At 38.8% G+C, this 144,179-nt stretch overlaps 1 protein-coding gene across 1 annotated transcript; it reads left to right on the top strand.

Moving 5' to 3' along the window:
* The first annotated feature begins 28,124 nt into the window (after positions 1-28,124).
* On the top strand, positions 28,125-123,826 carry Arp5 (Actin-related protein 5). Its single transcript, XM_067138608.2, has 11 exons — positions 28,125-28,343; positions 28,488-28,612; positions 28,710-28,807; positions 28,897-29,113; positions 45,455-45,738; positions 54,403-54,621; positions 57,298-57,378; positions 58,838-58,969; positions 65,995-66,083; positions 91,792-91,972; positions 121,625-123,826. Exons 2-11 carry the CDS (start codon positions 28,510-28,512, stop codon positions 122,231-122,233), a joined length of 2,013 nt encoding a protein of 670 aa, XP_066994709.2. The 5' UTR covers positions 28,125-28,343; positions 28,488-28,509; the 3' UTR covers positions 122,234-123,826.
* The last annotated feature ends 20,353 nt before the right edge of the window (positions 123,827-144,179 follow it).

The raw sequence follows: 144,179 nt of genomic DNA, 5'->3' as shown, positions 1-144,179 counted from the left end.
ACCTTACTACTTCCTCGCAATAACGCGTGCGCCGTGTATAGCGAAAGGTTCATTTCACACTTCAGTTCAGATCGCTCGCTATACGAATTCCCGTACGCTAATGATAAACTTTAAAGCATGCTAATCACAGTTTGAAATAAAACGATAAATCTCTCCTGCACTGAAATAATAATAATAATAATAATAATAATAATAATAATAATAATAATAGAATACAAACAGGAACTTCATTAAAAACTCTAATATTCGTTTGCAATTGGTATCAAGTTAACTGAAAATGAATCTAATAACACGAAGCATATTGAAGGTGGTAGTGATTATTGTTTTAAGAGGAGGTACAACTGGGAAACCATCCTCTATTAACACTAATCAGAGAGAAAAGATGAAAGTGATCGAAATATCCGACTCGTTCTGGCCTTCGGTTCAGAGGGTCACGGGTACGATTCCCGGCCGGGTCGGGGATTATAATCTTCATTAGTTAATTCCAGTTTCCCAGGGGCTGGGTGTTCGTGCTGTTCCTAACATCTCTGCAACTCACACACCACACTTATCACTATCCTCCACCACAATAACATGCAGTTTCCGAGCTTCTGTCTTACGAGGGCTGCACCCGGCTATAAATAGCCACACGAAATTTTAAAAAAAACTTAAAGAAATGAAGATATCGGCCAACGAAAGGCAAGCGCCACGAAGGGCATGAAAATGAAAGACTCCCTAGGCATCCGATGCCTTAATGCTGTTGGGTTCGGAAAAGCACAAGAGTTGACCAACGGAGGTCGGATAGGATAGGCGAAAGTGAGGTGCCTGACACAAGTAAGTGGAAGCAATGCAAAGACAGAGCTACGGGCCTTATGGTCGCCAATTCACACTTCCAAGTTTGAGTCACTGAGGCCCTTTTCAGTCGCCTCTTACGACAGGTAGCGGATGCCATGGGTGTTATTCTAATACCGCCACCAACAGGGGGTGAATATAGATTGGGCAGTCGCGTTTAACTTAAAATGAACTAAAAATACAAACTAAAACGACATGAAAAAATCCTGAATTCGGCTTTTACTTAGTTGATGTGCGTAGTTTATTGGTCATTGATTAATGGTGGTGGAATTACAGTGAATAAATAGATGAGCTTACATAGTATATTCTTGACGATCTGGTGAAGTTTTGGATCGTTTTGTGCATTTGTCCTCCAATAGGATCCTATCTTCCATTGCACAATTTTGGTTTAAATATCTTTCCAGCGCATATGTTCTAATAGGACCATCCTCAACGTCAGCTCACGAAGGAAACATCGTTCATTACCTTGGTAGATTATGGCATATTCGTGAGGTTTAATGACCCCGGAAGGTTGGAATGTTCGTCATTCTTACACGCCTTGTTCAGATCGTTCAGTGCACGCAATGAACGCCTTTTCTATCACTATCAACGACAGACTTGAATACCGACCAAGTACGACTTTTGATGATCGGATTCGGTTCAGAAGTCTTGTATTGCCCGGTTTTGTCAGAAGTTTTTTGAAGCCAGAGTCCGCATTCATTTCCGGAAACAGGATAGACGGGGAAGTCAAATAGAAAACCACAGCAAACGTGGTTGTCTCCACTCGACCGTAATGCAACGCACTCCGCTGATATGGAAACATGAAACAGATAATAGAACGCTACAGTACGTATGTGCCAGACTGTGAACAAATGTTTTTCTTCGTAATGGAATTCCGAGTAACGGCGTAGTTACCTACCTGTGCAGTACCTCGAATACGGTATTGTTCAGTAATATTATGTGGGATATTGTTGTTTTAAGAGGTAAACCAGCGACATTTAACACCCCACCGTGTGTATCGTGGACCGTATCTTGCATAGGAACAGACTCGAACCAACATGCACTCAGTTACTTAGCTAGCAGGCAAGTACGACATTTAGTGTACTTGGAAATTGATTGTCGTCCGTCGGAGCGCCTAGCACGAGCAGAAAAAGCTACCCAATGCCCAGCGCTGCCGCCAGCCTGCCGAAGTGAAGAAATGGTAGGCCTTATCTCGAGAAACGGAGAGACAGTTAAACCTTATCATTTTTTGTAACTCCTCCCCCCCAGTTGAGAAGTGTGAAAGTTATACTGTCATGTGACCATTAACCATTAACACGACATTGGCCATTCGCGTGCGACTTTATCCTGTCGTTCAGTGCTATTTTCAAGCCTTCAAGGAAACAGCTTTTGCGGCACTTCGTTCGATGAACGAAGTCGTTCTAAACAAAGAATGAAAGAGGTAGGAGGTAGTTCATTGTGAGCTATCTTGACAGCACTAGCGGCGCAACGAGAGCTAGTTTTCCGTGCCGCGCGTGAGCAGCAGCAGCAGCAGCAGCTCCGATGAGCCCAAGCCGCACTCTGGGCGAAACACTGGTAATTTTTTGACGATTGAGTTTCCTGAATTTTAATCAAAGAAAAAGAGATCAATCAATCTGCTGCTGTAGGGTAATTACGTTTTAACTTCACTTTATTATCACTTCTTATAATGTTAAGCTAGTAGTAATTCTTGTAATATTTTCTTCCTATGGATTTTCATGTTGTAATCTTCTTGTTTGTTTGTTTGTTTGTTTGTTTGTTTGTTTGTTTGTTTGTTTGTTTGTTTGTTTGTAATTGTTGCAGCAGCAGCAGCAGCAAGAAATACTACTAGTTTAACTTTCTGAATCCAGCGTAATAATTATATACAAATTCGCACACAACTTAAGGAGGAATGTTGAGGAATGTGAAAATAGTTTTGTACATTTAAAGGTAGTAAGGAATGGTAAAGATCCACTATATCATAATAGAGAAGTAAAGAGACTAAGAAGGAGGTGCAGTTAGAACGAAATAGAGTTAGAAATGGTTATGGAATTAAGGAGAAATTGAAGGAACGTACCAGGAAATTGAATCTAGCAAAGAAGTCGGTAAGGATAACATGATGGCAAGCATAATTGGTGGTCATACAAATTTTAGTGAAAAATGGAAGTGTAAGTACAGGTGCTTTAAAGGCAGAAACAGATTCAAAGAAGGACATTCCAGGAATCATTAATGAACGAGGGGAGTGTGTATGCGAGGATCTTCAAAAGGCAGAAGTATTCAGTCAGCAGTATGTAAAGATTGTTGGTTACAAGGATAATGTCCAGATAGGGGATGTGAGTAATACTAAAGAAATATTAAAATTTACCTATGATAACAATGACATTTACAGTAAGATACAAAATTTGAAAACTAGAAAAGCACATGGAATTGATAAGATTTCTGGGAATATACTAAAGGTAAAGGGTTGGGATATAGTACCATATCTGAAATACTTATTTGATTATTGTTTGGTTGAAGGAGCTATACCAAATGAATGGAGAGTTGTTATAGTAGCCCCTGTGTATAAACGAAATGGTGATAGACATAAAGCTGAAAATTACAGGCTAGTCAGTTTGACATGTATTGCATTTAAGCTTTGGGAAAGCATTATTTCTGATTATATTAGACATGTTTGCGAAATTAATAACTGGTTTGACAGACGGCAGTTTGGGTTTAGGAAATATTATTCCACTGAAGCCCAACTTGTAGGATTTCAGCAAGATATAGCAGATAACCTGGATTCAGGGGCCAAATGGACTGTATTGCGATTGACCTATCTAAGGCATTTGATAGAGTTAATCATGGAAGACTACTGGCAAAAATGAGTGCTATGGACTAGAAAAAAGAGTAACTGAATGGGTGGCTATATTTCTAGAAAATAGAACTCAGATAATTAGAGTAGGCAAAGCTTTATCTGACCCTGTAATAATTAAGAGGGGGAATTCCTCAAGGCAGTATTATTGGACCTCTATGTTTTCTTATATATATATCAATGATATGTGTAAAGAAGTGGAATCAGAGATAAGGCTGTTTGCAGATGATGTTATTTTGTACAGAGTAATAAATAAGTTACAAGATTGTGAGCGGCTGCAGGGTGAATTCGATAGTGTTGTGAGATGGACGGTGGGCAATGGTATGATGATAAACGTGGTTAAAAGTCAGGTTGTGAGTTTCACAAATAGGAGAAGTCCTCCCAATTTTAATTACTGTGTTGATGGGGTGAAAGTTCCTCTTGTGGATCATTGTAAGTACCTAGGTGTTAATATAAGAAAAGACCTTCATTGGGGTAATCACATAAATATGATTCTTAATAAAGGGTACAGATCTCTGCATATGGTTATTAGGGTATTTAGGGGTTGTAGTAAGGATGTCAGAAAATCCTTTGCAAAATCATATGTATGGAGTACAATTCAGTATGGACGTGAGAGTTGGACTCTGGGTAAATTAGAAAGGAATCGACTTGAAGCTGCTGAAATGTGGATATGGCGGAGAATGACCAGAACGAGCTGGACGGAAAGAAAAACCAACCTCGAAATCTTAAGGGAAGTTAAAGAAGAGAGAAGATTCTTAAAGGAAATGGAAAACAGGAAAATAAAATTTATTGGACATGTCATCAGACACAATAGTTTCATTACAATCATACTTGAAGGGAAAGTGCTGGGAAGGAAAGGGAGAGGAAGACCTAGGATGAAGTATTTGGACGACATCAAGAAGACAATTACATGGAACTGAAACGAACAGCCAATGGAAGAAAAGTGGGGTTGCATCGACAAGGCATTCGCCTTTAAAATATTGATTATATTGATTGAGTAAGGATGTAAAGGAAAGGTAATATAAGTCTCTAGGAAGACCCCAACTAGAGTATGGTTGCAGTGTATGGGACCCTCACCAGGATTACTTGATTCAAGAACTGGAAAAATCCAAAGAAAAGCAGCTCGATTTGTTCTGGGTGATTTCCGACAAAAGAGTAACATTATAAAAATGTTGCAAAGTTTGGGCTGGGAAGACTTGAGAGAAAGGCGACGAGCTGCTCGATTAAGTGGTATGTTCCGAACTGTCAGTGGAGAGACATCGGTAGACGAATTAAGTTTGAGTGGTGTCTTTAAAAGTAGGCAAGATCACAATATTGCACCCATTATTGCCTAGCTAATCCCATCCAGTGAGCGAGAGATCCCGAGGTGGACCGTTCGTTCATGGCTATCGTTTTCTAGAGGCATTTAAGGGAAAAAGGGGTTGATGACCAGGCAAAGATAATAAATTTTAAAACAACACTCTGACATTTATTGACATAAGCATATCACAAAAAATACCCTTGATGTTTTTTGTTGTACAATGAACTTTCATAATATTTATTCTTCCGCAGTATTTGAGAATTACACGTATCTCTCGACCTCCAGCCTTATTGTTCTGGAATGAAAATCAAAGAAAAATTAGGCCTCTGCCGTCTTTTAAAATTAAAATATTTGGCTGAAAGAATTCAAATACTTTAACAAAGGGTTTTACAAAATAAGTAGACAGCTGACTCGCTGATGTTTCTACAATAAAGATAGTTAAAGATTTCATGAATCAACAGTAGTCTCAACACGTGGTTTAAGCTTAATTCTAATAAATTTTAACATTTAAAGTATATAACATTTGTCAATTACACCAATATCAGCTTTAATATAAATCAAAATTAATTTCAAAATCTCATAATTAACTAATTGTTATAATTATTATTAGTATTAATCTCTATCCTTATTTGAGTAATATGTTCTTTACCAACACACGATCGTGTTTCTAATTAATGTATATCACTGCATTATCCACATGGCAATTATCATTTACATTTTAAATAATTATTCTTCAATTAATCACTGTGACTCATTATCACTAGAATTTAAGATAATTATGCCGTTTGTGAACATTTAATTCTGACATTTGCATGGCATTCACATTTCAAATTAATTTAAAATGTCTCGAAATTTAAACATATATGTGTTGGAAATTTTTGTTATCCACGCGTGAGCTAATTAAATAATAATTTACTTCACAAATCGTTTGCCTTTTCGAAAATAACGAGATGATCTTTCCTTTTAAATCACACTAATCAACAAAATAAAATCCTTTTCTAGTCTTCCTCGACTTTTTTTAAATTTTCCCTTAAGAGCGCAAAATAACTTCTTAAGGTGGCACACAACGATGAACGTAATCTGCGTCGCCACAAGTACACGACCAGATAAAATCAAATGGAACAATCAAGATACATGGAAAATACTCATATTTACACTCACACACACATCACATTCATACTGGGAAACACGTATTTTTATATACATTATTTACATCGAATCCCGTCCGTGTAACTTTATTCTTTAAATTTAAACATGGTCACGCCAATATTCAGTAGAAGATAAATTCGTGTACGGAAATTACTCTTTCATCAATAGTGACTAGTGATCGAAATTAGAGATATCACTTGGGTTGAAATATTCTTCTCACAATGATGGAGATTCATCTAAATTTTGGAAATATAATCGAAGATTCCAATAAAACCCATAATCACTACCATCACGTGGGTTACAAGGTGCAACTATCGCGTCCGTGAGCCTCAATCATATTATTATTATTCCCTATCTGTGAAATACACACGCAACACGTGCTCCACTTACAATAAGTTCCCTTGCGCTCCCAATGACACAAGAACAAGTTAATCATCATAAAGAAATTATCCAATTACTCAAATACGTAATTAACATCCCGCAGGATTTGCCATATTCCAGACACTTAATGAACAGAGCACCTTAAATCACACATATAAGGAATCTTAAGATAAGTTATAGCTCACGAGCGTTTAATTCTGCTTTTTACCCGATCTTTAGTTAATTTTATACCGGGCGAGTTGGCCGTGCGCGTAGAGGCGCGCGGCTGTGAGCTTGCATCCGGGAGATAGTAGGTTCGAATCCCACTATCGGCAGCCCTGAAGATGGTTTTCCGTGGTTTCCCATTTTCACACCAGGCAAATGCTGGGGCTGTACCTTAATTAAGGCCACGGCCGCTTCCTTACAACTCCTAGGCCTTTCCCATCCCATCGTCGCCATAAGACCTATCTGTGTCGGTGCGACGTAAAGCCCCTAGCAAAAAAAAAAAAGAAGTTAATTTTATTATTACTCAAGTGATTATTACATCTGTCAATCCTCCTGAAATATCGTAAAATTAGATGACTCGATCCTAAGGAATACAAGTGATCTTAAAAAGACACTAGGCTCGACCCTATCTCACAAGATGTACACGTAAATTCAAGTCCGATTAATTTCAATATTATAGGCAAAGAAAGAAGGTTTATCGCGTGGTCAGTGATTTTTAGATACCTAACTCATATGCATGGGAAGTCATTCAAAGACAGACTACACATCTAATCTAATAGGTTCCAAATTTCAGTCACACACATGAAACTCGACTACCATGACACCTCAAGAAATAGAAAAATGAAACGTTTCTAACTACAACAAAACTAATAGATCTACTATTTAAGGAAGAAAGACCTCTAGTTTTACAAAAGATGGAAAGAAATAAAAAATTTAAATGGTACTCAAGTTTTAGATGAGGTTCGATCCCAGGCTGTAGTCAATCATTCCAGCATTTCCCCGGTCAGTCACCTTCCCCTGACCAGATACGCCTCACATTCACATTTTAGAAATCCATGGAGACACGGCAGTAGACGTCCCACGATGAAGTTGAGGTGTAGATTATTGAAGAATTATCCATCTTGATGCACTGCGATCTTCGGGAAACTTCTGTTGCGTTCCAGACGTGTAAGCTGTAACTGAGACGGCAAATGTTAAGATAGGCACAAACACACGCAGAATTACTGAATATTCTCCTGGATAGTCACACCTAACTTGGTTTTAAGTTGAATTTTACTCCATAAGAGTTTGTTAGCAGTTTCCACAAAATTTGGCAGAACGGACGTCTGCTCAGACTGCAAGGTTCCTTTCCACGTGGTCACGCAGATCAGCGTCGAGTAACGTCGGAGAGAAGCATAGAGTCGAACAGCACAAAGTAGAACAGCATAGCATAGAGAGAGTGATTTACTCGGAACATGGCTTTTTATATCCTTGGCTTGGGAAGCGTGTACTATACGAAGACGATAATTGGCTATTGGGTCTCTTGTAATTGGCTCTGACTGTTCGAGAAGCTGGCTGTCAGTCGTTCGCGCGTGGCAGGACAGCACATGGGCTCGTCACGTGATTTGCCTTGCCCTTGTCGAAGCTGGATCAATACATCGCCCCTCTGAATGAAGAGGAGCTCACTGCCTACTTCCCAAATGACAAATTACAGCTCCCGGCAGACAATAAAACTTTTATTACTAACTTGTTGGAAATATTCTCAAGATCGCCAAATTTAAAGGGGACAATATGAACATAAAGTTGGAATTCAAGAGGACAAATTGGGGCAAATATTCGTTTATAGGAAGGGGAGTTAGGGATAGGAATAACTTACCAAGAAAAATGTTCAATAATTTTCCAATTTCTTTGCGATCATTTAAGAAAAGGCTAGGAAAACAACAGATAGGGAACCTGCCACCTGGGCGACTGCCCTAAATGCAGATCAGCAGTGTTTGATTGACCTTTTTCCAGTACTTAACACCACGAATTTCAATACTATAGGTTGAACTTACTACTAGCTTAACGAACGAACTCGTACTAGTTCAAATAAACGAGTCGTTGAAGTGAACTAGTTCATTAAAGACCCAACTCTAAATCGAAGCAGTCAGCCCATACAAGACTGACTCCAAACTTGGCCCACAAGTACTACACCAGCGCTATCCTTGGCCTGCCTTGGCCCACCGCGTACGAACGACATAGCGCTGTCCAAATGCCCAGCCGTGACCACCGACGACCCAGCCCGACCCGTGCGATGACGTCACGGGCTTCTTATGTTCGAGCCTTCTAAAGCCCATTGCCGTCTATTACCGAAGCAGCTCATAGGCTGGGCTACTGCGCAGGAAATAGCATTTATAGCATTGCTTTATTCAGTAAAACAAGTGCTGAAGAAGGACAATTGGACAGAAGTTTGGCCACATTTGCATGTAGATATACGTAATTCTTTTGCCATTCCGCACATGAAAGTTTTTCCACGTTTTTTATTACTTTCTATAAAATATCAGATTCTTTGTATTTAATTTTCTCATTAACGATATAATGAATAGTGCAAATTGAATCAGCTGTACGTCTTAGTAAACGTGGTCCGCAAGCGAGCCTTTTGCGAGGTAACGGTAGTTTAGAATTTATTGTCACCAGCCACCACTAACTTGATTGTGTGTAAACGTAATCCTAGTTAGGAAAAGTTATCAGATACATTGGTGGAAGTGCGGTTGTTCTTAATGAACAACAAAACAGTCTTACTTTTCTGGCAGTACCGGGAATCGAACCCGTGCCCCGTGGGCGGCATCTAATAACACTAATTACGCAAATGTATCACCGTTTTCAAATATTTGTAGTGTGCCTGTTACAGGAAATGCTGCCTTAATTGCTGGCTGTAATATTTATTGTAATAATCGGTTTTTAGGTCACCAAACGGGCTATCACCTGTGATAATTTATTTATCAGCGGTTTACGGCCAGATTCCATAACCTTTTATTTCAGTTCCTCCCGCAAACCGATATGTTACTTCTAATTTTGACCATCCATACTACTTTGTTCGTACTCAAGTAGCCTAAATTAGGCCTGCTAGCTCAAAAATGATTATGATAATTTTTTCATATTGTCTGGTTTTAATTCCATTAAAAATGTTCACAATTTTGAAACCCGAGTTCTTATAGATAGCAAAATTACCGGTATATCAAATTCACAGGTTATAGGAAAGCTATTAATTACTTGTAGTGAGAGACAAATCAAACTAATTTTAACAGCTCTTGTGTTCTTAAATATTTCTTTTAAAATCCGAAACTCGTCTATATGCAACATGGAAATGCTGTAGGAATCGTCCACATTGAGTCTCAAAATGGCGGCTTCGTAAGTAACATTAATACTAATGTTATTTGCTTTACGTCCTACTAACTACATTTTTACGGGTTTCGGAGACGCCGAAAGCCGAAATTTAGTTTCGCAGGTTACGTGCCAGTAAATGTACAGACACGAGGATGACGTATGTGAACACCTTCAAAAAAACCACTGGACTGAGCCACTCAGTCCGGCAAGTAACATTCGTGTTTTGGCCTGTGTATATAGACCTTGTTATAGTGCACTGATCGGGAGCCTTATTAGCCGCTTTAAGTCGGTGCCTCCTAGACCTTGTTATAGTGCACTGATCGGGAGCCTTATTAGCCGCTTTAAGTCGGTGCCTCCTAGTCTTGTCGATAATATTTCTCCGGCTATGGTATATCTTTGTTTTTAAAAATTAGTATTACTACCGCATGCTGAAGTGTTATTTACTTTAGTGGGCGTAGTAAAGATACCGGCGTGAAAGAATAGTTTCGCCAATTGAAGGAGCAATGAAATCGACATGGCTGTGAAACTCAATCATCAATCTTTGTACGTAAGGTGACCGTGGAGATCTAATTGTTTTAATCAATGAAAGCTTTCCGGAAAAATAAAAATAAATGTGAATACAGTGAGGCTACACTAAAATTGTGTGTTTTGCTGTCTCCATCCAGTTACAGGCAACTGAGGGGCATGAACATTTGACATTTGCCTAAAAACCTATATTTGGTACTCAGAAGGAGAAACAGAGGTCACTTCACTAATAAAAACTAGACTGATTGAGGAAGAGAAGTCACTGATTCATGTAAATGAAGATGTCGGTCCATTCATTATTGATGAATGGGCGACTAAAGTGACTTAGCAATACGATAGAATCTTAGGACTCGTTTCTCGACACGAACGATGTCCTCAGAGATGCACTAGGCATTGAAGTCAAGCTGGCTAACAAACTACTGTGTATTATATTCAAGGGCTTGCCTACATTTTATAGATTAGTCTACCGGTTTCATTACCAATCAATCAATCAATCAATACTGATTTGCATTTAGGACAGTCGCCCAGGTGGCAGATTCCGTATCTGTTGTTTTTCTAGACTTTTCTTAAATGATTTCAAAGAAATTGGAAATTTTTAAACATCTCCCTCGGTAAGTTATTCCAATCCCTAACTCCCCTTCCTATAAAAGAATATTTGCCCCAATTTGTCCTCTTGAATTCCAACTTTATCTTCATATTGTGATCTTTCCTACACTTAAAGACGCCAGTCAAAGTTATTCGTCTACTAATGTTATTCCACGTCATCTTTCCGTTGACAGCTCTGACCATACCACTAATCATAATCTATGATCTTCATACCCGCATTGACAAACTACACAATTATAAATAGGAAAGGACTTCCACCTATCAATACTTATTCATTGTAATTATTTACTACAGTACCGGTTTCTACCTCCTATTTCGGTCATCTTCAGTTGAACAATGCATTCACTTAGACTATAGATCATGAAGCAATGATTGAAATTACTTTGTCTGAGAATGCCATATGATAACAAATGTTTTGGTTACGTCATAATGGGGCATGTCAAAACGAGAACTGGCATGTATGTCACTATGTGTGACAATGCTTTAAATCTTAAAATTAGTTTATAAAACACTATGGCCTGGTTTCATCAACAACTGTTAACGTTAACATATGTTAAACTGCGTATTAAAGTAAAAATCAGTCATATTAAATTAGACATGTTTGTAAAATTAATAACTGGTTCGATAGAAGGCAATTCGGTTTTAGGAAAGATTATTCGACTGAAGCTCAACTTGTAGGATTCCAGCAAGATATGTCAGATATCTTGGATTCTGGAGGTCAAATGGACTGTATCGCAATTGACCTGTCTAAAGCATTTGATAGGGTGGATCATGGGAGACTACTGGCAAAAATGAGTGCAATTGGACTAGACAAAAGAGTGACTGAATGGGTTGCTATATTTCTAGAAAATAGATCTCAGAGAATTAGAGTAGGTGAAGCTTTATCTGACCCTGTAATAATTAAGAGGGGAATTCCTCAAGGCAGTATTATCGGACCTTTATGTTTTCTTATATATATAAATGATATGAGTAAAGGAGTGGAATCGGAGGTAAGGCTTTTTGCGGATGATGTTATTCTCTGTAGAGTGATAAATAAGTTACAAGATTGTGAGCAACTGCAACGTGACCTCGAAAATGTTGTGAGATGGACAGCAGGCAATGGTATGTTGATAAACGGGGTTAAAAGTCAAGTTGTGAGTTTCACAAATAGGAAAAGTCCTCTGAGTTTTAATTACTGCGTTGATGGGGTGAAAGTTCCTTTTGGGGATCATTGTAAGTATCTAGGTGTTAATATAACGAAAGATCTTCATTGGGGTAATCACATAAATGGGATTGTAAATAAAGGGTACAGATCTCTGCACATGGTTATGAGGGTGTTTAGGGGTTGTAGTAAGGATGTAAAGGAGAGGGCATATAAGTCTCTGGTAAGACCCCAACTAGAGTATGGTTCCAGTGTATGGGACCCTCACCAGGATTACCTGATTCAAGAACTGGAAAAAATCCAAAGAAAAGCAGCTCGATTTGTTCTGAGTGATTTCCGACAAAAGAATAGCGTTAAAAAATGTTGCAATGTTTGGGTTGGGAAGAATTGAGAGAAAGAAGAAGAGCTGCTCGACTAAGTGGTATGTTCCGAGCTGTCAGCGGAGAGATGTCGTGGAATGACATTAGTAGACGAATAAGTTTGAATGGCGTTTATAAAAGTAGGAGAGATCACAATATGAAGATAAAGTTGGAATTCAAGAGGACACACTGCGGCAAATATTCGTTTATAGGAAGGGGAGTTAGGGATTGGTATAACTTACCAAGGGAGATGTTCAATAAATTTCCAATTTCTTTGAAATCATTTCGGAAAAGGCTAGGAAAGCAACAGATAGGGAATCTGCCACCTGGGCGACTGCCCTAAATGCAGATCAGTATTGATTGATTGATTTCCCATGTTAAATGGCTAACATTAGCATTTAGCAACCTGTTCCAAAATGGCTGCTGTGAATCTCCCTTTATATGCGGAATTGCTCTATTTGGATCTTTTAAACAATAATCCTGATCGAAGAAGAGTTCAGCGACGTAATGACTTTGAAAATTTGACGAATGCAGAATTTCTTCATAGATCGTACAGGTTTTCGAAAATAGTCGTTGCTAAGGTTGTTGACGAAATTCGAGTGCGGTTGGAATATCCTAAGAAGAGAAACTTACATATTTCTCCAATGTTGCAGGTACTAATAATATTAAGATTTTTGCTAGTGGTTCTTTTCGCATAATGGTCGGAGAAAATACTAGAATTTCTAAAGCCACTGTTAGTAGAGTTGTTTGTCGAGTGTCTGCAGCAGTAGCATCCATGAGAAGCAGGTATATAACATTCCCTTCAGTAGAAGAGCGTCAGCAAAATATCCGCGACTTCTATGAAATAAGCCGTTTTGCCGGTGTTTGTTCTAGGTGGAATAGATTGCACACATGTAAGAATCCAATCACCTAGAGGCAATTGGGACGAAATATGTCGTAATCGGAAGGGAAATTTCTCTGTTAATGTTAATGTTCAAGTGATTAGTGAGCCCAACCTCCAAATCAGGGACATACTTGCTAGGCGGTCTGGTTCTGCACACGACAATATAATATTTAATAACTTCCATATCGGAGCACAGTTTGAAGTGGGGACATTTAACGAAGTGATTTTGTTAGGAGACAGTGGATACCCGCTAAGAAAGTATCAGTTAAACCCATTGAAACCCTCGCGGACTTTTTCTCACGCCTCGTCCTTTTCTTTTATCATCAAGCCATCTGTGCGCTTGCACTCTACAACATATATATTTACTAACTAATTAGAACTACACGCGCCATATTTTACAGCGGTATTCGAACAAAAGCGCATCGGATCGCGTTGTAAAACAGCATGTTCATACCACTGCCTCCTTGATACGTACCAGTTCGCAATATTAGGAGAGTTAACAGTCGATTAGTTAACATTTCAAAAGAAAAGTTTGATGAAACGCAAGAAACCTACCAAGGTGTTAAATTTTTATCTCCGTATTAACTAACTACTTGTTAGTATATATTTAACATGTGTTGATGAAACCGGGCCAATGTCCACTTAAAACTAACGTATAAGTATATGTAATAAAAACAATATAGCCTATGTAGGAGCACTTCATGCACATGGACGTTCGTGTCTTGCGTATTATTCAGTTCATCTGTTGACTTCCATGTACAAGTTCTTTTTCATAGTTGTACACTTGGTTGATGCTTTAGAGTTTGAATAGTATGATTTGCTTGTAAAATTATCTTATTATTTGTATAAACGCTTTTGTCTTCCTATATGTACATAGAATAAAACATTTTCCAAATTTAAAAGGAGTACCAGGCGTATAGATACAATTAGGATAAAATGTATGTATTCAGGTCTGCTGTATGTTGAATCTTGTTGTTTTATGTTAAAATTGAATTATGTTGTCCTGTGACATTTGTAAAATTTGAGTGGCATTGGACTCAAAGTGGTGGCTCCTTTCCCATCTATAGCTGTGCAGTGATGTTATAATTATCTGCGGAAGATAAGATTGAGCTGTGAGTGATATTTTATGTTGGAGGAATGTCTAAGGAATGTGTGTGTTAATTTGAATATGTACTTACTGTTATTGGTGTGGATGAGTTGCGTTCGATATGTGAGCTCGCTGTGTACTGCTTCGTGTTCGCCTTGGGCTCATACCAGCTGCTGTGAGGGGAAGGGAAAGAGGCGTAGGGAGAGTTGCTGTTGTGGGGGTTGTTGTTTGATGGTTCTCTGTCGCGTTACATGTTTTTTATTGATTGTCTTAAAATAACTGTTTTAGGGCGGGGATGACTGTATTGAAGATGGTGATAGTTTTTTCTGTAATTTCATATATGTTGAAATTTGGATTGGTATACTGATATAAAGAAATGTAAAATTCTTCTGTTACGTTGAGCAGGGGGCCTTGCGGTTCATGTTCAGAATTTGCATACCGTTCTCGATGTTCATGAAACTGTGTTTATAGTCTTCGATATGCTGGCCTATTGAGGAAAAATGATTGTGTTTTATAGCGGTTATGTGTTCATTATAGCGGGTTAGAAAATTCCTACCGGTGCGTCCGACGTAACTTGCCTCACAGTTATTGCATTTAATACCTTATACTCCTGAGTGGTAGTATATATTATTACTATTGATTGTTCTGATGTTGTGTATGCTATTGGTACTGATGTGTGTAGTTTTAAATGCTATTCTTAAGTTATTCTTTTAAAAACATTACTTATGGGGTATATGTGTACACTATTGAAAGTAAATAGTGCTTAATCTTTCATCGGTTTGTCCAATTTTGTTAATTTGGTTTTAGGTTGGGATTTTATTTTGTGAATAATTTTGTTAACCATTTCTTTCTTGTATCCATTGTTTTAGCTATGTCATAAATTAGTTGTAATTCTTTGTTTAAATCTTCTTCTGTTACAGGTATATTAAATGCTCTGTATCATGCTGTAGTATGCTGCTCCTTTGTGTGTGTTGGGGTGAACGGAGCCCATTTTAATTGTGTTTGAGGTGTGCGTGGGTTTTCTAATTATTTTGTAAGTTAGGTGGTCTTCATGTCTAGTTATCGTTATGTCCAAATAGTTCAGGGTTCGATTGTTTTCGGTTTCTGTGGTAAATTTTATGTGGGGGTATATTATGTTGAGTTTGTCTAGTATAATGGCTTCATTTGTGACCCTGTTATCGATGATGAAGAAAATGTCATCGACAAATCTTCACCAAAAATATATTGTCTATTTTACTAATTGATGTGTGCTCTAAATGGTCTATGTAATTTCGGAGGGTATACCAGAGTCGGGAGATCCCATCGGTAGGGCTTATTGCTGATAAACAGTGTAATGGAATTTAAAGTAATTGTTACGAATGGCAAAATCAAGTAATTTTATGAATTCTTCTACTTCTAAAGTGCTCAGAATTCTGTGTCTCTTTAGGTTGGATTCAATAATTACTATTGTTTGTAACAATATAATACACAACGTCAGGTCAATAATAATAATAATAATAATAATAATAATAATAATAATAAATATTACCACTCAGGGGTATACCGTATTAAATGCATTAACTGTGAGACAAGCTACGTCGGACGCACCGGTAGGAACTTTCTAACCCGCTATAATGAACACATAAACGCTATAAAACACAATCATTTTTCCTCAATAGGCCAACATATCGAAGACTCAATCTTATCTTCCACAGATAATTATAACATCACTGCACAGCTATAGATGGGAAAGGATCCACCACTTTGAGTCCAATGCCACTCAAAGTTTACAAATGTCACAGGATAACATAATTCAATTTTAACATAAAACAACAAGATTCAACATACAGCAGAATTAAATACATACATTTTATCCTAATTGTATCTATACGCCTGGTACTTTGTTAAAAATTTGGAAAATGTAATATTCTATGTGCATATAGGAAGACAAAAGCGTTTATACAAATAATAATTTTACAAGCAAATCATACTATTCAAACTCTAAAGTATCAACCAAGTTTACAACTATGAAAAAGGACTTGAACACAGAAGTCAACTTATGAACTGAATAATACGCAAGACACGAACGGCCGGGCTGAGTGGCTCAGACGGTTAAGGCGCTGGCCTTCTAACCCCAACTTGGCAGGTTCGATCCTGGCTCAGTCCGGTGGTATTTGAAGGTGCTCAAATACGACAGCCTCGTGTCGGTAGATTTACTGGCACGTAAAAGAACTCCTGCGGGACTAAATTCCGGCACCTCGGCGTCTCCGAAGACCGAAAAAGTAGTTAGTGGGACGTAAAGCAAATAACATTATTATTAAGACACGAACGTTCATGTGCATGAAGTGTTCCTACATATATTACTTTATTACATATACTTATAAGTTATTCTTGAGAGGAGATTGTGTTTTATAAACTAATTTTAAGATTTAAAGCATATTATTATAGACACGTATTTGCATTGTCACACACAGTGACATACATGCCAGTTCCTGTTTTGACATGCTCCATTTGGACGTAACCAAAACATTTGTTATCATATGGTATTTCCCAGACAAATTAATTTCAAGCATTGTTTCATGATCTATATGTGAATGTATTGTTCAGCTGAAGATGACCCAAATAGGGGGTAGAAACCAGGACTGTAGTAAATAATTACAATAAATAAGTATTGATAGTTGGAAGTCCTTTCCTATTCATAATTACATACCACATAGTCGAGCAGCTGGTCTTCTTTCTTCCAATAGGGATGTATTACGCAAAACTTGTCCGCTAGGCAGCGTAATGGTAATACCCGGTATGCTCTTTCCACTGCTCCATTGTTTTACATGGGACATATATGGAGTATTCGTACATTTGTGATCATTGAAACGCAACTTTAGATGTATGAAAATGGAGTTATCATATTCTGCTAATGTTTTTAACAAGACAGGAAATGGTATAGGTGCAATGACGATTGCAGATTTGGAAGCAGAATTGTAGAAAAGGGGCGGAAAAATGTCCGGATAAAAGCAAGAGTTGATGAAATGGTAAATGCAGCAACTCTTTCTTTTAGCGTTTTTGTTAAGATTGAATTCTTTAAGTACAAATAGCATTTCTTTTCTTTGCAGGTTAGAGGCGTACGACATTGGTGTTGCGCCGTTCCCGCGTCCAGGTCGAGACGCACATGATCCAGGCTAGCTCAATTATGATCACATTTGTCGCTGTTCACAATTTAAGGGCTATGGGTTCCGCATTAAATAAAAGTTCACCGATTTATGCTAGTAGAAATACCTAACTTACGCAGAGGACGTCTCCTACTCGCATTCCTAGTTAGTTTCCACCTGCGGCTTACGAAATTTCCAAGATGTTAGTACTTACATCTAAGCAACTATTCTAAAAGTCATTAAAATAATGGTTAACTTTTACTATGCGGCATTTATTATCAATCAAGGAAGGTTAGACGCAAAAGGTTATCAAGATTTCCTCTCTGAAATGGTAAGTAATGAGTATTGATATATGTCTCAAAATCCATCTAAAAATATTAAGTTAGAGACATTGAATCGAAATAAAATATCATATTAGGATAATTAAAAATGAAAAACATTACGATAAAATATATTAATTGAAAAATACTAGATTGAAAATATCTCATTGAAAAGAAAATAATTTGAGTTAGACAAAGATATTAGATGCATCTAATTAAATGAATGAAAATTACATTGAAACACACTATATACTCTGTCCTAGATTGAGAGTCTTTAAATGTTGGACGCAGTTTCCATACTTGGTAATGAATAAATAAAAAATTGAAATCACATCTTTCATCATGTAAATTCTTGAAAAATTATTCTGAAAATTCTACTTGCTTTCATCTCATTTTCGTTAATTCATTGCAATAAGTTAACTTTGTTTGACTGAAATTATTTGTGTCCAAATACACAACCAGATTGACATGGGAAAATATCTTCGGAAATATTTAAAATAGTTCGTATGAATCACGTCTTTCAAACAGGTTCTCATATTTCTTGGCATTTCTTCTTACATAGATAAAGACAACTCCTTTAAGTCAATATATTCCTTAAAATATTATGAATAAACATCATATCTAGAAATTATGCAAGTCGTTCTCTTATTTGAGATCATTAATTCATTCAAGTGCACATCTATGCCATAACATTGTGTTACCAAGTGTATCTGACCATCACTCCCTCAAAACATACAGTAATCAGGTGGTCTACCTTGTGGGAAGACTTCACTTACTACCAACAACTCTTATTTCTGAAGCTAAGTCACCAGTGATATCGGGTAATGCATTGGAATAAACTTAAAAGCTTCCCTAATCTGTAAGAAAATTATTAGGAGTAATACATGGATGTAGGCTAATTTAATATCATTTTCGTCTTCAAGAAACATTTGGTGATCTATAATAAAAATATCATCATACGGACATCATTGAGATCGTATCCTACTTTACTTATGGCTTATTCAAGGATAAACGGTCGACTGAAGACAAATTATATTCATTAACTACCTTAAAAATACGTAACTTGGAATACTATCTTCCTTAAAACAAACTATGACGATACTCACGAAGAACAATAATCATCACCAACATTAATCATCTTGACCTCATATCATTATTCACACTTAAAACCATCACTTCACATTTCATATCAATATAGCATTTCACTTCACCGTAACATCATTAACCCATTCCAACTCGACGTATTTCTAACTGTCATCATGGACCGTGTTCCTAACTACTCTGTCATAGTCTCAATCTTTTAATAATTCCGTAAAATATTACCATATCCTTCTATTCCTCCTCTGCGAACCATGTGACCTTGCCGCGGTGGGGAGGCTTGCGTGTCCCAATGATGCAGATAGCCGAGCCGCAGGTGCAACCATATCGGATGGGTATCTGTTGAGAGACCAGACTAACGAATGGTTCATCGAAAGGGGGGTAGCAGCCTTTCGGTAGTTGCAAGGGCGGCAGTCTAGATGATTGACTGATACGGCCTTGTAATAATACTCAACATGGCTTAGCTGTGTTGATACTGCTACACGGCTGAAAGCAACGGGAAACTACAGCCGTAACCACCTCCCGAGGACATGCAGCTCTCTCTGTATGAAAGATGTACTGATGATGGCTTCCTCCCGGGTAAAATATTCCGGAGGTAAACTTGTCCCCCATTCGGATCTCCGGGTGGGGACTACACGAGAGGGGGCGATCATCAGGAAGATGGATACTGACATTCTGCGAGTCGGAGCGTGGAATGTTAGGAGTTTGAATCGTTGTGGTAGGTTGGAGAATCTGAAAAGGGAGATGGATAGGCTAAAGTTAGATGTAGTTGGTATAAGTGAAGTACGTTGGCAGGAAGAACAGGATTTTTGGTCAGGCGACTACCGAATTATCAACACGAAATCAAACAGGGGTAATGCAGGAGTTGGTTTAATAATGAATAAAAAAATAGGGCAGCGGATAAGCTACTACGACCAGCATAGTGAAAGAATTATTGTCGCCAAGATAGACACCAAACCAATGCCCACCACAATAGTGCAGGTCTATATGCCTACTAGTTCAGCGGATGATGCAGAAATTGAAAGAATATATGAGGAGATAGAAGATTTAATACAATATGTCAAAGGTGACGAGAATCTAATTGTGATGGGAGACTGGAACGCAGTGGTAGGCCAAGGAAGAGAAGGTAGCACAGTAGGAGAATTCGGATTGGGACAAAGGAACGAAAGAGGAAGTCGGCTGGTTGAATTCTGCACTGACCATAATTTAGTCCTTGCCAATACTTGGTTCAAACACCACAAACGACGGCTGTATACGTGGACGAGACCTGGAGACACTGGAAGGTATCAAATAGACTTCATTATGATTAGGCAGAGATTCAGAAACCAGGTGTTGGATTGCAAAACTTTCCCAGGAGCAGACGTGGACTCTGACCACAACTTGTTGGTCATGAAATGCCATCTGAAGTTGAAGAAATTGAAGAAAGGAAAGAATGCAAAAAGATGGGATCTAGACAAGTTGAAAGAAAAGAGTGTGATGGATCGTTTCAAGGAACATGTTGCACAAGGACTAAATGAAAAGGCCGAAAGAAACACAGTAGAGGAAGAGTGGAGAGTCATGAAAAATGAAGTCAGTAGGGCTGCTGAAGAAATGTTAGGAAGGAAGAAAAGATCAACTAAGAATCAGTGGATAACTCAGGAGATACTAGACCTGATTGATGAACGACGAAAATACAAGAATGCTAGAAATGAAGAGGGCAGAAAAGAATACAGGCGATTAAAGAATCAAGTGGATAGAAAGTGCAAGGTAGCTAAGGAAGAATGGCTGAAGGAGAAGTGCCAGGATGTCGAAGGCTGTATGGTCCTGGGAAAGGTAGATGCTGCATACAGGAAAATCAAGGAAACCTTTGGAGAAAGGAAATCTAGGTGCATGAATATTAAGAGCTCAGATAGAAAGCCACTTCTAGGGAAAGAAGACAAAGCAGAAAAATGGCAGGAGCATATCCAACAGTTGTATCAAGGTAACGATGTAGATAATTTGGTTCTGGAACATGAAGAGGCTGTTGATGCTGATGAAATGGGAGACCCAATTTTGACGTCAGAGTTTGACAGAGCTGTGAGTGACCTAAATAGGAACAAGGCACATGGAATTGATGATATTCCCTCTGAACTACTGACTGCCTTAGGAGAAACCAGCATGGTAAGGTTATTTCATTTAGTGTGCAGGATGTATGAGACAGGAGAAGTCCCATCCGATTTTCGGCAGAATGTTGTTATACCTATTCCCAAGAAAGCCGGTGCTGACAGGTGTGAAAACTACCGCACCATTAGTTTAGTATCTCATGCCTGCAAAATTTTAACACGTATTATTTACAGAAGAATGGAAAAACAAGTTGAAGCTGAGTTGGGAGGAGATCAATTTGGCTTCAGAAGAAATGTAGGAACACGTGAAGCAATCCTGACTTTACGTCTGATCTTAGAGGATCGAATCAAGAAGGACAAGCCCACGTACATGGCATTCGTAGATCTAGAAAAGGCATTCCATAATGTTGATTGGAACAAGCTATTTATGATTCTGAGGATGATAGGGATCAGATACCGAGAACGAAGAATTATCTACAATCTGTATAAAAATCAGTCTGCAGTGATAAGAATCGAGGGCTTTGAAAAAGAAGCAGCAATCCAGAAAGGAGTGAGGCAAGGCTGCTGTTTGTCCCCTCTCCTTTTCAATGTTTACATAGAACAGGCAGTAAAGGAAATCAAAGAGAAATTTGGAAAGGGAATCACAGTCCAAGGAGAGGAAATCAAAACCTTGAGATTTGCTGATGATATTGTTATTTTATCTGAGACTGCAGAAGATCTCGAGAAGTTGCTGAATGGTATGGATGAAGTCTTGGGTAAGGAGTACAAGATGAAAATAAATAAGTCCAAAACAAAAGTAATGGAGTGCAGTCGAACGAAGGCAGGTGATGTAGGAAATATTAGATTAGGAAACGAAGTCTTAAAGGAAGTAGATGAATATTGTTACTTGGGTAGTAAAGTAACTAACGATGGCAGAAGTAAGGAGGACATAAAATGCAGACTAGCACAAGCAAGGAAGAGCTTTCTTAAGAAAAGAAATTTGCTCACTTCAAACATTGATATCGGAATTAGAAAGATGTTTTTGAAGACTTTTGTGTGGAGCGTGGCATTGTATGGAAGTGAAACATGGACGATAACTAGCTCAGAAAGAAAGAGAATAGAAGCTTTTGAAATGTGGTGTTACAGAAGAATGCTGAAGGTGAGATGGATAGATCGAATCACGAATGAAGAGATACTGAATCGAATTGGTGAGAGGAGATCGATTTGGCTAAATTTGACGAGAAGAAGAGATAGAATGATAGGACACATCTTAAGACACCCAGGACTTGTTCAGTTGGTTTTTGAAGGAAGTGTAGGTGGTAAGAACGGTAGGGGTAGACCAAGGTATGAATATGACAAACAGATTAGAGCAGATGTACGATGCAATAGTTACGTAGAAATGAAAAGGTTAGCACAGGATAGGGTGGCATGGAGAGCTGCATCAAACCAGTCTATGGACTGATGACTCAAACACAACACAAGAAGTTTAAGAATTAAACTTATTGTATATATGGAAATATGAATCTATTTAATGTTTTAATGTATTGTAAACAATTATAAAATACGACTCACTTTCCCCTCGTTGTCTTGATGCTGCCATGGCTTCTCTTATATGATCCTTGGTGGCTTCCTTGTTTATGGATGTGTTCACAAACTATACACTAGAGGGCACCAGTTTCCATATTACCTGAATTCAGAGATACTAAAAGACAGATGGTGCACTCCCTAAATCTGTTTGACTGCACTGTTGAAAAATACAAAAGGTTTAAATCAATGTCCTCATTTGTGGACATGTTGATCGAAAGGGATACAATTCTTTTGCTGTATTTGGTCAAGACCGACTCCAATCCTCAGACCTTAATGCTGCTCTCTATCGTTTGGATATATAGAATCGAGTAGCCGGAATTGTTGGGAATGTGGGTTTGTTTTGGTTTGTTGTTATCGTATGTAGTCGGTGTAATTTTATTAAAGTTGGCCATAAATCTTAGTTTCTTTGTAGAATATAAGTGTGCGAGTGTATTTATATGAGTCAGTGGATACATAGGATCTGTAATTATACGCAGTAATGCGAGAAAATGTGCTTGTTTTGATCGTGTTTTTACCCATTAAAGAACATGGGTATACTATGTGGATCAGGTTTTAATCCGTATTAGGAATGGGCCAGTGTAGTCTACTCCAACGTTCATAAAGGCTCTAGTAGGAGTAACCCTAAATCTTGGGAGGTTTGCCATTTTCTGTTGAGATGCTGATTTTCTCAGTCTGAAGCATGTGGAGCACGAATGAATGCATTTCTTAACGATTTGGCGAATCCTCGGTATCCAATATCTCTGTTGCAGCGATGAAATGAGTAACTGAGGTCCTGCGTGTAGTAATCTTACATGTTCACTCAGGCAGAGAAGTTTGGTGAGGTGATGTTCAGGAGGAAATATAAGTTGATGCTTGTCTTCGTATGGAATTGGTGCGTTTTGTAGTCTTCCTCCGACTCGAAGAAAACCATTTTGGTCCAGAATTGGGCTCAGACTCTTCAGTGTACTATTTGTATCAACAGTTTTACCTTGCTTCAGGCAGAGTATTTCTCTTTGATAAGAGACGGATTGTACGATTTTGATACAGACCCTGAAGGCATTGTTTACCTCTTGTGGTTTCAGTGGTGATGTATCGCGCTCACTGCGAGTTTTCTTGCAATTGGAAGAGAATCTGAGACACTGACCAACTGTTCTGAGTAATCTGTTTAAGGATGAGAATCTATTCAGGAATGTATCATCGTGTTTTATGACAATAAGTGATGTTATAATTCTTTGGTCAGGGATCTTCAATGTGTCGCATCCTGATTGTGCTGGCCATGATGCAGGGTCTAGACGCAGCTAGCCGGGGCCTTCCCACCATAGTGCACTGTCTTGAAGAAGCCGTGGCTGTACTCCTCGTGATGCAAGATCTACAGGATTGTAGAGTGATCCAACATGACGCCAATGGGAGGCTGGTAGTGTCTTGAATTTCTGCCACCCTGTTTGCCACGAATGTTTTCCATTTTGAAGGACATGCGCGTAACCAAGCTAATACGATTGCTGAATCAGTCCAAAGTAGTACACCATCGGGGGTAGTGCGTAGAGTTTCAAGCGTTTTCTTGACTAGACGAGCCAAAATTAAGGCACCACATAATTCGAGACGGGGAATTGAAATCTGTTTTAGAGGTGCAAACCTTGATTTTGCACAAAGAAGTCTCGTGAGAACCTCGGATTTGTGGTTAACAGATCTTATGTACACGGCAGCCCCGTAAGCAGTTTGTGAAGCATCGCAGAGGCCATGTATCTCGATATTCTTCACTACCTCTTCACTGAGGACCAGTCTTGGAATTTTGAAATTATTAAGTAGTGGTATTTGTTGATAAAGGTCAATCCAGGTATCGAGCAAATTCCCGAGCAGTTGATCATCCCATCCTGAACCTTCTTGCCACAGGCATTGCACGAAGACTTTGAAGAGAACAACTACGGGAGTTATCAGCCCTAGTGGGTCGAATATTGATGATAATATAGACAGCACCATACGTTTTGAGCACTTGGATTCCCTTGAGATCGATTGCTGTGGCTTCAGGCAACAGTTGACTTGAAATTGGTCCGTTGAAGGGTGCCAAGTTAAACCTAACGTTTTTACTACGCTGCTCCCACTGTCAGTCAATGAATGTTTATATTCTCGTAAGTTCTCTGGGATTGATTCAAGGAGTTCTGGGCTAATTGTGCACCACTTTCTCAACAGAAATCCTCCAAGCTGAAGAAGGTCTTGAAGTTCGATTCGCAACCTTAGAGCTTCATCCAAAGTATCTATCCCTGAGATGCAATCATCCACATAAAAATCATGGCGAAGAACTGAAGCCGCTCGAGGGAATCTAGTTGCTTCATCCGTAGCCAGCTGTACCAGACATGTAGGACTGGTACCAAAAAGGCTTAATAAGAGGGTCACACAAGACAAGAAATTATACAGAAAAACTAAAGTTGATGAATTTGGGACTTACCTTAAATCACAATTCAGTTGTTGGATAAGTGAAGGGAGTAATGTGGATACACTTTGGGCTAAATTTAAAGGAATCATTTGGGAAGGAGAGAAGAGATTTGCACCTGTTAAGAAGGGTAAAATGACCTCAGACCCTGTTTATTATACAAAGGAAATAAGAAAATTAAAAAGAAAATGTAGAATAGTAAACAGGAAAATCAAAGAGGGTAGGGAGAATAGAGAAACTAGAAAACAGCTAATGGAAACTGAAGGAAGCGGCCGTGGCCTTAAGTTAGGTACCATCCCGGCATTTGTCTGGATGAGAAGTGGGAAACCACGGAAAATCACTTCGAGAATGGCTGAGGTGGGAGTCGAACCCACTTCTACTCAGTTGACCTCCCCAGGCTGATAGAATCCCGTTCCAGCCCTCGTGCCCCTTTTCAAATTTCGTGATGGAGCCGGGAATCGAACCCGGGCTTCCAGGGGTGGCAGCTGCTCATGCTAATCAGTACACCACAGAGGCGGCCCATGAATACTTTACCATAATATTCGTTTAGTGTAATTATTTATTATAATATAGGGGGGGGGTATCATGTTTCTCCCTTTACCATATCATACTGGGATTACTAGCTGAAAGGTAAGCTTGAAAGTTGTCCATTATGAAGTGTGGCATAGTTTTAAAAACCAAGGCAACAGACATCTACAATAAAGGCTATATACATTTCAAAAATAGCAGTATTTACCATACTTAGTGTACGTTTGAACGAAATAAGTGGGTTTTTTGTGGGTACGTTTTCTTGGTTGTGGGCGCTCCATTTCCTTTATTTGTACATGTGAATGAAAATTAAATAGGGCTGGAAATGTACAGAGCATAAGCAACTGAATTGAGTGAGATACCATTTATCTCTTTTCGCCCTCACAACACATTGTTCCGTTAATTCCTTGTTCTTTAAACGAAATCTGAAACAAAATTCGACAAATAATAACCGTGGCTATCCGTACTTTCGCTAAGTAAACAATAAAATGTATTTAATTACAAACAGAAATTACAAAAAGGAATCTCGGCTATAATTCAGTAATACTTACTTAAAGTACGATATATCCTTGGTTTTATTACTCCGATTAGAACAACCATACGCTGAGCTTACGGCTGGCATTCTTGAAAGCGAGAATCTATGTTTTCACTTAAAACTTAGGGAATTAAATTGACATGCACGATCTCCCTGTCACGTCAACATATGCTTTCGCGCCAATTCGCTTTGTTTGACAACCGTTAACATGGCTGCCCCTTACCAACTTGCTTCAAGCAGGGAGCGCTGATGACAGGCTTACAGCCCCTCTATGTTATTCTAGCTCGTTGTAATGTACACATTTTATACCACTGCCAACCTACAAGACAAAGACTACTATAGAGCATAAATTTACCTAACAACTAGGTGGATCAGATTTTAGTCTAACTATGGCAATATCCCTTATACAACTATTCTTAAGTTTCCTACGGAATAGAACATTAGAAGAGAAATCGATTAGGAATATACTTCATGATTATTTTGAAGTCCATGGTAAAACGGTAGCGTGCATACATCATTTTGAGAATAAGTCAGAGGTTAGGGAAACCAGTTCTCTACTTCCAAACTATTCAAGTTAAAAAAATATTAACTTAGATAAAATATAATTGATATTACGTTTTTCCGTCAGTGTCTATGTGCTTCAAAGTGTCTAGTGATTTAGATGAAAGTGTATTTTACAATAATCTGTGATTTGCCTGCGGAAATGATTGGCTGGATCTTGGAGTATAATAAAACTTATAAGTGAGACAGATTGAGCAATCTGTATACTGTTACACAAAAGAAATAGTGATTTAGAGGGATTAGCTTGGTTTGTAATGTAGGGTTTTACACTACCAACACCTTCCTATTTATGCTGTGGCTATCTGTTATCAAGCAGACTGCGCCGAACTGAAGCTCGTTCATGTAGTTAAATATCAATGTTTAGTCAATAGAGTTTTTGCACTCATGTTCTTTAATGGGTAAAAACCTATTCTCTCTTTAGTGTCTGAACGTTTCATTACTAAGGTTACTATAATTATGTGAAGTGCTGTTATGCCATATGTCAACATTATATTAACATTACCAGGGCGGTTCATTGAGTTAACATAATCATTTCGGGTGTATTTGATCTGAGTGACTCAGACGGTTAAGGCGCTGGCCTTCTGATCCCAAGTTGGTAGTTTCGATCCTGGCTCAGTCTGGTGGTATTTGAAAGTGCTCAAATACGTCAGCCTCGTGTTGGTAGTTTTACTGGCACGTAAAGAAACTACTGCAGGACTAAATTTCGGCATTTCGACGTTTCCAAAACCTGTAAAAATGTAGTTAGCGGGACGTAATGCCAATAACATTATTATTTCGGGTGTACTTCCCATTCATTGGGTGGTGAATTTAAGAAATTGTCCACCACTTCAAAACTGAAGCAGCAATTTGTGTTTCACAATTCTCACAGAGCGAATAAACCGAATAATTTTGCACCTTAATTTATTTTGAAACATTCAACATGATGTTAGAAATATCATTTTAACAGTTTTATCATGTTTTTTCATCCATCCAGCGATGTGAAATCTAAGAGCTTGTTGGTTTCTTTTCTAGTAGAATATATGTGATTCTAGTTGATTATATGTGGTGCGTACTCGTTGGCGAAGTGTTTTCATACGTGTAAAAGTGATTTTCCATACGATGTTACATTTATCATATTAAATTACCGCCGTATATATAACATGTAGGTGATTTTTCCTGTTAGCCAATACCAGCAATCCGGCTACTTCGGCTGCCATGCATTTTTTTTTATTTCGGCTTGACGATTGGAGTCGGTTTTGATTTGGATTACGTACGCTTTCGGCAGCTAAAACCTGGCGAAAGCTGATTCCCGATTCCACCACAATTGTCTTTATGTAGATATTAAAATCGCAAATAAAGTCACCCGTCACTATTAAGAGAATTTTGTGGCCAAACTACAACTAAATCCTCCAGATTTAGCTACTGGCACTAGAGTTGGCAAACCTGTTCACAGCTGATCTAACCAGAAAAAAAGAAAAAAAAGAAAAAAACAAACAAACAAACAAACAAACAAACGAGCAAGACCGAGCTTCGACATGTGGTATCTGTGTGTGATTTGTGACTTTTCTCCGACTGTCTTGAATTTGTAACTAATTTGGTGAACAGGGATCACGATTATTCTCTTGGATACCTTGGTTTATAAAATGACTTTTTAAGCTCTCTGTGCGGACAGCTGACGGGTTCTAATTTTCCTAGTGATAATATCGGGACTTTTCTGCAGATTTGTGCGTATTTCTTTGCTAGTAATATAACAAGGAATAGGGATTCTTGTACTTCTACTTAGTCATGGATCTTATTTTTGAGTTGGCTTTTCTGTTCACTGGTTACTTTTATATCTTTGTAGAGCGAATGGTGTGAATTTGTTACAGAGTGCTGTTTCTGGCGCCAGATATGACTGCATTGGAGTTGAAAGATGTGAAGACGACGCCCGATCCCATACACGAATACCCAAAATCAATACAGAATAACTCGATTCCTCTAGTTATTGATAATGGTGAAGGCCGTAAAGGTTTTGTCTTGATATGCCGAGTAACGTAATTATGAAACATTAACATTTCTTTTAATGTACTGCCATTATTTGCTTTGTACAGGTTCTTACCAGTGTAGAGTGGGGTGGGCCACGGAGAAGGAGCCACTTATGGTTTTTAAAAATTTGATTGCTAAGCCAAGGAAGGAGCGTGGAAAGAAGGTGGTATATTTCACAGATTGAAAAAATAAGTCCGAGTAGTCGTTTGGTATTTTATTTGGGTATTATAGTAGCTTTTTTTTTTTTTACAGGATGGTGAGATGCAAGTGGGAAATGATATAACCAGTATTGAAGCAGTCCGCTTTCAGTTGAAGACTCAGTTTGATAGAAATGTCGTCACACATTTTGAAGCTCAGGAGCAAGTTTTTGACTACATGTTTACCCACTTGGGCATTGATACTGAAGGTTCTGTCAACCATCCAATTGTTATGACAGAAGCATTTGTTAACCCGAACTATTCACGTCATTGTAAGTGTTGAGTTATATTAATCGTCACAAAATATCAAAACCATTATATTAAAAGCCTGCTGATGATCGTATTATTATGAAAATTAGACATTTTGCTGATACGACTGCTTATTTTTAATAATAATGATAATAATAATAATTGTAAGTGTTTGTATTGTAATGCAGTAAAAGCTGTCTTTCTTGGAACATGACGGTTCCTTTCAAAATTTTCTGTCTTGACACTCTTCCTTTATACGGAGGGTTGATTACTTTCTCATGTTCCTCTGCCAGTTTAATTTTCTCCTTCAGTGAAGGAAATTGTGCTGAAAGCCTGCAGTCTGATATCTTGGAACTTGAAAATAGGTGCACTGAGTACTTACCTACTTACTTACTTAGTTACATACTCCTCGGCGCCACAGCCCTTGTAGGGCCTTGGCCTCTCTGATGATTGTAGCCCGATCTTCACGATCTTCTGCACGCCTCCTCCATCTTCTTATCCCATCTTTGTTAAATCCTCGTCCACATCATCCAGCCATCTCTTCCGGGTTCTGTCTTTCCATCTTCTACCACCTGGATTTCCCTTATAGATCTTCTTGACAGCCCTATTATCTGGCATTGTCTCCACGTGTCCCAACCACCTTAATCTGTTGCTTTTACCGGGCGAGTTGGCCGTGTGCATAGAGGTGCGCGGCTGTGAGCTTGCATCCGGGAGATAGTAGGGTCGGCAGCCCTGAAAATGGTTTTCCGTGGTTTCCCATTTTCACACCAGGCAAATGCTGGGGCTGTACCTTAATTAAGGCCACGGCCGCTTCCTTCCAACTCCTAGGCCTTTCCTATCCCATCGTCGCCATAAGACCTATCTGTGTCGGTGCAACGTAAAGCCCCTAGCAAAAAAAAAAAAAATCTGTTGCTTTTTATTTCGGTTATGATACTTGGATGTCCATAGAGTTCTTCCTTGTTTTTCCTTATTCTCCACAATTCCCCTTTCTTCACTGGGCCAAAAATCTTTCTCAGTATTTTTCTCTCCCATCTGTTCAACAGTTCTTCATCTACTTTGGTCATTGTCCATGTTTCAGAACCATAAGTTACCACTGGTTGTAATACTGTTCTATAGACTGTCAACTTTAATCTTCTACCAAGGCTGCGTGATCTAAACACTTTCAATAAAGCTAAGTAAGCCCTATTGCCCACAGCAATCCTCGCTTTTATTTCCTCTTTCATGTCATTATCTTTTGTCACCAGCACTCCTAAATACTTAAACTTTTCACATCTCTCGTAGTTAATCCCATTTAATTTTATGCACTTGTCTTCCCTTACTACGATCCTCCTAGATGCAAACAGGTAATGAGTTTTGGCATTATTCACTCTTAGGCCCATTTCACCTCCTTCCTTTTCTAATCTATCCAATCCTTCCTCTAGGTCTTTCAGTCTTCTAGACAGCATATCAACATCATCAGCATAAGCCAGATTCTGTGTTACACGGTTGAACAGCGTACCGCCTGATTACTGACCTCCACCTTTCTCATCACACGCTCCAAAACCACATTGAAGAGCAGGGTAGATACCATATCCCCTTGCCTCAAACCTTGGTTTACTTCAAACTCTTTAGTCAGATTTCCTTCTATTTTAACCATGCATTTATTACCTGTTAGGGTCATTTGTACCAGTCTTATCAATTTAGTTGGGAACTCCATGTCCATCATTGTTTGATACAGTTTCCTTCTCTTCACACTATCATAAGCCTGCTGAAAATCCACAAACAGCTGATGCACATCCACATTATATTCATAGCATTTCTCCATTATTTGCCTGACAGTGAAGATGTGATCTGTTGTTGATCTACCTTGTCGAAAGCCACTTTGGTAGTCTCCTAGTATCTGCTCAACCAGTGGAGTGAGTCTCATAGACAAAACCTTGGCTAAGACCTTATAAACCACACTAAGCAAAGATATACCTCTATAATTTTCACAATTTGCTTTATCTTTCTTCTTATGAATTGGGCAAATAATTGCTAAGCTCCAATGCTCTGGCATTTGTTCTGTTTCCCAAACTTCCACAATTAGTTGGTGAACAAGTTGCGTCAACTGTTCAACCCCCCGTATTTAATCATCTCAGCTGAAATGTTATCACTTCCTGGAGCTTTATTATTCTTCAAGTACTTAATTGCCATCCTCACTTCTTCTATACATGGTACAGGCACTGGTTTTAAATGTAGGCTAGGATCCTGCCAAGGCTGCCCATCCTCTTCTTCCAATCTCACCGTCTCTGCAGCCACATTCAACAGTTCACTAAAGTATTCCGCTCATCGGTCAAGAATCCGGTCTCTTCCCCCAATCATGTTTCCTTCTTTATCTCTACAGAATACAGCATGTGGTTGAAAACCTTTCTGTATGTCCTTTATTTTCCCATAGAACTTCCATACTTCTTGCATATCATATTGTTCCTCCAAATCTGTAATCCATTTCCTCTCTGCCTCTCTCTTCTTCTCCTACAAATTCTGTCTGCCTCTTTCCTCTTCTTCCTAAATTCTTCTACATATGTTCTTGTTTTCCTGCTAAACATTTTCTTCCTTGCTTCATTTCTTTCCTCAACTGCTCTTCTGCAATCATCATCAAACCATCCTTGCCTTTCAGTCTTTACCTCCGCTCCTAGTACTTCATCCGCAGTTTCCTGCAGTGCATCCCTCAATAAAATCCACTTTCCTTCGATGTTTTCCACTGCCCAGCTTTGTTGTTTAGCCTCCAATTTCTTCTCCATCCTGCATTCATATAGTTGTACAGTTTCTTTATCTTTCAATTTTGAGACCATATATCTCCTTGGAGCTTTCCCTTTCTTAGCAGATCTGTAAGTTGCAATACGTTGCCTGTATTTTACCCGTACCAAGTAATGGTCCGAATCACAATCAGCTCCCCTACAACTGTCAACTTGTAGTATGTCAGATGCATGTCTCCTATCGATTACTACATGGTCTATTTGATTAAAGGTGACACCATCTGGTGAACACCAAGTGGCTTTCCGTATATTCTTTCTCTGAAACCATGTACTCATCACCACCATCGAGTTTCCCATGGCAAAATCAATTGGACTCTGTCCATTATCATTTGACTCATCATGCAAACTTTCCTTCCCAACTGTCTCCCTATGGGCTTCTTCTTTACCCACTTTAGCGTTGAAATCTCCAAGTATGATTTTTACATCTTGTCTTGGGATGCATTCTATTTCTTGTTCCAATTGTCCATAGAACATATCTTTCTCTTCATCCTCAGCCTCTTCTGTAGGTGCATACACACACACAAGGGTGATATTGAAAACATGGGCCTTCATCCTTAGAGTGCATATTTTTTCATTTACAGGTTTAAAATTCAAAACTGCTGACTTATATCTGTCATCCACTAGGAAGCCTGTGCCACCTATTGTACCTCTGGCTCCACCACTATGCAGAACTGTATATCTACCACTTCTAAAAACACCATTTCCTTTCCATCCGACTTCCTGAATTACTGCTATTCCAATATTATATTTCTCATTTTCTTGTTTTATATTGTTTAGGGCTCCTGGTTTATTCAGGGTTCGTACATTCCAGGTTGCTACATACATATCATATTTCCGTTTGCATCTTCCATTTCCTCGCGTGGGTCGTTTACCATTATCATCAGTCCGGCTATTCTGTAGGGTTGTTAGCCCCATGATCAACCCCCAATCAGGGTATCCTAGTCTGGCCTATCACCTTTGACCTGTCCGGCTTGGGTGGCCCTACCAGGAGCTTATGCTCCCGCCGGCATAGCTCTCAGGATCACTTAGCCACGCAAGCTCCCACATCGCGACAAGATGAAGATACCAGCGTGGGAGAGGTGCACTGAGTATGGTATGAAAATTAGCCTTTCGAAGACAAAATCGATGTCAGTAGGTAAGAAATCGAAGAGAATTGAATGTCAGATTGGTGATACAAAGCTGGAACAGGTAGATAATTTCAAGTATTTAGGATGTGTGTTCTCCCAGGATGCTAATATAGTAAGTGAGATTGAAACAAGATGCAGTGAGCTCGCAGATGTGATCAACGCTGTTCTGTAAGAAGGAAGTCAGCTCCCGGACGAAACTATCTTTACATCGATCTGTTTTCAGACCAACTTTGCTTTACAGGAATGAAAGCTGGGTGGATTCAAGATGTCTTATTCATAAGTTAGAAGTAACAGACATAAAAATAGCAAAAATGATTGCTGGTACAAACAGGTGGGAACAATGGCAGGAGGGTGGTTTTTTTTTTTTTTTTTTTTTTTTTTTTTTTTTTTTTTTTTTTTTTTTTTTCCACCACCACTCGCACAGCTCTTCGGAAATTGCAAATCTGGTTTTTAAATATTGGTTTAGGCCCTAACAACATATACAAAATTCAGAATGACCCAACCTTTTGTAAGCATGACCCCCTTTTCATGTTTAACTTGACTGGTCTAATTAGCTTTACTACACCTTGAATCAATCTCACTATATTACCATCCTGGGAGAACACACAACCTAAATACTTGAAATTATCGACCTGTTCTAGCTTTGTATCACCAATCTGACATTCAATTCTGTTGAATTTCTTACCTACTGACATCAATTTAGTCTTCGAGAGACTAATTTTCATACCATACTCATTGCAACCTATTTTCAAGTTCCAAGATATTAGACTGCAGGCTTTCGGCACAATCTGCCATTAAGACCAAGTCGTCAGCATAGGCCAGACTGCTTACTACATTTCCACCTAACTGAATCCCTCCCTGCCATTTTATACCTTTCAGCAGATGATCCATGTAAACTACGAACAGCAAAGGTGAAAGATTACAGCCTTGTTTAACCCCTGTAAGTACCCTGAACCAAGAACTCATTCTACCATCAATTCTTACTGAAGCCCAATTGTCAACATAAATTCCATAGTCCCCCAATATAGTGAATATATTTTCCCTCACTACCCTGTCATATACTTTCTCTAGATCTACGAAACATAAACACAACTGCCTATTCATCTCGTAGCATTTCATTTACCTGGCGCATACTGAAAATCTGATCCTGATAGTCTCTCTGTGGTCTGAAACCACACTGGTTTTCATCCAACTTCCTCTCAACGACTGATCGCACCCTCCCTTCCAAGATGCCATTGAATACTTTGCCTGGTATACTAATCAATGAGACACCTCGATAGTTGTTGCAATCCTTCCTGTTCCCTTGCTTATAGATAGGTGCAATTACTGCTTTTGTCCAATCTGAAGGTACCTTACCAACACTCCACGCTAATTTTACTACTCTATGAAGCCATTTCATCCCTTCCTTCCCACTATACTTCACCATTTCAGGTCTAATTTCATCTATTCCTGCTGCCTTATGACAATGGAGTTTATTTACCATCCTTTCCACTTCCTCAAGCATAATTTCACCAACATCATTTTCCTCCTCCCCATGAGCTTGGCTATTTGCAACACCACCAGGATGATTTCCTTTTACATTGAGAAGATGTTCAAAATATTCCCTTCACCTCTCCAGTGATTCCCTGGGATCTATTATAATTTCATCTGAATTACTCAAAACACTGTTCATTTCCTTTTTCCCTCCCTTCCTAAGATTCTTTATTACTGTCCAGAAAGGTTTCCCTGCTGCTTGACCTAGCCTTTCCAGGTTATTACCAAAATCTTCCCATGACTTTGTTTTGGATTAAACAACTATTTGTTTCGCTCTGTTTCTTTCATCTACGCACAAATCCCTGTCTGCCTCAGCCCTTGTTTGGAGCCATTTCTGATAAGCCTTCATTTTACGTTTACAGGCTGCTCTCATTTCATCATTCCCCTAAGATTTTCGCCTTTTCCCATCTTTACACACAGTTGTTCATAGGCATTCCCTTGCTGTTTCTGCTACAGCATCCCTGTATGCCACCCATTCACTTTCTATATCTTGAACCTGCTTACTGTCTACTGTTTGAAACTTCTCACTAATCATATCCATGTACTTCTGTCTAATTTCCTCGTCCTGAAGATTTTCTACCCTTATTCGTTTATAGACAGATTTCACTTTCTCTACCCTAGGCCTAGAGATACTACAGATCAGATAGTGGTCTGTATCATCAAAAAATCCGTGGAAAGCTCGTACATTCCTAACAGATTTCCTGAATTCGAAGTCTGTTAAGATATAGTCTATTGTGGATCTGGTACCCCTAGCCTCCCATGTGTACCGGTGAATAGCCTTATGCTTGAAGAATGTATTCATAACAGCTAAGCCCATACTAGCACAGAAGTCCAGCAAACGCTTCCCATTCCCATTAGCTTCCATATCTTCCCCACATTTACCAATCACCCTTTCGTATCCTTCAGTTGTATTCCCAACTCTCGCATTGAAATCGCCCATTAGCACCATTCTATCCTTGCTTCTGACCCTGACCACGATGTCACTCAATGCTTCATAATACTTGTCAACTTCATCCCCATCTGCACCCTCACATGGTGAATACAAGGACACAATTCTTGTCCAAATTTCCTCCAACTGACAAATCTACCCACATCATTCGCTCATTTACGTGCCTAACAGAAACTATGTTGCGTGCAATGGTATTCCTGATAAAGAGCCCTACCCCAGACTGTGCCCTTCCCTTTCTAACACCCGTCAAGTACACTTTATAATCTCCTATCTCTTCCTCGTTATCTCTCCTTTTCCCGAATATCACTTACTCCTAGCACATCCAGATGCATCCTCTTTGCTGACTCAGCCAGCTCTACCTTCTTTCTTCCATAAGCCCCATTACTATTGATAGCTCCCCGTCGAATTCCATTTCGTTCGCCAAGTTGTTTCCAAGGAGTCCCTCGCCTGTCAAATGGGAGTGTGACTCCATTACTCCCATAGGTCCGAGGCTTGCTTAAAGTGTTAAATACTAAAAGTAGATATTCAAAAAGTACCTAGGCAGCGTATGGATTAATTTCATACCAAGACACGTTATCTGATGTATTTATTAACAAATGCTGGTAATATCTAATGTTAGGCAATGATCTGGGAAACATTTTATGTGTATGTGGGGCTTGCTTTTCTGCACTAAACCTTCCATATTCCTGTTGGATGTAAAGGTTTCAGATGTAACTTTTGCATAATTACTAGACCTCAGATTTTTAGGCGATAAAATAGGTTCTAAAAATATGTTTTAGGCAGCTTCAATTTTATGTATTTTAATAAGCATTTATCAATTAAAATACCATTTTTATTTTTCTAAATTGATAATAACTATAAATGCAAACAAGTAATAAGGCAATAACATGTTAATACAATATTTCACATACACAATGGTTCATGAATTTTTGAGTTTTTATCTCTTAAATAATTAAAACATTGAATTACAAGCACGTTACTGCCCATAAAATCCGACTCGTTGGCTGAAGGGTCAGCGTCCTGGCCTTCAGTTCAGAGAGTCCCGGGTTCGATTCCCGGCCGGGCCGAGGATTTTCACCTTAATTGGTTAATTCTAATGGCTCAGGGACTGGGTGTGTGTGTAGCGTATTCAACGTTAGAAATCATTCTAGGTAGGGCCCTCATCTTCACAGACATGCAGGTCGCCTAATAGGCCGTCTACTAGAAAAAGACCTGCACCATGTCTCTCCAGAAGCCATACGCCATTATTATTATACTGCCCATAATTTGATGCACAGTAAATCACTAGCATTTTTTCTAGATTTTCTGTTGTGAAACTACACTGTTTATCTGACAACACTAGCTTGTAGGCTGAGAAAGTACGCTCAACGTCAACAGAGGTTACAGGGCTGTATTTGAATTTTGGTGCAAGACGTGGGGAGATGTCACATTCAACGTTAGTTTTGCCTATCAAAACATCAGCCACAGCACGAAGTGTTGACAGTCCTGGGTTCTTCTGTAGTACTTTATTAAGTTTGTCCCGAATTCTGTCCCCAGCGGGACCTGGAGCTAAGCTGATTTTACCTTTAACCTCTTCTAACAAATCCAATTTTTCGTAAACAAGTTTCCCGGAAGACTCAAGTGCAGAAATAACAGGGACTAAAAAGTATAATGGGACCTTATGTAGGCAATTTCTTGAGAAATGGTTACATCCTTTAGAACATTTTTGGCCGAAGTGATGCACATGGCATCTTCATTTAGGGCGAGGACAAAACTTCTGATTGCATCAATAGTTTCGCTGTAATACACAATGGCCTGAAGCCAAGTCCCCCAGCACGTAAGGATGGGTTATGGTGGCAGTGGAATATCAGGTAATTCATTGCGGAACAACTGGATACGTGTGGGAGCCTTTACAAAAAATTTCTTAGTGGAGGAGATCATCTTTGTTGACTCGAGGAAATTCGGCACGTATCTGCTCAGCAACGCGATTCATAGCATGAGCAAGACAAGTGACGTGAATCAAAGCAGGGTAAAATACTTTCAGCAACTTAACAGCAGCAATCATGTAGGCAGCTGCATCAGTAAATATAAGAAGCACCTTATTTTCATCCATGTTTTTGGGGAAAAGCACCTTGAGACCTTTGTTTACAAACTGAGCAACTGTCTCCTGATTGGTTTTAGTTAACTGTCTGCTGCAGATCAAATATGGCGAACACGGCATGTCGGGATCTAATTTTCCGACTATTAAGTGTTCAATATAACGACCTAGAGTGTCAGTAGTCTCATCGACAGAGATCCAGTTGTATGAGTCTCCTATATCTTCCCTTATCCACCTGACTGTGTCTTCTTAAGGAGTGTCCAGGTACTTTTTTCTTAAAGTTGATTCGGATGGAATGTTCAGACGACAATATTTTTGTAAAAAACGTTTGAAGGAAGGATTTTCAAGTGAGTTGAAGGGAATATTTGCCGACAAAAGAGCTCTGCATAAGTCCGCATGGAATTCGTCTTTGCTTCCCTTAAGTAACGAATCCGATGTTAATAATCTTTATTTAAGATGATTTGATTTTCTTTGCAGATTTTCCTGATGTTAAACCCATGGACAGTCTCCGAAAACTGTAAAAGAGTAGTTAGTGGGACGTAAAACAAATAATATTATTATTATTATTATAAACCCATGGACATGCTGACTAAGATGCGATTGCATTTCACTGTACACCTAGAAACAATGACAACTATAAATAGTCGCAAATATTGTGTAAACCGTGCAAGTATATAGGCCAGATGAAAATATGCACAGAAGACTATTCAAATTCATAGGGCCTTGTAGCGCTTCCCGATTCCTCTAGTAGACATGCACCCTGGACCTTTAAGTGACGCAGTAGAAGTAATAATTCCATGTGACTATGCCTATCATGGTCCAGCCTTTGTAAGACAGTCCCTCCAACAAGGGTGGGCGGCATCTGCTGTGTACAGGAAACTGTGGGCTTTTGTACTGGACGATAGTATTGTGTGTGAGTTTCAGGAATGTTTCGGACAGTACAAATACACAGTCCCCAAGCCAGGGGAAATAACCATTTAAGGTTTAAATCTCTGATCCTGCCGGGAATCAAACCCGGCGGCCTCTGAACCGAAGGTGACTATGCTGACCATTCAACCAAGGAGCTGAACACAGTAGAGGTGAATTTAATTCATTTCTTTTCCTGTTTTGTTATGTTCGGTTAGATTATGTTGGCCAATATTTTTGTTACTACTGGTACTGATGCCCGGGCATGGCTGAATTCCGTGTTTTTTCCTCCCTACTTTTACTGTATGCATATCAAAAAAATCATTGCTCTATATATTTACAATGTGTATAATCTGTCATACACTTCCTACAATTGATAAAAGTGCATATCTAATTTTCTTACAATTTCCCTACAGCAGCATGGTATTTTCATTTTTCAATACATTTGTACTATTATTCATTCCTCTTCTAGAACCTGCTTGAAAATATGCCTTTCTCCGAAATGAATAGACCTTACAGTACCACACAAACATGGCCAGTTTTTAACGATTCTATAAACAAAAAATCGAGGGATCGGGATGCGCTACAATCCCCAATTCATATTTACTGTTATACTACGTTTAGTGTATTGCGCCCTCGTGGGGGTGTGATAAGCGTCATGCAATTGTAATTATGATGAATTATTGAGAAATATATATTTCATTTTCAGAATAAAGAATATCTTACTGTACATACAGTAAGAGCAGGCCAGGCCGAGATGGTATGGTGAAACATGCACAGACTATTGTCTCCGCTGAGATTAACAAACACAATGAACGGCAGAATTAGAATTTTCAGAAATTGTGGCGAAGGGGGAAAGAGAAAGGCACGAGTTGTTGACAAGTTGCGGAAAGTTTTCATAGCCCCGAGCAGAATAGGTAGTGGCGAGAGCGCAGAGAGCTGGGTGCAGATTTCTGAGAAATGACGTAGGGGTATCTCCATGTACTAGCGGGAGTTGAACGCAGGGTTGGCACTGGAAGAAAAAAATATGAGCCTTCCCGGTCACGTGTTTTAGGTGGACCAATGGAAAAATTCACTTGACCAAAGCAAGGCGACAACTTCGTATTGTAAGAAGCACTAGTGAAGCTAACTCCGCGGATTAAACTGATAGAAGGGAGTGAGTTATCAATTCAGAATAAGGTGAAATTTAGGAGCCTTACTATATTATAAAACTTATAAAAAGTTAATAATTGCGGGAGATTGCAGGGTGTAATTCTGAGAATTCATGGACGCTATTCGTTGATTGGCTGGAGGCATAGGACGCCACAATAGAGCGCGAAATCCCAGGCCGGGATACGGCAGCTAAATTTGCAAATATATCACTTACCAGCGAACGATAATAGTTGAGAATTGGTATAGAGCCTTTGAGAACATAATTACATCATTGGATATCATATTTCAGCCACGGGCCGAACCGCAAATTGTCGTATGAGGGTATCGGAACTGCGCGTCCTAAGATGACCTCCCTTGAACTCGGAAGAGAGGGGATACGAGTATAAATATGAGGTCGTGGACAAGGACTGACAACTACTTTTGACAAAGCGTTCGAGCGGATACCACGCCTGGGGTGCGTGACAACTTCTGATATTTTGTTCGAGCCGTGATTACGCCAGGGGTGCGTGTGTGTACTTACTCGTGGAGTAGGGTTCGAAGTATATTGTTACATAGTACAGTGATTCATGACGTGATGTAGCTCATATTACAGTCTTGAGCAGTATACTAGTATGAAGTGTTTCAAATAGACAGGACTCAGTAAAGCATAACTTACGGAGTGTGAGATTCTACCAACAGATTAGGAAGTGCGTTACGTGAGAACGGTCACGAGTGTTTATGTCACCTAGTAAACAGTCGATTCTAAACTGATACCTGGTCAGCTACACGAACGTGAGACGGGAAATTCAAGTGCGCGCACGGACCGTTGTAAAGTGGATCCCGAGGTATCCCATGTTCCTAGTGTCCGGGAAAGGAATGAAGAATGTATATCTACATTAAGTGGGCTAGATACAAGGCCGAGAGTGTAAAATTTGTGAGTAGAATTTAGGGTGGAAATTATTCCAGAGTGCAACAGTTAATTTGTTTTTATTCAAAATGTGTAAAGTTGAAAAGGGTCAAGGATTAATTCTTCAAGCTGGCATGAATACCAGTGGAATGCAGTGCTAAAAACCGGAGGGGCTAGGCTCCATGTCCGGTTTTAGCAGACTACAATGGCAGAGATGAGTAACCTTTTCAAATATTTGTAGATTGCTATCGTTAGGGGGAGGAAATCATATTATTTTATCATGGTAACATGATTGTGAAACGAGCCGTTTCTGGCTCGTATAAATTCAAAGATAGATAGACAAAGGGACAAATTAATATGTACATGATTAGATCGAGCACTCTTCATAAATTTGATTATTAAATAGAGTGTAGTAGGGTTGAGTTGTTCATTCAAGTGCTTGAGTTGTTTGGTATGATATGGAGCACGTTTCACGTAAAGATAATGTTAATATTCATTTAGAAGTGCTTCCAAAGTGTTTTTCCAGTATCGGAACTTTTATAGATATTAAGGCATGTGGTTAAGATAATCCAGAGGTAGGGTTGCCAAGTGATTTAAATTATTGTGGGACGGAATGAAGTCCATTGATTTGTTTGTAAATATCGCGAAGTTCGCCAGTGGACAAAATAATAATAATCTGTACAAGTGTCGAAGTAGTTACATTAATATTGGGTAATGTGTAAAGGCGTGTTTAATAATAATCTTTGAGAATAAAGGCACGGGCCTAGTTGGATAGAATGATTGCAAATTAAAGTAATTTAAATGTGGAGATATTATGTGGCATGAATATTTAATTGGGGCATTGAATCCGATTTTAACACTAATTGTTGATTTAACGTTTTTGGACTCCATAATAATCATAAATAATTTTGGTAGAAACGAGATAGGCATTTTGATAATATGGTCACGCTATGTTTGAGGCCCTGAGTGATTTGAGCCAAAAGTTGAGATTTGGAGTTTTGTGGGACAGAAATCCGGCCCGAAATGAAAGCGAATTGTACTGATGTTGATGAAGAAATAGATGGATCTGAAGGCCCACATAGAGGTTGTATTTATATACCGGTGTATTGAGTGGAAAAATAGAGTCCACACACCGAGGGTTAATTAGTGAAAATGTTTTGAAGAGTTCCGATGGATAAATGGACTTCAAAATGGAAAAGGAAGGAATAATTTAACACTTGCAGAGATTGGAGGTATTTGCCCAACTGCGAGGTGTTATGGGATTTGAGAATTGTCTTAGGAGCATATGGTCTCCATGAATTAACGACAGTACGAAAATAAGGTTGCGGGTTCGAACACTATTATGTCCCGACCGATGTGAATTCGGATCTTGGTGATTTCTGTTTGGGAGAGAACGTATGTGACTAAATTATAAAGATGGGGAATAAAAATAAAGATTCTCGAGAGCATAATAATATTATTAATAATAATAATAATAATATTCCAAGTAAATCATATCTGGATTGATTAGTGCCAAAATAAATCGGAATTGTAAAAGGGGTTATGCGTTAAACATATTAAGAGTGGACTACCGTGTAACAAGCGAAATTAATTTTTTTAAAATTAATAATAATAATAATAATAATAAATATTTGAAGAAGAAGAAGAATTTTTTATTTTTATTTATGAAAACAATAATGATGCTGGGAATTGAATTGAAAATATTGAAATTTTCAAACCACTTTAATAATGATAAAAATTGAAGTATAAAAAAAAAAGAAGCTACTTTTTTTTTTAAGGAAGAAGAATTTACTTTTTATATTTTGGACATAATAATGATGTTGGGAGTTGAAATGAAAAATTTGAGATTTTTAACTAATAATAATAATAATGAGAAGAGCCTCCGTGGCTCAGACGGCAGCGCGTCGGCCTCTCACCGCTGGATACCGTGGTTCAAATCCCGGTGACACCATGTGAGATTTGTGCTGGACAAAGTGGAGGTGGGACAGGTTTTTCTCCGGGTACTCCGGTTTTCCCTGTCATATTTCATTCCAGCAACACTCTCCATTATCATTTCATCGCATTTATCACTCATTAATAAAAATCACCTTGGGAGTGGCGACCCCATTGTAACAACAGCCTATATATGTTTCATTCATTACATCCCTGACCCGGTCAATGACTGGAAAACAGGTTGTAGCTTTTCATTTTCAATAATAATGAGAATATTAGAAGGAGGAGAAGAAGAATAAAAAAGAAGCTACTTTTTTTTAATGAGAATAATAAGAGCGAGAAGTTGAAGTATTATAGCGAGGATGATTACAGGTTACGATAATTACGATTTCCACTATTAATAATAATGTTGATAATAATAATAATATTTTTTATATTTTTATTTTATTTTATTATTTCGGATGCTGATGATGAATGATACTAGGGAAGTCAGCTGGCGAATTAACGTAATAATGTCAAGTGTTGTGAATAATAAGTTAAGTTAATAGTTGTAAAATGAAGGCAAATCCCTACATCTGGACCATTAGGTTATAGTCACTTTGTCGTTTCCTTCAACTAACGATTAGCATATCTTGGTTAGGAACCCGGGGAGAGTTTGTAGTTTCCCGGGTTGGTCTCATCTCAATCAAAGTGGAGGCGATAACATAGTCCATGTGATCCGCCCACTTAGCCAACAGGTAATTGGTCCACGACTCAATATGGTCATGGTGTTAACGAAGGTATATCTGATACCTTCAGATATCAACGGTTCCACCACCCAAATGGAAGGGTGGTCAAAAGTGATAAATATTATGTAATCATTTTTCAGGAATAATTTGCCAAATTACCGGCAAATCAAAGGTCAACAGATTTTGATTGTGTGTAAAAATTATTTTGTTTACTTAAATAAAATGCTCCTTTAGCATTTGCAAGGAAACAGTTCCAGGTTCTTGTTCTTGTAGAATAGTAAACCCTTGGTGACCGTTTAAATATCCGTCCCCATCCCTAGGATGGAGCCTTCATAATTTCCCTTTGATCTGAATAGATATATAATTTGTGTGTTTTATGATGAGCCTTAAAGTTAAAGATTAGAGTGTCCCGTTCAACCCTGTAGTACTGATTGGATGGCGCCCTTACATTTAGTTGGAGATCTTATATCTCAAAATATAATTTTTTTATTGTTTATTAGTTGCGATAGATTCGGACCGTAACACTCCCTGAGATAAATGCTGGTTGGGACTCAGGCTTTGAGCGGGTACAGTATGTACGCTGAATTGATGTATAAAATGTATAAAACGTAATACAATAGAGAGATAGAATGCCTACTTATTTAGTATGACTCTCACACCAAAGTACATACTTCAGAGTGAAATATAAAACAAATTTCACTTACCTCTTTGCTGCAATCGTCGCAGAATATAATTTTTGCATCTGACATGAAATTGGGAAACTCCTGCAACCACTGTTTAATTAAGGATGTCTTGGAAGCTGCCACTTTCGGCATAATGAACACACTGAACAAACAGATGCACTGAAAGTTTCTCACAGAGTAGAATGAAGAGCTTCGTTTCCAGCAGGTCAATGGACACTATCCCCCACCTCGTGACACACAGACTAAGGGACAAAGGGAGTATTCACAGCAGGAGGTTCTTAAGGACTTCCGGGGAGTGGTAATTGGTTTACAGTTTCACATTTTGTCTGAAAAGAATTTCAAGAAAATACTATTCTAGATACTGAAAATGAGTCGGCAAATATTTAAGTTTCTCCGACTAAATTAAACCTTTTTTAATCGATTTAGGGACCATTGTTTCTAACCTTATAACTACATGAAATGTAAATACAACTTCATTTTAAGTTATCTCTTAAGGAACAAAATAAGTTTTTGCCTAAAATCCGAGGTCTAATAATTTCTACTTTGTATTTTTATTTTAGCCTTTTGTTCCTTACTATGTGTTTGACAGTGTACAGTACTTTTGCAAATAACATTGCTAGCTTATCAAGTTGCTGTCATAAAAGAAAAGTTGTACATTGCTCATCATCGTCATCATTTCCCCTTATCCGGCTCCTGCCGGGTCGGAGTATTTATGGTACTTCTCCATCTTCCTCTTTCCGTGCACCATTCCTCTTCCACAATCTTGTCCCAGTGTAAATTTCATCTTCTTATGCTGCTCTTCACTGATTCCATCCACCTTGTTCTAGGTCTTCCTCCTGCTCTCTTGCCCTCGCAGTTTGCCTCCAGCATCTGTCTTATTCTCTTCCATCCTCTTTACATGTCCAAACCACCTTAATTTATTCTTTTCAGCTTTCTCATTTAGCTTTCCTATCCTAACTTCCTTCCTAACATCTTCATTTTTCACTCTGTCTTTCCTTGTCTTTCCTATCATACTTCTTAGGAATTTCATCTCACTGGCTTGAATTCTACTCTCTTGCCTGCTAGTCATATTCCAAGTCTCAGCTGTATAAGTCAGTATGGGTACATGGTACATTTTGTACATTTTCTCTTTACATTTCCTTGATACTTCTTTGCTCCAAACAAGTTTTCTTACACTTTGGTAGAAAGTATTTCTCTGCTGTACCCTCCTGCTAATCTCCATGTCCACCCTAGCATTATGCATTAATTCACTTCCTAGGTATTTAAAGCTGTCCACATTTTCCAGACTCTGACTTCCAATTTTCACAGTGACCTTTCTTTGCCTTTCCCCTCTTGACATCACCATAGCCTTGCTTTTCTCTGTACTGATTTTCATGCCATACTTCTCAATTTTTTCGCTCAGTACATCTAGTTATTGTTGCACTTTTTCGCTGTTCTTTCCCGAGATCACAACATCATCTGCAAATAGCAGTATCTTCATCCCTTTATCTCCATAGGCTTCCTTTGTTTGCTTTACAGTTTCGTCCATGACCTAATAAATAAAAGAGGTGACAACACACTCCCCTGCAGATTGCTATAGAGATGTACTGTAATTATTTTGCTTCTCTTTCTTTTCAGTGATGTCTGAGCTACTCTTTGAATGTTACGGAGTTCCCAGTGTATGCTATGGTGTTGATGGCTTGTTCAGTTTTCGGTACAACCAGCCACATTCTTCTAGCGGACTGATTGTGAACTGTGGATATCATACTACTCATATATTACCTATAATTAATGGCAAAGTAGATGCAACTCACAGTAGGCGTATTAATATCGGTGGATACCACATTACGAACTACCTTCATCGCTTGCTGCAGTTGAAATATCCATCTCATTTCACAGCCATCACTCCCAGTAGGGCAGAGGTTAGTGTTAAGAATTGTTATCAGTTCATTCACAAGAAAATATTTAGTAATGGTGTGGTCTTTCATTGTTCACCCCATTAGCTTCCCCCTGAAGTGGCCAGTATTCATATCAACATTTATATTCAAGTTTTCTTAACTGGCAAGTCATATCTTCAAGGGCTTTTTTTTTTTTTAAAATACAATTTGCTTTATGTTGCACCAACACACCTAGATCTTATGACGGCGATGGGATAGCAGTGGGATGGAAGTGACCGTGGTCTTAATTATGGTACAGCCCCAGCATTTGCCTGGTGTAAAAATGGGAAATCACAGAAAACCATCTTCAGGGCTGCCGACAATGGGGGTTCAAACCCACTATCTACCGAATGCAAGCTAATAGCTATGTTATCTAAACCACACAGCCACTTGTTCAGTCGTTATGGTCTGAATTCTGTGTAAAACTGTGACATGTACTCTTAACAGTGATAAAATTTCATGTTTGTTCATTTACTTTAAAATTCAAGCAAGAAGGCTTTTGTCTTCAGGGTGGTTATAATTAAATGATGACAACAAGAATACAAAGGGCACTAGGAAAGTTTTGCAATGTGAGTGAACGCTTTAGACTTTTTCAAAATAATTTCCACCACACTCAATACACTTCTCCATACGTCAAAACCAGTCACTGAACCAACTCTGCCACTTTTCTTCGGTTACATTTTCACACTCTTGATCCCATGCTGCCAGAAGCTCCTCGTCGGATGCAAAACGCCTCCCTTTCAGCTTCATCTTCACTTCTGGGGAGAGTGCGAAGTCACATTGGGCAAGATCAGGACTGTATGGAGGGTGATCAAGCATAGTCAACCCTCTTCTGGCAAGAAAATCTATTGTTACATAAGCATGATGTGCTGGAGCATTGTCGTGATGCAAGAGCCAAGTGTTGAGCCGTGACCTTGGACGGAGCTGCTTGAGAGCCTGGATGACCTGAGGCAGACAAGTCTCACTGTACCACTTCGCAGTAACTGTCCTTTGTGTTTCTAGCACAACCCGAGTCAGGATGGCCCATTTAGTGAAGAATACTGCAATCATCCTTTTCTTCACTGACCTTGACTTTCGCACAGTCACAGGAGTACCCTCATCTTCAAACAGCCACACCTTGTTCTGGGATTTTGGTGGGACATCGTAATAATAAAGTCAAGTTTTGTCACCTGTAACGATGCTATTGACATTACGCGAAGTCCCATTTTCAAACTGTTTTAGCATTTTTTGGTACCATTTCACTCGATGTGTCCTTTGTTCCTCTGAAAGTGAATGGGGCACCCAATGGCAAGAAACCTTTCTAACATGGAGATGGTCATGTAGAATTGAATGAATATGTGGTGCAGGGATACCTGCCGATATGTCAACCGCCTCTCTTGCTGCTACATTTTCCTCATAGCTTCAATGTTTTCCTCAGTCACTGATTCAGATGTTCGCCCAGAACGAAGATCGTCTTCACCCCAAAATTTCCCCTCTGGAACTCTTTGTACCAGTGGAAAATTGTTGTCCGATGTGGACAGTCTTTCCCCAGCACAGGAGTCATTTCCTCCAGGCACTGGTCAACAGTTAATCCACGAGCAAAATTGTAGCGGATAATTGTGCGATTTTCAACTTTAGACCACACCGACATCTTAACTTGTTTTCATTCCCACTGCTTGGTAACAGCTGATGTGAAGGTCATGCCTTGCTGTCTTCTAGACTGGTTTTCACCCCTCTTTTCATCCCGTACCATAACAGGGGTGTCCAGCCAACTGTTTTTGCGTATTGCAAAACTTTCCTAGTGCCCTTTGTACAGTCACCTTAACTCAGTATTCTCAAACTTTTCAAGCTGGCACCCCTCCCTTTGTAAGATCTACACATCCCATGTTCCCTCCATACCGTTCTTAGAGCCCGTCTGTTGGTCATGATTGTTAAGGTGTCAAGTCTATTTGGTCTGACATTGTGGTTAGCTGGTTCAACTTACATTGGTAGAAAAGAATTTCACCATGAGATTGTAGGCCAACATGGTAGGAGAGGAGGTGGTATACAATTTCTAATCATTAGGTTGCACGCCAGAAGCCTGGATTCAGTTGCAAACCTCTCCGCGGTGTTCATGTGGAGTTAGAGCTTATCATGCTATTGATTGTGATTTGTCCATTGGATGGAGACATAAGCCTTGAGCAGACTCTTTGGTGTTATTAGACAGGAGTAGGCTACGTGCCGACAATGGGTTTCAACCTGTCCCTTCTTGCACCCAGACATGCAGATTGCGGATGTGCGTCAAGTAGAAAGACCGGCACCGGCTGAGCTGAACATGTCCTGAACATGAAAATCCACAGCCTGCTTCCAGTCATTCAACCAGGTGAGGAATGGAATGAATGAAGGCCCCATCTAGCGGTGAGAATAGGAATTGTGCCGGTTGCCAAAGCCTGTCGCACTCCTCGGGGGCAATGATTAATCACTGACAGATGAAATGGAATGATATTGGAGAGTGTTGCTGGAATGAAAGATGACAGGGAAAACTGGAGTACCTGGAGAAAAACCTTGGACACTCCTGGCTCTAAAAGCCATAAACAAGGTAAATAAATAAACATTATTAGCAGGACCTGGACTTTTATGACCTAATAAATGCCAAAAATGGCCTATAAAGTAACCTAAAAATTCTCTCTCTCTCTCTCTCTCTCTCGTTTTTTGTTTGTTACAATTTGCTTTACGTCACATGAACACAGATAGGTCTTATGGTGGTGATGGGATGGGAAGTGGCTAGGAGTGGGAAGGAAGCAGCTGTGGTCTTAATTAAGGTACAGGCATGTGCCTGGTGTGAAAAGGGGAAACCATGGGAAACCATCTTCAGGGCTGCCGACAGTAGGGTTCGAACCCACTATCTCCCAAATACTGCATACTGGCCGCACTTAAGTGACTGCAGCTATCGAGCTTGGCCCTATACATTCTCAAAAATTACTAAAACAACAAGAAAATGACCCAGAAAAATATGAAAGGAAATATATATTTACTTAAAATGGTAAGTATGTGCATTATCCACATTACCTTTAATATCTAATGAAGTGAATAGAAATAATACTAATAATAATAAATAAAGAAGTAATGATGAAAATTTAGAAAAAAGAATTGATGCTTTTGAAATGTATCTATATCACCACCTACTCCGAATACCTTGGGTGCTGAAAATTTCAAATGACGAAGTCCTTCATCGCATGAAGAAACAAAAAAAGAACTACTACTTACTGTAAAAAAAAGAAAGAAAAACCCAATATCTAGGGCACATTATGAGAGGCGAAAAGTACCAGCTATTACAACTCGTCATTGAAGGTAAAATACAGGGGAAAATGTCTGTTGGCAGGAGGAGGAATTCATGGCTGAAGGACATCCGAAGATGGCACAACTGCACTTCAGAAGATGCTTTCCATGCTGCAACATCACGTCTGGAGCTAGCTATTTGGACCGCCAACCTCCGCTAGGAGAAGGCGCCTCAAGAAGAATTATGAAATATACCAGAATATAGGTCTTCAAATATCTTTGGAACAAGAAGTCAAGAACAGCCTGGATTCATGAAATCAAGAAAGATATGGAAAGAAACAGCATAAGGGAAGAAGAACCTGAGTATTCTCGTTTATTGAAAGCGCGAATGATATTTAGATATATTAGAAAGAAAGTGTTAAAAATGGAAGGATTCCAAGGTCGCGCAAGGTAAAAAAAACAGGCTCAGAATGGTCTGAAGAGAGGAAAAGGAGGCATAATGAGCAGATGAAGTAGTATTGGAGGAGGAAGAAAGAACGAGAAAGGATGAAGCATTGAAATTGTCTCGTGGTCCTTAGAAGACCCTAATGGAGATAGAAAGAATAATAACAAAAATGCAGTTCTTACAAGCAAAACAACTGAGAATCTACTTGTCATCCAGTGATATTCTGGATACCTATTGATTGTTGCAACCCACATGTTGCTGAATAGTAAATCTTTTATCTGTTGCTCCTTTCATTTCACATATTTCTGAGAAAGGTTTCTGACCATCTGAAGAACTTGCCCGATTGTGAAATATTTTCTTTAAATGGACAGCTAAAGCTTTATCTTTGGCATTCTGAAACTTGAAGTGAATCACAAATAAATAAATAAATAAAACTCGCACTATGTAAAATGAAAGTAAGCAGCATGTATATGTTAATACTCGGACACTTCAGCAACGTGACTTAAATGTGAATTTGTACCTTTGGCGTGCAGCTGTGAGCTTGCATTCGGGAGATAGTGGGTTTGAACCCCACTGTTGACAGCCCTGAAGATGGTTTTCTGTAGTTTCCCATGTTTCCCATTTTCACACCAGGCAGATGTTGGAGCTATACCTTAATTAAGGCCACAACCGCTTCCTATCCCATCGTCGCCATAAGACTTGCCTCTGTCGGTGCAACTTAAAGCAAGTTGTTTTAAAAAAAAAGAAAGAAAAAAATTGTACTTACTACAGTGATAATACCTTCTAGTCTCATTGCAAGCCAATCCAGATTAGCTAAAATGTCTTATCGCTCTCTAGGGATGTGAATTTTCAAAGAGTTCAGATAAGGGTTTGTAGAAGATTACTTTATTTCACAGTTTTTGAACTGAGTACTGAACCTTTTGATGTTTGAGTATGCTCATTTATTGAGTGCAGATGATATTCAGATATGTTGATTACCCAAGGTAAATGCATAAGAATGACTAAAAAATAGACAATGAGAAATGACTTAAAAAAAAGAATTTAATGTAACGAATTGTTGAATATGACAAAATGCCATTTCTTGATGGATGCAGTATTTTTGTATCCATCTCTTGGCACAGGCCAGAGTAAAGTGTAGCTTCCACCGAAGTACCAGTCTCATCCATGGCTGTGACAATATGGAAGCTGCTGGGGTATGAGTGGTGCTGAGTAATGACATTTGGAGCGCAAATAGTGTCTGAGTGTTATGAAAGGTGTTTCTCAAAGGATCAGTCGTGCTGCAGTGGCACCTTCTGGTCCAGTGAGGAAAGCAATGGCAAACTACCTCACTCCTCATCTTGCCTAGTACGCCCCATTTGGGCTCTGCCATTGGTTTTTGTGGTTTTCCTATAACTGCATAGCCTTTGGTGGCGCTATTTGAGGACCCAACTAGCCTCTGGGCTGATGATCTAACAGACAGACAATGAGGCAGAATTGAAAAAAAGACCTAAAAAAATAAAAAGGCAAAAAATGATGAAAAAGGACTTAATAAATACACATTTCTGTAATCAGAGGACCATAATCAGGATTTATAAATAATTTAGCAATGTGAATGATTAAAAGATGACATCTCGTCAAAATCCAGGCCCCGATTGTTAGAAATTTATTCGTTTCTCATAAACATTTGTATTTGAGGATAATGTAGACTAAACGAGAGATTGTCAAAATTCACAATAGTACAGAAAATAATTGTCATAAAACCTGGGATATGTAGCTGAAACAAGAATATAAAGTGAAATATTATTTTAACCTGTTGACGAGTGCACATAAGGACAGTCAATAGAGTGTGCACGGGGTTCCGCCTGACGTCAATGCCTGCGAAGCTCACAGTGGAATGGAGTGGTGTCACAATTCCACCTCGTTATGTAATGCAGGCTGTGGTCCGCCATGGTGGGGGGTGGTCGCTGATTGGTTGTTCTTCTGCCAATGATTTGAAGCACTATGAATCCCGACGTTGGTCGACCTGCCTTGGCAGAGACAGGCAACTGATCACCCGTTGCTTTATCTGGCCTATTGCAGCTAGTTTCCAGTCCTGAAAGCTTTAAATCTTGGAGGACATGGTGAGACTCTTTGAAAGTGGCACCTAGCACAACCAAACCAGAAACACCTTGCTTTCATTTGAGTAACATACTCGCCCAGACCACCTGAAAGTGATTGCATGACAACATTTTACTATATAATCCAAACCCAAAATATCTTGGTGTAACACTGGACTGGACACTGTTACGTAGTAAACATCTCTCCAACCTTGCGGCCAAACTAAGTACAAGAAACAACATCCTATCTAAGCTCTCTGGTGGCATATAGGGATCCACAGCAGAAACTTTACAAACTTCTGTGCTAAGTCTGGTGTATACAACAGCTGAATACTGCTCTTCTGTCTGGTGGCTGAATAGCACCCGCACCAAGAACATTGACACCGTTCTGAATCCATCGAATCGCATCAACCCAACTGAAATACAGGCACCCTCCTCTCCTGCTGGCTCAAAATCCGATGAAAGAAAATGTCTCTGTATTGTGAACCTGGAATGCAGAATGGGGTGCAAAGGCCCCCAAATGAAAGATCTTTCTTTAACCCTGTGCAGCCCACACCTGGATTTCATCTTCCACGGAATTTGTAGGCTCCACTAAACAGTGCACTTGGCATGGAAGAAGTGGCTCTGTGATACATTCTTGGTGCCTATGGCTGCCTACAAGTTATGCCTGTGGGGAAAAATTCCAGACAATGTGACACATCACCTTCAGATGCCCACATAGGGACTTCTCTGAGACTATCAACAACCTTTTGACAGCATCAACAGTAGCTATTCAGTGGCTACAGCAACTAGATAACATGGTTCAATTTACATTTTTCATCTATTAATTTCTGTATATATTTATATTTTGCTTCCTTTTTTCTCTTTTCATATCTTTCTTTCTATTTTCTGTATTGTACACATCTCTCTCCATTTGTATGTTGTGATTTTTCTTTCATTTTTTAATATTTATTTTGGTTTGTGAATTATTTATTGTGTTTTCATCATGTTCTTTCTTCTTCATTTTTGCCCAGCTTAACTTGTACAGTAATGTATATAAATAAAATACCCCAGAAGTGACACTCATCTCTGCGTCTCCAGGAAGGTGCGAAAAGTGGATGTAGGTCTAAGGCCCGACCCGGGAACTTCCTGGATAAGGGTGACAGAAAAGAGATGACCTTTTCACTTTTACAGTCGTAACTAGCTTGGATTGTTTTGTTCGACACATAACTCATGATTAATGCTAAAAAGGACTGATATTCCTGGTTGGTTTTCCCCTCTTTTAAAAACCTATCATGACCATTTTTATCAAGAATATGTTAGTACACTGACTGACAGTGACAATGCAACACCAAGGAGGAGTGGTTCGAAAGGGATGAAAGTTGGGGAAAAAACAGAGACGGCACGGACGAATAATTGATGTTTATTTCAAACCGATATGCAGGTTACACAATGCGCACGGCATCGACTCAGTAGGATGTAGGACCACCGCGAGCAGCGATGCACGCAGAAACACGTCGAGGTACAGAGTCAATAAGAGTGCGGATGGTGTCCTGAGGGATGGTTCTCCATTCTCTGTCAACCATTTGCCACAGTTGGTCGTCCGTACGAGGTTGGGGCAGAGTTTGCAAACGGCGTCCAATGAGATCCCACACGTGTTCGATTGGTGAGAGATCCGGAGAGTACGCTGGCCACGGAAGCATCTGTACACCTCGTAGAGCCTGTTGGGAGATGCGAGCAGTGTGTGGGCGGGCATTATCCTGCTGAAACAGAGCATTGGGCAGCCCCTGAAGGTACGGGAGGGCCACCAGCCGCAGCACATGCTGTACGTAGCGGTGGGCATTTAACGTGCCTTGAATACGCACTAGAGGTGACGTGGAATCATACGCAATAGCGCCCCAAACCATGATGCCGCGTTGTCTAGCGGTAGGGCGCTCCACAGTTACTGCTGGATTTAACCTTTCTCCACGCCGACGCCACACTCGTCTGCAGCGACTATCACTGACAGAACAGAAGCGTGACTCATCGGAGAACACGACGTTCCGCCATTCCCTCATCCAAGTCGCTCTAGCCCGGCACCATGCCAGGCGTGCACGTCTATGCTGTGGAGTCAATGGTAGTCTTCTGAGCAGACGCCGGGAGTGCAGGCCTCCTTCAACCAATCGACGGGAAATTGTTCTGGTCGATATTGGAACAGCCAGGGTGTCTTGCACATGCTGAAGGATGGCGGTTGACGTGGCATGCGGGGCTGCCACCGCTTGGCGGCGGATGTGCCGATCCTTGAGTGCTGACGTCACTTGGGCTGCACCTGGACCCCTCGCACGTGCCACATGTCCCTGCGCCAACCATCTTCGCCACAGGCGCTGCACCGTGGACACATCCCTATGGGTATCGGCTGCGATTTGACGAAGCGACCAACCTGCCCTTCTCAGCCCGATCACCATACCCCTCGTAAAGTCGTCTGTCTGCTGGAAATGCCTCCGTTGACGGCGGCCTGGCATTCTTAGCTATACACGTGTCCTGTGGCACACGACAACACGTTCTACAATGACCGTCGGCTGAGAAATCACGGTACGAAGTGGGCCATTCGCCAACGCCGTGTCCCATTTATCGTTCGCTACGTGCGCAGCACAGCGGCGCATTTCACGTCATGAGCATACCTCAGTGACGACAGTCTACCCTGCAGTTGGCATAAAGTTCTGACCACTCCTTCTTGGTGTTGCATTTGCTCTGTCAGTCAGTGTATTTCATCCTAAAGCTTCAGTGTTTTATAGAGGAAAAGTGCAGTATTCTATTGCTTCCATGTGATTTCATATTATCATCATCATCTCATCATCCTAGTCATATTCAGACATTCTTTTATTTTGCTCATGCCTTCTTCTCTGAAGTAACTTCTCTTGTTTGATGGAACAGGAATTAATCCATGAGCATTCGTATCTTGCTGTTCACTATTTGGAGGAGCTGCAAGACTGGGCTGACTCAGATTATTACGATGCTCATGTGATCCGAATTCAGTTACCGTATACTGTTCCTGTTGTGGCGCCAGGTCTTACTCCAGAACAACAGAAGGAGCGACGAAAGGAACTGGCTCGCAGGCTCATCGAGATAAATGCTCGTAAGCGAGAAGAAAGGGTATGTTATGAGCAGTGGTTGTATGTTTTATTATTTTGTAGCTTCGATCAGTAGTAAAGAGGCAAGGAGGAGATGTGATATTTTTATTTTGTTACTGTGTGCTCATGTGAAGTAAATATGTGCAGACTGTATCTTCTTCTCTCAGTCATAATTTGTGCATTAATGTATGTGTTGTCTGTAAATTAATTAATAAGAATCTTCCTTCTAGAGATCAGATTATTGCTCTTCATATCCTTCTTATTAACTTCATACCTTTAATGACCTGTATGGTATCCAATATTGGTTACATCATGCATTTTGTATTGCATCCATTTGATATGAAAATATGTTTAATTTTGTTATTCTGGGTTCTAAGTGATAGGACACTGGCAGATACCCAGATATGTTGGCATACTTGGATCTATCTTTTTTTCTCATTTATTAATTAAGTCAGATGGAAAATAATGGCAAAGTCCTATGAATCAGGTGGACAGAAATGACAGTACTTGAAAACATAAAAGGAAAGAATTCCATTTCTAATGAGCAAAGATTTTTAGTCAGGTCACAACATTGCACGGTCTTGACTCATATTATTACTGACAATAATGTCATCCAAACAGACTAGAAGTTTCACACAATTCTTCATTAATAGATCCCTATCTTATTATTGCTAAAAAAGAATAAGATTGAAACTGACTAGGAATATTATGAACTGGATTACAATGAATGCTGTTATACAATTAATTCCTTTAAAAATACGTTATACTCGCCTTTTATTTTATGATGTAGCATTTCCTTCGCATGGCTTCATAAGTCATATTTGTACCCTTCCTTCAATTTTGCAATGATTCCTCTTGATATGGAATTAATAAGTTAAGGAAAAGGAAGAATTATGACATTGCATAAATGCTATTCTATCTAAAACTTCAGTAGAGATATATTCTAGCATCAATAAATGGACACACACAATGTTGAATCCAGTAAACAACAACCAAATGTATGGAAAATGAACACTAGACCATGCTGCTGTACAGTCCTTTAAAATAAGGATATATATGCAACCATGCAGAAACCTATTCCAACAACAGCAGATAGATATAGATGCAACAAAGCAGCAATTAACCTGAAATAAAGAAATCAATGAAAATATACAAATATACAAAATATACAAATATACAAACCCATCCTTGAAGTACTGAGGGTCTCAGGATACGCTCAAATTCTTAAAAACCATTGAGATGACCATCAACATGTATATATATATATTCAAATAAGAATGAATTTGGCTCAAATCAGTTAAGCTTGGGAAATTTCTACCGAGTCTAGTGGCGTTGTCTATGAAATTCATGGGCATTCCTTAGATGAATTACTATGCTGGTACTTTCATACCGGGCGAGTTAGCCGTGCGGTTAGGGGCGCACGTCTGTGAGCTTGCATCCGGGAGATAGTGGGTTCAAATCCCACTGTCGGCATCCTTGAAGATGGTTTTCCGTGGTTTCCCATTTTCACACCAGGCAAATGCTGGGGCTGTACCTTAATTAAGGCCACGGCTGCTTCCTTCCAATTCCTAGGCCTTTCCTATCTCATCGTCACCATAAGACCTATCTATGTCGGTGCGACGTACAACCACTAGCAAAAAAAACTTTCATATTAATTCCAATAACAGGCTAGTTATTATCCCCATGTAAGATATACGTCATTCTTACAGATACCAATTGTAAAATTCTTCATTCAGCCTTTGGCATCCATTCCACTTCAACATAAGATGGTAATTAAATGATGACTTTGATTCGATTCCATAACCATTATAAACATAAGTCCAGATAGTACCAGATGTATGCGTATGTTTTTGCCAGTTTTTGTGGTAAAGAAAACATGTAATTTTCAAGGGCAATTCATTTTTTGCTTATTCAAGATATTGGCCGTCGGCTTCTACACACTTCGGGTTTTCAAAATAAATCCATTTTTCGTCACCTGTCACAATTTGGTACAGAAAAGATTTTATTTCGTGGCGTTGAAGCAGCATTTCACAAGTGACTTTGCAATTTTCCATTTGCCGTTCATTCAAATCGTGTGGGACCCATTTACCAAGTCTATTGATCTTCCCCATGGTTTTTTTTTTTTTTTTTTTTTTTACGTCGCACCGACACAGATAGGTCTTATGGCGACGATGGGATAGGAAAGGCCTAGGAGTTGGAAGGAAGCGGCCGTGGCCTTAATTAAGGTACAGTCACAGCATTTGCCTGGTGTGAAAATGGGAAACCACGGAAAACCATCTTTAGAGCTGCCGATAGTGGGATTCGAACCTACTATCTCCTGGATGCAAGCTCACAGCCGTGCGCTTCTACGCGCACGGCCAACTCGCCCGGTGAAACCAGAAAAGACTTGCGCAAACATCTGGTACACTTCCTGTCTTGGCCCATTTTGGTTTCTAAACCAATCTGTTCTTCCCACTGGAGTCTGGACACAACTGGAACAATACTTATACATTGCTTTCACAGGAGTGCAGAAACATTAACCATTTCTGAATTTTACTCTATTCATTTGTGTTTACAAGTAATGTTGTGGAATGGTGCTGCTCATTGTTTTTTATAAATTAAAAAAATTGAGAGTTCTTGTACCTAATGTGTTATGTGTAGTTGTTGTTGCAAGATGTGCATTTCATTTTCCTTGGATCAGAATTTTAATATTTTTCAGCTTGCTGAAGATGAGGAGCAGTTGAATCAACTGCTTGCAGCTCAAGATTTAATGGAGGAAGGAGAGGAAGAAGAGTTCCAGGTATGGATAATCTGTATTGTGAGTAAATACCAGGGATATTTTGGGTAGATATTACTTTACATAGAGCTTTATATATTTTGCGGCCTACTTGCTTTGTGAGAAATGAAAAAAAATTGTAATATTTTCCTTTTATAATGTATTTTATTTGTCTGACTTGTTGGCTGAATGGTCAGTGTTGAGACCTTCAGTTCAGAGGGTCCCGGGTTCGATTCTCGGGCGGGTCGGGGATTTTAATCGCCTTTGATGAATTCTATGAGAGATTCTGATGGCCAGGCAGGCATCAATTTTTGAAAATGAGACAAAGTCTCTCATACTGCATTGGCACTACCAGTGCCTCCAAGTAGCCTACGCAGTGGCCTCCATGGTAGGTGTGCTATTTATCAACTGATGAGCCCAAATTAGCACACAGGGGAATACGCTGGCAACCAGGATTGAGTTAGCTGGAAAATTGAAATTACCATCTTTTATTTTTTTAGTATCATACAACCTGATATTGTACATCGTACTGGTCTCAAAATTATGTTATGCCTCTCTAATTATCATACAGGTTGGCATCTCTGGCTTTGGCTAAGATTAAAGCCAAAATTTTTCAATACGATAAAAAAAAAAAAAAAACATCTGCAGGTTTGATTTCTCATAGAAAATTATCCATCTAAATTGTTTGCAATTCCAGTAATGGTGAGATGGAATGCTTGGTTTGAGGCTCTTTTGTATTTTGAAAACCATCTTTGTGACATCGAACAACGAACCCTTGAAAATACCGAATGCAGTTTTCGGTGAAATGTTGGGGACTACCATATGTTCTTAGAACACGGTGTAAAAGGCCGAAAAATATAGATATATATTATAACCTCGACCGTGAAAACCACAAATGTAATGGTTTACTTTGATGGCCTATTTGAGTGATATTTCACGTGATAACATTCTTTCTGTAATTAAAATTTAATATTGTCCTTATGTAACGGATTACTTGCAAAATTACCTTTAAAAATACCAAATCTCTTAAAGATGTCATGATATCACTGAAAAATAAAAATTAGACTAACCACCTTCAAAATACACATAAATTCATTTGAAAATAATATTAAATCCTAAATAAGTAATGCAAAATGCTTTAAAAATAACACTGATTTCCATCAAAAAATAAAACAGGAAGTAGGTCTCGTAGTAATTTGATAGTAGCATATCAGTGAAAATTTGGTTGTTTTTCTAATATAGATTATATACTCCACTTCGATTTTATTCTCTTCTCTAAAAACAAGATAATGTCAAGACAGTTTCTTTGTATACTGGTATTAAATTCCAGAAATGCCACACGTAGGCAGTGTTATACGAATGTATTGTTCTTTCACAGGTTATGAATGGAAATATGGTAATTGGGTGAATTCTTTGTATGTTATCTTGTAGATAGAAACCTCAGTATGGATTACTCTTAATTGTGACTGTAAATTCATTGCAGCAAGCACTGGAATCATTCAGTCTATCCAGTGTGAGTGAGCTTCAAAAGATGATTAATACCCTGCAAGCAAGGATTGAGAAGACCCGGCAGAAAATTGTTGCTGCGAATACTACTGATGAGAATGTTGTAGAGGTTAGTTTGCTACTGAATTTCAAATACAGTGTTGTTTAAGATATGTGTGTTCATGTGTAAAAAATAATTGCCTGCTTCTTGCTTGTTTACATTCAGCTTATAGCAGATAAACTGGTGTAAGAAAATATTTCAGCCTCCCTTTGTGAATCTTTCGCTTTCTGCTGCCATCAAGACTGAACCAATAACTATTTATAGGTGGGCCGGCACAAGGTTGCACTTGACAGTTGTAAGTCATGTTGGCACCACTACAGAAATGAAATGAAGAACGTCACCCATCAGTCAGAATCACCAATCCACTACTTTTTATGTCAGAAACAGTTACGCATTTTATTCATGTTAATTCGTATTTAATTCCGTATAGCGTTTATAATCTTTTATTTGCTTACACAAATATGAGCATTTAAAAATATTAAAACTTTTAAGCGAGCTACAAAATAAATACGAACTATTTTCAGTTGATTGTTGTTGGCAATATAGGTAGTATAGTAGTGCCATCTATAAGTAGCTTGACAACTGTATTGAAGTGTTGCCGTTTTGTCTGTCGCTGCTAGCACGTGGTCAGGTGTTATTTGCGCGTTTATGAAAGTTTTGTTTTCATTGTGAGATAATCGTGAAATTTTATTTTAACAAATGTAGTGCGATGTCTCTGAAATGACAACATAGTCATGAAGCGCGAAGTGATAATCCTTTGCGCCGCGGAGTGTCCCTTAATAGTCAGGCATTAGAATTAGTGTGGAGAACTTGTGAGTTTTACGAGAGGGAGTGGAAATTCGTAAGCTTGCATAGCCGTCTCTCTGTTCCTGCAGATTATGTTGTGGAACGCATATATCAAACATTAGGGCTTTCAAAGCGTACTGTCATTCAGGCTGGTGTTCGCCTCCAAGAACAGAAGGAAAAAGTGACTGGGGTACATAGCAGTAGCAAAAACGGGGCTGATAGTAGGGACTTGTTTCACAGCACTCCAGGAAAGAAACGAATTAAGCTATCTCCTGTAACAGGAATTAATTCTTTCCAGGCTGATGCAATACGAAGACGATTATTACAGTTCAAAGTCCCTTCTGTCACCGTTATGGACAATGCAACTTACTACTCCGTAATAATGGACAAGACCCCTTCTTCGAGCGCCCGTAAAGAACTGTAAGTGGAATGGCTGCAGTAAAAAAATATCCCAGCGCATATGTGTATGATTAAATTAGTCGACACCGGGCGAGTTGGCCGTGTGGTTAGGGGCATGCAGCTGTGAGCTCGCATCCGGGAGATAGTGGGTTCGAAATTCACTGTCGGCAGCTCTGAAGATGGTTTTCCGTGGTTTCCCATTTTCACACCAGACAAATGCTGGGTGTGTACCTTAAGGCAACGGTCGCTTCCTTCCCATTCCTAGGCCTTTCCTGTCCCATCGTCGCCATAAAACCTATCTGTGTCGGTGCGATGTAAAGCAAAAAAAAAAAAAAAAAAAGTCGATGGGGTAGCGAAGGAACAAGGGCACGAGGTTATTAGGCTGCCCCCGTACCACTGTCACTTCAACCTCATTGAGTCGGTACGGTATGGGGTGAAGTAAAACATTACGTACGCACTTATAACAAGTCCTTCACAGTTACTGAAGTGGAAGGACTGTTCCGGGAGAGTATTGCTCGAATGGATGCGGCTTTGTGCAGGAAGAAATTTAGCCATGTCGCAGCATTCATTAACTCGGCAATGGTAATACATGGCATCATCAGTGACTCTCACGAGTTGATGATCTGCCTAGACGATGATAATGACAACGAAGGCGACGGTAGTGATGGCAGTGATCTGGAGGGTATCGAGCCTCTACCTTTGTGAATCAGGTATGAAAATAAGGTTTCTGAACTTTCGTAAATTTTATAGATTTTACTTTATTTCACTTGAAACATTTTATTATTCTAACATTTAAAGTGAGAACCTTGTCGGCCGATTTCTTCCGTATTTCTAACATCGCGATAATAAGAACTTCGTAGTATATTTATCTCGTATAATTTTGTGTGATGAATACTCGGTGAATTGAAAGTTCAATTTTTGTCGGCCAATTTCATTTGTATTGTGTATCATCGCGATGACATTAAAAACATTTCTCCCATGTTTTTAAAAACCCATGTGTCGTGCAATCAGCTGTTGTTACGGCGGCAACATTACATCGCGCGCCATTGCATTGTGACCAATATTGTGCGCAGCTGTCATGTGCAACCTTACGCAGGCCCACCTATAGATTTAACGTCAACATGATGATGACGAGACGACGACGACAACGATTCTTCTTCTTCCTCTTCGTCTTCTTCTTCCAGCCCTGAAGATAGTTTTTCATGGTTTCTCATTTTCATACCAGGCAAATGTTCGGGCTGTACCTTAATTAATTAAGGCCATGGCTGCTTCCTTCCAACTCCTAGTCCTTTCCTATCCTATCCGTAGCTGATTTTTTTTTTTTACTAAATTCAATTTCCTAGTAAGTTCCTTCAGTCTCTCCTAACTTCCACAACCATTCCTAACTCTTATTTCATTCTAACCTGCACTGTCATCCTTAAAACATTTGCAGCCGATGATGACACTTGTGTGGCATGACTCCACTTTCACTTAGTGCCGATGAGACGTGCGTCACACTCCGCGCCAAATATTAAAGCTCGTATTTCCATTAGTACCTATATAAACAAGCAGATCTCTTATCTGTGCATCGTTAAGCTGTTGTTAAGCATATGCTCCAACTAGGCATCAGGTTAATTGATGGTTACTGTCTCTGTAGTCGTTACAATTCGGCATAATTTTCTGCGATGTCAACAGAGAATAGTGAGGTCGGAGGATCTTCTCACCGGAAGGAACACCGTCTTGTAAACTCCCAAAATCTATCACAACACATACAGAAACATATTTTCATGTTTTGCCAGCAAGTGTGTGGCTAGGGATAGTGGGCGTAGATAGCGGAAACTGTGCAGACAGTGTTAGAAGTGGGCTGCAGCACAGCACTATGTGCTCTGCTCTAGAGAGTGTCCAGGACAGCCAGGTTTGTGTCTTGAGCAATGTTTCATGGAATTTTGCAAAAGGCAGAAGTAGTTGCTCTAAACAATGCCCTATCTACTTGTGTTTGTTGCAGCGCACTATTAGAGCCTACTGTACTGACTAGGTACGTTGTACAGCGATTGTTCACACAGCAATAACACGGATTTTACCATGCAGCATTTTTTTGCGAGAAATGTTCAGAAACATATTTATCTGTCGTAGGAAAGTTATTGAATGTCTTCGGCCGAACAAAACAATTTTTTTCCTGATTCCACTTCATTTCCTGTCATAACGCATTTGCTGCGTCAAACAGCACTGCAGACAGAAGGCTCATCGTTAGTGCTGCTGATGCACTGCATGCATCATCACAGAAATGTCATTGAAATAATTCAAATGATAATCTGAAATGAATAAGGACACAGAAATAATCTCCATTAAGCACAAACAAAAAAAAGAATTACGGTACCGCGGTAATGTTTACCCATATCCGATCGGTTAAAATATAGTGGTTCCTTACCGTTCCTTACCACCTTTTAAGGTACATACCTGTTTTCACACTCCTTAACAATTGCTTTAAACCCATCTTGAAAGCTGTTTACACTTTTGTTTACCATTTTCTGCTAATCATAAATTGTTTCTTAAAAATTCCCCCATGCCTCTCTTATGAACCATATGGTATTCCCTAATACTGTAGTCCTACTTTTATAACATCATATTTTTTAAAAATACAACAAAAGCAGCTTTGTGATCACTTATATCATCTATCACTTCAGTTTCCCTGTAGAGCTCATCTGGTTTTATCAGCACCATGTCTAGAATATTTTTCCGTCTAGTTGGTTCCATCACTTTCTGATGTAGCTGTCCTTCCCAGATTAACTTATTTACTATTTGTTGGTCATGCTTCTGTCATTTGTTCCTTTCTGTGTCGTTCCGCACGTAGTTGATTATCTTATCAACTAATTCCACATTAGCGTCAGCTCCAACCTTGCCAACTCTGTACACCCCAAAATCACCAATTAGCTTTTTATATTTAGAGATAAGTCTTAATTCTAGAATATCATGTTTCTCATCCATAATTTTTTTGTAGCTTACAAATTCTTCTTTCACCAGTGTAAATACTCCCCCCCCCCCCCCTATCATTTCTAACCTGTCTCTACGATAAACACTCCAATCCTGTGAAAAAATTTCCGCATCCATATTATCATTTTTCATCCTTGCTTCAACTCTTATTACAATATCTGATAAGTATGTATCTATCAAATTGCTTAATTCTATTGCTTTCTTTACAATTCTACTTTAGCACTAACAATTTTATGTCATCCTTACTTGACTTCCTGCTTCCGATACTGTTACCACCGCTCCCTAGTCCAGCCCGTTTTTCTATAACTCTTTTAAACAAGCCGCCTAACTTTCGTGCAGCATTGTGGTTCAAGTAAAGGCCATCTGAGCATAGATCCTTAGCTTCTACCCACCAATTAGGATCTACAAATCTCAATTCTTATTTCCCACATACCCATTCCGTAGTCTGATTTTAATCCCCGATTACCCTCCAGTCAGTATCGCTTCTACACAGTATCCCACCGATAACAATCTCTGCTTCCTTAAGCTTCCCCCTGCTTTTGTAACCAGATCCCACACATCCCCAACTATATCAATCACCACTGATCTGCATTTAGGGCAGTCGCCCAGGTTGCAGATTCCCTGTCTGTTGTTTTTCCAGCCTTTTCTTAAATGATTTCGAAGAAATTGGAAATTTATTGAACATCTCCCTTGGTACGTTATTCCAATCCCTAACTCCCTTTCCTACAAATGAATATTCACCCCAATTTATCCTCTTGAATTCCAACTTTATCTTGATATTGTGACTTTCCTACTTTTAAAGACACCACTCAAACTTATTCGCCTACTAATGTCATTCCACGCCATCTCTCCACTAACAGCTCGGAACATACCACATAGGCGAGCAGCTCGTCTCCTTTCTCTCAAGTCTTCCCAGCCCAAACGTTGCAAAATTTTTATAATGCTACTCTTTTGTTGGAAATCACCCAGAACAAATCCAACTGCTTTTCTTTGGAATTTTTCTGGTTCTTGAATCAAGTAATCCTGGTGAGGGTCCTATATTAGTACCTATTCCTGCTACTGTACATTGTAGGCACCACCTTGGAAAATTAACACCTTCTCCTTACCCTCCTCCTTTCTGTTTTCCTCAACATCTACTGTAAAATATTTCCTGGATAAAACACTAGTCTTGTTTGCTTTTCTCCTCACACTTTTTCTCACATGCCTAACAATTGAATTGCCCATGATCAAAGCCTCAACCCCACCCACCTTGTTGGATTCCGTCCTCTCCTGGTCTCCCTTAACTTCTTTGAAGCCTGCAGAACCTACTTCATCCTCCCTTTCTCACTACTGTGTTTCACTTTCCACTTCATATCCTCTGCTCTATGTTTTCCTTTCCTCTTGCCTTGCATGTCCTGTGTAACACTTCTCTGATCTGCAGTTTTCTTTGCTGTTTTAGCTGCAGTGACTCATACCGATTCCTCACTGATATCTCTCCTGGACTCACTTCCTGAGGAAAATCCTTAGGCCTTGTTTTCCCTCCTCTTAAGACATTAGCCCATGTGTCTTCCACATCTTCTCCCCTCCCCTTCCTTTTCCTCCCTCTTGCCTACCTACCATATTCTGTACATCGATTGAGGGAGATCTACGGTCATTCATGTCCTCTGTTACAAGACTAATTTTCTTCTTCAGACTTGCTCTTTCCTTGAATGAATGAATAAATGAAAACCTACAACCTGTTTTCCAGTCATTGACTGGGTCAGGGATGTAATGAATGAATCATATATAGGCTATTAGTACGTTGGGCTCGCCACTCCCAAAGTGATTTAGTAATGACTGATAGATGCTATGAAATGAGAATGGAGAGTGTTGCTGGAATGAAAGATGACAGGGAAAACCGAAGTACCTGGAGAAAAACCTGTCCCGCCTCCGCTTTGTCCAGCACGAATCTCACATGGAGTGACCGGGATTTGAACCACGCTATCCAGCAGTGAGAGGCCGACGCACTGCCGTCTGAGCCACGGAGGCTCCTGCTCTTTCCTTATCTTGTTTAATTCTCACTCACATCCACAATCTGTGTACCTGTCTCCCTCAGCCATTCTTTTATTTCTTCAAAGAAATGTGAAATAATATGGAAATATCAACAGGCATACGTCACTCAAGTTAGTGGGTGATGTATATCTCATCCTATAATACTTTCAAATTCTTATACATTAGTTGATGCCCAATTATGTGAGTTATAAAAATGTTAATTTTTTATTTTCAGAATTTTAAAGGATTTTTGTAATCATACATTAAGTTCATTGGTTCTCATTTTCATTCATTTTAAAGTAACCAACTTTGATTCACATTTTAGCTTTCTCTAACAAACACATGTCCCAGACATACAGATTTTGATTTTTTGCAAATGTTAAAAGTCACAAATTCAAATTTCACTTGTCACTTTTTCAGTTTGTTTTATAATTTATTGATCAAAATAAGGAGTTATCGTAGAAGTCTTTATCATAAGGTATGTTGCTGCAAACAAACAAACAAAAAGGTGAATAATCTAAAATAGGTATCCATTACCAATCCTGTCCTTTCATCTATATTGTATACTGAACTATGTTTCCTGTAGTGCCAGTTACAAATATGTCTGTTCCCCATTTTGAAGCATAATTGCTTTCATTAGCATTCTCTATCACTATACACAGTTCCTGAGCTTAAGGGAGGGCTGTCTTAAGTATCAGAATTTATTTGAAAATGCAATGTGCCCAACTTTCACATTACAAGATCAGTTAAATCATGTGTTGTATATATTGTACACTTTTTTTGCTTTGTCTTTTGGTGGAAAGGGGTAAATTTGCTTTGATATGTTTGTCATGTTTAGACATAATCCGTGAAATCTTAGCTAACCTTTTCATTTTCACTATGTTGTGGATATTTCTCAGTTTTTAATATGTATATATATGTTTTTATAGGAACCTAAACCCAAAGTACTGAAACCTATGTGGAAACCAAAAGATGAAGAAGACTTTGATACTTGGCTTGCAGATGTCAGACAAAAACGGTAGGTCTGTTTGTTTGTTTGTTTGTTTGTTTGTTTGTTTGTTTGTTTGTTTGTTTGTTTGAAATTGATAAACAATAAAGCCATACAAAAACTCAACACGTTTCATACTCTACAAAACTCTTTATGATCTACCTGTGCAATGTGAATAATATTGAGATAAAAATACAACATCTTGCTTTACGTCGCACCGACACAGATAGGTCTTATGGCGACGATGGGAGAGGAAAGGCCTAGGAATGGGAAGGAAACGGCCGTGGCCTTAATTAAGGTACAGCCCCAGCATTTGCCTGGTGTGAAAATGGGAAACCACGGAAAACCATCTTCAGGGCTGCCGACAGTGGAGTTCGAACCCACTATCTCCCGGATGCGAGCTCATAGCTGCGCTCTCCTAACCGCACGGCCAACTCGCCCGGTTCCCGGTGAGATGAAATAAAGTTCCAGTCTCATTAAGGTTAGTCTTTCTTTTATCCCAGAATCCAAAACAGTAACGGTGCAGTTTCTCTGAGTCCTTTTAAGCTGTGGGCAAGACTGGTGCTTGCTAGAAAATGAGGATGATGAATCAAAATAAGCAGTTTTTTTTCTTTCTTTTTAATTTTCAAACAATTACTTGTTATTTTATGAATCAAAACTTTAGTAATTGCTACTTCTACAATAATTCTTGGAAAGTAATGTAATAGCTGGTGAGCCTAGCAAAAGTCCTAAAATCCTGCAACAATTGCTTAAAATTATTATATGAATAAAGTTTAGAAATAGCTTTTGGTAATTAGTAGAGCCCGGATTTCCATGCACTATCAAATCTCAAAATATGCATGCATTCATGCACTATCTAATGACGGAACATGCACAATAAACTATGAAATATGCACTATCAAAATTCAGTTCCACCTTGTTATATTTTCATTTCAAATTGAAACACTGTACAATAACAAATTTATCCACATTTTCTTCATTTAAAGTTCATTCGTTTATGTGACAGAACATTCCTGAGCACAGAAAATGATCTTTGTAAGTCACAAGAAGTGACAGGTTTATACTTAAATGACATTTAGGACAAAGTATATCTGAAGTTATCTCTTTTAAAAAATTAACTTAGAAATTCCTTTCCCTCAATCCATTTAGACACGTCTAACTTAGACAGAAGAAAAAAATAGCCGTCATTTATCAATGCAAAATTGAAGGTTTAGTTTTTACTTGGACACGTTATTTCTAAGGATTAGGGTAGTCGACACAGGGTTTACTCAAGCAATAGGTAAGAAAGTGCTTGGCTAACCGGATTATGGGCCGAATTCACAGTCAGCACTTGTACATAAGTGGAACCCTTAAGTAATAAGGGATCACTTATAATAAGTATTCACTTATATGAGTTTACATTTCATAGACAGCACTTTCAAAGCACACTTATTGATACAGTAAGTATTCACTGGAGATGTGGCAATGCTGTATATTATGCCCATGCTTTCTGGATTGTGTAGTTCTGGCTACTGAGTAGTGGGATGATCTATTGTGTTTTGTTTATTGAAAGACAACGCACGCGACATTTTTGAGGTTAAAAGATCGTCTGTATTGTATTTGGTTATTAGAATGGATAACAAAGCAGCGAGCTGAGACGGCACCTGCAAGAACTTGTGTCAGAGTACATGCACATAATATAGAGCAAGCAGACCAATGCAGTTTCTCATCAGAATATGAATGACGTGGGAAAAACTTGTTGTGGACAATGCAAACTACGAAAATGCCCAGACTCTAATTTTCTTCTTAATATAATATGTTTATAGTTATCTAGGTACTCGAACCTATACAAATATTCATCCAAATGTAGAATATCTAGCCTTACAACGCTTTTAATGATTTGACTAATATATCCGTAGCCGCTACATTGTAATAGGCCTAATCAAAATACTTCCCCATTAAAATGTAAATAGTATGTTTTGATGTGCAATGCCATAATTTCAGAAACTTCTGATATAATCCGGCAAACAATCGGTTGACTAACCCGATATAATTAGCACAAATCAACCTTAAAATAAATGGTGGTAGTGCAACACGTTCATTTTTCTTATAACTCAGTATAGTTCTTTACTATTCCACAGGCCTACAGTCTTGTTAACTTATCAACTTGTAACATGTTTCCAATTAATTAAGCAAAATACTGGTAATGATGATGATGACGATAATAATAATAATAATAATAATAATAATAATAATAATAATAATAATAATAATAATAATAATAATAATAATAACAATAACAACAACAACAATAACCTGAAATTAAGAGGTGGCATAAAATCTCAACACAATACCTTCATTAATGGTGAGATAGTGAGTCCTCTAGAGGTTATGTTCACTCTCTCAATCAAAGGAACAAGAATATTCATAACTCTCAATCAATCAATCAATCAATACTGATCTGCATTTAGGGCAGTCGCCCAGGTGGCAGATTCCCTATCTGTTGCTTTCCTAGCCTTTTCCGAAATGATTTCAAAGAAATTGGAAATTTATTGAACATCTCCCTTGGTAAGTTATTCCAATCCCTAACTCCCCTTCCTATAAATGAATATTTGCCCCAGTTTGTCCTCTTGAATTCCAACTTTATCTTCATATTGTGATCTTTCCTACTTTTATAGACGCCATTCAAACCTATTCGTCTACTAATGTCATTCTACGCCATCTCTCCGCTGACAGCTCGGAACATACCACTTAGTCGAGCAGCTCTTCTTCTTTCCCTCAATTCTTCCCAACCCAAACATTGCAACATTTTTGTAACGCTACTCTTTTGTCGGAAATCACCCAGAACAAATCGAGCTGCTTTTCTTTGGATTTTTTCCAGTTCTTGAATCAGGTAATCCTGGTGAGGGTCCCATAGACTGGAACCATACTCTAGTTGGGGTCTTACCAGAGACTTATATGCACTCTCCTTTACATCCTTACTACAACCCCTAAACACCCTCATAACCATGTGCAGAGATCGGTACCCTTTATTTACAATCCCATTTATGTGATTACCCCAGTGAAGATCTTTCCTTATATTAACACCTAGATACTTACAATGATCCCCAAAAGGAACTTTCACCCCATCAACGCAGTAATTAAAACTGAGAGGACTTTTCCTATTTGTGAAACTCACAACCTGACTTTTAGCCCCGTTTATCAACATACCATTGCCTGCTGTCCATCTCACAATATTTTCGAGGTCACGTTGCAGTTGCTCACAATCTTGTAACTTATTTATCACTCTATAGAGAATAACATCATCCGCAAAAAGCCTTACCTCCGATTCCACTCCTTTACTCATATCATTTATATATATAAGAAAACATAAAGGTCCGATAACACTGCCTTGAGGAACTCCCCTCTCAATTATTACAGGGTCAGACAAAGCTTCACCTACTCTAACTCTCTGAGATCTATTTTCTAGAAATATAGCAACCCATTCAGTCACTCTTTTGTCTAGTCCAATTTCACTCATTTTTGCCAGTAGTCTCCCATGATCCACCCTATCAAATGCTTTAGACATGTCAATCGCGATACAGTCCATTTGACCTCCAGAATCCAAGATATCTGCTATATCTTGCTGGAATCCTACAAGTTGAGCTTCAGTGGAATAACCTTTCCTAAAACCGAATTGCCTTCTATCGAACCAGTTATTAATTTCACAAACATGTCTAATATAATCAGAAAGAATGCCTTCCCAAAGCTTACATACAATGCATGTCAAACTTACTGGCCTGTAATTTTCAGCTTTATGTCTATCACCCTTTCCTTTATACACAGGGGCTACTATAGCAACTCTGCATTCATCTGGTATAGCTCCTTCGGCCAAACAATAATCAAATAAGTACTTCAGATATGGTACTATATCCCAACCCATTGTCTTTAGTATATCCCCAGAAATCTGATCAATTCCAGCTGCTTTTCTAGTTTTCAACTTTTGTATCTTATTGTAAATGTCATTGTTATCATATGTAAATTTTATTACTTCTTTGGCCTTAGTCTCTTCTTCTATCTCGACATTACCCTTGTAACCAACAATCTTTACATACTGCTGACTGAATACTTCTGCCTTTTGAAGATCCTCACATACACACTCCCCTTGTTCATTAATTATTCCTGGAATGTCCTTCTTGGAACCTGTCTCACTTTAGTAAAACAAAACCTTCTTTAAATTATTGGCCACAGTACATTTCGACAGGATTTTCCATCTCTACTGTGTGCAAGGAAAGCATTCTGTGAATGAAATGCAACATATTCAGCAAAATCATTATCCTTCATCTTGCTGCAACATAAGTGAGTCACTTAAGTGTGTGTGGGAGGTCCACTTATAGCAATAAGTTGGACACTTAAGTAGGTAATATGAAATGAAACCTGGCTTATAAGGGGCACTTATGTATAAGTGCTGTCTATGAATTCGGCCCTAGGACTTCTATGCCTCTAACTTCGGTTGCCAAGTAGTATACCAGGAACGCATTTTCTTTCTCTCTTCATAATGTGGACGTTCGGTCCCAAATTCTGCAAACCAGTGTTCAAAAAGGGAACTATCATGCAAGTTAACATAATGTATACATCAAAGTCAGAAGAAAAGTCATATAATCAAATATAAATGTTTAATTATTCATTATTAAATCTATAATTTTCAAAATATGCATTATGCATGAATTTCCTTCCAAAAAGGCCAAAACATGCAAACATGCACGGAAAAGTACAGTTATTTGGATTTGATTAGTCATAAAATGAATATTTGCAAAGATTCAGAAGTGTAACCAGCTTATTTACAAACATGCATTTGCATGGAAATCCGGGCTCTAGTACTTAGCAAGTACTTGAAAATTCTTAAGGTAGAGCAGTAGTAGTGTGGAACTGCTACAAATCAGTTCAGTTTATAAGAAGATGGCTGCCTTCATGAATGTTAGAAAGAGGAAAGCATTGAAATTGTGTCAAGCAATACTGCAAGAGATGATTACTGGAAAATAGAGTTCATGAAGAGAACGTGGACTGGATAGGACACCACTTCCTGGATGTTTGAGAAGTTTGGTTGTTGCACTTTTTTCCAAGGACTGCATGAAAATATTTTTAGGTGTGTACCTTACCCTGGCTACCAGATAATTGTAGGAGCAAAAATAGGCATTCGTCAGGGAACAGTAAGGAAGATCATCAAAGAAGTCGCCGATAAAATAAATGAGAAAAAATAAATACTTAGATTAAATTATCGAATGCTCTAGAGAAATGTAATGGATGCCAAGAAATCTTGTATTTGCCTGGAATTTGATTAATAGTTGGATTATTCTGACAGGCTAGTAGCTCCAGGAACATTGTAGAGTATTAACCCCCTTTTACGCTTTTTAAAGGACCCAAGGAATACTGGTGTAAATGGGGGGGAAAGTGTAAATCATGGGAAACAACTTATTATGTAAAAATACTTGGAAAAGGACATACTGTACATGTTACACATATGCATATTATTAATTTATAGAGTATTTAATCTGAATCCTATTACAGCACTTACCTCAAATAAAAAAGGTCCAGTGTAAATTACTGTATTTACGTGAATAATACCCGCATTTAAAAAAAAAAAAATTACATACATACATTATCATCAGGGCCCGGATTTCAGTGACATGTCATCTTTTAATTGGTGCATCATAGAAGTTGCTAAGTTATATAAAAATCCTGTTCATTGCCCCCAGATTACAGAAATGCGTATTTATTAAGTCATTTTTCGTCATTTTTTGAAGTATTTGATTTTTAGGTCATTTTTTCGCTTTTTGCATCATTATTTTGTCATTTTTAATTATTTTATTTTTCTTATTGGTTATTTTTAAATAAGAATCCACGGTTTACGACATCAACCAACCAGTTCCTATATCTTGACGTACTTGAAGGTTTACGTGAAGGTTCGACGTTCTTTTACCTTCGAGAATCTATGGATGGTCACAGTTATCTACTGCAAGACTGTCTGAGGTAAATGTTAAAACCTACATAATATGGCATTATATATAGCTTTACAGTTAAATCTGCAACCGACGGCAATTACGATTATATTTATAGGAACGTTGTTTTCCTTTTCAGATCATTTCTCTTTACAGAGTACCTGGTGACAGAAGATCTTCGTACCGGTACATTTTGTTTCCAAGGAAAACCAAGATTCCAAAACAAAGAACCGACATCTTGCAATGTAAAAATTAGAGAAAATATCAATTATCGATATTGTTCATATCTAGAAATGTATATAATTTAGTTTCAAACAATAAATACCTGGGATGTTTAGGTCATTTTTTGTTCGTTTTAAGGACATTATTCGGTAATTTTAAGGTCATTTTTTAGCATTTTTAGGTCAACAAAATCCGGGCCCTGATTATCATTATAGACTGTTATGCCTTTAAGCGTTCAGTCTGCAAGCCTCTGTGTATTTACTAAATGTCGCCACAATCATCGATTTGCAACTAGTGTTGTGGACTCATTTAGTTCCATACCTCTTATCTTTAAATCGTTAGAAACCGAGTCTAACCATCGTCGTCTTGGTCTACCTCTACTTCTTTTACCCTCCATAGCAGAGTCCATTATTCTCCTAGGTAACCTATCCTCCTCCATTCGCCTCACATGACCCCACCACCGAAGCCGGTTTTTGCGTACAGCTTCATCCATCGAGTTCATTCCCTAATTAGCCTTTATCTCCTCATTCTGAGTACCCTCCTGCCATTGTTCCCACCTGTTTGTACCAGCAATCATTCTTGTACTTTCATGTCTGTTACTTCTAACTTATGAATAAGATATCCTGAGTCCACCCAGCTTTCGCTCCCGTACAGCAACGTTGGTCTGAAAACAGACCGATGTAGAGATAGTTTTGTCTGGGAGCTCACTTCCTTCTTACAGAATACTGTTGATAGCAACTGCGAGCTCACTGCATTAGCTTTACGACACCTTGATTCAATCTCACTTACTATATTACCATCCTGGGAGAACACACAACCTAAATTCTTGAAATTATCGACCTGTTCTAGCTTTGTATCACCAATCTGACATTAAATTCTGTTGAATTTCCTACCTACTGACATCAATTTAGTCTTCAGGAGGCTAATTTTCATACCATACTCATTGCACCTATTTAAGTTCCAAGATTGCAGGCTTTCGGCACAATCTGCCATTATGACCAAGTTGTCGGCATAGGTCAGACTGCTTACTACATTTCCACCTAACTGAATCCCTCCCTGCCATTTTATACCTTTCAGCAGATGATCCATGTAAACTACGAACAACAAAGGTGAAAGATTACAGCCTTGTCTAACCCCTGTAAGTACCCTGAACCAACAACTCATTCTACCATCAATTCTCACTGAAGCCCAATTTTCAACATAAATACCTTTGATTGCTTTTAATAATCTACCTTTAATTCCATAGTCCCCCAGTATGGCGAACATCTTTCCCCTCGGTACCCTGTCATATGCCTTCTCTAGATCTATGAAACATAAAAACAACTGCCTATTCATCTCATAGCATTTTTCAATTACCTGGCGCATACTGAAAATCTGATCCTGACATCCCCTCTGTGGTCTGAAAGCACACTGGTTTTCATCCAACTTCCTCTCAACGACTGATCGCACCGTCCCTTCCAAGATGCCAGTGAATACTTTGCCTGTTACGCTAACCAATGAGATACCTCGATAGTTTTTGCAATCCTTCCTGTTCCCTTGCTTATAGATAGGTGCAATTACTGCTTTTGTCCAATGTGAAGGAACCTTACCAACACTCCATGCTAATATTATTCTCTGAAGCCATTTCATCCCTGCCTTCCCACTACACTTCACCATTTCAGGTCTAATTTCATCTATTCCTGCTGCTTTATGACAGTGGAGTTTATTTACCATCCTTTCCACTTCCTCAAGCATAATTTCATCAACATTATTTTCCTCCTCCGCATGAGCTTGGCTGTTCTCAACACCACCAGGAAGATTTCCTTTTACGTTGAGAAGATGTTCAAAATATTCCCTCCACCTCTCCAGTGATTCCCTGGGATCTATTATGAGTTCGCCTGAATTACTCAAAATACTGTTCATTTCCTTTTTCCCTCCCTTCCTAAGATTCTTTATTACTGCCCAGAAAGGTTTCCCTGCTGCTTGACCTAGCCTTTCCAGGTTATTACCAAAATCTTCCCAAGACTTCTTTTTGGATTCTACAACTATTTGTTTCTCTCTGTTTCCTTCACCTACGTACAATTGCCTGTCTGCCTCAGCCCTTGTTTGCAGCCATTTCTGATATGCCTTCTTTCTACGTTTACAAGCTGCTCTCACTTCATCATTCCACCAAGATGTTCGCCTTTTTCCATCTATACACACAGTTGTTCCTAGGCATTCCCTTGCTGTTTCTACTACAGCATACCTGTATGCCACCCATTCTCTTTCTATATCTTGAACCTGCTTACTGTCTAATGTTCGAAACTTCTCACTAATCATATCCATGTACTTCTATCTAATTTCCACGTCCTGGAGATTTTCTACCCTTATCCATTTGCAGACAGATTTCACTTTCTCTATCCTAGGCCTAGAGATACTTAGTTCACTACAGATCAGATAGTGGTCTGTATCATCGAAAAATCCGCAAAAAAACTCATACATTCCTAACAGATTTCCTGAATTCGAAGTCGGTTAAGATATAGTCTATTCTGGATTTGGTACCCCTAGCCTCCCATGTGTAGCGGTAAATAGCTTTATGCTTGAAGAATGTATTCGTAACTGCTGAACCCATACTAGCACAGAAGTCCAGCAAACGCGTCCCATTCGTATTAGCTTGCATATCTTCCCCACATTTACCAATCACCGTTTTGTATCCTTCAGTTCTATTTCCAACTCTCGCATTGAAATCGCCCATTAGCACTATCCTATCCTTGTTGTTGACCCTGACCATGATGTCACTCAGTGCTTCATAAAACTTGTCAACTTCATCCTCATCTGCACCCTCACATGGTGAATACACTGAGACAATTCTCGTCCTAATTCCTCCAACTGCCAAATCTACCCACATCATTCGCTCATTTATGTGCCTAACAGAAATTATATTGCGTGCAGTGGTATGGCTGATAAACAGTCCTACCCCATACTCTGCCCTTCCCTTTCTAACACCCGTCAAGTACACTTTATAATCTCCTATCTCTTCCTCGTTATCTCCCCGTACCCGAACATCACTTACTCCTATCACATCCTGATGCATCCTCTTTGCTGACTCAGCCAGTTCTACTTTCTTTCTTCCATAAGCCCCATTAGTATTGATAGCTCTCCATCAAATTCCATTTCGTTCTCCAAGTTGTTCCCAAGGAGTCCCTCGCCTGTCAAATGGGAGTGGGACTCCATTACTCCCATAGGTCCGAGGCTTGCTTAAAATGTTCTGAGCTCAGTAAATTAATGAAGCAGGATGCCATCCTACTTACACATAGTCCAAATGAGGATCTCTCCTCTAACGGGTTATGGACCACCGGTGAATTGTATAGTCCTAGCCGCCTGAGCACAAGGAGGGCCATTACTCAGAATATGTCCGAGATGCCCACTCCCATTCCATAGCAACTGGTATCCCGACTCTCAGGACCAGTTACTAGGCCACTAAACTGTTGCCCATGGTTCACGAACTAGGACGTGACTACAGTAACCCATACCATGAATTGAGGTACGGCTTTAATTTGCTTCAATGTTGGCATTTTTTCTTCAAAATCAGCCTTCCTAAAGTTAGGGTGCGGGGATTATTTGCGTAAATGCGGTAACTGTTGACACTACTCTGCCTTTGTAATTCTGTTCATCCACTGACCATGAGAAGGGTATCAGTAGGTAGTTAAAATATTGTGTAATACAGTATATTATTAATCTGGTTATCTTTCTTATAATGACAGTAGAATTATCTAACCCACAATACATTTTCTTTCTCTGGATTGAATATTTTAATTTCTACTGTTGAACCTATTTACAACATAAACACACACTTATTCTAGATGGAACACTACACAATCACTGCTTCCTGCCAAAATAGTCCAAAATCAGTCTTTGTTTACACTTTTTGTTTCTAATGTCCTGTGTTTGCTTTTTCAAGTTCATAAAGGTTACAAAAATGATTTTCACACCCCTGTCTTCAGATGACAGATATCTGCATAAACGGTCCTCTGCTGCACTTGCCTCAGCATCACTTCATTGTCAGTGGTGGGAGATTCAGCAGCTGTTTGTTCTGCAACTAACTCCTCCACGTCTCTTTCTTTTGCAATTATCACAGAATCATCCTCCTGAAGAAAGTACTCAGCAGTACAGTTTGACTACAACATTCTCCATACATCAGGAAGCTGGCTGCCACCTCCTCCTCCTCCTCTTCCCATGACCTTCGCTACACTATCGCACCACACCTCACCCCTCCGATGTCTGCAGCTAAAGTCCCGCCACCAACAATGCTGATTTTAATAGTTGCATTTCTAACTCACTTGTATTTCAGTAATAGTGTATTTTCTCGCGTATTTAACGCATGACGAAAAACATGCACGAAAACTTTGGATGCGTAAATTATTCAAGGAATTCAGATATTTAAAACATTATTTACAGTTCATTTACATTTAAAAGATACATCAAATATAATATACACACAATTGGTTGAACTCATTTTCAGTTATCGTCATTTGGCGTAACATTCCGGCGTGAGATTTTTTCTGTAAAGGCAAATAGGGTACATCAGGTAAGTTGGACGTGTGGGTTTGAAATACCGACACTGGAAAATATTCTTCCCATTATGAGTTGGCAATAATGTAGAGTTTGAGGGATGTTCCACCATTCAACACATTGCAACAATTTATTAAATTCTTATAATTATTTATAATTATTATTTATTTGGCATAGGGATCTGGCGACCCCATCACCCAGTGGGAAACCACTGCAATCAGCTAGCCGAGTATTGGCGGGAAAGCCATAACGTTTGCGGGTATGAAGGAAATGCCTACTCCCAGTCCTGAACCACTAGGATGAACTTGTAGCGTTTCATTTATCACCAATTCATACTTCATTAATCACCTTTCCAGATCACATCTGGAATTGTAAAGCCTGACCTCGGTCAGAAATGTTCCGATCGAAAGATCAGACAATCAATGATGATGAGTCTTCTAATGAATAAATCCACCAGTGTGGACAAACAACAAGGATCTGCACAAAGACACCACTCGGAATCGGCGGGGTGTCAAGTAGAAGACCTAGGCGAGTCGGAGCGCCTGGAAGCCCAACAAACAATTGACAGACAGCTGACAGACAGTGGACAAACCCAACAATGTAAGAAGAGACTTAAGTTCAACACATCAGGAAAATGTTCATATTTTGCAATATTAAACATTAATTCAATAAGTAAGGTGGGCAAGTTGAAACATTTAACTGATGTGATGGACCAACATAGGATTTTAATAATGGCTTTACAAGAACTTAGGAACACAGACCAGGACCCAATTGAATCAGGAGGTTATCGTCTCTACAAAGGACCTCCAGGACAAAGAGTAATGAAGAATGTCCCCCAATTTGGTGTAGGTTTTCTTGTTCACAGTAGCATAATAGGCTCAATTGAAGATTTTTCTTCAAACTCTCCGAGGATGGCACTTCTAACAGTTAAAGTAGGGAATAAAACTTATGCTTTAATAAATGTCCATGCACCAACAAATGACAAAAACAATAAAGATAGAGAAGGAGTTGAAAACTTTTGGGAAGAACTTGATTACATATTATTGAAGGTCCCTGATGAGCATATAAAAATCTTACTTGGAGATTTCAATGCTAAAATAGGCAGAGAAAAGAAGTATCGCACAGTTGTAGGAAAATGGCCAGCTCATAAATTAACGAACAAAAATGGCCAAAGATTAATTGAACTTTGTGCAGATCATGGACTCATTTTGGAAACCACCAGATTCATGAGGCGACCACATAAACTTATGACATGGAAATACCCTAACGTAAAATTGGGAGAGTTTCAGATTGATCATGTTGCTATGGATAAAGATTATCATAAAGAAATTTATAATGTCAGAGTCCTCAATGGGGTAGACATTGACTTGGATCATTATATTTCAAAAATAAAAATCAAGTTAACATCAAAAAGGAAACACAAACGTAATCATCTCAAAGCAAGGAGAAATTATGATCCCAGTTACTTAATAAATAATAAAATATATTTAGAGAGATCCAAAACACCTTTAAGTGACAAATTAGAGACGATGATCAACAAACTTAAAACCATAGCTGAAGAAATCGCTCCAATTAAAAGGAGAAAGAAACATGCGTGGTGGAACGGGGAATGTGACAAAGCAATTCAAGCAAGGCACAAGACATGGTTAAATGATCTACAGAGGAAAACAGAAAAATCTCGAGAAGAACTAATTAATGCCAGAAGACAAACAGCTAAAGAAATTAGGACAATTAAAATAAATTATCAAAATGAAATGCTTAACACTATAGAGGAAACATTCAATCAGCATAAAACAAGAGACTATTACAAAACATTCAAGCAATATCAATCTACGTTTACCCCTCCCACACTTATGTTAAGAAATAAAAATGGAAAAATGGCACACAATAATCAAGATAATGCTAACATTCTTGCAGAATACTTTAAAGAGTTACTTAATTGTGAGGATCCTGTGGAATATTTAGAATTTGACCCTAACCCAAAAAATAAAACTCCATTACAAAATATTATACCACCAGTTTACAATGAAGTGAAAACAGCAATTAATGCACTTAAAAACTACAAAGCAGCAAGAGAGAATCAAATAGTAGCAGAAATATGGAAGAATGCTAATGATCAGACTATTCAAAACCTACATAAATACATCATTGATATTTGGAACACGGAGAAGCTTCCCGAGGAATGGAATATGGCGATAATCCACCCGCTGCATAAGAAAGGTGATCGCTCCGATCGAAATAATTATCGGGGGATGTCCTTGCTTGATATTACAAGATTGTATCCAAGATTATATACACAAGAATCCAAGAACAACTCGACCAAGAACTTGGAGAATATCAGGGAGGATTTTGACCAGGTAGAAGCTGTCCTGATCAAATCCTTAGTTTAAAATGGATAATGAAGCACCAAAGAGTTCGAAATAAGGGTCTAGTCATCACGTTTGTAGATTTTAAAACCCAGGTCAGGTCAGGATCACCCTGCTGCCGTATGTGACAGCAGACGATACTACCTGCGACTGTCTGGCTGAGGGTCAGGCGGCCAGTACCAAACCTGGCAAAATAGAAGGATGACCAACGGCTATGGGCGGATGAGCTCTCCCTTAGTAGGTTTGATGAAGCCTTTGTGTAGGAAATGACATATAAATTCATCAAGTTCAGGGCACTCTCTTGCCCTTGGGGTGAAAAACTTCCCCTAAAGGCGGATGAACCATATTTGGTCAACGGCATAGAAAGTCCTCAACGGCGGACCAGGTGTAAGGACAGTAAGTCCGTCCTCGGCTGGAATGGTGGACGAAGGCTGCAGTGACTAGGAACCCTTCAATCGGCTTGCCATTGAAAACAGTTCTTAAGTCATCAAGTACAGTGCGTTTGTTGAAGTGCAGCAACACTCTCACTCTAAAAGCATCTCACGCACAGCAGTCTTCCAACAACAGATTGACTCTTCCAAAAGTCCTGCGGCGATCAGGAAGTTGCGACGGGGGCAGGATTGTGATGTCTGGAAGCCTCTAGTGATAACTTGGCACGTAGGTGGTAGATGTGTGATCGGTCGTCTTGCTTAGGATTGTGGCTGTAGAGCAATTCGGTTGCTGCATCTATGACTGAGCAGTCCTATTTAGGGTCCACTCTGCTCACCTCACATGGGGAAGGGGCTAGAAAAGGTGCCCTAAACATAGTCAGCCACTTCTAGTACCGATTGGATAGCCGCATTCAATGGTATCACCTCAATGCGGTCGAACAAGAAAGAAATTATAATTTGCTACATGGAATGTAAGAACACATAATGATGACCCTTCAAATGAGAGACCCGAAAGTAGAACAGCCCTTGTGGGTAGAGAGTTACGAAGATACAATATCTTGCTGAAGAAGGTCAGTTGAATGAAAACGGAGCAGGATACACTTTCTTCTGGAAGAGTAAACCTACCAGCGAACACCGAACACATGGAGTAGGCTTTGCTATCAAGAATAAGCTTCTCAGAGACCTGTTGGAATTTCCAACTAGATGTAATGAACGCATTATGGCATTAAGACTTCGATTAAATGGCGCCCAGCATGCCACAGTAATTTGCGCATATGCCCCCACATTAGACTCTGATGATGACATCAAAGAAACATTCTATTCAGATCTGGATGACATCCTAACAAACATCAGTCGCCTAGATAAAATCATCTTGCTTGGTGATTTTAATGCCAGAGTGGGAAAGGACCGTAAAGTATGGAATGGTGTCGTTGGCAAGGAGGGAGTTAGCAGTGAAAACTCCAATGGTATTAGACTCCTCTCAAAATGTGCTGAGCATGGGTTGATAATCACCAACACCATCTTTCGCCAAAGGGATCGCTTCAAAACATCATGGCAGCATCCTAGATCGAAACACTGGCACCTCATTGACTATGTAATCGTCCGCAAGCAAGATCTACTCAATGTTCTCATCTCCAAAGCAATGACGGAAGCTGATGACTGTTGGACAGATCACCGACTTATTAGATCAGTGATGCATTTGTCACTGTCCACCCAGAGGAGGAAACAACAGAAGAGCTTCAGACATACTTTTGACATCGAGAAGTTTGGCAATACAGAAATTACTTCAAAATACAGAGAGCTCCTTCATCGGACTTTGCCGAAGGAATATCAATCTGATGTAACGCAACACTGGGAGAGTCTGAAGACCACTATTCAAGATGCTTGCAAAGAAACAGTAGGATATAAGACCAGAAAACATCAGGACTGGTTTGATGAAAATGATGAAGAAATTGAAGCATTGATCTCAGAGGAGAGAAAAGCCTTGCAAGCATGGCGAAGGGACATGAACTCCCACTCTAAGAAACAAGCCGTGAGTATTGCCAAAGCAAATGTCCAAAGAAAAACCCGTGAGCTCAAGAATGCATGGTGGACAGCAAAGGCAAAAGAGTTGGAATATCTAGCAGATAAAGATTCACGACAGTTCTTCCAAGCGACAAAAGCAGTTTATGGTCCCACCACCCTTGGGAGGAATCCTCTTTGGTCCAGCGATAAGAGTACACTTTTAAAAGATCAGTATTCCATCATGAATAGGTGGAAAGAGCATTTTGAAGACCTTTTGAACCAGGATTCGATTATTGATGAACAGGTGTATGATATATTAAAACAAGCTCCCATCAATGAACACTAGATGAAGTTAAGCATGCTGTCAATCAAGCAAAGCGTCACAAAACCTCTGGTCCTGATGGTATACCAGTGGAAGCTCTCAAAGAAGGAGGTGAGGAACTAATAAGACACATACATGAACTGATTGTCAAAATTTGGAGCACAGAAGAAATGCCTCCTGATTTCAGAGACAGTCTGGTAGTTCCCATATTTAAGAAAGGGGATCGAAAAAACTGCAATAACTATCGGGGAATATCCTTACTGTCGTGCCTGGGAAAGCTTATTGCTCGAATCTTGGCAAATCGTATTGTACCCCTGGTGGAGAAAATACTTCCAGAGAGTCAGTGCGGCTTCAGGCCTTCTAGAGAAACCACAGATATGATATTCACAGCTCGTCAACTCCAGGAAAAATGTAGAGAACAAAATAGACCTCTTTATATTGCCTTTATTGATCTTACTAAGGCATTTGACTCTGTGAACCGAGAAGCTTTGTGGAAAATTTTAGCTCTATATGGCTTTCCGCAGAAATTTATTGCAATTTTGAAATTGCTGTACACTGATATGATGGCAGCTGTCATTGGCAACGGCTCTATTGGAGAGCCATTCCATATCAATACCGGTGTTAAGCAAGGCTGTGTGATAGCCCCCACTTTGTTTTCCTTATTATATTCCTAGTTGCTTTACGTCGCACCGACACAGATAGGTCTTATGGCGACGATGGGACAAGAAAGGGCTAGGAGTGGGAAGGAAGCGGCCGTGGCCTTAATTAAGGTACAGTCCCAGCATTTGCCTGGTGTGAAAATGGGAAACCACGGAAAACCATTTTCAGGGCTGCCGACAGTGGGGTTCGAACCTACTATCTCCCGAATACTGGATACTGGCCGCACTTAAGCGACTGCAGCTATCGAGCTCGGTCTTTGTTTTCCTTGTATGTTGCCGCTGTCATGGAACTTGTCAGAGATGATCTCCCTCCAGGAATTCATATAACTTACAGGATGGATGGTAAACTTTTTAATTTGAGCATTTTAAAGGCAGGAACTCGGACATCGTCTGCAGCATTAGTTGAGTTACAGTATGCTGATGATAATGCTGTCGTAGCTCAGACACAAGAAGAGCTTGTGATAATCCTGAATGCTTTTTCTGATGCATACAACAAGATCGGACTCAAACTGAATACCAGCAAAACACAGATCCTATACCAACCAGCCCCTGGGGAAGGTCAAAGAGATATCAATGTCACAATTGATGGAGTGAGCCTTCAAGTTGTAAACACCTTCCCATACCTTGGCGGCACCCTCTCATCAAGCGCAAATATAGATTCAGAAATCCAACACAGTATTAACCGTGCAGGAGCATCCTTTGCTAAGTTAAGATCTCGAGTTTTTGACAATCATGATGTCAATATCACAACAAAAATTCTTGTGTACAATTCTGTTGTAGTTCCAACTTTACTCTACGGATCTGAATCCTGGACATGCTACAGTCGACACCTTAAGAAGCTGGAACAGTATCATCAACGTTACTTGAGGAGAATACTGCAAATAACTTGGCAAGACAGGCATACAAATATCAGCGTTCTTGAAGAGGCACACACCACCAGTATAGAATTGATGGTTTTAAGATGCCAGTTACGATGGACAGGACACGTAGTTCGCATGCCCAATAATCGCATTCCCAAACAAGTGTTTTACTCTGAGCTAACAGTAGATAAACGCTGTGTAGGCGGTCAGGGGAAGCGATTTAAAGATGTAATCAAGGCTAACTTGAAGAGATGTAACATTGATGTTGATAACTGGGAGAACTTAGCCCTTGACCGTTCATCCTGGAGATAGTCCATTACGGCACACTGTCTTTTGAAGAAAACCGCTGACGTACAGCGAATGACAAGAGGCAACATAGGAAAGAAAAAGAAGTGCTGAGGAGACATAGAAATAACATGACTGCTCCACCTGGGACTACCTGTCATCACTGCGGCAAATTGTGTAACTCCCGCATTGGACTGTATAGTCGCCTCAGAACGCATAGATGAAGAGGCGTCCTGCCTGGAAGACAAACCTACTCGATTACGAGTGTTTGCTATCATCATCATCATCATCAGATTTAAAAAAAAGCATACGACAGTATTCATCGTGAATCATTATTAAAAAGCCTTAATAAATTTGGCTTACACTAAAAACTTGTTAACCTCATTAGTATGACTTTTAAAAATACGAAGGCAAAAGTTAAATTTAGAGGTGAATTATCGGAATCATTCACTATAAGAACTGGACTTCGACAAGGAGACGGACTTTCACCATTGTTATTTAATTGTGAATGGAACAAGAAATGCCAACCAACTATCAAGATCGGTAGAAATATTAAACTCAACTGCCTTGCTTTTGCAGACGATTTAGCATTACTTGCAAATACAATAGAAGAGGCTAAATTTCAAATTGAACAACTAGAAATTATAGCCAAAAAAATGGGATTACAAATTTTATTTGAAAAAACAGAAATGATGCCAACTTTTAAAGTTGATTTACCAGTTATTCAACTGAAGAGTAATAAAGAGATTAAAATTGTTCAGAAATTCAAATATCTTGGGGAAATAATAACATGGATCACAAATGAAAAAGAAGCAATAGAACACAGAACAACTAAATTTAAACAAGCACAAAGACTTACCTGGCCAACCTATAAAAAAAAAATGTCTTTCGATAAACGCTAAGCTGAAACACTATAATTCCATAGTTAAACCAGAGGCAACATATGCGTGTGAAACTTTATTCAAATTAAATGTAAAATCTACAACGGACAAATTACAGAAAACTGATAGAAGAATTCTTAGAACAATTATTAATAAAAAACACCAAGTTGATGGACAGTGGAGATTGTAAGTAATAATAATAATAACTTAAATGTTTCCACCTTTTCAATACAATATATTCACAAATTTACAAAATTATACGGTACTAGTTTCGACCCATCTAGGGGTCATCATCAGCCGTATTGGAGCAAAGATCATTTGTGGCGAAATCCTAAGACAATATTATTTTAAAGAATAACAAGTGAAATGAGATGTTATGGTAATAGTTAATAATACAAGGAATATACATAATAAGAGGTTTTTAACAAAGAATAAAGTATAAATGGGGTGTTGTAAAAATTATAATCATGGAAATCAGTAAGTTCTTGTATTGAAATGAAATATGGCTTAGGAAGAGGGCTTAAGGTGGGGCTGAAGGGTGCGGGAGAAAGTGTAATTGTCTTGGAAAAGTACCTTTGATTAAATTTAGGATTGAGTTTAGGTTGGCTGCATTATTGTTTCTGAGGAAAGTGATAAATAGATCGAAGAGTATGTTGGGTTTCTCTGAGATTTCATTGAGATTGTGACTGGCATTAAAGTATTGGTCTAGGTGTATGTAGTAATTTTCCATTATGTTCAGTAAAGGGCCCTTGTTTGCTAATACGAGGATGTCCATGTCTTGTTCAATATTGGTGAAATTATGGTTATAATCTTGCATGTGTTGGCCGATGGCTGAAAACTTGTTGTATTTTATTGCGTTAGTGTGCTCGTGGTATCTGATAATGAAGTTTCTCCCGGTTTGCCCGATGTAGGTTTTTTTACAGGTGGTACATTTGATCCTATAAACTCCTGATTTTAAAAAACTGCTGGTCTTGTTGATGTGTGAAGTATTGTATAAAACATTCATGTTCTTATTGTTGGTTTTGAAGGCTATTTTAACGCCTTGTTTCTTAAAGATGTTGGTTAACTTGTAGATATCATTGTTGAACGTGATATCTACAAGTTAACCAACATCTTTAAGAAACAAGGCGTTAAAATAGCCTTCAAAACCAACAATAAGAACATGAATGTTTTATACAATACTTCACACATCAACAAGACCAGCAGTTTTTTAAAATCAGGAGTTTATAGGATCAAATGTACCACCTGTAAAAAAACCTACATCGGGCAAACCGGGAGAAACTTCATTATCAGATACCACGAGCACACTAACGCAATAAAATACAACAAGTTTTCAGCCATCGGCCAACACATGCAAGATTATAACCATAATTTCACCAATATTGAACAAGACATGGACATCCTCGTATTAGCAAACAAGGGCCCTTTACTGAACATAATGGAAAATTACTACATACACCTAGACCAATACTTTAATGCCAGTCACAATCTCAATGAAATCTCAGAGAAACCCAACATACTCTTCGATCTATTTATCACTTTCCTCAGAAACAATAATGCAGCCAACCTAAACTCAATCCTAAATTTAATCAAAGGTACTTTTCCAAGACAATTACACTTTCTCCCGCACCCTTCAGCCCCACCTTAAGCCCTCTTCCTAAGCCATATTTCATTTCAATACAAGAACTTACTGATTTCCATGATTATAATTTTTACAACACCCCATTTATACTTTATTCTTTGTTAAAAACCTCTTATTATGTATATTCCTTGTATTATTAACTATTACCATAACATCTCATTTCACTTGTTATTCTTTAAAATAATATTGTCTTAGGATTTCGCCACAAATGATCTTTGCTCCAATACGGCTGATGATGACCCCTAGATGGGTCGAAACTAGTACCGTATAATTTTGTAAATTTGTGAATATATTGTATTGAAAAGGTGGAAACATTTAAGTTATTATTATTATTACTTATATATTGTTCAATACGGACCAAAAACATGAAATTCATAACCATCAGTGGAGATTGTTGCCTAACAACATTGTCTATCGTGAATGTGAATCAATAATATCTACAATGCGTAAAAGAAGAATTTCCTTTTTCTGTCACATATCAAGATTACCAGACACCAGGATATTGAAACAACTATTTGATTACTTTTTGAAAAATAAAATCAATAATAATTGGTTCAAAGAAGTTCAGGATGATTTGGAAGAATTGGGTATAACTCGGCAACAAATCAAAGACAGAAAAGAGAAGAGGATTTTGAAGGAAAAAAGCATAAGTCTCAAACTAAAAACAGTTGAACAGAAACAATATACTATATTGGACACACAAAAGGCTTCCAGGTCGGAGAGGATGAGAAAGTTCTGGGAGAAGAAAAAGAAGAAATTAACTCAAATATATTGATTTAAGTGCTCCAATGTGGGCGTAAAATATGTAAATAATTATTATTATTTATTATTATTTATTATTAATTATAATTATTATTTATAATTTATTAAATTCTTATAATTTAATAAATTGTTGCAATGTGTTGAATGGTGGAACATCCCTCAAACTCTACATTATTGGTTAAACGTCAACACGGAAATGATCATAACTTACGATATGAGCTGGCAATATGACTGCAAGTGAAATAAACATGAACGAATAAAAGTACAATTCATGTAAGTACATAATAATGAGACAGGCAAAAAAGAAAACTGTCCAACACGATAAGGGCCGGGCATCGAAAGAGGGACCCTGCATTGTTTTTTGTTGTAGAACGATGTAAGGTGCAAGCTTTCTGCCATCACCTGTTATAGCAAGCATTGCAGTACATCATTGTTTTTCCCTTCCGGTAGTGCATATGTTAACAGTTGTTCGACTTCGTGACATATGGAAACTGACTGGCGTGTGGCGTCTGACCTGCGGTACCTATTTGGGAGAGCAAATATTCCGTCACTTTACGCTTCTCACTGACAAAGCGATGAAAATCAATTACTTTTTGGTTGAAATCATTCAACATTTTTTGGCATAGGCCTAATGTTGTTCTTCGTCAAAGAGAAATTCCATTTCTCTTCATAAAATTAATCATCCAACCTCAGCTAACTTTCAAATTGGAGACACTGATTGCATGTGAAACAGCTATTTCTCGTCCTTTAAAATTCATCATTTTGTGAGAAATTGCATATCCAACGTTGCATAACGAAATCATATATTTAAGCAGATCCTCCTCTACTTTTGGAAACTTGCTGTTTTTTGGTCTGCGAAATGCTTTGCGCGACTTGTTGGTCACTTTAAGTGCACTTCTATGTTACCGCGGTAGCACGCATTGCGTTCGGACACTGATACTTGCGGCCCGCTATCCTGTGCCCGTATGTTTCAACGTAACTGATCGCCACAAGTTTATATAATGAAGTATTACTTGAATTCTTGCTCATTGTGGACTAATAAACAGTTCTGAGATCACAGAAAATGCATGTCTCATACCCAAAACACTTGTAATATTCCTTTGTACCAGACTGGAATAGAGCATGACTAGTCACTTCTGCACTGATTCTCTCTCTGAACTAGTGCAGTGGTATTTCCTACTGGCTGATAACAGCACGTTGGCCAGTATTTGGAATGCCTGGTTTCGCCTTAGGAAGGCTGCTACCTGACTAGTTGACATCTTTATTTCATAATGCATCCGGAGCTGCGTGATTGATGTTCAAAGAAGTGGGTTCATCAAATACGTGAAGATTTCTTTTTTCCACTTTGGACCCAAAAATAATGGGATGCGTAAATTATGCAAAGGTGTTAATGATGCGAGAAAATACGGTGTAAGGAAATTGGTACGCCTACGACATTGAACTCTGTTACATGCAAATCAAATGTATTTCACGAACAGGTGTCTGGCTCATAATCTTTCTCCTTTAGTCAAAAGCCGCACATTCACTTCCCACGACCTTCGTTACACTACTAAGCCACATCCCTCCAACATCTGTAGTTAAAATCTCACCACCAACAAATATGACTCTAATGTATCACATTTGTAACTCACCTGTGTTTTTATCAGAGAAAATGCATATGTTGACAACATTACTTTAATTTTGTGACATATTGCCCCCTTTACTCCCAGTCCGCTCAGCCGGAGAGCGGAAGTCCCAGACGTGGACCGTTTGCTGTCAGGCTTTGCTTACTTTAAAAAGGCTGGGAAGATACAAGGATTGATGACAATCACAAGAAGAACTTTTAAAACAACAGGTTTGACATTTATTTAAAACTAGCACTCAAAACACAAATTTAACAAACTTTTAACAAACAAATCTTGATGGATTTCTACGTAAAATTCTTCTCTGCAAGTTGCCTGAGATATAACATCATCGTTCTCCATGCAAATCGAAGCTTGAATTTAACTGAAATACATAATAAATGTTTATTAGCCTACATCTGGCTTGAATAAAGAAATTAAATTATGTTGGGAGAATCTCTTCTTAATAATGGTAGGATTATTTAAAATTTGTAAGAAAATTAAATATCAATGAGCTTTCCATGGCTCGACCATTTTACCTATGCCATCCTAGGCTATCCTAGACTATCTTCGACTTTCATGTGTTATTGTAATAACATCTACATTCACACAAAGAAACTTCATGTTTTCTGAAGAAATTAATTAATTGTGGCGTCATTAACTTCGCAAAAATATGTCAGAAGTATTAAAACAGAGTCGTCCTTCTCGTGGATAAATCTCATTAACATTATTACATCTCTCTAGCGTGAGTTCCCCTGAACTATGCTTCAAATATTTATTATAAAATTTTACTAAAGCATGCCTATCTAAGACTTATCATTGGGCCGATGACCTTCGATGTTAGGCCCCTTTAAACAACAAGCATCATCATCAAGATTTATCATCATTAAATTACATTCTCATAATTGTTATTTCGACGAAATTCCATCTAAATTTCACTGAATAAAACGTGATATTAATCAATTCACATTATCTGACGTCTCAAAAATGAAATTAACAACTTTTACAAATTCGGGTACCTTTGCCCTCACTTATGAAATATTACACAGTTATTTATTCGTGACTGGTACCTTAATGTTACTTTTATGTAAATTTTAAATAAAATTAACTAAAGGTTTAAATCAACACAAAATAAATCATCCTAAACAACGCTGACGATAACCTGGGCGCAACATGGTAAACACGTGGCCAGGTCAGAACCACATTTCAATAAATCACAGAACAAATGTAATTAATTACAACACACTCACAACACTCACACAAATGATACACGAATATTATTGACATATATTACAAGCGGATTCTAGAATTTGACTATTAAATTCTGGTTATTATTCCCTACTCATGAAATTTTAAAGATGGCGGTCTCGGTCAAATATCAACTCACGATCCTCACAGAAATGTGATAAAATATGGGCGATCACTTATTCAGAAATAACAAAGTTCTCACAACTTTGATCATTAGGATTATCATCGGTTCAATATTCAGAAGAATTGTCGACACGCACATAATACAGGTCAAACATTAACACCGTCGAACCTGCGGTTCATGAGTCACGATAATATTATTATTACTTTAAATCTTACACACATCATTTAACACGTGTTCCAACATTTGCAGAAGTCATGGTTCACCAAACACACACTTCCCAAATAAATGCAATAATTAATCCCTCGGGATTTCGCCGTATTCCAGACGCATATTCCACTTAATTGAGCACATTATCATACATTTCACAATAAGCACAAGTAACATTTAAACTCATGACCCTTAGTCTTTGGTTTGACCCGAGCTATAATTTTCATTATTATTATTATTATTATTATTATTATTATTATTATTATTATTATTATTATTATTATTATTATTATTATTATTATTATTATCGTTAGTGCTGGATATTACTTCCACAAAAATCTGAGTTCGACAATGAATCTGATGATACTATCTCGCATAAATCCAATGAAACACGAGATGAAATTTACATTGAAATTCAACATATTAAATATGCCGTAAATCTGTCCCACACGAGTTCAACATCTGAAAGTATCCTCTCAAAAACAATTATCTGTTATTGGTGAGGTCAGTGATTTTTAAATAGTATACTTAGCTGTTGGTTGGGACATTCAGAATTATAATAGAAGACACAAACAGTCTAACTACTCTAATAGAATCCAATAACTCATACACTCACAACGTAACAACACTACCATTACCCATGTAAAAGAAGAATGGAAATATCGTAAAAAAGTACTAATCTAATAGAAATACTACCACTAATGAATAAGTATTATTTCTACAAAGATGAACAGGAAAAACATTACAAAATGGTACTTAAATATCTGATGGAAGCGGATCTCCATCGATGTTCTGGATCTGCTCGCTCACATGTTGATGGTAATCTGCTCCAGTCGTTATCTCCCCATGTTAGATAATGTCTACATCTTAGTTCTTCATGTCGACAGCCAAGTCCAGATCAGTAATCTTGTAGGTTTCTCCTTCGGATGGCAGTTGAAACATCCTGGCGAAGATTATCGAACATGTTGCGGTCCTCTTCTCTCTTGATGAGGTGAAAGCTGAAACTAACACAAAATTTTAGTCTGTTTTTCCACACACAACCACATTGAAATTTTTGTAGAACAGTACGTAACTTAGTTCTCGAAAATCTGCCTTACTCGACGACTATCAGAATGTCAGAATATCAGAGTATCGTAGAATCAGAATGTCAGAGTATCAGAGTATCATAGAATCAGAGTATAAGAGTATCGTAGAATCAGAATGTCAGAATATCGTGGAATCAGAGTGTCATAGAAGCAGAGTATAAGAGTGTTAGAATATCGTAGAATCGAAGAATAAGAGGGAGTTTGTTCATAAAACACGGGTATTTAAGCATTTACCAGGTGGGTGTGTCACAATGTTGTCTCGTAATTGAACGTCGTACTTGCACCTGATAGGTTACTACAATTCTAGATATCACACTCTCCAGAATATTCCATACGCACTGCTAATTAGCCTGGCCTTGAAATTTCCCAAGTAGGTCACATGACACAGCTGACTGGTCGATTGAAAAATCAATACTGCTCCCCCGGCCTGTAAAAACTGGTTCTATGCATACGAACACGACTGTGTAAGACAACTTGAAATATATCACCCTTAATAAAGGAATGGCAGCCTCTTTTTTCTATACACAATAAAATGTTCATTGTGGGCCAAATTTGAAAGGGACAATACAAATAAATTGCATTTAATAAACATTAATACGTACAACATCAAGTTATGTATACAGTAAATGGATTACTTGCAAATGAGGTTTAATTAACTTGATTTTATGTTTTGCTGGGAACTACAGAAATTTATGTATAAAACAGAGTTACATGGAACTGTGTTACGTATAAACCAGTCTGAACAATACATACCATTTTGAAAACTATTAGAGGTTAAGTTTATTCAGGAATAATATTTTTGGGTGCATAATGTAGGGAAATGATACATCAATGATTGGTGCAGGATTAATCAGCTTATAAGTTTTGAATAATGAAATTAGGGCATTTATCCTTCTTTCCACAATTGAATAAGGTTTCATTAAATACTATTTATTATAATTCTCTTTCCTATTGGGATTTCAGTTATTTATTTATTTATTTATTTATTTATTTATTTATTTATTCATTCATTCATTCATTCATTCATTCATTCATTCATTCATTCATTCTCAGGCAAGATATTCTTGACCGACGCAATGCTAGACGGCAGCGAAGGCAAGACATGGCTCGGCGACGCACTGCTGCTGCTCAGGAGAGGATGAGACTTATTAGTCAACTTGCTCGGAAAGAGAAGAGAGATGATACTTTTGGCATGCGTGATGAAGATTGGGATGTTTATAAGGCTATTAACAAAGTATGTATGTTTTATGTTAGTTAAATTACTTTTCAGTATAATAGATTCTTTACAGAGCAATTTAACTTCATACTCTTATGCTCATTGTTCACTCCATACTTGTCCTCTCTGCTTTGCACCTCCATTAGGCTTTTTGGAAATGTGTAGCCAGCTTTAACATGTTGGTTAGGAATAGAGTAGACTCATCTTCTGCTTGAAACTCTGTTTGTTTGTAGTCTTCTGGTGCTGCAATTAGTATGCTCCATTCTTTAAAATTATTGATAAAAGAAAGTGATGTGTATATATTATATATGTAGGCATCTGACGTGTGTTTACCAGTGGCAGGAAGCGATATTGCTTGCTGTAAACAGAGTGATGTAATCTGTTGGTTTGGTGCAATCAATACAGTCGCAACACTAATAAATTGTCTTGAAATTAATAATGTCATTGGGTAATATGAATAAAAATGACACGCGCCTAGTGAGGCAGGTCTCAAAGGAGGCATAAGACTGAAGCCACTTGCCATGTATATGAATATAATTTGTTTCCCCACTAAAGAGATGGATCTCCTTTGCTTGAGATGATGTATCTTACCCACTGGCCCTGATATCTGTCAGGTGACACCACAGTCATATAAACTGTATAAATTAAGTATGGGGAGGATTTTAAACATCCCGTGATGTGACTCCATCTTTTACATTTCTTGTGATTTAGTTTAATTGAGAACAATGGTAGTGGAGGGAGAACTGGACACCATGTTGTGGGTTCGGATCCCACTGGTATCTGGTTGGCCATTTTTGTTCTGTACTTAACATCTCTTCAACACGCACTACAGTACGTAACACGACCTAATAGGTTGAAAGTCGATTTCAATTCATTTCCACTGCTTGTGTTCTACTTTTATCCCTCTCCTTCATCACCCAGGTTTCTGATCCATATGTGGAAACTGACACAAAATAAGTCTTGTAGATAATTCCTTTACATCTCTGTGGTACATCCCTATTCCATATCAGTCCTCCCACACACTTCAAGAATCCATTCGCACACCTTCCTCTTTCATTGATTTCCATACTGTTTCCTCCATTTTTTAAAAAATTTTTTTTTCATTTACACTTCCCAGGTATTTAAAGCTTTCAGCTCTTTTCGACTGTTCTCCTCCTAATATCATGCCTTTATATGCTCGATTCTTGTTTTGTGTCGTTACCAGCATTTCACTCTTTTGTGCTGAGAACTTCATTCCATAAGATGACACAACTTCCTCCCACACATTTAGCTGTTCCTGCACTTCACTCTCACTGTTTCCCCATATTAGTAGATCATCTGTAAACAACACTGCTTTCATTTTTCTCTCCCCAGTGGTCTGATATCACTAAAACTAAAATGTGTATTTAATTACAAACCGTATATTATTCATATTATGACAGCTTTTTTTCCTCCTGTCCGCCATCACTAGGTAAACGCAAGGACAAATTGTCCTCACCCTTGGGAGTATAAAATTCCTTGTCTTTCGGCAAGGTACACATTGGCCAAATATGCTAGTCCATTGGTACTAGCTTTTTATGCCAAAATTGTACCCAGCCTAACAGATGGCATCGAAATCTTATGGCCCAAATTATCCCTCCATGATCTTGCTACAGTGGAAAAAGTGAAAGCACGGTTTTTGAAAGCTGTTTTAGGCCTATCAGAATATACCCTTTCAAGACTCTCATATGTACTTACTAGAAAAACATTCTTCTTAGAAGATTTAAGGATAAGTCACGGTTTGCCTTCTGCTGTGAACTATGAAAAATTTATTAAAGACAGACAACAAAAAAGATCTGAAATATGGAGTGAATTTTATTCCACTGATGCTATGACGACCAATGATTGGAAGCAAGCTAACTTCAACCTCAGACATATTATGACAAGGTTTGCTACTCATGGGTTCCATTACAAGATATGTGCGAATAAACGATTTCTCGAACCCGGACAAACGTGTGTGAAAGATGTAACCTCCAATGCGACAGGTATAATGCTATGCTCTGTGTACTTAGAACAGAATCTTTGACGAAATTCTGTTCTTCCATGTAAATTTTTGCACATTGTGAACATTTTCTAATACAGTAGAGTCTTGTTAATCCGAACTAATTGAGACTGGAATCTGTTCGGATTACGAAATTTTCGGATTAACCGGAAAATATTTTCTAATAATAATGTTATTGTTTTTACGTCCCGCTAACTACTTTTACTGTTTCTGGAGACGCCTAAGTGCCGGGATTTTCTCCCGCAGGAGTTCTTTTACGTGCCAGTAAATCTACCGACACAGGGCTGACGTATTTGAACACCTTCAAATACCACTGGACTGAGCCAGGATCAAACCTGCCAAGTTGGGGTCAGCAGGCCAGCTCCTCAACCGTCTGAGGAAAATAGTTTCTACAATACAGTACAGTACATACTGTAATTTGAAATGTCCATTCCTTAGCAGTTACATTAATAAAATACTGTATAAAATTACAGTAGGGTAGTTACCAACCCGTAGAGGAGAAAACGACTAAAACTGTCTCCTAAAACTGCTAAAATACGGTAACGGATTGCACTTTTGCATTGTGCCCAGGATGCGATGTGATGTTTATTTAATAGTTCTGCCGCTCTCTCAGCGGTAGCTGTTTAACACTGCATCTTCGAGTGGTACGTATAAGTTAGGAAATTTGTTTGGAAGGGTAATAGGGAGGTACATTCAGGGAAACGAGGTGGTCTAGGGAGCGGTGACAAGGGAACAAGGAACTGGAAATCAAGTAGGGATGACATAAATTTGTTAGTGTTGAACTGTAGAAGTATTGTAAAGAAAGGAATAGAATTGAGTAATTTAATAGATATATATTTACCAGATATTGTAATAGGAGTTGAATCATGGCTGAGAAATGATATAATGAATGCAGAAATTTTCTCACGGAACTGGAGTGTGTATCGTAGAGATAGGATAGGAATGGTGGGAGGGGGAGTATTCATTCTGGTGAAAGAAGAATTTATAAGCTACGAAAAAGTTAAAGATGAGACACATGAAATTCTAGGTGTAAGGCTCATTTATAAAGATAATAGGCAGTGTACAGACTGGGAAAGGGTAGCACTGACATGGATTCAGAATTATTTGATAAGATAATCAGCTATGTAGGAAACGACATGGAAAGAAATGTGATTGTAGCGGGTGATCTGAATTTACCAGATGTCAATTGGGAAGGAAATGCGAATGACAGGAAGCATGACCAACAAATGGCAAATAAGTTAATATGGGAAGGACAGCTGATTCAGAAAGTGATGGAACCGACCAGAGGGAAAAATATCCTGGATGTGGTGGTGATAAAACCAGATGAGCTCTTCAGAGAAACTGAAGTAATAGATGGTATTAGTGATCATGAAGCAGTTTTTGTGGTAGTTAAAAATAAATGTGATAGAAAGGAAGGTCTTAAAAGTAGGACTATTAGGCAGTACCATATTGCTGATAAAGCAGGCATGAGGCAGTTTCTAAAAAGTAACTATGATTGGTGGAAAATGGTAAATAAAAATGTAAGCAGACTCTCGGATGGGTTTAAAGAAATTGTTGAGGAATGCGAAGACAGGTTTGTACGTTTAAGGGAGGTAAGGAATGGTAAAGACCCACCTTATTATAATAGAGAAATAAAGAGACTAAGAAGGAGGTGCAGACTGGAAAGAAATAGAGGTAGAAATGGCTGTGGAAGTAAGGAGAAATTGAAGGACCTTACTAGAAAATTGAATCTAGCAAAGAAGGCAGCTAAGGATAACATGATGGCAAGCATAATTGGCAGTCATACAAATTTTAGTGTAAAATGGAAGGGTATGTATAGGTATTTTAAGGCAGAAACAGGTTCCAAGAAAGACATTCCAGGAATAATTAATGAACAAGGGGAGTGTGTATGTGAGGATCTTCAAAAGGCAGAAGTATTCAGTCAGCAGTATGTAAAGATTGTTGGTTACAAGGATAATGTCCAGATAGAGGGGTGACTAATACTAAAGAAGTATTAAAATTTACCTATGACAGCAATGACGTTTACAGTAAGATACAAATGTTGAAAACTAGAAAAGCACCTGGAATTGATAAGGTTTTGGGTGATATACTAAAGACAATGGGTTGGGATATAGTACCATATCTGAAGTACTTATTTGATTATTGTTTGACATGAAGGAGCTATATGAGATGAACGGAGAGTTGCTATAATAGCCCCTGTGTATAAAGGAAAGGGTGATAGACATAAAGCTGAAAATTACAGGCCAGTAAGTTTGACATGCATTTTATGTAAGCTTTGGGAAGGCATTCTTTCTGATTATATTAGACATGTTTGTGAAATTAATAACTGGTTCGATAGAAGGCAGTTCGGTTTTAGGAAAGGTTATTCCACTGAAGGTCAACTTGTTGGATTCCAGCAAGATATAGCAGATATCTTGGATTCAGTAGGTCAAATGGACTGTATCGCGACTGACCTGTCTAAAGCATTTGATAGGATGGATCATGGGAGACTACTGGCAAAAATGAGTGCAATTGGACTAGACAAAAGAGTGACTGAATGGGATGCTATATTTCTAGAAAATAGATCTCAGAGAATTAGAGTAGGTGAAGCTTTATCTAACCCTGTAATAATTAAGAGGGGAATTCCTCAAGGCGGTATTATTGGACCTTTATGTTTTTTTATATATATAAATGGTATGAGTAAAGGAGTGGAATCAGAGGTAAGGCTTTTTGCGGATGATGTTCTTCTGTATAGAGTAATAAATAAGTTACAGGATTGTGAGCAACTGCAACGTGACATCGAAAATGTTGTGAGATGGACAGCAGGCAATGGTATGATGATAAATGGGGTTAAAAGTCAGGTTGTGAGTTTCACAAGTAGGAAAAGTCCTCTCAGGTTAAATTACTGCGTTGATGGGATGAAATTTCCTTTTGGGGATCATTGTAGGTATCTAGGTGTTAATATCAGGGAAGATCTTCATTGGGGTAATCACATAAATGGGATTGTAAATAAAGGGTACAGATCTCTGCACATGGTTATGAGGATGTTTAGGGGTTGTAGTAAGGATGTAAAGGAGAGGGCATATAAGTCTTTGGTAAGACCCCAACTAGAGTATGGTTCCAATGTATGGGACCCTCACCAGGATTTCCTGATTAAAGAACTGGAAAAAATCCAAAGAAAAGCAGCTCGATTTGTTCTGGGTGATTTCCGACAAAAGAGTAGCGTTACAAAAATGTTGCAAAGTTTGGGCTGGGAAGAATTGAGAGAAAGAAGAAGAGCTGGTCGACTAAGTGGTATGTAAACGCTTACAATATAGTAACTAATTTCAATCCACCTATTCAATACAAATTGGTTTTATGTTGCTAGTTCATAGTATTACAACATGAATTTGCAGAGACATGTTTCGCTTTATTTACAAGCATCTTCAGCCTACACAATTGTCTCAAGGTTAAGACCTGTCGTATTTGGATTGTTTTTACAAAATATTTTGCTTCAGTATATGTCCATGTTTGGTAATAATATAGGAAATATGTACACATTAAAAGTATAACAATATGAATTACAATGTTGGATAGAAGTAACCCTTAACTCATTGGGCCCGAGCCACGGAACCGTTCCGTGCTATGGCTTGGTGGACTGAATGCCGGACCAAGGAACTGTTCCATTGTCTGACTATACTACGCAATTCTACTTTCCCTCAAGAGATGGCAGATTAGGTCGCATTTGCAATGTGTGCAGAATATCTTCGCCTTCAATGTTATATGTTCTTTGCTAACATATATCGATAGTGTGCTTGGTAATATTAAATTGAAGTGGGCTATCTTTCAACTTTGAGCTTCATATGTAAACAACATGGCTGCGAGCAAACGACTCAAAGTTACTGACATACAGTCACTTTTAGAAAGTGATGATGATCAAGAATGTAGCTTTTTCAGTGATATTAGTAGTAGTGTGAGTAGTGCTAATAACAGTTCTGATAAACAAAGTGACGTGGAAATCGAAGAGGAAGCGGAAACAGATGACCATGCTCAGCAGGCGGACTGGGTATGGACCCGTGATGGTAACAAAATAAAAAATATTCCCTGTTCCGCGGTTCGTGGTGTGAATGCCGTTGTATGGAGAAGGCTAGGCAATAATCCTTCAGTTTTACAAGTAGTTTCCGAGTTTCTTGGTGACGAATTCTATTATATGGTAACTGTAGAAACTAATGACTATGCTAAACGTTTGTTGAGTGATCCAAACCGAAAGACACTACAGTCTGACTTGGCATGGCGAGAATGTACTGTGGATGATCCTACATTGCCTTGTACATTCTTATGGGCCAAATGAGAAAGTCGAAAATAGTCATACTGGAGTAAAAGGAAGGTGATTGAAACTCCTATATATAGCACCATAATGAGCTACGAACGGTTTATGCTGATAAGCAGGTTTCTTCATTTTTCTGATGACAGTTTCACTGTTGTAACTGATAAGCTCCGAAAGATAAGGCCTGTCATAAATTATTTAGAAACCGAATTCATGTGAATTTACATCATGGGACGTGACGTAGCTGTTGATGAGAGCCTTATCAAGTTCCGTGGTCGTCTGAGTTATGTTCAGTTCAACCCTTCCAAACGGGCGAGGTATGGGATAAAAGTGTACAAACTTTGCGAGAGTGGGACAGGCTACTGCTATGCATTTAGGATTTATACAGGGGATGACAGGGCCCTGAGCCCTGATCTTCCAGTTAGTGAATCTATTGTATTGGACTTAGTACAGCCCATTATGAACGCAGGTCATGTAGTGTATTTGGATAACTGGTACTCATCACCCCAGCTGTTTCATAAGCTACTAGAAGTAAGTTTACATGCTGTTGGCACTGTTAGGATAAACAGAAAGAACATGCCATCAGATTTCAAGACAGTTCAACTACAAACAGGGGAGGCAGTAGCTCAGAGTTGTAGGAACATACTGGCAGTGAAATGGAAGGACCGTAGGGATGTATGTGTGCTATCTACAATGCATACCGACATTTCTATGCAACAGACCAGGAAGAGGAGGAAACATAGGGATGGAGGTGAGCAGATGATTCAGAAGCCTCTTCCAATCATAGACTACAACAAGGGAATGCCTGGAGTGGACAGGCAAGATCAACTACTTGCTAGCTTTCCTGTAATGCGTCGTACAGTAAAGGGTTACAGGAAACTATTCTTCTATATTTTGGACATGACCTTATTCAACTCATATATTGTGTACCAAAATATTGTTGTGAAAAAGATGCACTACACTGATTTTAGAGTAGATGTAGCTGAAGGAATTATCAGCAGTATCAGTCTTCCAGAGCGGAGAATTTCAGGAAGACCCTCACTGGCTGATGACCCCGTTAGATTGCAATCCAGGAACTGGGCTCATTTCCCTATTCCTATTCCACCCACTGCAACAAAGCAGTTCCCCTCCAGAGCCTGTAAAGTTTGCACAAAACACAAGAAGAGAGCTGAAGTTAGGTGGTTGTGCCAAAAATGCCAGGTTCCACTACATTTGGAGGCGTGTTTTCAGGCTTAACACACACTTTTGAAGTACTGATTAAAATGTTAGGTGTGATATAGGGTTTATTAACTCATAATATGTTGTATTCTTGTATAATTAACTCCTTAATGCTCTCGTAAATAATAAATTTCTCACCGAGTGAAGCATCACTGTATTTCCATCAAAATAATCCCAGTCCCAATGCACTTTCAAACAAAAATATATGCAGGACTCAATGGGTTAAATTCTAAAATACATTGACGTCCAAAATATAGTAACTACAATTTAAAATTTCTTTCTATTTTCAACCAAAAAAGAAACTTTACAAAGTGCACTTAAGTACATCCTACTTTACATCCCCTTTAGACTGGAGTTCCATTCAACAATATACCATTGAAAAACTTTCCAACATCTTAGATAGAAAGCAAAAAACCCTGGAAAACAAATTAAAACATCTAATAGAAGATCAAAAAAGTCAACAGCATACGTAAATAAAGAAAAAACCCGAACCCTTTAATAAAAAACACCTCCGCGACAATTAATTTATCAGACACCAATTTTTTCTGAAAATGAAATGAACATACTTAATAAAGGAACTAAATTCAATTGGCCTAACCCACAAAAAATGGAAGAATTAACTACCACATTAGCGGAATCAGAAGTAAATATAGGAAAATTGCCGGCAGAAATACAAAATGACATTAAATATGAAATAAAAAAGAAACTCCCAAGTTTAATAAAAGAAATGAAAACCAATCCTGACCAAGCCCTCCTAAACCAAATAAAAGAATTAAAAACAAAAATAAAGGATAACAACGTTATTGTAACTAAGGCGGATAAAGGCGAAACAATAGTCCTAATAAATAAAAGTGACTATATTAATAAAACTGAAGAATTCTTCTCTAATGAATCTTATGCAATAGTAAATAAAGACCCGATCTCTAAAATTCAACGGAATCTAAAAACAATCCTTAAAATTCAACTTGTTTATTTAATGAACAAGAACAACAAAAAATGGTCAATATGAATCCAACATTGCCTAAGGCAAAGGCACTACCTAAGGTACACAAAAACAACACACCCATTCGACCAATCATAAATAGCAGAAATAGCCCAACATATAAAATATCAAAATTTATACGTCAGTTCCTCAAAAAGCATTACAAGTTTCAAAGTAAGTCTTCAATTAAAAATGTGATGACCGAGCTCGATAGCTGCAGTCACTTAAATGCGGCCAGTATCCAGTATTCGGGAGATAGTAGGTTCGAACCCCACTGTCGGCAGCCCTGAAAATGGTTTTCCGTGGTTTCCCATTTTCACACCAGGCAAATGCTGGGGCTGTACCTTAATTAAGGCCACGGCCGCTTCCTTCCCACTCCTAGCCCTTTCCTGTCCCATCGTCGCCGTAAGACCTATCTGTGTCGGTGCGACGTAAAACAACTAGCAAAAAAAAAGTGATGTTTAGGACATCACTGCATGTTTTCAATTATTGAACTATATAATTAATTGATAAGATGTATATATTTAATCACTGATAGGTCATTTTTAAATTAATATGTGTATATATATATATATATGGGGTTTTTATCATCCATTTCAATCATCATTTCATGTCTTTGTATCGCGGCTATAACATATTCTGAACGAACAAATTATTGGGTGAAGTATTTCAACATCATTCATATTTATAACTTGCAGTAAATTTTCCAATAGCCGTTGTGAGGTAACCAGAGTCAGCAGGCTAATTTCAGCCCAGTTCCAGGAAAAGTACGTCGTCTAGGTTACGAGAGACCTTACCCTCTCCACCTCATGAAGAGACAGTTGATACATTATAAACGCCCACTTTTCGTACTGCGCTTCCTGGCGCTTTATTTCAGCGGGAAAGTTCAGCCTATGTGAATGAACGTAATGAAGCAACGTGATGGATTCACATCAATACATAGGAGAAGGGATGAGACCTCGAATCTGACTGGACCATGTGATATGGCTGATGGAAGGAGACTTTTGAACCGATATATACCCGGCGACAAGAGCTGGTGGAGAGGAGATTCTCATTCTGATTCACATTCTTATTCTGATTCTCACTCTTGGAAGACACTCTTACTACGATTCTACGTCTGCACATCGGAGAAGATTTAACTTAGTTCACTTCGCATCTGAGTATATACTACTCAAAAGTTACTCTCATTGGGACTTGTTATCTCAATGACGAAAGGTAGTCAACGGGAGACCGGTTTTGACTAGTAAAGGGGAGGAGAGCTTTTATTATGAGTTTAGCTATGCTACTGTTCCGTAATACGGAAGAATACAAGTGTGTTCTCTCCATGAACATAACCCATGGTGGTTTTGCATTTAAAATTAGGACTCATTACGACTTTATGTAAGGAGTACAGTAGGAAGTGTTAAAGACAGGAAATATAGAAGTAGGACTGGAATCCAACAACAGATGAGGCAGTCAGTATGAGAGATCCACACATCAGCTTCAAGACAACAGAGTCTACATATGGTGTGCTTTTGCTTCGTTAATACGCCGTTACGTCACGTTTTTCATCCTAATAAATAGCTGTTTTAATTTGTATGTTCTGAAATTATTATTAATGATCCTTAAATTCCAAGTTAGTGTACTTAATGGTTTGTGTTCCGTTCACCTCACCCCTGGGAGTTTTTTGAGTCTCATTACATATTATTACTATTATTATTATTAATTATCAATTTTTGTTTTCAAGCCATAAGCTTGAAGACTGGCGCCCATGGGATATTGTTTATGGAGAAACAATGAGATATCATTTATGTATTTTAGTATTAAAGTGACTCGCCACGTTATATTTTGTCAAACATTTGTGGGCCGAGTGGGTACATCACAAAAATTCTATTGAATTCTGTGAAAGATTAAAAAACTTCAACTTACAACCCCACCACAGGATGAGTTCCTTTGATATTACCAATATGTATTCAAACATCCCCATTAAAGAGACGGTTGAAATTATTAACTCAAACCTTTCCAAACATAGTAACTTAAGTAAGCTAGAAATAGATGAATTTATTAAATTACTTAAATTCGTACTAAATAATAACTATTTCTCTTTTAACAATAAAATTTACCACCAGTTGAGTCTAGCCATGGGTGACCCCAGCTCAGGAATATTAGCAGATGTTTATATGGACAACATAGAACATAAAACAATTAAACCGAATATAGAAGGAATCTGTCTTTGGCTGAGATTCGTTGATGATACGTTTGTAATAACACACAACCGAAAAAATAACAGTGAAAAAATCTTAGAATTTTTAAATAACATTGATAGGTACATAAAATTTACTAAAGAAGATGAGAAGGACAACTCATTGAATTATCTGGACGTTACAGTAAAACGCTTGGATCATAAATTCGATTATCAAATATACAGAAAACCGACACATACATCAATAACAATAAGAAACGATTCACTCCACCTTAAATGCCATAAACAAGCAACTTTTTTCAGCATGATCTACAGAGCTCATAAAATACCCCTATCACCCGCGAATTTCACGAAAGAAATAAATTTCATAAAAGAACTTGCACTTATCAACGGATATAAAACAGAGATGGTGAATCGAATCATCAACAAAGTAAAGCTCAAATTAGCCACTAATCTTATACCGAAAAAAAAAAATTAAATTAAAATACGCAACCTTTACTTACACCAGTTCAACAATCCACCAAATAGCAAACCCACTCAAAAAGCGGGATATACAAGTAGCCTTTAAAACACACAACACTAATAAAAACTTATTTTTTAATCATAACACAGTAAATTCTTACAGTAACAAATATCATAGTTCCAGAATATATAGACTAACATGCACACAGTGTAAATCTTCATATGTTGGCCAAACTGGCCGCAGTTTTCTAACTAGGTACATGGAACACTTTAACGCCATAAAGCATAATAAATACTCTGCAATGAGTAATCATATGAAAGAAACCGGCCATCATTGTACCTCAATAGACAAAGACCTTACAATAATCAAAAAGATCGAAAAGGGGAAGTTAATGACAGAGTTCGAAAACATATACATTTATTTGGATCAATATTTTAATAAAGATAAAAACCTGAACAATGCGGTCGAAATAAAAAGCCCTTTAATAGAACAGTTACCAACAATGTTACAAACTTTCAAATCTGAAAAAAGCAAATTCTTTAGGATATTTAATCTAAAAACACTTACAACAAAAACTATTTCGACAATGAATTGCCCTCTACATAATACACCAAAGCTTAAAGCCCCGCCCGTAGGATCGTCCCCTACCCCCACCTCGACAACAGATAAGAACTCCCCACTACACGATACGCCAATAGCAAACGCCCCGCCTAACATCAATCCCCCTCAACCGCCTACTTGCCCATCACAACAGCCCCTCCACACGTACAACACGAGGAGTAGAACCACAACAGACATTAGTCACAGTAACGTAAGAAAGACCACAAGACTTTGTAGCAGCAGTCAAAGGGGTAAGTGAAAATATAACATCAAACTCACATTACAAAGCACAACAACACATAACAGTATTCAAGTTAATCTCCATTTGTTCCAGATGCTTCACTCATTCTATTACCTCCAAAGAAACGTAAACAGCTATTCAAGACTTGAATGAAGCCACTCCTTTTAACTACAACTACATTAATACAATCTGCTACCTTCGGATATTCAGTGTCGTAATAAACAAGAACTAATTATTCCAATACTTCACTGATCAAAACACCAAACTGCAGCAAGCCTCGTAAATTCTAGAAGCTAGTCTCCAACTGTTCCAAGATTTAAATTTAGAATATTACCGACACATGGAGTCAAATCATAGTTGTTTTTAAATAATTACATTGGAGATCGCAATTATTATCCAAATTCTCAACATTGGAAGTTACTGTGTTCCAGATTTCAACGGTTTTAGAAAAAATGACTCCTATATATTTTAACTTTCAGTTCTTATTCATGACTCAAATTTAAAGCCATATTATGGTTGTTTAAATCAACCACAGCTTTGTGCAAACATTTTTAGCCAAAATTTTTAAATTGTAGTTACTATGTTTTGGACGTCAATAAATTTTAGAATTAAGGGTTACTCCAATTCAACATTGTAAATGTGAAAACAATTTTCAACCAAAAAAGAAATTTTAAATTGTAGTTACTATGTTTTGGACGTCAATGTATTTTAGAATTTAAGGGTTACTTCTATCCAACATTGTAATTCATATTGTTATACTTTTAATGTGTACATATTTCCTATATTATTAGCAAACATGGACATATACTCAAGCAAAATATTTTGAAAACACAATCCAAATACGACAGGTCTTAACCTTGAGACAATTGTGTAGGCTGAAGATGCTTGTAAATAAAGCGAAACATGTCCCTGCAAATTCATGTTGTAATACTATGAACTAGCAACATAAAACAAATTTGTATTTAATAGGTGGATTGAAATTAGTTATTGTATTGTAAGCATTTATAGCAAATTTCAATACGGGCCTAATCATGAGATTAGTTACATGTAATAAGTGGTATGTTCCGAGCTGTCAGCGGAGAGATGGCGTGGAATGACATTAGTAGACAAATAAGTTTTAGAGTGGCGTTTATAAAAGTAGGAAAGATCAAAATATGAAGATAAAGTTGGAATTCAAGTGGACAAAGTGGGGCAAATATTCATTTATAGGAAGGGGAGTTAGGGATTGGAATAACTTACCAAGGGAGATGTTCAAAAAATTTCCAATTTGTTTGAAATTATTTAGGAAAAGGCTAGGAAAACAACAGATAGGGAATCTGCCATATGGGCGACTGCCCTAAATGCAGATCAGTATTGATTGATTGATTGATTGAGGTTCCAATCACTATGTCAAAAGAAACTAACAGACTTTGTAAAGATAAACTACCAGTGATTGATGGTTTATCATGTGTAATTATGTTTACATTAAGTTATTCTAGTAAAATATGACTGATAAAGTGCAAGTTAATCTTCATTATATAATATGTTCTTTCATTTCAATAAGGAGATTTTTTTAAATGGAATATTCCAGTTCGGATTAACCGGACTTTCGGATTAACAGGGTTTGAATTAACGGGACTCTAGTGTAATTCTAATTGGTGCTAGTATCAAGGAACACCAACGAAATATCCGTCTCAACCAGTCAGACAAGTCAGCCATAGATGAGCACGCCCTATTTTTGGGTCATGATATCGTGTTCCAAGATGTTTGAGCTCTTATCCTGACTAAATACTACAGGTCTAGGATTATATGGAAAGCTATGGAAGTATGTAAAAATCCTAACAATTTCAACAGGGACAGTGGCTATCAATTAAGTAATACGTGGTTGCCAGCCATTAAGGATTTATTTCACTATTCTTTCACTATTGATATTTCGTTTCGGTGTTTTTCAGATTGGTACCTTCCTCATCACCAGGTGGTTCATTCCAGGCTATGTGTTAAGTGTCATACTTTTATAACTTGTGTACACCTGTGTAGGTGTAAAATGTGAAGTTGACTGCTGCAGCGGACATTACATTGAGTGAGTCTGCAAGAGATGACTGTCGCAGCAAAAGAATTAGACAAAGAAGTTATTAATATCACGGCAGGTCAGGTCAAGAACATGTGACATTAGACGGTACTATCTGCAACCGTCTGGGCGAAGGTTGGACGATCTATACCAAACCTGACAAACTAAGGAAGAATCAATGGCTACGGACAGACAAGTTCTCCCTTAAAAGACTGTTGACCCTTTGTGGAGGAAGTACCACATAAATTCTTTATAAAGCTGCTGTCTTTCTGGTGTGTCAGGGAACTGCTAAAGGCTTAGAGAGTTAACCTCAACAGAAAAAAAAGAACTTGATTTTATTTGGCTAACGAGTCTATAAGAGAGATTTTTAAATATCGTATTTACCCGAATAATCTCCACCGTCGAATAATGCCCGCACCCTCATTTTAGGAAGGCTCATTTTGAAAAAAAAAATGAAATGAACTAAAATTCCTTCCATCGAAAGAGTAACGTAGGCATAAACAAACATTTCGTATCACTTAGCGAGGTCCACGTGGTCTTTACGCAAATATGAACATGTAAAATGAAAATGAGGAAGTAGGCCTACTTACGTGACAGGTATTTCATTAATCTGAACTTGCAATAAGCTTCGTTGTTTCTTGCATCACTAGAATCCTCTCCTAAATAACTTACAAGTTCGTCACACTCCATTTCTGAAACACTTCTCACACGGGCTCTCTTTTTACTGGACAGTAACACAACCGGTGGTGGATAATTCTTTTCGTGCAATGTAAACACTTGAAATAGACACACTGGCAAAATCTGATGTTAGTTTTGTGATACAGTAAAACCTCATTAATTCGAAGTCTTTGTAATACAGAAATCGGACTTCCAATTACGTGATTTCGAATTAACAGCCATCTTGTAATTCAGAAATGCCAACCCTCACCAGCTTTTGTGGATTCTGCTACGTGATATTGTGGCGTTCTTTAAAACGCTGAATACAAAAGAATTATAATTTCACTCTATTTTCAACTATGAAACACACTATAGACACACCGAAGTGAGTGAAAATGCGGAAAGCTAACCCCTGCTCGTTCTGGAAGATGCGTTCTATCGTGTCGCGGAGAAATTTTGAATTTAAATTACTCTGTAAAATACGGTACTATTTAAAAAAATGTAAAGCCAGTTTAGAATTAAAAGTCTGAATTGTTTTCTGTTTAAATATGACATATGGGGACAGTTTTCTTCCATCTACGGTTACGCAAAGCATAACTGTACACTCAGCATCGAAAACTAGGTGAGCGAGGAGCGTGTTGGCAACCTTGACGCAAATAAAACCCGCATCCCAATTTCAAAGATGAAAAAGGGAGCAAGTTTGTGACAGATCTCAAAGTAATACTTAGTGACACCCTTGACAGTCAGCCGCACCCCCTCCCTTACCGACACTCTACGTCACCATAAAACACACACATCGGTAGATTCGAGGCGTGGACTGCGACTAGGAAAAGCCAATGACACAGCCCTGAACTGGAAACGACCCTTATTTCAATGCAGAACAGGAACGGGGCTAAGGCTACTAGCAATAAAATTCAAACTAAATTTAAATGAGAGTTTATTGAGATAATAAAATTTGAAAGAAAAAAAAGAAATGAAGCCAGCAATTAAAAAAAAGGATACGTACATGTGCAGAGTTCATCCAATTGGAGTCCTAACATTAATGCCTGAGCACAGCTTTTCAAACACCAAGCTTAAATTATTCATACGATGGGCTCACCGTTCAATTGCAATCTCGCTACTTAATGTGGTAATGTGAATACAATCCACACGGATCAACTCGGCCATTCTTTCCGCGAGATTAATAAAATTCATAACATACGTGTCTATTTTACTTCCACATCGTCTCAACAATTACCACAGATCAAAGTTCCCACACAGCAAGGAGAAGAAAAGAAAAAAAACAGAGAAGGTAAAATATAATGTAAAAGATCACAACATAGCACAGAGAGAAACATCTCTGGACCAAAGAAAAAAAATTCAAACCCAAAGAGAAACACAGGCATGCGCATAGCCTGAATATAAGAAAACAAACATGGCGGCCTCGTGGGCAAGCAAACGGCCATGACGGAGACCAAGGCAAAATAAATATCACTGTACCGGCAACAAGCATGAGGCTCAGAAACAAAGTCAAAAATATAAATTGAGGTGACCGATACGTCATCCTTTCTCTCCTTCCACTCACCAACACACACTCAAACATTCAGACATTGCCGGTATCGGCAAACAATACGAGCAGTTGCTCCAGTTAATAAGTTGAACACCAACTCATATAGTATGACTCTCATGGTCACAAACAAAGGTCTCACATATGTCAGAGATAGCATGCACGGCACTGACAATTAGCAGTAGGATAATAGGGACCCAGTGGTCACGCATAAACCCATCAGCTTACGCACTTCGTACGACATGAATGGATCTCCTCGTCGACACGCAGGGCGTACATTCATTCGATGGCAAAATACTTTACAATGTAGTGCACGTAAATAAAATCAATCAGAGACCCAGCTATGAACACATCACAATCACGTCAACAACAGACACACAGCCCATTCTCGCTGTAGAGCAGAAGGATGCATATCAATCGGCCATCATTAAAAGAGGAGAATGGCAAAACAGAACCTTAGAAATAATATTAATACAAGGATTATCAAAATAACAAGAAGGATGGTAGTATGGGTCAGGTTTAAATCTATTAAAAACTCATTTATGGCATAAAAACGCCACTCCAATCTGCGTGGGGTCCATGTTTATATTCCACACACATAACAATGCAAAGATTCGCTCCAAAGAGATAAAACAGCAGTCTCGCCGAAAGAATGATCTTCCATGCTCATGACCGAGGGAGCTGCCCTCTCTGGTACAATCATGGAAACACTTAACTCAATCGAGGTGAGGCTAATACAAGCCCTTTGCAATATGGGAAACATCATTTTTATGAACATGCCGTTTTACCATGGCTCAACAGTGACCACTGGTTATCAGTAACAAATTTGAAAGACTTTCATGGACCAAAAGTACCGATCAGGCAGATTCCAAAGATTAAGGTGTGGGAACTTCAGAAAACAGACAGAGAGAGCCAACTATCAGGGCTGGATAAGAATTCACTTGCCAAGAGATGAAATGATGACTGGAGGTGAAGAATAGGCCAGGCTGAAAACTTGGTAAAAGAAGCAGTTGAAGTCTGTGGTAAGACAGGTGTGAAAGTGAGAGAAAAGGAACACCATGATGGAATGAAAGAGTGAGAGTAGCCACAAAAGGAAAGAGACCAGATGTACTGACATAAGAAGCTGAAGGCCTGTCTCCATGTTCAAGAAGAGAAGATTAAAAGTGGGAAGATTTTCGAATAGCAACTGGATGAAGACAGCAAAGGGAATAAATTATTATACAGCGTGGTCAAAAGTAAAGGGAAACCAATGGATACCATCAAAACACTTGAAAACACAAATGAGAATATAGTCAGGAAGGAAAGTGACTTCAGAGAGGTTTCAACTACCTGCTGAATGGATCAGAAGAAGAGAGAAACACAGAGCCAGATGTGGAAGCAGCCTATTCAGAGGAGTCCTCTATCACCTAAACAGAAGCACCATTAATAATTATGCCTAAAGGAAAAATTGTGAGGAGTAGGTGAAGTGAATGCAGACGTGATCAAAACAGTAGGGCATACACAGATTGCTTCATACAGTGTGGAAGGACAATAGGGTGACTACAAACTGGAACTAGGATATTATCATTCCTCTGTTCTTGAATACTGAAAAGGCATGTGACAGTGTCGCAAAAGAGAAAATCAGGCAGTGCTATTGAAGGAGGAACGTACTTAAAGGACTTGTAAGGGAAGTCCAGATGTTGTACAAGGACTGCGCCAGCTGCATGAGAGTTGGAGAGGGGCACTCGTGGTTTACAACCAAGAGTGGCCTCCAGGAGGCTTTGCACTGTCCCCACTGTTGTTTATCAGAATAAATAATGGATGATGTAATGAAGAGCTTTAAGAAATTGTCGGATGAACTCAGCGCAGTAAATCTGTCAACTTGCATTCGGGAGATGGTGGGTTTGAACCCCACAGTCAGCAGCTCTGAAGATGGCTTGCCATGGTTTCCCATTTTCACACCAGGCAAATGCTGGGGCTGTGCCTTAATTAAGGCCACGGTCACTTCCTTCTTGCTCTTAGCCCTTTCCCATCCCATTGTCACCGTAAGAACTATCTGTGTCAGTGCAGTATAAAGCAAATTGTAAAAATAAAATTAAAAAATCAATACAGTTGCCTTTGTTGATGATGCCGTAATTTGGAAAAAAGCAGAAGACGATGTACAAAATAAAACTCAGCACATGGAAAGTCATGTTTCAAGAGTTCAACCTCAAGATCAGCTAAACTGAGATGGTGGTGATGGCGATGAACAAAGATGGCCAAACCGCAAGCATCAAACTAACAGACCACCAGTTGCAGAGTGTGGACAGTTTCACCTGCCTCGGCAGTATACTGTAGTCTCTGGAGATAACTTAGCCACAAGGGAGATCACTAGCTGTGTGCAAAAGAGTTCTCTTTCTTTGAGATGTTAAGATTCCAAAGAAAGTAAAATTGGCAGTGCTTAACAACTACTTCCTACTGGTCTTGGCCTATGGTATTAAAACATGCACCTTCATGAAGCGACACTCGTCAAGACTGCAGGCATCAAATATGAAGTTCCTATGGTCCACTATCCAGAAGACCACGATGAGCAAGTTTAGAAATGAGAAGGTGAGGCAGGAAGTTGGGGTTAAGGCATCTGTACTAGACAAACTCAGTATGTCTGGCCTACAGTGGTTCGGACAAGTGATGAGGATGGGGCCTACAAGAACAGCCCGAGTGCGCTTGGAAAGAGAGGTAGAAGAAAAGCACCAGGTTGGAAGATCTAGAATCTACTGATATCAACAGTACCTGGGGAACTGATGATAATGATTGAGACAGGAAACTATGGAGGAGGATAGCAACACTCACGAGAATAAACATAATGAGATGCTATTGTGGGGAGAGATGAAGACAAACATGGAAGGACAAAGACAAACCCTGCATCTTCACTCTCAGTGCCATCTTCACAAATGGACTCCTCGCTCATCACTCCCACTTTAACAGACCTTTTTCTTCTCAGCCCCTGATTTTTCTACTTCCCCGCTTTGTCAGGGTGTCCACAGTTATGGAGAGAATGATTCTTTCATGATCTTGAAAGTGTGGGGAAAGTACGCTGCTTTCTGTGTGTGCTTGTGATTTGTTTTGTTTGAATTGTGTGTATAAGTTGAATGAGAACGCATATTGTTGTGAGTTTCTCTTAGGTTCATATAATTGTTTAATTAAGGTTATTTGTTATTTTTACAATTTGAAATCATTGGAAAAGTACCCAAGAACAGAAGAAATTTAAAACTCTGACACAAGTTAAACTTTTCATAACATTCAGACTGTTTTAACATTAAAAGAAACCCGTGGTGCAACAGCCCATTTGCACTTTGGTCTGTCAAGACATCTGCTGCCCAGCAAGATGGCCTGCAGATAGATACTGTAGTCCCACATGTTGAATGTGATGACATCCTCAACCATATCCTTTGACTTTCTTGACCAAGTCCGCTGTGTCTTGTATAAAACAGCTCATCAGGAGGTCTCACGAGACTGGGAGAACCCTGTTCCAGCTATCAGTCCTCAATTAAAATTCCTAGACTGGCTGGGAATCAAACACGGGACCTGTGGGTTGGAGGCAAGCATGCTTCTCCTAGACCAGGGTCTGAATGTTGCAATATAGATGGACTTTTTATTCTCTGGCATGTTTCAACCAGGTCTTCTTTTATGCACTGCTGAAAAAAAAAAAAAAAAAAAAAAAAAATTTGGTCACTTTTTTACATATTCATGCCTCCATCATACACAAACATATTGAAATAATAATAATAATAATAATAATAATAATAATAATAATAATAATAATAATAATAATAATAATAATAATAATAATAATAATAATAATAATCACTTACAGTAGTGTAATAATAAAGTTAAAACATAATTTTCCAACAACAACAACAACAACAGCAACAAGAAATTCCATTTTAAAAAATGAATTGGCGTATGGCTTTTAGTGCCGGGAGTGACCGAGGACAAGTTTGGCTCTCCAGATGCAGGTCTTTTTATTTATTTGACGCCTGTAGGCGACCTTCGCGTCGTGATGAGGATGAAATGATGACGAAGACAACACATAAATTCACTATTTGTGGATAAAATTCCCGACCCTGCCGGGAATTGAACCCGGGGACCCTGTGACCAAAGGCCAGCATGCTAACCATTTAGCCATGGAGCCAGACAATTCCATGGAAAGAAAATATTACAAATGCTATTAGTTTAACATTTTAAATGCAGCATCATCATATACAAATTCACACACAACTTTAGTATTTCCAGTGCTTAACACTACGGCTTACAGTGCTATAGTTTGAGTTTACTATTAGCTTAACATTACAAGTTATAATAAAGTAAAGTTAAAACATAATGGCAACAGATTTTCAATGAAAACAAACCTTCTTTGCAACAATTAATATTTGAAATAAAAAGTGTTTTTGGACACTCCATACACATTGTCATTTCACAGTCTGTTGTAATCAAACTGGTCCCTGGTTAAACACCAAACTGATTATGTGGTAATTAAGCATCTTAATAAGGAGTGTTGCCACCCCTCACAATGCCTTCTCATGCTTCTGACAAGGTGCCACACGTTCACTTGAGGCCCCACTCTTCAAAAAGTGCATCTTCAAGGGTTGGTAGTGTTGGGGGTGGCAAATTTCTTGCTCAGATGCATTGCTCCAGTTGGTCCCAGACTTATTCGATTGAATTCAAGCCGGAACTTCTGGATGAATGAATACAGAGTTTTCTCCATGTTGCATCGTGAGGAATCATGGGGCGCTAAGATCTCGTCAATGTACTGTTGAGCAGTTAAGGCTCTATTGCGAATAATCTGGAAATCGGTTTCCATTTCAAGACTTATACCTGGCCACACCATAACAGATCCACCTCCATAAGAAATGGTACATTGTACCTCTGTCTTCTTCAGACTCACAGACGACAATCTGAACATTATAAGCAGGATTCTTCCTAGAACAGCACAGGATGCCAGTGTCTTAGTTGCCTGTGCAGATGATCGTAGCAAACTGCATTGTCCTGCCACAATCATGTCCATCCAGTGCAGGTACTTGAACAGTTTGTTGGGGTCTTAAATTGGCCTAACAAAGCCTGTTTCTAGCTTTTGGGTCACTAACTCTTATTTCAGAAGCCTGCCTGTAGATCCACCTGTAGTACTGTAACTTTGCTGTTTTGGAGAGCTTGTAGATGTACAAAACAATCCTGCCCTGGATTTGTTTTCTTTTGGTGGTCCATGCTAGGATGCATGGCAACACATCCAGTCTCCTGGAAATGTTTCCACAGATACCAAATCATATTCGTAGTAACCCCTAGCATTCTCCCAGTACCTCTGCAAGTAGCCCTCTTGAAATAGTGTAAGTTTCATTCGACGACAGCTGCTTCTCTCATTGTTTACCTCGGTCTGCACGATCAACTGACTTGCAAACACTACATTCCACACAGACCAACCTTCATACACAAGTTGAATTGAGGTCATGTACCTTTCAGCTGACACTGATGCCTCCCAAAGATGCCAGATGACAGTGGAGTCCTCTGTTATGGACATGTTGTTGACATAATAGTGCAATCCCCATTGTACTGTGCATTACAGTGTAATAATAATAATAATAATAATAATAATAATAATAATAATAATAATAATAATAAACTAAGACACTATAATACAGTTATAAAACCAGAATGCCTCTATGGATCAGAGACACTAATTTTGAACAGGAAAACTGATCTAGAAAATATTCAGAAAAAGGAACGCAAGATCATTAGAAAAATTTTAGGCCCAAAACTCGTAGATGAACAGTACCGCCTTAGAGGGAAACAGGAAATCAAACAATTTTCTAACATTCACAGCGACATCATAAAACGCAGATTAAGATTCTTTGGACATATCAAAAGGATGAACCCAGATAGACTTACCAAGCAAATAGTTGAATTTTATGAAAACCGAAGTAAAGCTAAAACGGACACAATAAAATGGATTGGCGAAATTAAAACAGATCTCAAACTGGCAGGAATTACACCTGAAGACATCCAAAGCCGGGTTATCTTCAGAACCAAAGTTCATAAGTGGCAAGTTGACCAAGAGGAAAAACCAAAGAAGAAGACCGGAACAACATGGTCTCAAGAGAGAAAAGAAGCACACAGCAAACGAATGAAGGAAGTGTGGGCACAAAGAAAGGCAAATGCCTGTCTCTAAGTACTTTGCGTAGTCCTAATGGGCTCATTCGCAATATATATATATTATATAATTTATATAATTATTATAATATTATAATATTATTATTATTATTATTATTATTATTATTTATTATTATTATTATTATTATTATTATTATTATTATTATTATTATTATTATTATTATTATTATTATTATTATTATTATTTACATTTTATGACCTTCATTGGACCACTCTAGCCAACTTTTTACACAGAATTTTTCAGTTTCCTGTCAGCCTAGTACTTTTTCATTCTCTCGGATCTTATCTTTCTTTCTTCATTGGATATCACCCTTCCTTTTGTCTGTTTGTTGATTCTGGTTTGCAGTCTGGTTTGTTTGTGGGTTTCCTGATTTTGTCAGTTTTGTTTCTTAGGTCCTCCACTGTGATTTGTAGTTCATCCATATCTTCCTTGATTTCTGTAATCCCCTTAATGTTGCACTTACTATTCCATAATTTTTTTATTATTCTCCTGATGATCCTGTTCTCTGGTGTCCTGATTAGATGTCCAAAAAATGAAATGCATTTCATCCTGATTGTGCTCATTACTGGTTCTATTTCCTTGTAGACTGTTTCATTAGAAGCTACTTTCCAGTGTCTATTCTTTTGGTATGATTTGTTGATGCATGTTCTAATGATTCTTCTCTCTATCTTAGGTATTTTGTCTATTTGTGCATTGTTAGTTGATTTTGAAGATGGTTTCACTTGCATATGTTATTTCTGGTTGAGGATTGTTTTGTAGTGTTGTTGCTATTGACAGGCCCTTTTTGTTGTAGGTATTCTTGGTGACATATTGTGCTCTGATCAATTTATATATTCATTTACGCCATGTTGGCTTTTCGTTGAGGTTATAATGTTATGATTTCTCCCAGATATTTAACTTTAATAGGGTGTCTTTATTCCGGCTTCTTTCCTCACGTTCTCATTTCTTAACTTGTCCATCTTGGTCTTCTGGATGATAGATCTAAGAAATTTCATCTCTGATGCTTGCAGTTTTGATGAATCTCTCTTTGTGAGGGTGCACGCTTCAATATCATAGGTCAATATTGGTATGAAATAGCTCTTAAACATCATCATTTTGGCCGGTTTGGGATTAATGTCATCTCATAAAAGTGTTCTTACTTGTTGGTAGAATTCTGATCCATTTTACACTCTGTTTGTAATTTCCTTTCTGACTAAATATCACTGGAGATTACTCTTCCAACGTAAGGAAAACTATCCACACACTCTAGCTGGTGGTCACCTAGTTTTACACTTACTGGACGCCCTTCTCTGTTGACTGCCATCACCACTGTCTTGGTCTCGCTGATGTTAAGGTTGTATTCCTGGAACTGGGATTTCCATACATTGAGTCTGCTCTGTACTTCCTCTTCTGTTTCACCCCAAATCATGATATCATCAGCAAAGGCCACTGTATTCAGTTCACCTGACTTTTCCTTGATGTTCTTCATCATATTGTCCATAACAGTGATGAACAGTAGTGAGGACAGTGCACTTCCTTGCTGAACTCCACTCTTGGTCTTAAACCATGATGATCGACCTTCCCCAATTTGTACACATCTAAATTTTCCTTACCAGTTCTTCAGGCACATTTCTTTTCCTCAGGCACTCCCAGATCTTATCTCTTATAACACTATCATAGGCCTTTTCTATATCCAGGAATACAATGACCAGATTCTTGCCTTTCTCCCAGTACTTTTCCATCAGCATGCGGGTGCTAAAAATTAGATTTATTGTTGTTCTGTTACTTCTGAATCCATATTGCTCCTCCTCTAACTGTGGTTCAGTGATGGTTCTCAATCTCCTTTTTAGCCCATGAGACAGCAGTGTTATTCCTCTACGGTTGGTGGGCTTCCGTCTGCTGCCTTTCGTAAACAGGGGAATTATAACACCCTTGCTCCAATCTGCAGGTATTTTGTTTTCTGTCCATACAGCATTTGGTACTCTGTGCAGCCATTGTATACCCTGGATGCCTGCTGCCTTTATCATGTCTGCATTCACTTCATCTGCACCTGAAGATTTTCCTTTAGGCATAGATTTTAAGGCTGTCTCAGTTTCTGTCCAGGTGATGGGAGGTTCCTTATTGTAGGCTTGAATTTCCGGTTCTGTATTTTGTTCTTGAACTGGTCTATTCAGTAGGTGGTCGAAATGGTTCTTCAGAATTTCTCATGTCACTTTCTGTCCTAACCAGATTTCCATTTTCATCTTCAAGTGCCTTTATAGTATTCATTGGCTTCCTTTTACCTCTGATAACACTATACAGTAGTTTCTTATTGCCTCTTCTGTCTTCCTCCAGTTTCTGAGTGAATATATTCCATGCCTTGGTCTTTTCTTCTGTAACTGTTCTTTTAACATCCAGTTTCTTGTTTCGGTATAATTGTTTGAGGTTTCTGATCTTTGCTTCATCTCTAGTAAGATCCAGTTTATTTTTCTCCTGATCCCTTTCTTTCCGCAAGAGATTTCTTTCCCTTATTGCTGCTCTCACTCTTTCATTCCTTCTCCTGTGTTTTCATACTTGTCTTTCCATAAACTTCAGTTGCTTCCTTAACCAATGTGTCCCTTAGTCTGGTCCATTCTGCCTCTCCATTTTTCCTTTCATTTATTGGTAACAAGGTGTTTATGTGGTTCTGATACTCAGTTCTCTTATCTGTTTTCTGGAGTTCCCATTCTTTGAATTTTGGCATTTTCGTGTTCTGTACTTTTGGCACATAGAAGTTTCTCAGGTCTGCTACTAACAGATGGTCGTCACTGTCAAGACTCTCGCTGGGTATTACTCTGACATCTGTTACCATTCTGCTCCTTTCTTCATCTGAGATGACATAATCAATTACAGTCTTTTGTAGTCCATCCCAATTGTATCATGCTATCTTATGGCTCTGGCTCTTCTTGAACCAACTACTTTTCACCACCAACCCATTCCTCATACAGAAGTCAAGGAGATGTTCACCTTCTATATTTCTTCCACCGTATCCATGAGGTGCCATTACGTTCTCATATCCTGTTCTATCTGTCCCAGCATGTGCATTCAGATCTCTTATAATGATTACTCTCTCTTTACTAATAACTTTTTCCAAATCATCAAGAAACTGGTTCTTATCTTCTTGACAACATCCAATTCGAGGTGCATTCACCTGTACCAAAGTTAGTTTTTCTTTCCCTCAATGCACAGTCACCTTTATTATTCTCTCACTAACATACTGAATGTCAGCGACTCCTTCTAGACCTTTACTCATGATGAAGCCAACACCGTTCCTCATCTCTTTGTCATTTCCATGCCAATACAGTGTATACTGTTTCCTTATTTTCTTTTTTCCTTTCCCTCTCCATTTGGTTTCACTCAGCCCCAGTATCATTAATTTCCTCCTTTCCATGAGGTCCACTAGTTCTTCACATTTTCCTGTGATATTGAGTAAGTTAATGGTCCCAATCCTTGTTAGTCTCCTGCAGGATTTTTGCAAGACTCTGTCTATCATCAGGCCATAAACCATCATCCCTGACATGAGTCTGCTCATGCTGGCATCTTAATTTAGTTGATAAATGCAATCCGAGGCTCTTATGTGTTTTGAAAGCAATTACAAATAAGCTCTTTTACTAGCTTGCTAGGCCTAACATAATTGAGGATTTTCTTTCAGGGTTTAGTACCTTAGCCTTTGAGGATCCCTCCTCATCCTGCAAAGTAGTAGGTTCCATCTGTACCACCCCCAGAGGAATGGGTTGCCTCCTCCGCCAGCTCCACCGTACCGAATCATATTCTCCGCTTTTGCTGCCATTGAGGTCTTAACTCATTACCCTGACCTGGGACTCTTTACCAGATGTTACACACCGGGTCAGTGTGCTCTGGGACTCACATAGGCAGGGGCATCACTCCCTGGGCAGGGCTGCCTCTAAGAGGGTCGCAGAATAAAGACATCCCTATTAGAGATAAAAATTTCATGATGTTCCATGTTGAACTGTATCACAATTAAATTGAAATAACAAATAACTTAGTTCAACTTATTCAGTACAAGTAAATAAGAAGTGTAGTGTTACATTCTTATTTAATTGTAAGCGGAAGCAGTACCGGTTTCGACCCCAATCTGGGTCATCCTCAGCCGAATAAAAATGCAAAAACAATGCATAGGTAAATAAGAAATTAAAGGATGAGTCTTTCACAAAAACAGTTGAAGAAGCAATATAAGATAATGGGGATTAGCACTGCACGATTTTAAATCGTAAAATCTAGAAGAAGTAGAAGGTCAGTCACTTATATGAAGTAAGGCGCAATCTTCTGAATAGTAGCACAACACACGCAAAGTTCGACACTGTGTCTCAAAATGTTTATGAGAAGGGGTGAACCGTTTATTAAATTGTGTTGTGACTTCGCGCCTGATAGTATATGCAGGCTGGCTCACTTAACTATTCACCTCTTGTGATTACTTTGTTGATCTAAATAAATGTATATATTTTCTAGTGTATTTAGAAGATTTTGGGGAAGCTTTTTTAATAATAGCATGACAGCAATCAGCTTCAGGGATCCTGAATTGATTGAATTCAAGAGACACTTTTATCAAATTAAAACAAACAACATTCGCCTTGGAAGGAGCAAATGAAGAGAACATCCTTGTAAAATATAGAACAGTGATAAAGGAAAATTATTTTTCAAAAACTTTTTATTAGTAGACAAGCAGAATATCATATATCTTAGTGAAAAGTGCTGGAAACAATAAACATTTTTTATAACATCTGTTCCAATGAATAGATAAAGTTTTAAAATAGGATAAAATAAGTAAATCCATTTTCCCTCCCATTTCACCACCCCATCCAACCATTCACATTGATTTTAATTTATTTCACTTTTTATATTCACATAGATTTTAAGTGAAACAAGGTACTTATTAAGATGTTCTTAAGAAGATACTTTGCAATTTCACCTAAGCATTGTAATACAGCTGAAGATGTTCCAAATGAAATGAAACATGTACAGTATATGATTGATTGATTTGCTTAATGCAAATATAAATATCAAAAGGGTGGAAATTTACTGTTATTGATTCATTGTAAATAGGATTTGATATGGGAAATGAAGCTGTTTTCTTGCAAACTTGGTCTTCTCTGCATGCCTTATAATTGTTCAATTCCAAGTGCTGTTTCCACGGGGAGTTTTATGAGTTCAGGCAGGGTCTTGATGGGTGTGTTTGTATTAACTGCTAAATGTTCCTAGGGTTCTTCACAATTCAAAAGTTTAATGAATGCTTTTGCCATGATTTCAGCATTTTCCTTGTCATTATGTGTCGTTTTTCCATCCTCGCTTTTTGCCCCTAACATGGGAGGGGCAAATTTTTGTAGTTGTCTTTCAAACACTGTGTAAAATTCTCTGGAATCCGGAATTGGTTTTGTGGTAATTTTCTTCTATTGAGTCGATTTGATCTTTCTGTGATTGTCTCTTGGTTTGCCTGATAATTTGTGTAAACTTTTTCCTGATATTTTTGAGGTTGGTTGCACTTTCTTCTGTTTTGTGTGTTTGAAATTTTAACCATGCCTGATGTCTTTCTTCATGAATTTTGTCATATTCTGAGGTCCACCAGGCATGTCTTTTACGTAGGTTCAATGAGGATTAATTTTCAGCTTGTTGCCTGAGAATTGGACCCAGTTCTTCTAAGTTGTCTGTCAGTTTTATGTTTTGTGTGACTTCTCTATATTTATCATTTCTAATTAATTGGTGTGGATCAGAGTTCCCCTTTTATTTATTGCATTTTGGTTTCTTTTTTAGTGGTGTGAACTCAGTTTTGATTTTGACTATGTAATGATCTGAACCTGTGCCTACTCCTCTTAATACTTTAACATTGTAGATGTGTCTGTGGAAGGATTTGTCCATAAATACATGATCCAGCTGCCATTCCCCTTTTCTCCAATCAGGATGTTTCCAAGTTTTAAGTTTGTTTGGCCTCCTTTTGAAGTATGTGGACTTTGAGATCAGTTTGTGTTCTCTGCAGAGTTTAACAAAAATCTTTGACCATTCTTATTTGTATGTTTATGTGGACCCCATTTCCCAATGATATCTTGGTATTTCTTTTCTCTTCTGAGTTGGGCATTGAAGTCCCCTAACAGAATCTTAATGTTGTTAATATTTACTTGGTTTACTGTTTGGTCAAGGAGATCCCAAAACTTTTCCACTTCTTTCCTAGTCTTTTTTAGAAAATTCTTTTCATTAGTAGGGGCATGGACATTTATGATGGTATAAATTTTGTTGGATGCTTTTAAACTCAAAGTTGCAATTCTAGGTGAGATGGCTTGAAAATCGATTATCGAATCTATTATTTTCACATTGACTATAAACCCAGTTCCTAATTGGGGACATTGTTTCATAACCCTTAATCCAGGTTTCCTGGTGTAAATTCTGTAGCCTTGAGATTCGAACGGTTCTTCTGTACTATTTCTCATCTCCTGGAGTCCTGCTACTAAAATTTTCTGTTTATCTAATTCGTCTATCAAGTTCTTTAGTTTTCCTGCTTTAAGTAGATAATTAATATTATGAGTTGCAACTTAGTTGATTGATCTTGTTTGATCCTGTTCTTATGTGCTGGCATAAGAATGGGTGATTGCCAACACTCCGACTCGTTGACGCCTTCTAGGTGGCTACCTACCGAATCGGATGTAGCCTTCTCCTGCTTTCCTGGACAGGATGGTGGAATTTTTTTCCTAAAAGACCTTTCCATGGTTGACTTTCAAACGTAGTTAACCTTGGGTGGAGCAAGCTCCAATTTACAACTGATTGTTAACCGCAGAGGGACAACCCCAGATGTTCAAGGTTCTGGGTTGGCATTTCCTCCTAACCCAACGAGGTATGGTTTTTCCGCCAATAATAATAATGGCAGGCCTCCAATAAGACGTAATGGAGGTCTTTCGAGTTGACGCCATATAATTGACCTCCGTATATGTGAGGATGGGGTCCTATCTGAGTTGCATTCTAATGCTGAAGATGGCACAAACACCCAGCCTGCCAGTCAGGAGAGCTAATGAATGAAATTGAAAATCCCTGACCCGATCGGGGATCGAACCCGGGACCCCATGGACCAGCATGCTAACATTTGGCCATGGAGCCGGACCAACTTTCCATTAGTATAGTGCAGCTAGGAACATTTAAAGACATGACCAAATTTCTTTCCTAAGCAGTGTATTTGGAGAATTCATTATTTTATATCCGAGAGCATACACATTCCTTTTGTAAATATTTGTGTGTGATTTATTTCAGGAGGGTGGTGATTCTGACTCTGATGAAGAGCAAAAGTTAATGGAATTGGAAGAAGTGTTGCGACATCATGACCCAGAGTTTGAAGATACAAATAGCACATCAGGTAATACAACTACTGCTGAAACACATCAGTTACATGTTGGCATCGAGAAGATGCGTGTTTCTGAGATCTTGTTCCAACCATCCATGGTTGGATCAGGCGAGGCTGGCTTGGCTGAAACTATTGAATTTCTCCTGCGTTCTTATCCAGCTGATGTGCAAAATGACCTTGTTTCTAATGTGTTCCTAACTGGAGGCTGTGCCAACATTTCTGGGTTGACAGAACGTTTAAAGAGAGAGCTGCAGGAAATGAGACCTTTCAAGTCCACGTTCAGTGTTACAATGGCCAATAACCCTACATTAGATGCTTGGCATGGTGCTCAAGCATTTGCTTCAACACCAAATTTAGAAAAATTTCTTTTGACTAAACAGGAATATGATGAATTTGGTGGAGAATTCTTCAAAGAACACAGTGCTTCAAATGTGTATTATCCATCTCCTTCTCCACTACCACAGACAGAAACTTCAAATATTACTACAGCGACAGAAGAAATTGAAATGGATGAGTGACTAAATTAAACAGCTTGGTGTCTATTTCATACTCCTTCATATCAGGTTCCAAATTGTAGTTCATGATGGGGATGTTTAAGTAATGGAGAGGGACAACCGAGTGACAAAGAGATGTAAATGTAAATTCATCTCCTTTCCTAAGGTGGTGCAGCTCTTTCCAGGCACACTCCCAATGGACGTGAGCTGTAAGTATCTTTGTTGACAACATACCAGCCCTCCTGCCAATCTTACATTTCTCGCAGTATCGGGAATTGGGGATAGCAGCTAACTGTGCTACAGTGAAATCTCCATACAACAGTTACCGATGCAACGACAATCCCCTCTAAAGCGATAAAATATTCCGGTCCCGGTATCACTTTCATTAATTCAGCGTAAAATTCCTCTCAGTTTAACAATACTCTCGTTAACGATAAATCTTTCCATTATGATTGCCTTTTCAGACTCCAACGATGTGGTTTCCTCCTGGTACCATGGTAATCCAAGCACGAAAGTAATTAGGAACTTCTGTTACTGCCATACAAAGTTGAAATTTCCTATTGTGTAAGCATGCCATGCTGTTTACTTACCTATGGAGTGGGTTTGTTGAGGAACTCCGGGAGCTCTGCAGAATTCTAGGAAGATCTGGGTAGTGTGTGTACTAGAATTATTTAAGCGGCAGTACTGTAGCTATCAGATAGCTGCTTGAAACTAAAATATCCCTTTTGTTATCCTGTTTTGACAGACCAACTCATTGGCTGAATGATCAGCGTTGAGGCCTTTGGTTCAGAGGGTCCAGGGTTCGATTCCTGGCTGGGTCGGGGATTTTAATCGTGTCTGATTAATTCTTCTGACCCGGGGACTGGATGTTTGTGTTTGTCCCAACACTTCATATTCTTCATATTCAGACAACACACTATACCTACAAACCACCACAGAAACATGCAGTATTGATTACTTCCCTCTGGGTTGGCGTCAGGAAGGGCATCCGGCCGTAAAACGGGACCAGATCCACATGTGCGTCACAGTTTGCACCCGCGACCCCACAGATGTATGAAAAGCGTTAGGAGAAGAAGAAGTTGTTGTGACACAGTGTTGTACATTCCAAGGACTGTTGTAACTGTAGGAGTGAATCTCAATACAATACATCTTTGTGTGTCTCTTTATCCGTGACGAGGAATGGGAAACAGGCTGTCATTTCAAATTTCTTTAACTACAGTAGTGGAGTGCTGTATAGTATGAACAACAATTATGTGTCAGAAATTAAAATTATGTGGTCAATATGAATGTACCCTGCTGGACATAGGTAAAGTATTGTCATTTCTTTTTTTTTTTTTTTTTTTGTGTGTGTGTGCTTCTGTTGTCGCGAAACTCATTTTAGTTGGAATTAAATTATGATATGGCAGGTAGTTGATGTCATTCATTTTCAGATGTTGTTATGGTTGTCAGTTGAAATGAGAATTATTTATCTTAAATCCCTCTTTATAACAATAACTACTTCTACAACATTTTTTTTTTCCTATCCACATGGTATTGTATTGAAAAGGATAAATACAATGATAGGTCAGCATCCTAAGTTTATCCGGCTTTCTTCTTATCCTACACTTCCCACGTTAAGACTGAAGATCTGTCAAGTTGGTCCCTCAGTGAGAGTTGAAGCCTGCCCTCTGCATGAAGCTGGGGAGCAGAATCAATGTTTGTTTGATAACTCTTTTCGTAAAGTGATACTAATCTGATATATTTATTTATTTACCTACACTGTTTACGCCCACATTGGAGCACAAACACTTGACAACTTTTTCCTTTCCAAAACTTCTTCATTCTGGATAATCTTGCAAATACAACATACTGCTTACGCTGCAGTATTTTTAGTGATAGTCTTGTATACTTGTTATTTGGAATTCGTTTCTCTTCCTTATTTTCAATTCATCTAAAGCCATTTGTAATTCTTTAAACCATGTGTTTTTTGTTTTACTATTCCAAAAGAAAACAAAAGATTGTTTCAGGAGTTTAGTATTTGGTAAGCGGTATATGTGTCCAAAGAATGCAATCCTCCATTTTCGCATTGTGTGAATGATCGGTTCACTTTCCTTGTAAAGTACTGAATTTGGCAAAAGTCTCCACTGGCCATCAATCTGGTGTTTTTATTGATAATTGTCCAAACAATTCTTCTATCAACTTTCTGCAGTTTGTCTGTTGTTGATTGGGTATTCAGTTTAAATAATGTTTCACTTGCATATGTTGCTTCTGGATTAACAACAGAGTAATAACGTTGAAATTTAGCATTAATCGAAAGGGGCTGTTTTTTGTAACTCGCCAGGTAATTTGTTGTGCTCTTCACTTTTTGAGTTCTACTATCTATGGATGCTCTTTTGTTAACATTCGAAGTTATAATCTCACCAAAATATTTAAATTTGTTTACAACCTTTATTTTCTGAGTATTATTTAACATAATATGTAACGTGTCAATTTGAGAAGATGGTATAATTTCCGTTTCCTCAAAAGAAATTTTCGCCGGGCTGAGTGGCTCAGACGGTTAAGGCGCTGGCCTTCTAACCCCAACTTGCCAGGTTCGATCCTGGCTCAGTCCGGTGGTATTTGGAGGTGCTCAAATACGACAGCCCCGTGTCGGTAGATTTACTGGCATGTAAAAGAACTCCTGCGGGACTAAATTCCGGCACCTCGGCGTCTCCGAAGACCTTAAAAAAAGTAGTTAGTGGGACGTAAAACAAATAACATTAATTAATTAATTAAAAGAAATTTTCAACCCAACCTTCACCACTAATCATTCCAATTCCTCTACTTGAAATTTAGCTTCTTCAGTACTCTTTGCTAATATTGCTGAATCATCAGCAAATGTGAGACAATTTAGTCAAATATTTCTTCCAATCTTAACAGTCGGTGGACATACCTTATTCCATTCATGCATAATTCTTTCCAGCACACAGTTAAACGACAACGGCAATAATCCATCTTCCTGGATTTCATTTGTGAACCTAACTCTAGATTTTGTATTTCTAAGAGTGACCGCAATAAGGTTAACAAGTTTATGATGTAAACCAAATTGAGTAAGGATATGCAATGATGATTCACAATGGATGCTATCAAAAGCTTTTTGAAAATCAACAAAAGTGATCACTAAATTTATGCTCCTAATCCTTTGATGTTTTATAACCCATTTGAGACTGATAATTTGATCTGGACAGCTTTGTCCTGGACAAAAACCACCCTGATATTCACAAAATTCACTATCAAGTTGTTCATGAATTTTGGAATATATAAAATCTTAGAAGAAATCTTATAAGTGATATCCAGCAAAGAAATTCCTCGATAATTACTAGGATCTGATCTATCGCATTTTTTTGTGTAGTGGGTGTATAATTGCAACATTCCATTCTTCAGGCATTTTTTCGGTATTCCATATGTCAATGAGATGTTTATATAAATTCCAAATAGTCTGTACATTTGCATTCTTCCAAAGTTCCCCTACTAGTTGATTCCCTCCCGCTGCTTTAAAATTTTTAAGTGAATCAATAGCTGCATGCACTTCTTCATAAACCAGTGCTATGATCTTTTCCAGAGGTATTTTATTTCTGGGATACAGATCAAATTCAAAATGATCTTCAGGTTCATCACTATTAAGTAATGTTTTGAAGTATTCAGCCAAAATAATTGCATTGTCATAATCATTATGGGGCACTTTTCCTTTCGTATCCTTCATCAGAAGAGTAGGGGGAGTATAATTTGTTTGGTATTGTTCAAATGTCCTATAATAGTCTCTTATTTCATGGCGATTGAAAGCTGGATCAATAGATTGTAATGTTTGCTTCTGGAGGTTCCTTTAACCCTCCTGATTTCTTTGGCCGTTAATAGTCTAGCATTGATTAATTCTTCTCTAGAACTTTCAGTTTTTTGTTGCTGGTAATTCAACCAAGCTTTATGCTGGCGTAGTATTGCTATATCACACTCTTCATTCCACCATGCATGTTTTTTTCATTTCTTAATGGAAGCAACTTCTTCGGCTAAGGCTTTTAATTTGTTAACAGTGGTCCCCAAGTTGTCACTTAAAAGCGTTATGGATTTCTCAAAGTATACTGGATTATTAATGACTGAACTAAATAATACATTCTTTTCCTAATGAATTTTTGCAGTTTGTTTTTCCTTTTAGGAGTTAACATTTGAGATGTAATGATCTGCATCAACATCGACACCATGAAGAGCCTTTACATTATAAATTTTTTAATGAAATTTACGATCCATGGCCACATGATCTCTCTGAAACTCACCTAACTTAACATTAGGACATTTCCAAGTCATTAATTTTTGCAGTTTTCTTTTAAACCTGATATATTATTGAATTAAAAGATATTTTTTGTAGTATAATGAAATTTTGTGTAATGTCTGTCTGTCTGTCTGTCTGTCTGTCTGTCTGTCTGTCTGTCTGTCTGTCTGTCTGTCTGTCTGTCTGTCTGTCTGTCTGTCTGTCTGTCTGTCTGTCTGTCTGTCTGTCTGTCTGTCTGTCTGTCTGTCTGTCTGTCTGTCTGTCTGTCTGTCTGTCTGTCTGTCTGTCTGTCTGTCTGTCTGTCTGTCTGTCTGTCTGTCTGTCTGTCTGTCTGTCAAAGTTTATTTCAGCCCACATCATTTTCTTTCTCCAGAATTCTATGTATTCTTATTACAAATTAGTGAGAGAATTTGTACTTGTTGCTTCTTTCTGTTTGTTACTTAAACTTATAATGAAGCACTGAGGTGGATATCAGTGAACTGTGTTAAAATATTTCTAACCCATCCTAGATTTCAATGTTTCTCAGAGATTGCAGCCTATCGAGTGTTCACTAATTAAACACCACCTTTAAATAGTAACAAATAAACTACAGAAGGTTGTTCAGGATATATATAAACAATTTTGCAAAGCCTTTGCCATCTATAGGATTGAGTTGGAGTGACAATACAGTTGTTATTACCATATTTACCCCATTATGTTTTTTTTTTTTTTTTTTTACTTTTGTCTTGGTTGAAAAAATGCCCCTCTGCTTAGAATCTGTATCATTCACACAGCCAATAAAGTAGATGACACCCTTTATCAATGCAGTGGGAAAAAACAAAAAAAAAAAAACACTAGTAGCTGCCATTAGTAAGTTTTTGCCATTATGTAGACTCAGGCCCGGTTGAATCAACAGTTGTTAAATATGTACTAACAAGTTGTTACTGAACACACCATTAAATTTAACTATGTGTTAAGATTGTTGTGTTTCTTCAAACATTTCCTGGGTAACGTTACCTGATACATTGTTAGCTCTCACAAGAGTTACGAAAAGTGTGAATTTAGAAGGCAGTGACAGAACCTTGCAGTGTTTAACCAAGTTCTGATGCTATTTTGTTTCAATACACCTGTAGAACATGGCAGTGAAATCAGCTTAAACACTCAGGTTGTCTCAACATTTGAATCATAATCCCCAACTAAGAATGGGAAACCATCTTTAACAGACCTCTATCATCCTTTCCACGCTGATTAGGATTAAGACTGACATCACAAATCGCGAGACTCTCATGAGATCCCAATAGCGTTCCTCCTGTACTGCGATCTGCACGACATCCCAGTAACCACGAGTGTAAGCTTGATAGTATATCAGTAGCAGTTCTCTTTTTTCCTTACAATTTGACAGTTTCTGAGAAGTTCAACCATCAATTCGGATTAAACATAATATTTATAGACCAAAATATGGCTTCCAATTGAGATAGCTAAAATTAAAATTCAGGAAACTCAATCGTCAAAAATTACCAGTGTTTCGCCCAGAGTGCGGCATGGGCTCATCAGTCTGTAATCAGCAATTATTGTGTGAAATAACATTCTCATATGGAAACGTGTGTGCCAACAAATTTTGTCAAAAGCCTAGAAAAGTACTGCATATTCAATTATGAGCCCCTTAATTCCATTAACTAAAGAGAAATAGAATGTTGGTATCTTAAACGGTTCAAGAGTTATTTGAGGTGGACATCTTTAAAATTTTTCACCGCATATCTTACAGATCATATGCAATGTGTTACAGTACAAGATACTGCTTCTCAGTGGCGACTCTGGAAGGCAGGAACCCCCGAAGGTTCTGTTCTTGGTCCCCTTTTGTTTGTCCTCTATATAAATGACATCTCCTCTAAAATAAAATATAATAGATATCATCTCTTTGCCAACGACCTCCAAATTTACTGCCACGTTAATATAAATGATATATCGAATGCAATAAGAGATATTAACCCCAACCTTCAACGACTCAGTGTGTACGCCAGTGAAAACTCTCTCCTCCTCAACCCCCAAAAAACTCAGTCATTATCGGTTCTCAGAAATTATTAAATATCATGTATAAAAATTATGCTATTCCTCCAGTGACATTAAATGCCACTGTAATCTTTCAGTAAGGAGGTGAAGAACCTAGGTGTGACCCTGACTGAAACTCTAGACTGGTCTGCACACGTAAGAAATACATGTAGAAAGATGTACGCGACGCTACACCCTCTGAAACGACATAAGGACATTTTGCTACAAGATGTAAAGATAAAACTACTCCAAACTTTGATACTACCAATACTTGACTACTGCGACATTGTCCTCATTGATGTGACCCGTGAACTATGAAACTTCAGCGAGCATTGAACTCTGGTCTTCGATTTGTTTTTAACTTGAGTTACGATGCTCACATAACCCCTAGCTAACATTTCTTTCCTAGCTGAAACCCGAGAGGCGACAGAAATTCCACGTACTTATGTTGATATATCGAACTCAGAAGAAAAATCTACCCAAATACATCTCTTCAAAATTCCATTTATTATCCTCATTCCATAATTGTAACACAAGATCTGGCACTTCCCTCGCTACTGCCGTCAACCACTCTTCAATATATAACAGATCCTTCGTTGTGGCTGGGTCACGACTTGGGAATTCACTCCCAGCTGCTGTCAGGAACTCAAACTCAATATCGAAATTTAAGACTGCATGTTGAGATTACCTGCTGAATACCGCTGATTGTTTCATGTGATTGTTTCGTGTGTATGATGATGTATGATAGGTTGTGTTATTCTTATTCTTATTCTTATTCTTATTATTATTATTATTATTATTATTAATATTATTATTATTATTATTATTATTATTATTGTTGTGTAATGTACATAATATTCAGCTTCTTACTCATGGACATAGATCGCTTTTATGGCCTTACTTATATTTCCATTTACTTTATTACTTATTGTGTTCTCTTTATGCATTGCTTATTTTTCCAGTTGTGTCGTACTTTTTCATTATGACTTTGTCTCTTTGTCATTATCTTTATGCTCCAAATTTTATTCTATTTTATTTGTTGAACTCTGCTTTCTTTCTTCGTTATATGTTGTTCAAATCTGTAATTTTTAGCTTATCTTTGATTTTATGATAGAATAGTACATTTCTTTTATATATGTATTATCTGTTAATTAATTATATAATATCCACGGTATCCCTTGCTTGTAAGAGGCGGCTAAAAGGGGTATCTGGAGCTTTCAGCTTGGGGGCGTGGTTGGCGACCACGAGGCCCATAGCTGAGTCCTGGCATTGCTTCCACTTAGTTGTGCCAGGCTCCACACTTTCATCAGTTCTGTCGAACCTCTCTTAGTCAACTCTTGCTCATTTCCGACCCCGGCAGTATTACATTTGCGAATGCTACGGAGTCTTTCATTTTCACACTAATCACCACCACCTTCTCGCTGTCATGGAGTTATAAGCAGAAATAGAGAAAATTACGAGGTTTGGGTTGAAACGGAGATTAATTAAAGACATCATTTCTAGGGAGATAACTAGCTATTCACGAATAAAAACTGTGTATTTTATTGTACAATTTTATTATTTATTGAGAACTGGTATCTAAACGAATCTTCGTTTCACATCAATAATAAAGTTACACTGAATTTTAAACGTATCATTTGCTGCCATGAAAATATTCTTTTTGAAACAGTGAATAACTATTCTTTATTTACAGAGAGTTTTCCAAGGATTCTGACTGAAGACACAAAACTAACAAAACAGTTCTGAATAAATTTATTTTATGATATATGCTTGTCCCGCTGAAGTTCAGCATTATGTTTCTGACAAAGTGATATTTAATAACAAATTTATTGTGTACTTTGTATTTCTGAAAAGAAAAAGAACTTTGAAATTTAAAGTATACTTGAAATTACTTTCAATAATGACTACTGAGGATGATCTCATGTCATCATGCGTACTACAGTGAAAGTGTATATTTCAGAATTGTCTTAAATTATTATATTAATACGAGTCCCAGGGCGCGCGCAGCCGCTGGCCCCTGTCGGGTGCTGCAGCAAGAGCGGAATGGAGTCGGCTATGTTCGGCTTTGCGTGACGTCACACGTGATGCTAGATGGCGGTGAATCTTAGGCCTCCCGCACTGCCTGCTCGATCTGCATCCGATGGCTGCTTATACTGCCTGCTCATTACAACATTTTAACATGGCACTAAATGAAACACTCCATCTACAAATACCCACCGCAGGTGGCAGCATCAACCAGCTCCTGAACTGTCGGAATGAAATAGCGGGAAATAGGGTGGTACTGTATTTGTTTACAGTGAAAATGGTGCACTGCTGCGTATTCTGCAAATCAAAGAAAGGGGAACCAGAATGCCGTGGTATTTCATTCCATGACATGGGCTCTTTCAGGAGATCCAGTTGAAGCCATGTTTAGTTCTATAAGAGTGGGAGGAGGGTGCAATGACATGACTGACTCCCGGGCTACTCAGAATTATATAAAGAGAATTCTGAAATCTGGTATTTTAATGTCCACTGATGTTGCTAACGTTATCCATAAGCAAAATTCAAAATTTTCTGCTTCAGTATCCTCTCCCGGACTTGACGAAACAGAACCTGTGATGCCCGCTGAGTATATAGGTACTTGATTTACTGGAAGATGTTCGTGAGTCCCCTGAGTCGGTGTGTATCACTTTGGAAACTGCTTCCCATGCATTAGTGTGTGGTTATTTAGTGCGTGTAATCGAAGGAAAAACAATGCAGCACGGGCTTGAGTAACGTTTCCACCTCAGTTAATGCATCCCCGTTGATGAACTTAATCAGACAGTCGGATAGAGGAGGCCTGCGCTATACCCAGCAACGATTTATTGGCCTAATTACGGGGCTTCAGAAATTAGTTGAGGCGGCTCTACCGTACTGCAAGAAATCTGCAAGTCTGCTCCAGACTATAAAAAACTACAGTATGTTGTACCCTCTCTGTGCCACTGCAAGATTTTAAAGGGTTTTAGTAACAGTAAGCACCAGGAACTTGTGTCAGAAACTGTGGTGGCCAAATTCGTGAAGCCTCTGCTTAGTCATGTAGGGAACTACCATACAGACAAAGTTTCCAGGTTTTCTTGTTCATCGAAATCTCTTTCTCGAAAAGTCCTGAAGCTATCACTCCCTAGAGCACCACTTTATGCGTACAATATTTAATTTTTCTGTTCCTTTCAGATTTTAAATTTTGCTTGTATGCTTATCTAGATGTATTCACGCGATAACTGGGTATGTCTGGTGCTGCGATATAGCGGCAGATTGTTTGTAAGTCGTGTTACACGTTTGAATATGGAATAAGCAGGCAGTATAAGCAGCCATCGGATGCAGATCGAGCAGGCAGTGGCCTCCCGTTACGGAGCTCCGGAGGGCCGCCTCCTATTCGCAACAGTAGCTCCGAGAGTAAGGACGTAGTGGGCTGTAATTTCAAACTTACGTCCATGAATGTAGGCGCTCTATAAAAATCGTTACCTACATGCACAAAAATTGATCTATATCACCGATATTCCATAAAATACCCCTTAACAAAGAACGTATAGTCATTCAGAATAATTAATGCATCCTCTCATTTGTTATCAAGAAAATACAATTATATCGACATATAATACATACCCCATATACCTGTGGGTATAAACCCTCCGTCTTACTAATAAACCATGTATAAGCCTCCTGTGTATACATATGTTATAGTTATTCATTGAATTGCATATACAGACAAGGACCCTTGTATAATCGTTGTATAGCAGCGAGTAGCAGGAAAAGAAATGAGTGAGCAGTTTGTTTTCGTGGTATTCATTGTCTACAGTAATATAATCGTGGTGAAATTTTCGACTTATCCATTCAACATTGAACACACATTGAAAGAATGGAAGATAACGTTGATGATCTTCACGATATTTTAAACATAGAAGACATACACCATTCAGAGGTTATGGAGGCTAGACATCTTCGTAAAGTAAAACACTTTAAAGAGACGGAATGATACATACATACATACATTATCATTATAGACTGTTATGCCTTTCAGCGTTCAGTCTGCAAGCCTCTGAGAATTTACTAAACGTCGCCACAATCCTCGATTTGCAACTAGTGCTGTGGCCTCATTTAGTTCTATACCTCTTATCTTTAAATCGTTAGAAACAGAGTCTAACCATCGTCGTCTTGGTCTCCCTCTACTTCTCTTACCCTCCATAACAGAGTCCATTATTCTCCTAGGTAACCTATCCTCCTCCATTCGCCTCACATGACCCCACCACCGAAGCCGGTTTATGCGTACAGCTTCATCCATCGAGTTCATTCCTAAATTAGCCTTTATCTCCTCATTCCGAGTCTCCTCCTGCCATTGTTCCCACCTGTTTGTACCAGCAATCATTCTTGCTACTTTCATGTCTGTTACTTCTAACTTATGAATAAGATATCCTGAGTCCACCCAGCTTTCGCTCCCATAAAGCAAAGTTGGTCTGAAAACAGACCGATGTAAAGATAGTTTCGTCTGGGAGCTGACTTCCTTCTTACAGAATACTGCTGATCGCAACTGCGAGCTCACTGCATTAGCTTTACTACACCTTGATTCAATCTCACTTACTATATTACCATCCTGGGAAAACACACAACCTAAATACTTGAAATTATCGACCTGTTCTAGCTTTGTATCACCAATCTGACATTCAATTCTGTTGGATTTCTTACCTACTGACATCAATTTAGTCTTCGAGAGGCTAATTTTCATACCATACTCATTGCACCTATTTTCAAGTTCCAGGATGTTAGACTGCAGGCTTTCGGCACAGTCTGCCATTAAGACCAAGTCGTCAGCATAGGCCAGGCTGCTTACTACATTTCCACCTAACTGAATCCCTCCCTGCCATTTTATACCTTTCAGCATATGATCCATGTAAACTACAAACAGCAAAGGTGAAAGATAACTCCTGTAAGTACCCTGAACCAAGAACTCATTCTACCATCAATTCTCACTGAAGCCCAATTGTCAACATAAATACCTTTGATTGATTTTAATAATCTACCTTTAATTCCATAGTCCCCCAGTATAGCGAACATCTTTTCCCTCGGTACCCTGTCATATGCTTTCTCTAGATCTACGAAACATAAACACAACTGCCTATTCCTCTCGTAGCATTTTTCAATTACCTGGCGCATACTGAAAATCTGATCCTGACAGCCTCTCTGTGGTCTGAAACCACACTGGTTTTCATCCAACTTCCTCTCAACGACTGATCGCACCCTCCCTTCCAAGATGCCTGTGAATACTTTGCCTGGTATACTAATCAATGAGATACCTCGATAGTTGTTGCAATCCTTCCTGTTCCCTTGCTTATAGATAGGTGCAATTACTGCTTTTGTCCAATCTGAAGGTACCTTACCAACACTCCACGCTAATTTGACTACTCTATGAAGCCATTTCATCCCTGCCTTCCCACTATACTTCACCATTTCAGGTCTAATTTCATCTATTTCTGCTGCTTTATGACAATGGAGTTTATTTACTATCCTTTCCACTTCCTCAAGCATAATTTCACCAACATAATTTTCCTCCTCCCCTTGAGCTTGGCTGTTTGCAACACCACCAGGATGATTTCCTTTTACATTGAGAAGATGTTCAAAATATTCCCTCCACCTCTCCTGTGATTCCCTGGGATCTATTATGAGTTCACCTGAATTACTCAAAACACTGTTCATTTCCTTTTTCTCTCCCTTCCTAAGATTCTTTATTACTGTCCAGAAAGGTTTCCCTGCTGCTTGACCTAGCCTTTCCAGGTTGTTACCAAATTCTTCCCATGACTTCTTTTTGGATTCAACAACTATTTGTTTCGCTCTGTTTGTTTCATCTACGTACAAATCCCTGTCTGCCTCGGCCCTTGTTTGGAGCCATTTCTGATAAGCCTTCTTTTTACGTTTACAGGCTGCTCTCACTTCATCATTCCACCAAGATGTTCGCCTTTTCCCATCTTTACACACAGTTGTTCCTAGGCATTCCCTTGCTGTTTCTACTACAGCATCCCTGTATGCCACCCATTCACTTTCTATATCCTGAACCTGCTTACTGTCTACTGTTCGAAACTTCTCACTAATCATATCCATGTACTTCTGTCTAATTTCCTCGTCCTGGAGATTTTCTACCCTTATTCGTTTGCAGACAGATTTCACTTTCTCTACCCTAGGCCTAGAGATACTTAGTTCACTACAGACCAGATAATGGTCTGTATAATCGAAAAATCCCCGAAAAACTTGTATATTCCTAAAAGATTTCCTGAATTCAAAGTCTGTTAAGATATAGTCTATTATGGATCTGGTACCCCTAGCCTCCCATGTGTAGCGGTGAATAGCCTTATGCTTGAAGAATGTATTCGTAACAGCTAAACCCATACTAGCACAGAAGTCCAGCAAACGCTTCCCATTCACATTAGCTTCCATATCTTCCCCACATTTACCAATCACCCTTTCGTATCCTTCAGTTCTATTCCCAACTCTCGCATTGAAATCGCCCATTAGCACTATTCTATCCTTGCTGTTGACCCTGACCACGATGTCACTCAATGCTTCATAAAACTTGTCAACTTCATCCTCATCTGCACCCTCACATGGTGAATACACGGACACAATTCTTGTCCTAATTCCTCCCACTGACAAATCTACCCACATCATTCACTCACTTACGTGCCTAACAGAAAGTATGTTCCGTGCAATGGTATTCCTGAAAAAGAGCCCTACCCCAGACTCTGCCCTTCCCTTTCTAACACCCGTCAAGTACACTTTATAATCTCCTATCTCTTCCTCCTTTTCTCCCCTTACCCAAATATCATTTACTCCTAGCACATCCAGATGCATCCTCTTTGCTGACTCAGCAAGTTCTACCTTCTTTCTTCCATAAGCCCCATTAATATTGATAGCTCCCCATCGAATTCCATTTTGTTCGCCAAGTTGTTTCCAAGGAGTCCCTCGCCTGTCAAATGGGCGTGGGACTCCATTACTCCCATAGGTCCGAGGCTTGCTTAAAGTGTTCTGAGCTCGGTAAATTCATGAAGCAGGATGCTGCCCTACTTGCACATAGTCCAAGTGAGGATCTCTCCTCTAACGGGTTATGGACCACCGGTGAATTGTGTAGTCCTAGCCGCCTGAGCACAAGGGGGGCCACGACTCAGAATATGTCCGAGATGCCCACTCCCATTCCATAGCAACTGGTATCCCGACTCTCAGGACCACTTACTAGGCCACTCAGCCGTTGCCCATGGTTCACGAACTAGGACGTGACTACAGTAACCCACAAACATGAACCAAATGAATAACTATAAAAAAATGATGGTTGAGCGTATTTTTGTGTAATAATGTGTTGATCATTGCTTTACTTCTCGCAGCCCAGTACTCGTTACTAGAGGTGGGGACGGAGCGAGTAATACCGATGAGTAATCCGGTTGTAGCGGTAGAGCGCACCACCGATCCCCTCCGCTTACAACTGCAAGTACTCGCGGAGGACCTGAGCACAGTGTAGCGCACAACACACGTACGAAAGTACCTGTATTAAGTCTGCGTGTTTCGAATGTACGTATATATTTCCTACGCTTGTTATGTTTTGTAGATAATGTAAAGTCTGTTAAATTATATTTGTTGTGTTAGTGTGATATTTAAACATATTCGTAGATAGTTGTTATATTTTTAGAATATTTAAAGGAATTTAAAGAAATTTTTACAGAACGTTGTTCCACAAATGCCACAAAAACCGTCGGATGCCTGGCAGTTTTTTGACATCACTGATAATAGGAAACACGCAAAATGCAAATTTTGTGGCCGCACATACGCGACGGGTGGTGGCACATCAAATATAATATAATATAATATAATATAATATAATATAATATAATATAATATAATATAATAAGTGTATTTATAGAAGCATTCTACTGATAGCTGTTTGGCATTGGGACGTGTAGTAGTATGTTGTCAGATATGTTTTGTAATCACATTTGCAAAGAAGGACATTCCAGTCAACGTTCATTTACGTAATTACTTTTGTCATCCTGTACATGAAATTATGTCAGTGTTTTTCATTATATTCTGATAAGATTCTTTATATTCAGGTTATTCTTCTCATTAACAGTGTACCGTATCACATGAACTTACGAAATAATTGTTAATACATTACTTTTCTGTTAACTTCCAATCCCCTTGTATACAAACCCTTTCGGTAAGTGTGCGGCATACTTTGTTTCACTATTCGAATGAGGTAACTATACGAGTTACTAACATTTATTCCACATACTACCTCCTACTCCCTAGCAGTTACGTATATAACAATTATAGTGAATATATATGCAGTTATTTACAGTTGTTACGTTGTGAGAGAAGGGTATTAATAGGGGGATGCAATACCTTCGCAGTGCCATACCTATAACGTGTTTAAACGTTCCGCGTCAGGACATTCACTCGGTAGTTCACTCGGTACTACCGGGTGATGACGTCACAACAACTGCTCCGCTCCGTCCCCAGCACTACTCGTTACATTTAGCCGCGCGCGGAGCGACTGTCGTTTGTTTACACAGTCGCAAAACCTGTGCTCAGTTCTGCCAACCTCTGTACTTAGGAACTAATGAGTGAGGTGCTTCGATAGCTGGTGGTGGTGATTATTGTTACACGATTGGTCTGGACTGGTTCTTGCCATGCGGACGGTAAGTATAGGATCTGGACAAGATTCTTGCCGTGCGGACGGTTAGGATAGGATCTGGACAAGACCATTGGCCTGGACGGTTAGAAGCCGCGTAGCGGCCCTAGGCCTCTAGTTTCGTGAGGAAACACGATTGGTCTGGAAGGAAGACGATTGGTCTGGACGGTTAGGATTCTTGCCGTGCACAAGAGTATTGGTCTGGACGGTTATAAGCCGCGAAGCGGCCTTAGGCCTCTAGTTTGGTGAGGAAACACGATTGGTCTGGAAGGAAGACGATTGGTCTGGAAGGAAGACGATTGGTCTGGACGGTTAGGATTCTTGCCGTGGACAGGACCATTGGTCTGGACGGTTAGAAGCCGCGAAGCGGCCCCTAGGCCCCTAGTTTCGTGGGGAGAGCCGCATAGTTATTTTACATGGTGTTTTTTGTTTGTGCTTTTATTCAGCCAGGGTTGGTAACGCAATGTATTTATCAGCATTGATGGCAATGACGTCACATTCCGTTCCCATTGACCAATGAGAATGCAAGAAACTAATTAGCCATGGACGATGGCGGCTACTACTCTTTATTAGGTTATAAAAGTAAATGTACTTCTGTGGGCGGGATGGCGGGTTCCTAGACTTCGCAATGAACACATCTCTCCTCTAATTGCTTACGTTTCCCATACTATCCCAATTGGGAGCTATTGATCTTTTCTTAAGCCATTCCATTTATTTTTTTGGCGTTCATTACACAAGCAAGATGAAGAAATGTTGATATCAGTATAAGCAAATACAGTAGAATATTGTATTTGGTATAAGCTAATTTCCAGCTGTCTCACTTAGTGTTGCCACTGCCTTTTCGATATGCCGTGCTACTGTGCGACTTTTCGGAAAGTTTTGCTCCTAGATAACCAGCAGAAGCGATCATAAAGGCGGCGAACGTGCGAAATACGTCAGTGAATTGCAGGAAGAGATTCCTACACCTTGGAACGAGTGTATACGTGCTGTATAGTAATACAATGCGTATACCTCGTTTATTAGTAAGAAAAATGTAAAACGCTTATACAGGGTTTATTCACTGTATAACTAAACAAGAGTTAAACAACTAAGGACTTTTTATTAGTAAGACGGGCCTGTAGATACAACAAACAATATATCTAAATAGGCTCAGTTGTTTCTCAGAAAAGTGCAGGCCCTAACTGTGCAGAACTTGCACACACTTAGTTCATTATTATTATCATTATTATGGAAATATTCCCATTATATTGGCGCTAGAATACAGTAGTTTCATGTTAAATTTGAATTCGCTTTTAATTTCTGGACAGTAGTATAATACAGGGATTCGGGCGCCACCACCTCCTCCGGCTCCCAGAGGCCTCCTCCACCACCACCACAGCCAGAGGCCCCCCAAAGGTCTCCTCCACCACCCGCGGGAAATTTGAATTTGTAAACAAAGCCACGTGCTTTTTGACAGCTATCATCGACAACAACGCATCGCTAACCTCACTGCTGCCATCTTGACGGGCCTAAACCGCAGTAGTACCAACTTAACCTAACTAGCGCGAGATTTGAATTGGTAAACAAATCCACGTGTTTTTTTGACAGCCACGTGCTTTTTGACAGACAACAACGCATCGCTAACCTCAGTACTGCCATCTTGACGGGCCTAAACCTCAGTAGTACCAACTTAACCTAACTAGCGCGTGATTTTAATTTGTAAACAAATCCACGTGTTTTTTTGACAGCTACGTGCTTTTTTGACAGCTGTCATCCGCCATCTTTAAACTACAGAGCACCGTGCTGCCTTCTTTATCGCAGTAGCTGCAAATTCATCACCTGTCATCCGCAGTGCTGCCATCTTAACGGGCTTAAACCTCAGTGCTACCAACTTAACCTCACTAGCGCGAGATTTGAATCGGTAAACAAATCCACATGCTTTTTTGACAGCTGTCATCCGCCATCTTTAATCCATAGAGCACAGTGCTGCCCTCTTTAGCTACTTACCTTTGAAATGTGGTGGCGGATAATTTGAAAAATGCTTTTTGACAGCAGCCATCTTTAATCCAGAGAGCACCGTGCTGCCCTCTTTAGCTAGATACCATTGAATTCTACGTGACAGCAGCCATCTTTAATCAAGTTCGTCACCTGTCATCCGCAGTGCTGCCATCTTAACGGGCTTAAACCTCAGTGCTACCAACTTAACCTCACTAGCGCGAGATTTGAATCGGTAAACAAATCCACGTGCTTTTTTTAACAGCTGTCATGCGCCATCTTTAATCCATAGAGCACAGTGCTGCCCTCTTTAGCTACTTACCTTTGAAATGTGGTGGCGGATAATTTGAAAAATGCTTTTTGACAGCAGCCATCTTTAATCCAGAGAGCACCGTGTTGCCCTCTTTAGCTAGATACCATTGAATTCTACGTGACAGCAGCCATCTTTAATCAAGTTCGTCACCTGTCATCCGCAGTGCTGCCATCTTAACGGGCTTAAACCTCAGTGCTACCAACTTAACCTCACGAGCGCGAAATTTGAATCGGTAAACAAATCCACGTGCTTCTTTTGACAGCTGTCATCCGCCATCTTTAATCCATAGAACCTCACTCTTGTCATCTTTACGGCGGTAAACCTCAAGGCTGCCACCTTATGCATGTTGTAGCGCGGGATTTATAATCCAACAACAGAACATTGCTAAACTCTATCATCTTGAAAAGTTCAGTGTTCCAAACACTAGTTCGAAAAACGTAACTCATCGCACCTCGGGGATTTTATTAGGTAAGACGTAACCCCTAGGTTCCATTCCTTGTTCTTAACATGAAACCATTTACAAATAAAAATTAATTTTCTACACTTAACAAGGTACAAGCGTTCTTGCTGATAGCGATCGATGAGGTTGTTGCTCCTTTAGCCCTTTTGCCTATTTGCCCTTTAGCCTATTAGCCCTTTTGCCCATTAGCCCTTTAGCCTATTAGCCCTACAAGGAATGTGCGGTAATCTAATCTTCTTAGAACAAAGGTATCCCCTGACATGTTCTAAACACATGTTGTATTGAGTACAGTGTTCTATTTTAGTCTTGATTACTTATTTAGTGTTCTAAACACTTCAATCAATGTTCCGATCACATGATAACGTTCACGGCATAGTGTGCAGTGTTCGATTCTAGTCTTGTTACGTTTCTTTTGTGATTTGCAAGTCTAAACATGCTTAATGACGTCATCACTGCAGCACGTGCTTACTCTAGCTATTCCGATGCAGGTTTAAACTTGTTCGATAGAGCTATGCCTTGACATAAGAGGAGGCCTTAACAGCTTATGTGTAGCCGCTATTGTCTAAAGATAGCTGCTGTGAAGAAAAAGCACGTCGAATTTTTCAAATTACCCGCCACCACATTTCAAAGGTATGAGGTTTAGTGCTGTAAAAATACCTGCACGGTGCAAAGCTAGCTTTCTTCATCAGAGCAGCCACGATCTTGTGTGAGCAACTCTAGGCCGTATCATAAACAGCTGTGTGTAGTCATCATCTTGTCGCTGCTACCTCCCGCAAGCACCCCTAGGGCGTCTCATAAGAGCAGCAGCCATCTTGTGCAAGCGCTCTTAAGCTGTCTCATAAGAAGTTATGTATAGCCGCCATCTTGTAGAAATAGATAGCTGCCAGTGCCAAAGGGCCTAAGTAGGAATCGAACCGTCGATCTCATCATTAGACTATGTTTTTCTTATGTTATCATGTTGCTGATACTGCAAACCTAGGTGTTAGGTAGAAAAATTATGTTCGTTTTGCTCTACGATGCACCGTTTTCGAGATATTTAACATTTTGCATTTAAGCCCCAAATTTAATTAATCGAACTAGCACGACACGTTAGCCTCTAAGCTAGCTTTCTTCATAAGAGCAGCAGCCATCTTCCGCAAGCACCCTTAAGGCGTCTCATAAGGATTCGTGTATAACCGCCATCTTGCGTCCGCCATCTTGCGCAAGCATCCTTAGGGAATCTCTAGCCATCTTGTGCAAGGACCCTTAAGCCGCCTCATAAGAGCAACCGCCATCTTGCGCAAGCATCTCTAGGGTGTCTCATAAGGAGCCTTGTATAACCGCTATCTTGCGCAAGCATCCCAATGCCGTCTCGTAAGAACCTATGTGTAGCGGCCATCTTGTATAAGCATCTTTAAGGAGTCATGTATAGCCACCTTCTTGTGCAATTAGCGTCGAGAGATGGCTGATGTAGAATTTTTCTTTTTAAATTATCCGCCACCATATTTCAAAGGTATGTACCTAAAGAGTGTAGCACTGAGCTCTATAGATTAAAGATGGCGGATGACAGCTGACAAAAAGCGCGTGAGTTTGTTTACTAAACAGGTGCACGTGGAATTTTTCAATTTGCCGCCACCACATTTCAAAGGTATCTAGCTAAAGATGGCAGCACGGTGCTCTCTTGATTAAAGATGGCGGATGACAGCTAACAGAACTTTTCAAATTGCCCGCTACTACAGAGGGCAGCACCATGCTCTGTGGATTAAAGATGGCGGATGACAACTGACGAAATTGCCTGCATGATAGCAGCACAGTGCTCTATTGATTAAAGATGGCGGATGACAGCTGTCAAAAAAGCACGTGGCTTTGTTTCCAAACAAGAGCACATAGAATATTTGAAATTGCCGCCAACACATTTCAAAGGTATCTAGCTAAAGAGTTCAGCACTGAGGTTTATGACGCAAGACAGTTGTCAGAAAAAAGCACGAGAGTTTGTAAAGCACGTGGAATTTGCCACCGCCACAAAGAGGGCAGCACGGTGCTCTCTTGATTAAAGATGGCTGCTGTCACGTAGAATTCAAAGATATCTAGCTAAAGAGGACAGCACGGTGCTCTCTGGATTAAAGATGGCTGCTGTCAAAAAGAATTTTTCAAATTATCCGCCACCACATTTCAAAGGTAAGTAGCTAAAGAGGGCAGCACTGTGCTCTATGGATTAAAGATGGCGGATGACAGCTGTCAAAAAAGCACGTAGATTTGTTTACCGATTCAAATCTCACGCTAGTGAGGTTAAGTTGGTAGCACTGAGGTTTAATCCCGTTAAGATGGCAGCACTGCGGATGACAGGTGACGAACTTGATTAAAGATGGCTGCTGTCACGTAGAATTCAATGGTATCTAGCTAAAGAGGGCAGCACGGTGCTCTCTGGATTAAAGATGGCTGCTGTCAAAAAGCATTTTTCAAATTATCCGCCACCACATTTCAAAGGTAAGTAGCTAAATAGGGCAGCACTGTGCTCTATGGATTAAAGATGGCGGATGACAGCTGTCAAAAAAAGCACGTGGATTTGTTTACCGATTCAAATTTCGCGCTCGTGAGGTCAAGTTGGTAGCACTGAGGTTTAAGCCCGTTAAGATGGCAGCACTGCGGATGTCAGGTGACGAACTTGATTAAAGATGGCTGCTGTCACGTAGAATTCAATGGTATCTAGCTAAAGAGGGCAGCACGGTGCTCTCTGGATTAAAGATGGCTGCTGTCAAAAAGCATTTTTCAAATTATCCGCCACCACATTTCAAAGGTAAGTAGCTAAAGAGGGCAGCACTGTGCTCTATGGATTAAAGATGGCGGATGACAGCTGTCAAAAAAGCACGTAGATTTGTTTACCGATTCAAATCTCACGCTAGTGAGGTCAAGTTGGTAGCACTGAGGTTTAAGCCTGTTAAGATGGCAGCACTGCGGATGACAGGTGACGAACTTGATTAAAGATGGCTGCTGTCACGTAGAATTCAATGGTATCTAGCTAAAGAGGGCAGCACGGTGCTCTCTGGATTAAAGATGGCTGCTGTCAAAAAGCATTTTTCAAATTATCCGCCACCACATTTCAAAGGTAAGTAGCTAAATAGGGCAGCACTGTGCTCTATGGATTAAAGATGGCGGATGACAGCTGTCAAAAAAAGCACGTGGATTTGTTTACCGATTCAAATTTCGCGCTCGTGAGGTCAAGTTGGTAGCACTGAGGTTTAAGCCCGTTAAGATGGCAGCACTGCGGATGACAGGTGACGAACTTGATTAAAGATGGCTGCTGTCACGTAGAATTCAATGGTATCTAGCTAAAGAGGGCAGCACGGTGCTCTCTGGATTAAAGATGGCTGCTGTCAAAAAGCATTTTTCAAATTATCCGCCACCACATTTCAAAGGTAAGTAGCTAAAGAGGGCAGCACTGTGCTCTATGGATTAAGGATGGCGGATGACAGCTGTCAAAAAAGCACGTGGATTTGTTTACCGATTCAAATCTCGCGCTAGTGAGGTTAAGTTGGTAGCACTGAGGTTTAAGCCCGTTAAGTTGGCAGCACTGCGGATGACAGGTGACGAACTTGATTAAAGATGGCTGCTGTCACGTAGAATTCAATGGTATCTAGCTAAAGAGGGCAGCACTGTGCTCTATGGATTAAAGATGGGGGATGGCAGCTGTGAAAAAAAGCACGTGGATTTGTTTACAAATTCAAATCTCGCGCTAGTTAGGTTAAGTTGGTACTACTGAGGTTTAGGCCCGTCAAGATGGCAGTACTGAGGTTAGCGATGCATTGTTGTCTGTCAAAGAGCACGTGGCTGTCAAAAAACACGTGGATTTGTTAACCAATTCAAATCTTGCGCTAGTTAGGTTAAGTTGGTACTACTGAGGTTTAGGCCCGTCAAGATGGCAGCAGTGAGGTTAGCGATGCGTTGTTGTCGATGATAGCTGTCAAAAAGCACGTGGCTTTGTTTACAAATTCGAATTTCCCGCGGGTGGTGGAGGAGACCTCTGGGAGGTCTCTGGCTGTTGTGGTGGTGGAGGAGGCCTGTGGGAGGCCTCTGGCTGTGGTGGTGGTGGAGGAGGCCTCTGGGAGCCGGAGGAGGTGGTGGCGCCCGAATCCCTGTATTATACTACTCTGGACGTATGTAAAAAACGTGAAAGACGTGCAGAAGTAAGGGATGATTATTTACGAGCGGACTGAGGAGTTCAAGCGGTTCAAGTCTTTGAGTGCTGCGCTG

The sequence above is a fragment of the Anabrus simplex genome, chromosome 1, assembly GCF_040414725.1.
Source record: "Anabrus simplex isolate iqAnaSimp1 chromosome 1, ASM4041472v1, whole genome shotgun sequence".
NCBI lineage: Eukaryota > Metazoa > Arthropoda > Insecta > Orthoptera > Tettigoniidae > Anabrus > Anabrus simplex.
This window is presented reverse-complemented; position numbering and strand designations above follow the sequence as displayed.

Bases quoted from the DNA above. Each gene is read 5' to 3' on its own strand.
- Arp5 (XM_067138608.2), top strand. From the start codon at position 28,510: ATGACTGCATTGGAGTTGAAAGATGTGAAGACGACGCCCGATCCCATA. The intron at 45,739-54,402 runs GTTAGTGTTAAG...TTGATGGAACAG, and splicing joins TCACTCCCAGTAGGGCAGAG to GAATTAATCCATGAGCATTC. The intron at 58,970-65,994 runs GTTAGTTTGCTA...ATGTTTTTATAG, and splicing joins CTGATGAGAATGTTGTAGAG to GAACCTAAACCCAAAGTACT.